The following is a 138,388-nucleotide window of genomic DNA, read 5'->3' on the forward strand; positions in this document are numbered from 1 at the left end:
TATTTCCAATTTATTCACATTCTGAGGTACTAGGAGTTGGGACTTCAACATAGGAATTTTAGGAGGGCATACTTCAGCCCATAGCACCTCCCCACCTCCCTGAGATAGGGGGTAATCAAGTAGTTGGGTATAATCACATTTAACAGAGTTAATTAGCACATATATGAAGAATGGAAGTGTGTGTGGACAGAAGGAGGTAACCAGGTGGCAGACAATGCAGAACTCAGACTGCTGACAGAGGGAGAGGATGGCATGAGATGTGGATAAGCATGAGATGTGGATAAGCTCCTGGGTGTTGGGATGAATGACTAAGTGATTCCTGAATGTCCCCAGCATCAGCAGAGGGCCAAGCACAAAGTTGGCACAAACTTGTTGCTGAAAGAATATGAATCTCACATTGGTCTCTTCCACTTGTATTGGAACTCTACTGTGAGCATACAGGAAAATAACTGATCATCTAATCTAATTAACTTTGCCTATTCAGGAAATGTCACCTACCGGTCCCAGAAATACTGCATTTAATACTCACTTGAACCATATTAAATGGCTAATAGTCATTTTGACCTGTAGAAATGGCCATTCCACATGAGTCAACCTAATTCAATGTTTGAGTTGTTTGTTTACATTTTTTATTTTTAAGAGGAAAAAGAAAATGACAAAGCAATCCACTAAATAAAAATCAAGTAGTATCTGCAGACTGTGATCAAATAAATGGTCATGTGAGTATGAACCTATTACAAAAACATAACTTCTCCAAATACTCAATCTTAAAACATCTTTGCCCTGGTTGGTTGGTTCAGTGGTAGAGCGTCAGCCCAGCGTATGGAAGTCCGGGGTTTGATTCTACGTCGGCACACAGGAGAAGCACCCATCTGCTTCTCTACCCTTCCCCCTCTCCTTCTCCTCTCTCTCTTCCCCTCCTGCAGCCAAGGCTCCATTGGAGCAAAGCTGGCCCAGGTGCTGAGGATGGCTCCATGGTCTCCACCTCAGGCGCTAGAATGGCTCTGGCTACAACAGAGCAACACTGCAGTTGGGCAGAGCATCACCCCCCTGGTGGGCGTGCCGGGTGAATCCCAGTCAGGCGCATGCGGCAGTCTGTCTGACTGCCTCCCTGCTTCTAACTTCGGAAAAATACCCCCCAAAAAAACTAAATTAAAAATAAAAATATAAAGTAAAACATCTTTTTGTTATGATCAAGAAAGCTAGGTAGCAAGGGCATAACCTTTTGTTGTGATATAAGGCAGTGGATATAGGAAACTTATTTCCTTTTTTTTCTTTTTCTGAAGTTGGAAACGGGGAGGCAGTCAGACAGACTCCTGCATGCGTCCGACTGGAATCCACCCGGCATGCCCACCAGGGGGCGATGCTCTGCCCATCTTGGGGCGTCACTCTGCCGCAATCAGAGCCATTCTAGCACCTGAGGCAGAGGCCATGGAGCCATCCTCAGCACCCGGGCAAACTTTGCTCCAATGGAGCCTTGGCTGTGGGAGGGGAAGAGAGAGACAGAGAGGAAGGAGAGGGGGAGGGGTGAAGCAGATGGGCGCTTCTCCTGTGTGCCCTGGCCGGGAATCAAACCCGGGACTCCTGCACGCCAGGCCGACACTCTACCACTGAGCCAACCAGCCAGGGCAGGAAACTTATTTTCAGTGCAAAAGGGCTTATGATATTAAAGTCATTGCAACATTATTTTCAGTGACTGAGTGTTATTGGCTGGCTTGGAATAAAGGTTCACCACAGCTCCCCTAATGAATGGTCTCATTGTGATTATTTATAAATCAGTTGTATTGTCAGTGTCAGACTAATCAGAGATCAACTCATGTCTGAACACATGACTAAAAAACAATGCACCACTGCATAACAGGATTTGTGGAACTTTTCTCCTGCCATTTTATCTGTTCAACACTGTTCAACTCCCACCTAGCATCAAGAACTCCTTGAACTAAGGTGCTAGTCCTGGGCCACATGTACAAAAATAAAAAGCACCAAAGGGAATGTTGTTCTTGATTTACTTGCACTAAAAATATATCAGTCCTTGTTAATTTGGAACAATAATAATGCTATGAGTAAACTGTCACTTTTAATCAAGCTCCAAAATTATTTGGGTGCCTTCACATGTCAAGAACGTGAGGCACACACTTTGCCAGTAATACATTGTTCCTAGAAATTCTTTCAGACAACTAAAGAAAAGCATGAAACAGCATCCAAGCATACAAGTAAGCATGTTCCATTTAAAAGAAAATAGAAAACTTTATCTCTGTTGAAGTATGACATATGGCTGTTTTCAGGGAATCCAGGGAATGGAAACCCATACTTTCTCAGATAATACTGGGAAGCTGGTTGAAGATGGGACTAAGTCGATGAGCACAGTACTTTTCTGAGTTATGCCAACACGTGAAGCAATCTCTGAACCAGCAGTACTTTATCTCAAGGGGCATCAGAAAATGTTATGAAATAGAAAAAAACAAAAGCGGCAGACACCACACATTTCCTAAGTGTGAGATGCTAGAGAGCCTGCAAGAGTGACAGCCAGGTCAGCCTTTTCCAGAGGACCACAAACACTGGGTGTTTGTACTGCACTGTGGACAAGATGAGGCTCTGGAGTGCCATCATGGTGTTCAGTGCTGAGACGGCCTCAAGGTCCCTGATGGGGCGCTCTGTGCTGGTCAGCTCTGCCTAGTTAGGAGATCCACAGGCGGGTGGCTTCAGGAGGGAAGAGAGCATGGTTAAATCAGACTGGGAGTCCTTCCTCAGGCAAGCAGGAACAGTACTCTGCTCTTGCTCTGTAAGAGAGATAAGCAGCACATGCATGTGCTCCAGGGTAGTAACTTGTGATTGTGTGTGCTCCTGGCCCTTCCCACTGTGTTAAACCCAATGTGGCAACCCTGTAACTTCTTTCTACAGGCAGATTTCTATTGTCTGGGAAGCAAAGAACCCCTCATCCATTCAAATATAGAAAGTCGGGAATCTTGTCAGCCTAGAGATTTTCCTTACTCATTCCTCTTAGAACTTTCCAACCCTAGTTCCCCCAGACCAGGGGTCCCCAAACTACGGCCCGCGGGCCGCATGTGGCCCCCTGAGGCCATTTATCCGGCCCCTGCTGCACTTCCGGAAGGGGCACCTCTTTCATTGGTGGTCAGTGAGAGGAGCATAGTCCCCATTGAAATACTGGTCAGTTTGTTGATTTAAATTTACTTGTTCTTTATTTTAAATATTGTATTTGTTCCCGTTTTGTTTTTTTACTTTAAAATAAGATATGTGCAGTGTGCATAGGGATTTGTTCATAGTTTTTTTTATAGTCCGGCCCTCCAACGGTCTGAGGGACAGTGAACTGGCCCCCTGTGTAAAAAGTTTGGGGACCCCTGCCCCAGACCCTTGGTCATTTGGAACCAAAAGAGTGGGTTCTGACTAAGCTTGGCTAGCTGACTATTCAGTTCTGCCCACCAGGGTAATCTAACCACGAACTCTCAAGCTAAAGAGGTACAAGATGAGGTTTGGGTTCTTCTTTTCACTTTTATTCAACAAGTACCACAATGGTACACAGCCTGATCTACGACTTCCCCCCCAGCTGTCCTTTTCAGGTTGGTGCATGGAGATTTTGGATTTGCACTGCTGTGCTGACAGCATGGCCGTGCGGGATCTATCCTATAATTTGAAACCATTATTTCAGGTTCACAGGCTGATAGCTCTCATCAGATGAGCTGTGATGTCACATGCCCACCTGAGACAGGATGAGAAAAGAACAGACATCTTTTTGGATAAAAAACATTTTTATAACATAATTTTGAATAAAATGTAACTGCTTTCTCCCCTACTTTCCCAGATCAGGCACTTAAAAATAAGAAATATCAGAAATAGGCAACCCAGTCCATTAAAATTCACTGGTTTTTATTTCCTATGAAAAGTCACACAGTGTGGTAGAAAGTGGCATTTAGTGTTTGCCACCAGAGTTAGTAAGATTGATAATTAAAATATTTTTAATATGCTAAAGCTTGATTCACAAATGCAGAAGTTGGAGAAATTCTACTTGTTGTCAAATTAGCATTCCCTGATATTCTGTCTTTATGATTAAGCAGTAACTTCTTTAGTTTGAAATTGGTTTGATTAGTATCACCTTTGTTGGGACAAACTTCGATCATCTCCGGCTTGGCCTATATAGTACCACACCTGATCATTTGAATAATAGTTATGGCTTTAATAGCTGATTGATAGTTTGGCTCTACAAGGAACTAGTTTAACTGGTTACTTATTTAAAGCCAGTTGGGTGAATGCAACTAAGTGGGTCAAATTCAATTTAAAAATTTTACTTGTCCTACTCAAAAGCAGTCAAAGGCAACTGGGTGTAGAGAAAGGCAGACTGGGAGGTGCGGGCCAGGTCTCACACTGTCACACCATCCGCATGAGCCGACGTGGCTCTGGGGGCAGCCATATGCCTGGAGAGAGCCCGGCTTCTCCCCGGAGTCCTACTTCAGAGCAGCTGCCACAGCACCACCACCGGTCCCAGCTGCTCTGTAAAGATGCTATTAGCTCAGCAGCAGCCCAGGGGAGTGGGAATATGGCTTCATGTGTGAGAACCCTCCTGCCTCCTGCGATGGCAATGCCGTCTAGGAACCTGAGCAAGTCTACTCTCTACAAGTAAAAAAATCCCAATCATAGTCATCCCTTTACCATAAAACTAAACCACTCTGAAAAATAAAATACTTTGAAACCCTTTGCCGCATTTATAAAAACAAAATATTTCAAACTATTTAAAAAAATCCTTTTAAAATGCTGTATTGACAGCCTTAAGAAATATAGACCACTTGGTTTAAGACACGTGGTGACTTCCTTAGGCCATGCATCAGGGGACGGATACACAGTGAGGTATTACTGCCGACACCTATTTAGTGAAAACTCTAGAAAGAGTTCCGTCAACAAGATAATTTGGAAAGAAGAGTTACAACTTTTTCCAGAATGTCAAAAAGAATAAGGATGTAAACACTACATACTAAAAATATTAATACAATAATATTAATTCCATTAAATAAATAGAAGAAAGTGGCACCAACTTTACGGCAATTTTTCAACACAAAACTGTAGCTCAACAATATTTTAAAATAAATAATTGCTTCAAACAGAAATGGTCCTTCTTAGCACAATCCAAGAGCGTCTGAGAAAAGTGCTCGGAGACGAGGCAGCTCCACACTTGAACTCATTCGCCTGTGAACAGAGACGCCGCCTGGATTTTCAGGTCTGAAATATTCACCATGAAGGGCAAGCCGGCTTCACTAAACACTAGGCTTAGGGCTGTCTTTTGTCATTTTTCTTTTTTCTTCTAGTGTATGCTTAAATATTTTCTTTAGCGTATTGTAAACTATTGGTCCATTTTCAGAATCAAAATTAACCTGGTGACAAAAAAAATTATTTTCAGAACACTGTGAACAAGAATTTTAACCAGTTTATTTTGGGAGAAAAGAAATGGGGTAAAAAAAACACAACTAACACATAAAATTATAAATTTAAAAGTACACACAATACATTCCACACATTAATTTTCATTGAGACTATATTAGAACTGCCAATTCCATCAATGCCAAGCTTATCAATGAAATCCAAAGAATTAAATCTAGTGCCTGGATACGTAGTACACTCCTACACCATCAGGAAGCCAGTAAATAGTGAGTGTGAAGTGAGTTTTGAGCCCAGAGATTGATCACTGATGATATAAGAAAAAAGGTCTCCTCATGAGAACAATGTGCACCAGTTGTCAGCGCTGCACCTGGGTGACCTGAACAGCAGTCTGGCTCTCTATCTGCCAGCCACGCAGCCTCGGGTCACACCTGACCTCTCTGTATAAGGGAGATCACAGTGCCATCTCCTTATGGTTTCACTGAGTACTAAATATAAGAGCTGGCATGTGTGTGCCACACATAAAACCCTACGTAGCAGTTTTCTTTCCTCTTGGTGGGAAGGCACCATGCACACATGTGAACTGTTTGCTCACCTTCACCCTACAGCTGGGGTAGGAGTATTGCAGGGCAGAGAACCAGAGCAATTGCCACGCCTCCACCCTGCCCCCAAAGAAAGGTGGGACTCTACAGGATCATCACTTGGCCAGTGAGCCTCTCCACAATGCAGTGGAGAGAGGGAGGGCTATCCCCTTGTGAAGGCCTGGGAAAGGCCCAGATTTCACTCTGCTCACACGCTAACAAGTTCACCGGCCAGCTTGGGGATGCTGGCAGGAGACTCTAGACTGCTGGGTCAGAGACAAACCACCTTATAACTTGAACAACAGTCATATGCGGTCCCCTTTCCCCCCAAGTCACAGGGGGGGTGATGTGGAGGGAAAGGTGGAGGCTGCACAAGCAGGGCGTGAGCAGTCAGCCAAGGACCCCAACGTGGGGCTGCAGCCAGCCTGCTGAGCTCTGGCCCAAAGCAGGGCACGATCCTTTCTACACGGGAGGCAGACGCCACACAGACTACTTTAAAGAACCCGGAGCGCGAGCTGTCACAGACTCCGCTCATATGACTGTGCACAAGGGGAGAGACCCAAGATCTCACTCATAACATTTTTATAGATAGATTTGGAACAACTGGTATATTCCACTCTTCATCAGTATCCCAAAAGGCCAAAAGAAGTTGTAAAGAATTCCTACCACTTTTGGAGAGACCAATATTAACCTTTTTTTTTAGTTAAGTCAGACATTTATTTTTACCTTAACCATTATGTTGTCTGTCCTATTTGCAGAAACCTCTTACTAACATTAATAAGTTTCAACTGTTTATTTTGTTAAACACCAAACCACAACCCTCCCCACACAGCAAGTAGCCTCTCAGTCTGTGAAGGTTTAGGTAGGAAAATGTAATAAAATATAGACGTAAAGGATCACATGACTGGGGTCTGCGCGGCTGACTGTGGGAACTTAGTCCCGTGAAGCTCCAGGTGACGGACAAGAAAGCCTGCCAGAATAGCACTGCTTTGGGAAGAGGAGGTGGGGCAGAGATGGGCAAGAGACTGGTGAATGTGGACAGCTAGTAACTTCTATCATAAATGGTTACCACAGACACCTTCCTCAACAGCTGGATACCTTGTTTCCTGGTATTTTCATATCAAAAGTGAAAAGTACCAACAAATTAGCTGAATTGGGGAAGGAAAACCTTTTCACTTGGTAGGAACCTAGCTCTCTTCTTCAGACAGGAAAGATCACTGTAAGCCAGAAGGGTGTGTCAAGAAAGGAAAGGTTTTTTTTACTCTTTGCTTAGCTTTTGCCAACCAGGCCATACCCCTGAATCATCAGCGCTGGATGCTGAGCTCTTGCTGGACGATTTCTTGCTTAGACACCAGGTAGAACTGGCTCAACAACAAGCTGCCCCGACTTCTGCTAGCACATCATTCAAAGATACCTTCTCAATGTCCCATTGTTTCTCTTTATGAAAGCTCTTTGTTCCAATGTTCTCCTTCAAAAAAACCCCACAGGTCAGCTTTTTCTAATGTCACTGTTAGGAAACTGGTATTTTCTGGCCAAAAGTCTGTAACTACTTTCAAGAAATGTCAAACACATTTCCATAAAGAAGAAACATAGCTAGAAGTTTTATTTTGGAGGAGGCTGGTGGCCTGTGGATTCTACTTTGCAAATGCTGCTGGGGGGGGGGGGAAGGCCACCCACCTTAGTGAAAGCTTTTACAGCCTGGGTGATGACGGCATCCTCCACATCCACGGGGATCGCCCGCAGGCTCACTACGCAGTGCAACACGCAAAGGACAGTCTGGTGCTGGCCCTGGTTTTGCAGAAATCAGAATCAAACAATTAAAAAAAAAACCTCAAGAAATAAGTTCAAAGCAAACGTAGAGCCAGGAACTGGTTTGTGACCAAGTACTCATAACTTCCAATACTACATTACCAAGGGCACTGCCAATGTTTACTGCTAGGTGTTTGAAAAGCATTCAGGAGATAAAATCAAAGCTGGTTAGTTACTACATGAAGCACAATTTCAAATGAAATGTCTTCCCTAAGTGAAGTGAAGGGATGATCTATGCTTATTTCTGGACACAACTGTTTCATCTGGGCTGGTGCACGCTGGCACATCATGGCAACCCACGGCCCTGTGTGCCCTGCCCACTGCAGGCGCTATGGGCAGAGGTGGCAGGAGAAGAGACAGTGCAGCCCTCCGGGGAGCATGCCAGAGCTCAGGGGAGAAGGTCTCTGACAAACAGTCACGACTTGATTTCTGGGGCTGTTCACATGAGAGAAACAAGGGAGAAACCCCACCACCAACACACATCGCCCCATAGATTCCCTGACTTCACCCTGGACATCTACTCAAAAGGCATCATCTGGAATACAGAACCATCTGCAAATACCCATGATTATTACAGTGACGTTTACAAAAGCAAAAACCCTGAAATAATGCCACACCCTACATGTGGGGTTAGAGCAAGTGACGATGGAACTACATGATGTGACAAGAGCTGCACACTGGAGTTCGAGTCCTGCTCTGACATGGGCTGTGCACCTTGGGCAAATGACTGCACCTTCCCTTTCAGTCCAACAGGTCCGCTGCCTTTCCCGGCTGTGGGGATGTACAAAGGTGAAAACGGAAATTATATCCCAGCAAGGGCCAGGCTCACTGTCACCCAATGGCAGCTGCCTCCCTTATCTCCTTTCCAGATTCCTCTATGAGATTTAACTGCTGCGAAAGCGGCCTAAGGGAAGACGCCTGACCCAGGAGGAATCTTCTCTTTAAAGTGTGCACTGCACACTGTCTGTGTGTCTGTCCGTGCACTGGCAGAGCAGGTGTGGAAAAGAGGAGACCCTGCAGCACAGCAGGTTGTGCAAGGCTGAATGTAAGACAACACTGTTTCCTAAAATAGAAACAAAGCCTATTTTTAAATAAACATTTAATATTTTTATATGGTTAAAATATTAAATTGGATAAAAGGACATACAAGGACAAGTAAGTTTCCCTCCCTCCCTCCCTCCCTAGATCCACTGCCTCCTAGTACGTTCCCTAAGTCTACTGCCATGGCCAGTTTCTCATTCCTCCTTCTACGGGCAAAATATTTTATACATGTGCTGCCATAAATATATGTGACACACTCTGCTTTCAAAGAAAATACAAATGAGTGCATAAGACAACCTAACACAGCTAATCACATTATATACTCATGGTAAATAAGCAGAAACAAATACTTGAAAGTGACAGTGGTGAATTGTGACATATCCTCCTATTACATAATTACCTATTTATCAAGTTAATATTTATGAAAACTAACACTAAACATGGACTATATCTTCATTATAATTTTGAGCAAAAATGAAGCATAAAGTGGTATGTGAAATAATTTTTACCAAGTTAATATACGCATGGATAGAACTGAAAGATTTGAAAAGGTTTAAAGCGGCTCTTCTGGAATCATGGGTATTTCCCTTGTGTGTGTGTGTGTGTGTCTTCTTAATGTTTATACTGGGAATTCTTCCTTTACCTTGGAAAAACTTAAATTATACCCAGGTATAGGATTCCATATGAATTCCATTTTTATAATGATTTTTGTTTTAGTGTGCGAATGAAACTTAGACATTTACCTTCATCGGCTGGTCCAATAGCTACCTTACCTTCTCTAATAAAAACAGGGCCTCTGCCGTGTCCGCGCCTCGGTCACCCAACATGTTCACGTCCTCACGGGTTATCACGGGCTCCTTCAGCTGCTCCACCCAGGACCACATCAAACTGCACAGGATGAAAGGATCCCTTTCACCACATAGTCTTTCCCAAGCTCCATCTCGGGAATTTAGTTCCTTCTAAAAGGAAGAAAAAGAGGGAGGACAGAGGAGGAAGAAAGAAGGGAGAGAGGGAAAGGAGAAGGGGTATCATTTGACATCTGATGACCCCGTATCCAGGAGAAAGTCTCAGGCTCTGGATATGGACTGGGACCCCTTCAAGTACCCCCACTTCCAGGAGGCACACTGTGCTGCGACAGTGAGCTTCTCTAAGCCTCAGTTTCCCTCTGCAAAGTGCACTCCTGTCCCACAGGTGTTACGCTGACTGACTGAGGTCTGTTAAAACTCCTAGTGCAGAGAACGGCTTAGTTAATATAAGTTCTCCACTCAGAAACCACAGAAGCAGTTTAGGAAGGCAGCCAGCCTTTTCAGGGTTTTGCTAAACGAAACAGAAATATTTGCTGCAATGAAGCAGAATGGTATATTAAATATTGTAAACAAGAGAACATTTACAAATAACCCTGAATAAGGAAAAGCTTCAGACTGAAACCTCAAAGTGCCTAAAAGTTGGTAAATGTGGCATATGTACTTCTTTAAAATTCCGTTTTAGAATCCCATGTAGACTTTAACAAATTAAAAGCCCTAACCCTGAAATGTGATTGGGTGAAAACAACTAGGAGCATTTTGTCACTGATCCATATGCCTGGAGATAATTTAGGCAGGTGATTTTAAAACTACTTCACAGAGCAGGGAAAAAGTAGATAAGGATATTAATTTCTGATAGGACATTTAACTTCAGATTTATGTTTCAGTAAATAAAATATATGTTTGCAATAGTACTAAGCATAGGATTTGCTACCATTCTTTCCTTCACCCATTCCATATTTGTAGAACACTTAGCCATGACAGGAACTGACAGGTGACTTACCTCTGATTCTATAGCAACCCACCAGAGGCCCCTCTACACATGAATGTACAGGGCTCAGCAAAGATGAAATAACTTGCCCTGGAGCCCAAACTGATAAATTGGCAAAACAGGTATTGCCACCAGGTCTGCTCCACCCCAGTCTGTGATGTTTCCGCCATGCCACCAGGGTCCTCTGGCACTGGCTTTCCCCTTTATTATCTCATAAAAAACCCAATTCTTTGAGAAAACAAACTAGGCAGAAATGACAAAACTCAAAGACCCTCTTAATGTTACATCATTACATTTTCTGAAGTCTTCAGTGGGGTTAGGAAAGACATAAGAATGAGGAAAAGTATTAAACAAATGAGCTGTATCCTGGCTCTGCTATATTCAAACCGTGACCACCAGCATGTCACATGACCCTTGTGACCTTTAGTTTTCCCATCTATAAGGACTGTACAGATTAACAAAGAACTTATAAATAATATATATATTACCTGCCTCAAAGGATTACTGTGAAAATAGTGAGATAAAAGACATGAAAGGGCCTAGTATAGGCACAGGTGGCATTATGCTATTTAAATCATGTTCACTTTACCTTTTTTTAAAATAATTTTTTATTTTTCAATTACAGTTAATGTACAATATTATATCAGTTTTAGGTATACAACCCAGTGATTTGGCATGTAAACAATTTATGATCACCCTGATAAATCTAGTACCCATCTGACACCATATAGTTATTATAATATTAACTATAATCTCTATACTTTATATCCCCATGACTATTCTATTAACTACCAATTTTTACTTCTTAATCCCTTCACCTTTTTAACCCAGTCCCTCAATTCCCCTCTCCTCTGGCAACCATAAAAATCTTCCCTTTATCTATGAGTCTGTCTTGTTTGCTTGTTTATTTTGTTCTTTGGATTACACAGATAAGTGAAATCATATGGCACTGGTCTTTCTCTGACTTACTTCACTCAGAACAATGCCCTCTAGGTCCATCCAGGTTGTTGCAGATGGCAAAATTTCATTCTTTTGTTTAGGGCTGAGTCATATTCCATTGTGTATGTGCACCACATCTTTATCCATTCATCTATCAATGAACACTGAAGTTGCTTCCATATCTTGGCTTTGTAAATAATGCTGCAGTGAACATACAGATGCATATGTCTCTTATAATTACAATATATTTTGGGTTTCTTCAGATACATATCCAGAAGTAGAATTGTTGAGTCCTTCTTTGTCACTTGTTAAAGCTTTTGTTTTAAAGTCTGTTTTGTCTGGTATAAGTATTGCTACCCCAGCTCTTTGTTTTTTTTTTAAATTTCCATTTTCATGAACTATAGTGTGTGTGTATCTTTTAATCTGAAGTGGGTTTCTTGTGGGCAGCATATGTAAGGGTCTTGTTTTGTTATCCAGCCAATGTCTTTTGATTGAGCATTTAATCCATTTACATTTAGTATAATTATTGATAGAGGTTATTGTTATTATTCATAGTTTTAATCTTTTTTTCTCTACTTTTTAAAGAAGCCCCTTTAACATTTCTTATAATACTGGTTTGGTGGCAATGAACTCCTTTAGCTTTTTCTTGTCTGGGAAGCTCTTTATATGTCCCTCAATTCTAAATAATAGTTTTGTTTGGTAGTATAATTCTTGCTTTTCATCACATTGAATATTTCATGCCAATCCCTTCTGGCCTCCAAAGTTTCTGTTGAGAAATCAGCTGACAGTCTTATAGCAGCTCCCTTGTAGGTAACTTTTTCTTTTGCTTTTAAGATTCTCTTTTTGTCTTTTAACCCTTAGCATTTTTTTTGACAGAATCTTTTTATTTTATTTATTCATTTTTAGAGAGGAGAGAGAGAGAGACAGAGAGGAGAGAGAGACAGAGAGAGAGGGAAGGGGGGAGGAGCTGGAAGCATCAACTCTCATATGTGCCTTGACCAGGCAAGCCCAGGGTTTTGAACCGGCGACCTCAGCATTTCCAGGTCGACGTTTTATCCACTGTGCCACCATAGGTCAGGCAGCATTTTTAAAATTTATTTTTATTTTATAGTAGCTTTATTCATAATTGCAAAAACTTGGAAGCAACCAAGATGTCTTGCAGTATATGAATGGATAAATAAACTGTGGTACTGGTATAGCCAGACGTGTCTGAATGGAATAGTATTTAGCACTTACAAACTCAAGAAAAGACATGGAGGATCCTTAAATGCATACTGCTAAGTGAAAGAAGCCAATCTAAAATGCCAACATGGTATATAATACCAATTATATGACATTCTGGAAAGGGCAAAACTATGGAGATAGTAAAAAGATCAATGGTTGCCAGGATTTGGCGGGGGGAGGAATATGCAATGATATGTGGAGCATGAAAGATGTTTAGGGCAGTGAAAATATTCTATATAATATATAATGATGAATACATATCATTATGCATCTGCCCAATGTACAATAAACACCGAGTGAATCATGAACTATGAACGTTGGGTGACCATAACATACCAATGTACCATCATAATCACCCCAAAGTTTACAGCTTACACCATGATTCATCAATTGTAACAAATGTACCACTCTGGTGGAGAATAATGACTATAGGGAAACTATGTTTGGATGGGGATAAGGGGTATATAGAAACTCTGTATGTTCTGCTCAATTCTGCTGTGAACCTAAAATTGCTCTGAAAAATAAAGTCTATTTTTAAGAAAGCTTGTTTGAAGTCAGCAAAATATTGAAAAATTGCTTTAAAAAAAAAACAGCTATAGCCTGACCTGTGGTGGCACAGTGGATAAAGCATCAACCTGGAACACTGAGGTCGCTGGTTAGAAACCCTGGGTTTGCCTGGTCAAAGCACATATGGGAATTGATGCTTCCTGCTCCTTTCCCCCCTTCTCTCTCTCTTTCTCTCTCCTCTCTAAAATGAATAAAATCTAAAAAAAAAAACACCCCAAAAAACCCAGCTATAAAATAACCAGTAAGTTAATGATAGTCTTTCAGATTGTCCAATTATGTTGAAACAATGAATGTAGTGAAAACAAAAATGACATGGCACTTTGGTGACAACTAATAGAATAACCTTAACTGGCTAAATAAAGTTATCATTTTTGATCCTCATTTTCAAATGCCTCTGTACTGTGATATTATTGGCAGAAATGAGAGCCGGAAAAAAATCAAAGTGGTTAAAGAAATGTCACAGAAGTTAAGGGTGTATACGAAGCAAAAGTTAAAAATAAATAAATAAATAAATAAAAGGGCACATATCACATAAGAGAACATGAATAGGATGTGTTAAGAAAAGTCAGAGTGAATCCCAAGTAACTTGACAACAAGGCATTTCCCCAATTAATAAATGGTCCTATTAACTTTTTCTGACATACATATATATATATGTGTGTGTGTGTGTGTGTGTCTGTATTTTTTTTTGACAGAGACAGAGAGGCAGAGAGAGGAACAGATAGGGACAGACAAGAAGGGAGATGAGAAGCATCAATTCTTCGTTGCAGCATCTTAGTTGTTTGTTGATTGCTTTGTCTTGTGTGCCTTGACAGGGTGTGGGGGAGGGCTACAGCAGAGCAAGTGACTGCTTGCTCAAGCCAAGTGACCCTGGGCTTCAAGCCAGCGACTATGGGGTCATGTCTATGATCCCACGCTCAAGCCAGCAACCCTGCACTCAAGCCAGGTGATCCCACGCTCAAGCCAGCGACCTCAGGGTTTTGAACCTGGGTCTTCCATGTCCCAGTCCAATGCTCTATCCACTGTGCCACTGCTTGGTCAGACTCTGATATATATTTTTAATTTTATAAATATTTTAATTTAATGAGAAAAAGCTGAACATAATTGAGAAAATGCTATGTATTTATTTTTCATATAAAAATAACAGCTTAATAAACAATGTTCAACAATGATTTTTTTAATCAATGTATTTTATTATTTATTTATTTAAGATTTTATTTATTCATTTTAGAAGAGGAGACAGAGAGAGAGAGAGAGAGAGAGAGAGAGAAAGAGACAGAGAGAGAAGGGAGGGAGGAGCAGAAAGCATCAACTCCTATATATATGTGCCTTGACCAGGGAAGCCCGGGGTTTCGAACTGGCGACCTCAGTGTTCCAGGTTGATGCTTTTACCCCCTGCGCCACTGCATGTCAGGCTGTTCAACAATGATTTTAAGAGCTATATCTATAGCCCTGGCTGGGTAGCTCGGCTTGTTAGGGCGTCATCCCAATGCACCAAGGTTGCAGGTTCGATCTCCAGTCAGGACAAATACAAGAATCAACCAAGGAATGCATAAATATGCAGAACAACAAACCAATCTCCTTCTCTCTCTCTCTCTCAAAAAAAAAAAAAAGAATAAAATTTAAAAATATTATATATATTATATAATTAAATGTTTTATAGTTGTCAGGCACTGGGGACGGACACCCTGTCCTCCAAGTGCAATTCTATAAGCCACAAGTATAAATTCATCAGCTGAATGTATGACTCCTTTTGATGAACTACAATTATATTCTTAAACAGAGGGCAATCCAAAGTGAACATTTCATACCTTCCACCTTCTCCACAAACATGAACTCTATTTCTTAGAAAGTTCTAAGAGATAAGACTCCATTTGATCCAGGGTTTTTCTAACATGCTTATCTGGATCTAAACCCAAAGCTGCTACTTTGATGATGACTGCCTGAATGTTAGATCATATTGTCTCTTGGAGCAAGTCTTCTTGGTTTCTCGGGCAAAGATAAGCTAAAGGCTAAAGAGTAAGCCTTTTACAAACATTTTCTACTAAAACATGCTGATAATCAGAAAGTATAGAATTGATGTCTCTTCTACTTCTTTTTCCTTAACAAGTTTCAAAAGCTCATGGATATCTTTAACCCTATTATCACCCCCACATTTGGTGTACACTTGTCCTGTTTCCATATTCCTTTCTCATGGAAGAGCCTTTGCTTCTGCATACAAATCAATGGCATGACAACCAACTGTCTAATACATGTAGCTATCCAGTTCACCTGACTCCACTTGGTTTTCAGCTAGTCTTAGATTTGCTAAAGCAATGAAAAATCTGATGCCCAGCAGCAATGCACACTGCATTTTATTTTAACAGCTGTTCTTTCTACTGCTGAACAGGGCTACAACCCCCATGTTGGACACAGTGTACATGTGTGCTGGGCCTAACCTTTAGCATTTTACCTATAATGTGTCTTGGTGTGGGCCTCTTTAGTTTCATCTTAGATGGGACTCTGCGCTTCCTGGACGTGTGTGTCTATTTCTTCGACCAGGTTAGGGAAGTTTTCCATCATTATTTTTTCAAAGTTCTTGATCCTTTTCTCTTCTGCCCCCCTCTCCAGAGGCAAATGTTGGTATGCTTAAGGTGTCCCAGGGATTCCTTATACTATCCTCATTTCTTGGATTCTTTTTTCTTTTTTGCTGTTCTGATTGTGTGTTTCCTGCTTATCTTCCAAACTGCTTTGATCCTCTGTTTCATGTACTCTATTGTTGATTCCATCTATAATGTACCTTTTCTTAATGTCTATTTTATTGATTTTACAGAGAGAAAGAGAGTGAAAGACAGACAGGAACAACGATCTGTCCTTGTATGTGCCCTGACCAGGGATTAAACTTGCAACCTCTGTGCTTTAGGACAATGCTCTAACCAACTGAAATATCCGGCCAGGACTGTGTACTGTAGTCTTCATTTGAGTTATTGTCACCTTCATTTCTGACTAGTTCTTTTATATGTTTTCTGTCTCCACTTTATGCTTATCTCTTTGTTGAAGTTCTTACTGAGATCATCCTTAAAAAGTGTTTTGAATTTTGCATCTGGTAGATGGCTTGTCTCCATTTTGTTGAGTTCTTTTTCTGAAATTTTACTGTTCTTTCATTTGGGACATGTTTCTTAGCTTCCTCATTTTGGCTGCCTCCCTGTGTTTGTTTCTATGTATTAGGTAGAGCACCTACGTCTATGTAGTAGATGTCCTAAAGTGTCTAGTGGCACAGCCTCCCCAGTCACCTTATCTGGACATTCCAGGTACACCCCTCTGTGTAGACTGTGTGCACTGTCCTGCTGTCGTTGAGCCTTAATTGTACACCAGTGAGAAGGATTTACCCCCAGGTCATTCGGCCACAACCACTGTAGAGGATCTGCTGTGCAGGTGCTGACCCCATGAAGCAGGACTCACTTCAATGGGGTTCTGGTGTCCACTGAGTCTGCCTCTTGAGTGTGTTGCTTGTGGAGGTAACTGGGTGGTGCTATGGCGTGGTATGAAGCTATTCACCAGGTGTTCTGGCTCCGGGGCCTTCCAGGAGATGCAGGCCAAGGCCAGCTGCTGCCTATGCCCTGCCTGGAGCCACCAGGCATGAGCTACAAAGCAAACGGCAGAACGGTGCTACTTATGCTAGGCTTGGAGGTGCTCAAAAAAGCCCAAGGTTCCTCCCGAGGCTGGCTGCCAATACTGCTCAGGCCGGGGCCACTTAGCAAGAGATATGGACATGCTAAAGCCAGGTGCTTCTTTTTTGAGATTTTAGGAAAGTCTGCAGCATGAGCCAAGACAGGCCCTTAGTATGGAAAAGCTGCTGGAAATGGCTTAAGTGGGCCTTAAAGTTGGGTGGAACAGGATCTCAGGGAATTACCAGGGAGGGGTAAACAGTGTTAGCCAAGCTCATGCAGACTCAGCTATGGTGCTCACCTGCCAGCCTGTGAGGGCAAGCTCAGCAAAGGAAATATGGCTTCTGCCAGCACTTCTGTCTGGCAGAAAGCTGCTCCTTCAGCCCTCACTGGACAATTTAGTTCTTCCCTGTATGTCCCTGGAGCATTTCAAACTGCAGTGAGAGTCTGAATAAGTCTGTGCATAGACCCTTTAAAAGAAACACCTGAAACTCCAGATCCTCCGTCTCACTCAGCCACAGTCCCTGCTGGTTTTCACAGTGAGAAATTATGCAGACTTCTCCTGGACTGGAACCCTGAGCTGGGGGAACCTGGTGTGGGGCTAGAACCCCTCGTTCCATAGGGTGGATCTCCACAGGGGAGATATCCTGTTATATTATTTTAAATTGCCATACGTGGGTATGGGATCAACCTGATCCGAGTCCCACCCCTCCTACCAGTCTTGACATGGCTGCTTCTTTTTATATCCTAGTTCTAGGACTTCTGTTCAGCTAGGTTCCAGGCAGTTTGGAATGATGCTTGTTCTGTGGTTTAGTTGTAATTTTGATGTGGTTGTGGGAGAAAGCCTTTGGACAAGTTAACTGAAAGCCCCCTCGTTTTACTCTTTCCAGAATTCAACTAATTTGTTTTTATTACTGAAAGGCTTATAATAAAATCTAGAAAAGAAAGAAAAAGGTGAACCTATCCAAACAAAATGGCTGTGTTCACCTCTAGAGAATGCTTTCACATATATTATTACACGTTGAAACAGTCTGGCCCATGTACCACACTGAGCAGTGCAGGTACAAGGGGGGCTGCCCCAAGAGGGGGCGCGAGCTGTTGCACCCAAGGCCAAAGGGCTGCAGCCAGCTACCATGAACACAGCAATGCAGCAGAAAGGCCTGCTGACTTAGTGCAAAGCTCGTTCAGTTTCTGCAGGAAATAAGGAGCACACTTCATGTTGAAAAAACAATACATTTAACCATTTGTTATACAAAACACAATTCTGACAGAAAGAACATAAAGTGCCCTCCTCCCTTTACAGGTATAAGAGGGGAGAAGCTCCATGCCCATTCCCACCTCTGCCTCTGGAAGGTTCTGGCCCTCCTGGAAAGGGTACATACCTTGTTAATCAATGGCAGAAGAACAGCTATGCAAATAACTAGTGGTAGATTACAGGCTAAAAAGTCAAAATTTCTTTTTTCTTTTTACTTTTTTAAGATGAGAGGAGAGTAGATAGTGAGACACACTCCTGCATGCACCCCAACCAGGATCCACCTGGCAGCCCTGTCTGGGGCCAATGAGTATCAAGCTATTTTTAGCACCTGAGGCCATCACTTGGCCAAAGTATATATGTTAATCTCAGTGCCTGGGGCCACACTTGAACCAACTGAGCCACTGTCTGCAGGAAGGGAAGAGGGAGAGAAGGGGGAGAGGGGAGGAGAAGCAGATGGTTGCTTTTCCAGTGTGCCCTGACCGGGAATCAAACCCAGGACATCCATATGCTGGGTCGACATTCTATCCACTGAGCCACTGGCTAGGACCAAGATTTCAGTTAGCCAGGACTCAATGGGTACGCCCACATTTGGGCAGCTTACCTGTTTCTAGTAACTAAATCTGTAAGACCTGCCTTTCTCTAGATCAGCCTCTCATGTAGGGTAGAGTGTGGCTGATTTAAGATGGTTGTTCTAGTGAAAGTACAACATAAAACCGGGTTAAAATGTTAAATTTCACATTCTAATTTCAGTAAAAGCAAGGTAATGGACCCCAAAGACCTAATTTCAGAAACCAGCAGCACCCAGGTACTCTGTAGCCCATCCCATTTGCTTTCCAGATCTGAGTGGCCTCACGGGGGCAGGACTGGGATTCTGCAAGCGGGAATGCTAGCAGACAGCATCTATCACACATCCCCCCAACCTCATTCAACACTAGTGGGGATGAGTTTTGGAAAAGAGTTTGCTCTGATTGCATCTACATGTTAGTGGTTCTCAAAACGTGGCTCCCTGCTAGGCCTTGGGCTGGCCTAGAGATCCCTCAGGTCAGTTCACAGCCATCTGCTATGGCCTGTCCATCTGTCCTTCAGTCTGTCCTGAAAAGCCAGCAAGAAGGAAGGAAGTTACCAATATAATCATATCCATGCCTTGCTTCCTCAGGCACCTCTTTCACAGGAGACTGAAGCAAGCCTGCACGGCAGCTGATGCCTGTCATTTCTAAGACATCAGTCTCTTGTTACAGCTAAGAAATCTGAAGTTCAAACTATTACACCAACATGTCTTCAAATTCCTACAACAAATAAATCTAGGAAATGTATGGCGTTTTTGCTCTGACGTTAAGTATTTCCCAAGCATGTATAATTAAATGGAATGTAAATACCTGCCACATTTCTACCTTCCTTTTCACTTCCTCCTTTTCTGCAAACTCATTTAAGTTTGCCAGCGCTCTGGCCACCAGCATTCTCCTTTCTTCAACTCTCAGTTCAGATGGTAGAGCAGTGTGTGGAGTGCATTCGGCCACATCTTTGCTGTTCTGGGTGTTAGGTCCAACAGAGGACTGTGCTTTGGGGCTGGAGCCACAGTCCACAGGGCCACCACAGCCACCATGCACTACACACCGACACGGGGTCCCTTGTTGGGGAGAACAGAGTCGTTCCCTGGGAATATCTGCAGCGCTGGGTGGAAGTGGTTCCCCAGGGGTGTATAAAACTGAAACACCTGAAGAGAAGGTTCTACTCCGCTGTACTTCGGTTGAAATGTTCTTCCTTAGGGAGATGGGCGACCTACCATCTTTGAGTCCTTCTAAGTCTCTCAATTTAGCCTGATTCCAGAAAGAAAATGCATTGTGGACCATCATTTCCTTGTTGGAATCTAGCTGTGGAGTCCGTGGGGCATCGTAATGGCTTACGGGCATCTGCTGCCCAGAGCTGTGGTGAAACGAGGCCTGAGCAGGCGTTGTCCATGGAGTCCCCGTCTGCCCCAGGAGCGACTCGGCCCTCTGCAAATCCGAGTCGCTGTAGCTGAGCTGCCTCTTCAGGCCAGTCAGGGGCTGAAGGCATGCTATATTCCGCCTCTTCCAAAGAGGGTCAAACTCTTGCTCACTGGAAAGAACTACATCCTGATTGTCAAAATCTGCCCTGACTGCAGTGGGGGTGAGAGAGTCTGATGCGTCACTGTCGTGCCTCAGTAACTCCCTGTCCAGCTGCATTGTGACCACCTCAGAAACGGTCTTTTCAATTTCGGCAGAGAGGCCAGGCACTTCCACTGCTTCCGTCACCACGGGCCTGTTCTCAGCTAAGTCCAGCAGCAATTTGCACACAAGGTGGATAATTTTTGGCACGTATTTCAGAAGTCGTGCCTCATAACCATGAAGCAGATGCTGCTGGCGAATCAAAAACTGTGTTAAGGTGACAGCATGTGCTTTGGGGTCAGAGCAAGAGAAAATGTTGCGAAGAGGAATCAGGAACTGAGTAAATTCCCTCACACACAGTAGCTGTCCTCGGGTTTGAATGGAATTGGGTCGCTTTGCCCGAACAAATATAATGGCTTGGTCAGCAGTCATTCTTGTCGCAAAAACTAAGTAACAGGCTATTAAAACACCTAAGTAATGAAGAAGAAAAGACTGGATGAGAAAATCTTATATATATATTTTAAATTAATCACTTTGATGATTGAAATTTTGTAAGTGTTAGGAAACCATCTAAATACAGAAACATTTTAAGAATACTATAACTTTGCAACTTTTTGAAAAGATGTTAACATATTTACTAATCTATATGGTACCCCTCACTTTGAGAAAACTCAGTGCCCCCTATACCCAGGGGCAAACACAGAAACTGACACAGTGAAGCTAAGTGTGGACGAAGGGGAGATGACTGAGCAACCCCGTACTTCACACTTGGTGATCCCCCCTTACTCCATTCTTCCTCAGTGACCCCCCCTTATTCCACACTCGGTGACCCCCCTTACTCCACCCTTCCTCAATGATTCCCCCTTACTCCACCCTTACTTGGTGATCCCCCCTTACTCCACCCTTCCTCTGTGACCCCCCTTACTCCACCCTTCCTTGAACTCCAGATGACTGAGTTCAAGTCAGGGGGAATAACTGAGTAATTGTGGAGTGAGGGATAAAACTAAGAGTGGAGCAATGGTGGAATGGTGGAGTAGGTGTGGGCTGAGGGGGGGATGACTGACCACATGTGGAGTGAGAGGGGATGACTGAGTGAGTATGAAGTGAGGGAGAATGACCAAGAGTGGAGAGTGAGGAATGACTGAGTACATGTACAGTAAGTGAGAAATGACTGAGGAAGTATGGAGTTAGGGGGAATCACTGAGTAAGTCAAAGTAAGTGAGGAATGACAGAATAAGGGTGGAATAAGGAGTGATGACTAAGTGTGAAGTGAGGCGGTGACTCAGGAACTGCAGAGTGATGGGGGATGGCTGGGTAAGTGTGCAGTAAGAGGAAATGACAAACTGTGGAGTGAGGGGGTTGATGAAGGAATTGTGGAATAAGGGAAGATGCTTAAGTATGGAGTAAGGGGGGATCATAGAGGAAGGGTGGAGTAAGGGGGGTCACAGAGGAAGGGTGGAGTAAGGGGGGATCACCAAGTAAGGGTGGAGTAAGGGGGAATCATTGAGGAAGGGTGGAGTAAGGGGGGTCACCGAGTGTGGAATAAGGGAGGGTCACTGAGGAAGAATGGAGTAAGGGGGGTCACCGAGTGTGAAGTACGGGGTGGGCAAATGATCTGGATATTTATCCTCCTTGATCCCAACTCCAACATGGGAGAAATAAAATCCTGTTTCTATTTCCTATGTAACAGTATTTGAAAATTTCCATTCAATGGATCCACACCCTGTACTTGGAACTGCCCACGGCTGCCTTTGCCATTAATAGTTAGTTGCCACACCCCTGCCTGTCATTTTACCAACTTGAATATTTTTTAATTTGGGAATTATTCATATTCACAATCTATTTCTTTTCTGACAATTCTTGGGAACTTGTCTCTACACTAATAAGTGTTTTTCTCCATACCATCATATAATTCTATATTGCTATAAGCACTTAATAGTAAGGAAAACAGCCTTAACAGTACAAACATTATGCATTCTTATTAATTTCAAATTTAAATGAATGATGAAAAGGTAAAAATTAATCCATTAGTTTAAATATAATAATTATATCAAAGATAAAGGAAATCAAAAGATATCTGTGTGATTTACCAAATCTGTGAGTATCATTCCATATATTAGAACCTCTGAAAACTGCATGTTCTCCCAGGGTGTGGTAGGTAGGGTCATATCTTTCTCACTAGGACAGGGAAGGGCTTAGTGTAAGTATGAAACATCTGCAGACCTATTCATGGAATCCCTCAGAAGAGCAAAATTCCGGCTCTACCCTAAGAGCTGATGGTACTGAGTAGAACTGAGTCCTCACCCTAACGAAGCTCCCGGGCAGGGGGCAACTCCATGGCTGCTGCACAGGTAACCTGTGGACACAGTCAGGCTCAGGTGTCTGGGTGAAGCAAATGGCAGTGAAGATTCAAACCCAATGGTCTTTATTTCTACCTCAGGATCAGCATGACACTAAGATTCTGCTGTCCTTTTAAGTAAAATCATTGAATTTTGATACAGAATTCTAAGCATGGGTACTCTCCTTAACAACAAAATTCTGACAGCCATGAATTGAAATATCAGCCCTTCTACTTATTGGATGTAGTAAATTACTAACCCTTCTTCAAAACTGACATTGTTGATAAAGACTTAATAAGACAGCAAGTGTAAAATGCTTAGAACAATAAAACAATGCTTGCTATTTTCACTGTTACTTTGGCTAAGAAAAACAACATTTTAAAAGACATTGGGTACTAAGAAATATTACTCCTTTTATGTTTAAATATGCCACAAGACAATACAACCACCTTCTAGAATTTACCTGTTCGACCAAGCCCTGCATGACAATGGATAGCTACTTTTCCTTCTTGTAAGGCAAATGTCATCACCTTCACCATATCTAAGATGGTGGTAAGTGACGCAACACCATAATCCTTCCATCCAAAATTGTAGAAATAAACTGGGCAATGAAAAGAGAACAGAAAAAACAATCAACACACAGGAAAAACACTTGCAGGGATATCCGAAGTGAGTGAGTGAATTCATGAAAGGCAGAAGCTGCAGGGCACGCAGATCTCCGGAGGAGGCGGCCTAGGATGACAGGCTTTTCCCATTGCCAGTGAGTTTACTGTTAGCTTTTCTTACTGAGCCCATTCTGTATTGCTTAGGGCATCTTCTGCTGAAACTCAGTCAGAAAGAATTATGGAAAAGCAGGACTGAAAATTACTAAAGTCAATAACTACACCAAAATGCCTCAGCTCTGGAGAAAAAGCACACAATACTGGTTCAAGCACAGGAATGCATCTAAATGACTGATAAATGGCAAAAGATGATGCATACAAATTTTCTACCCACTGGGAAAAAAAGGCCAGATACAAGCTTCTTAAAAAAAAGTTCTAAAATTGCACAGGTTGATTCTTTCCTTGGTGTGATGCCACCCAAATGCTCCTGTGATAAAGGAGCTTCTGGAGTTGTCACATAAGGAACCCACATCTACCCAGGGGCAGAACTGCTGTGCAGCACCAAAGCACCAGCAAGTCCTGGGTTCCAATCCTGCTCACATGGGTAAGCTGTGTGACCATGGGCAAACTACAACTTGCTTAGCCTGTGTGGCCTTGTGTGTGAAGCAGAAACAGCTGCGTTACTGGGCTGCTTCAAGGATAACGTGAGATGGCAGGTCTGACACACTGTTAATGTTGACTAATGCATGCACTAACCTAATGTTGCCATCGTTCCCACAGGGTCTCCTCCCAGGTCCCTCTCACAGAGAAAGAAAGCCTGCACTCTCCACAGCAATAGCACAGAAAAATGGTCACATTCTTTAAAGTCAAAGTTAGCTCATCTTCATGTTTAGGAGCCCTACTATATGCAGTAAGCATTTATTTCCATCACCTTTAAACCTAAGAGCCGAGCACACAAAAGTCTCTGAGTGCTGTCCGTGGTAACCCATGAAGAGGAGGGTGGAAGGACTTACTGCCAGCCTCCATGAAAGCTTCAGGAAGGTACGTGAATCCACTTTCTTGTTCCAGAGGGTTCCCACAGCTGGCATGCTCACCGGGCCGCTGCAGGTTAATGACTGTTGTTAAGCCATGGCTTAAAGGAAAAAAAAATCAGCCATATTAGGAGTTAGCTAGCATTTCTTTAAAGAAAGTAACCACTTTTGGCATTAAGAAACATTATTAATTATTCTCAAATATCTTATTTGAAATAAGTTCCTTATGGGTATTGTTAGAATAAAAACACTGAAGTCAAAAGCAATGGAAGAAAAAACACGAGTGGGCTTATTAAAGTGTGCGAGCAATGTTGCATTTACCTCTGAAACTGCTCGATGATTCGGTACTTCTCAAGGAGCTCCGTGGACGGGCGAGCCATTGCCAGAATGTTATCAGTGACCCTACAGATGGAAGGAGGGGCTGGTGAGATGCACAAAGCCTAGAATGTTACAGCTCCAAGGACTGAGAGAGTAGGTATTAAGCCACTATTTTTTCTATGATTTCAGTAACTTTGTAAGATAAAAATCTCTTTATACAAATCTGGCTTCAATTTTGCATTATGATTAGGGCTCTAAGAAATGTTAGCAGCTTACATCTCTGGAAAAAATTCCAGGATATAAGTATTTTGAACTACAACAAAGCATTTTCAAGAACTCTTATGATAGAGAAACCTCAACTGGCAGCAAAGGTGACAATCTAGGTCAGTTGTCCAAAGGTTATTAACCAAATGAGGACTGACTAGAAGGCATTTCTAGCTCTTAAACTATCTGCAGTTTACCTACCTATGTGTCAAATGGGAAGGAAGACACCTCCTCGGTAGGGCTGGTCTGAGAATTCAACATGGTGCAGATGCAAAGTCTTTAGCAAAAATTCCCACGTGCAGTTATTAATAAATGCTAAGTTATTGCAATTTAGCAAAATATAAAAGCTTTGGAATCAGTTGGGCCTGGTTTCAAATGCTGGTCTTTCTACTTTCTAGCTGTGTGGTATATTAGTTTCTCTGGACCTCAATTTTCTTCATCAATAAAATGACATTACCAATGCCTACTTCACAAAGAGTTTTATGGAGATAATAATTTAAAAGTGGCTTACACAGTGCTTGCCTGCAGCCAAATGCATGTTCACCGAGTGTGTGAATGGATAGGGACCCAACAAAAGGCTGTCCTCCATCGGGGCTCTGGCTTCACTGCATTCTGATTGAATTTCTCATTAGTATTCTGGTAATAAAGTACATCAGGCAGTCCATTGAAAGTTGTGGCTCAGATGAGCCTGAGAGGGGTAACATTTAACGTCCAGGGCAGAATCCAAAAAGACACCAACTCCCCCCCTCTGGTAGTGTCTGAAATTCAACAGGAACACCCAAAGCTTTGGAACCCCCAAATTTAATAGTACTTAGTATGAGGTAAGGAGAGCTGCAACAAGAAATCAGCAGAGGTGAAAAACACATGGTTTGGGTGGAGGGACTGAGCAAAAAAGGACAAAAAGAAAGGAGGGGTAGAGAGAAAAAACTCATGAACATGAACAGTAGTGATTCCCGGGGTGGGGGAGGTGGAGGAGGTAAAGGGGGATAAATGATGACGGTCAAAGACCTGACTTGGGGGGGTGAACACACAGTACAGTGTCAGAGATGTGTCACAGAACTGGGCACCTAAAATGGGTATAATTATGTTAACAGTGTCACCCCAATAAATTCAATTAAAAAAAGAGATGATTTAGTCAACAATAAATCAAAAATATTAATGTGTGGCACAGTGGATAAAGTGTTAACCTGGAACACTGAGGCTGCCAGTTCAAAAACCTGGGCTTGCCTGGCCAAGGCAACATATGAAAATTGATGCTTCCTGCTCCTTGCCTCCTTCTCTCTCTCTCTCTCTCTCTCTCTCTCTCTCTCTCTCTCTTCCCTTTCTAAAATGAATAAAAATAAAATCTTATTAAAATAAAATAAAGGTGATTACTAAAATTAAAGTCATCTTCCTTTCTTTTTTTAAAAAAAATTAATGTAGCCTTAAGCTTCATTATTAGAAATTTACTTGTCAGACCACACCTCAGGAATAGTGTTTGTATTTTCACAACATTCTTTATGAAAGCAAGTGACAGCCTAAAATATCATCTATGGAAAACAGAGGACCCCCAACTATATCACTATCTAAGTACTCAGCACATCCAATGTGAAAAAGTAGAGGTGCTAAGAGAAGCTGGTTGACAAATATCTAATCTGTAAACAGATTCTTGCTATATAAAATGATGCACCACTAGAACTTTTATTTTTTATTTTATTTTATTTTGTGTGTGTGTGTGTGTGTGTGTGTGTGTGTGTGTGTGTGTGTGACAGAGATAGAGAGGGACAATAGACAGGAAGGGAGAGAGATGAGAAGCATCAATTCTTTGTTCCGGCACCTTAGTTGTTCATTGATTGCTTTCTCATATGTGCCTTGACCAGGGGATTACAGCAGGGTGAGAGACCCCTTGCTCAAGCCAGTGACCTTGGGCTTAACCTGGTGAGCCTTGATCAAACTAGATGAGGCCATGCTCAAGCTGGTGACCTCAGGGTTTCAAACCTGGGTCCTCCAGGTCCCAGTCTGATGCTCTATCCACTGCGCCACTGCTTGGTCAGGCACTGCTAAAATTCTTGAAACAGTAATTTGCTCTAAGTGCGTTCAAATGGTATTTGGTTTATCACAACTTTTTAGACATCATTACATTGAAAAGATATACTTGACAGTTTACTATACTTATATACCATAACAATGCCAGCATCTTCTATTGTCCACTGAACCAACAGCTTGTACCGAGGCAGACTGAAAGTATATTGTGTCAAAATGGGTCCTTCCAATATAGGACCAAAATTAAGACAAGGTTAAAGCTTACCTGTGTGAAACTAAAAACTACATAGTACGTACCTCATAATTTTTGAAATTTATAGCTCGTTTTTATTACTTCTAGTAATTTCTGAAATTCAATAGCAATGTAGTTATCTTTTCTTTAAAGATATTTACATGTATTAGTTCACTTAGTTAAAAAAGAAGACCCCGTGGAGTTGGTTTTATTCTTTCCATTTCACAGATAAGAAAACTGAGCTTCGGAGTGCCTGTAGTATGAACAGGCCACAGCTCATCAGGCAGCAGAGCTGGGGGAGGAGGCAATGTTCTGACGTCAGAACCCCATACTCCTCTTCCACAGCCTCTTGCCAGCTGGCACTGCATACATCCTCATTCCCTTCTCCTACTGAGCGGCAGGTGAGAGCCCCCACAGAATGAAGGCTCACTCACCAGGACGAGTAGACGCCTTTAATGGCCTGCTCCTGTTCACTCCAGCGGGATGGATTCTCGTACTTGCACGCTCTGCCCCCGCACGCCATGGAGCAGGCCATGTGTCCAGGGATGACATGCCGTAAACGCTCTCCGACTTTTGTATACTTTGGTGTTGGACGACCTGAATTGCCTGGAACATGCAAGGAAGGGACTCAAAATTCCACTCTCCAAAGTGAAGGACCTGGGAACAGCTTCCATTTCATCTCAGGACTGCAGACGAGGAGCTGGTGCTAACTACCCTTCATTCTGTCAAGATTAAAGCCATATCCACCGCATCTAAGTGCACTATCGCTTTATACAGGGGATGTTTTCATATACAATCTCCATATGTCATACTGGCGCGAAGAGGAAGACACTGTAAAAGTAGACCTTTTATAAGGGAGTGAGGTTTATTCAAAAACTACATTTTTAATGAAAAAACACAAAATATTCAATTATTTTATCTCCTATTACCTATCCACTGAAACTTCTAGCATAACAGAATGTAGAGTATAACGCAGAATTGCCAAATTTAAAAAGCTATAAACATAGCACAGCCTCTTCACATTCCTTAAATTTAAACTCAAAGGTGTGGCAATCGTTAAGAAGAAAAGAACTTTTACTTTTTCTCCTGGGGCAAGCTGGGTTTCTCTTGACACAGCTGACAGAGGACGCAGCTACCATCACCTGGAGAGAGGATGAGGAGAGCATCTCGGTGGCGGAGCGGTGCTGCCCCTGCCCCTGCCCCTGCCCCTGCGGCGGCAGTGGTGTGGTGTCTGCGGAGTGCCTGCGCCCCTGTAAGAAGGAGCTGAGGAAGGGCATGGCCCAGAGCCACCGGGGCGGTTCCTGCATGGTGCTGGCCCCCAAGGGGAGAGCTGGAAGCTAGGAGATGTCAGCACCAACTTGCTCCAAGATGAAGTTACTGAGATATGAGCATCATTCTACATGATCTAACAGCCATTCAGGATAGGCTGACTTGTTTCCATAGTGACAAACAAAGAAACTACTGATTCCCACTCAGAGTTGCAAAGGCAAAGTCCCACATGAATGAAATGTTTAGGACAGATTGTTCAAAAATGTAGAGAAATAACATGTATTTTAAATAAATTATTTCTAAATTGCGATTATTCTATTTGCTTTTCAAATACATTTAAAAGATCTAACCACTTAAAAAGTAACATCTAAAATACTGTAATAGATTTAGAAAAATGTCTTTATGATGCAAACACTGCCTTGTACGCACATACTAAAGGGTTTAAATTCTTTTATATCTTTCATATCTATTCTCTGAACATGTTGAAAAAATTCTCTTATTACTCCTCTCTGGAACAGGGCAGAGAGAAAATTAATTGTAATGAAGTGGGACATGCTGGATAGCTTGTAACATTATTAAAACACTATTTCATTTTTCAAAACCAAAAAAAAAATCTGTTTCCTTGATAGAACTATTAAAGAAATACTTGAATAGAACAAATGGAGACATCTGCAGGGCTGATATATTTATCAGAAAGCATTTACTTGTATATTTTTATTTTTAGAATGTAAAAACCCTTTTCTTGGTGATGCCTTTGTTGGACAGTTACAGGAGTCAAGCTTCTCAAGAATTTAAAACACAATTTTGTGTCTTTTTGACTAGGGACAAAAAAGCGTGGATAATGTCTTAGCAGAGGCAGACAAAAAGAAAACTTCACCAAGTACCACATTCTTTAAGGGAAAGGGCTGAGGGGGAGGCTGTAACTGGGGGATGAAGAATAGAAAGAGAACAGAAACTTGAACAACCACCAACTGTCCGCCTCCTCCCCGGGGAATGTCAGGCTGCACTCCTTTCCCACACCCCACCCCACCCTCTCTCTGTCTCTGTCTCCAAAATAGTATTTTAGCCATATGTAGACTAAAACAATCTACTGCCACAGATAGGACTCTTTTTTCCCCCGTTTTATTTTAACAGTTAATAATGCTTAAAGCAAGCACTTTTAAACATGCCCACCATCTCCCAACATGATGCACCCTGTCAAGACAATTTGGTGTTCTAGTTCCTACTCACGGGGCAGCATCCCCCTCCCCCCTGTCCTTGTTATTTTGTATACAGTAACAGAGAATAATTTTTTAAATGCAACCAATCCAGGAAGCACAGCTCCCAAAGCTTTATAGGAGAGAAAAGAACAGGTGCAGCGTGGAAGGTAACCTGGAACCTTGTTGCAGTCCAGCCACAACAAGTCTATTACGGGGTCTTCGAACGGGAAAAGGTACGGAATTCAAATAAATGATAGACAGGGACTTAAAGATACATATATACAGATAGGTTCAGGAGGACGCCACGGCAAACAGTCTCTACTGTTCCTTAGCCATAACGTGCCTGCGTCCCGAAACACGTCCACTTTTATTCATAGAAAAAATGGAGTCCATCAGCAGTGCAATTAAGTTTCCAAGGCAACTCAAAGACAACCCCCACCATACCATCCAAATCTACTTTACACCAATAAGAAACTAGCTTCCAGCCTCCTCCGGAGAACATGGGTGAGATAAATGAGAATCAGGTGTAGCTCTTTGTTAACTAAGCAGGTGAGGTGGGATTTGGGCCCAGTACTTCTGTCCAGATTGTAAAAATACCATGTTTATTTATTTGGTCTCCAACAGAACCTGATGGCAGAGGTCCCAAATGCTCAAACTACGGGGTCTGCATCTGCTACTGGCACGGGACTCAGACTCATTTCTGAACAAGTCTCCGTGAGCAGGTTAATGATGCCTTGTAGACAGGGCCAGGAGCCCAAGACTAGGGACCTACTGGGGCAATGACTGCAGAAATGGAGCAAAGGCTGGTGTGAAACAGTGCAGGGGCAGACAGATGACAGTGGACGTCAGGAGCTGGAGACAGTGCCGGGACTTCCTGCCTCAGTGAGTGGCAGAGAGACACTGAAGCTGGGTAACACAAGCAACAGTGAGGAGACAGTCAGTGTCTAATAGCCTGGCTGGCAAGCTCCACTTGAGAGATACAAGGCCAGAGAGAGAGTCAGAGAGAGGGACAGATAGGAACAGACAGGCAGGAAGGAAGAGAGACGAGAAGCATCAATTCTTCGTTGCGGCACCTTAATTGTTCATTGATTGCTTCCTCACATGTGCCTTGACCGGGGAGCTACAGCAGAGTGAGTGACCCCTTGCTCAAGACAGTGACCTTTGGGTCCCTGCCTCATTACTGCTCCTACTCTTCTCACTTCCAAATATGCTGTCTCTAAAAAAAAAAAAAAGTCAGGCTCCCAGAAAAAAAGGAGAAAACAATATAAAAGAGAATCCCCATAAGCAACCCTCACTCCCTTAAGCCGCTATAGTCATCAGTGCACAAAGGGCCCCTCCCAGAATAACAATGATGGGCACGGCCCTCCAGCCTCCACACCACCACACTTTTGTGACCACGGGTCTGTTTGTAGGTGGCCAATCAGACCCACCCACATTTTTACTCACACCCATCCAGAGTAATATTTAAGGAACCACATGAGACACTGGTCACTGCAAATGTGAAATTATCTACATTTGTGATAAGCGCAATAAACAACAAAATTCAAAAGGAACCCTAAGAACTGGTCATTTCCTGTTAAACTCAAGATTTCAGAAAGGGCTAAGAGTTCCTACTTAAAACTTGGGCCCGAGAATGCGGTGGGAGCAGGAACTCCATCTGGTCTCAGTCCTCAATCAATACAGGAGTCAGGTCCAGGAACTAGGCTAGAACTTCCTTTCCAGCCTCTCTTTTTGCACTTTTTGGGACAGGAGCTCACTTCTCACACAGCAACTAACTATTTAACTGCTGGGCAGCTCAACAAGTTTTCTAACGCTAAGTAAAAATCCATTTCTCTGTAAACACTGGTTCTAACCTGTCCCTCTAAAAATAAAGAAAGCATCTCTTTGACTTGCAAGGTTTTTTTTTTTTAATTTTTAAATTGTATTTAGAAAATTAACTTTAACAGGGTGACATTGATCAATAAGAGTACATAGGTTTCAGGTAAACATCTCTATAGCATTTGAACTGTTGATTCTGTTGTGTACCCATCACCCAAAGTCAAATAATTTTCCATCACATTATATTTGTCTTAGGTTTTCAAATATATGAAGACAGAACTTCTCTAAGACCTCCCCTATTTAGGATATTCATTGCTCAAACATCCCTAGTATACATTATTGTTTCCAGATCCTTCACTATGATTCCCCTTCTTCTGAGGGACCCTCCTTCTCCTCCACAGCTAAACTCCTAAAAAAGCTGACCACATCTCCCATTTCCATTTGTCACTGGTCTCATTCTCAAACTCTATTTAGCTCTGGTCTCTGCCTCCACCATCCACTGGAAACTGCTCTTGTTAAAGTCTCCGATGGCCTCTGCTTCAAGGTGGACTGTCTTCTCTGACTGCTCAGCTGCATGCAACACAGTTGAACCACTTAGTTGTAATTTAAAAAACTTTTTGGAGAAGATTTGTTTTTTATTTTTAATCAGCCTCAAACTTACAGAAAAGTTACAACACAAAAAAATATTTTCTCTTGAACCATTTGAGAATAAACTGCAGACAGGCTGCCCCATTACTCCAAACAACAGCATTCATTCCCATAAACAAAGATGTTCTCTACAATTCCCCCAAATCAGAAAAATTACAATTGATATGTTACTAGTTGCCCTTTATTCCACAGACCTCATTCCAGCTTCCTGATGACCTCCATAGTCCTTACAGTAAAGTAGTACCATACAATATTCATACAATGCTGTGTTTAGTCATCCTGTTTCTTTCACTTATTTCACTCTAGAGCAAGCTCCTCAGTCTTTCCTTGACTTTGATGCCCTTGACTTCAAAAAGTACAGGCCAGTAATTTTGTAGAATGCCTCTCAATTTGTCTCTTTCTTCATGATTAGATCCAAGAAGCCCGCATGTTCACTGGTAAAGAGCAGTAGAACATTTAGAAACCAAGTCTGGCGCTAGGTGTGCTCAGTGCTGTTAGAGTAATGTTACCAGCAGGCCCTCTCAGTGAACAGAGCTAAGGAATATGCGCACTATATACACGCAAATAGACATATCACACATTTACATTGTACTTGTTTCTATATGTATGCAGGTATATTGAAAGCACAGAGTTCACCCTGATATTACCAGTTCCAATCCAAAAACATAGACTTCCTCCTAATCTCCTCCCTTTCCATAACAATAACTCCCTTCTCTGACTGTGAGAATCCTACTACCATTATCCTTACCATATTTACTTATCTGACCAGGCTCCCTTATCACTACTGCCCCCTCCTCTATGTGCACCCTCTCTCCCCGTTTGGACTGTAAAACCCCCAAGCCAGGGTGCTGCTGCCACCCTCCAGTGCAAATGCCTCTTTACCCTGCCCATGTTTTGATACTCCATGAACGGCCACTCTGTCATGTATGAGACCTCCCAACCCTACCTGAGCTCAGACACCTGGAGTATTCTAACACACAAGTCAGGTCAGCCCCTCGTGCAGACATCATCCCGCCCAGGTATCAGGACTGCTGGGCTGCTCCAGATGGAGTCGCCCCACCCTCCAGCACTGCAGCTTGACTACCCTCATTGTAGGTGCCTACTTTTCACTGCCTTGCCCAGTGGCTTTTGAACTGAATTGTTCAGGAAGAGGAGGAAAAAGAAGAGGAAGAGAAAGTCCCTTACTTTTTCCTTTGTTAATTGTGGTGAAATATACATAACATAAAATTTACTATTTTAACCATTTTTAAGTGTACAGCTCCATGCATGTAGTACATGCACACTGTTGTGCAACTATTACCACCACCCATCTCCAGAATATCACCCCAGACTGAACGGGAAACTCTGTATCCGTTAAACACTAACTCCCCACTTCTCCCTTGCCCAGCCCCCTGGCAACCACCACTCTACTTTCTGTCTATTAATGTGACTATTCTAGGTAACTTGTGAAAGTGGAATCATAATTATTTTTATCTTTTTGAGATAGGCTTATTTCACTTGGCATAATATCTTCAAGGTTCATCAAGGTTCATCTAGCATGTGTCAGAATTTCTTTCCTTTTTTTTCTAGGCTGAATAATATCCCATTTTATATTTTGTTCATTCATTCATCTATTGATAAACATTCAGCTGTTTCTAACTTTTGGTGCTGCGAATGCTGCTATGATAATGTGTGTACAAATATCTGCTCAAATCAGTTTTCAGTTCTTTTGGTATATATCCAGAAGTGGAAGTGCTGGATCCTATGGTCATTTTAATTGTTTGAGAAACTGCCATAATGTTTTCCCCAGTAGCTGTACCATTTGTATACCAGCAATGTATTAGGGTTGCAATTTCACTACATTGTCACCAATACTTGTTATTTCTGTGTTGTTGTTTTTTAAATAATAGCCATCCTAATGGATATACAGTGGTATTTCATTGTGGTTTCGATATACATTTCCATAGTGGTTGATAATGCTAAGCATCTTTTCATATACTTATAAACATCTGTGTATCTTGTCTATAGAAATGTCTATTCAAATTTTGAACTGGGCTGTTTGATTTTGGTTGAGTGTCAGTAATTTTATATATATTCTGGATATTAGTCCCTTATTAGATATAAGACTTGCAAATAGTTTCTCCCATTCTGTAGGTTGACTTTTAATTCTTTAGATATTGTCTTTTTATTTTATTATTATTTATTAAGTGAGAGGCGGGGAGGCAGAGAGACAGATTCTGCATGCACCTGGACCAGGATCCACCCAGCAAGCACCTTACTGCAGTGGTCCCCAACCTTTTTTGGGCCACGGACCAGTTTAATGTCAGAAAATATTTTCACGGACCAGCCTTTAGGGTGGGACGGATAAATGCACAAAATAAAATTAAGCAACCAGCGTACAAACTGTGGTATTTTTAAATATAATTGTTGAATTTACGAGACAAGCATCAAGAGTGAGTCTTAGACGGATGTAACAGAGGGAATCTGGTCATTTTTTAAAGATAAAACATTGTTCAGACTTAAATATAAATAAAACGGAAATAATATAAGTTATTTATTCTTTCTCTGTGGACCGGTACCAAATGGCCCACGGACAGGTACTGGTCCGCGGCCCGGGGGTTGGGGACCACAGCCCTACTGGGCGATGTTCTGCCCATCTGGGGCCATTGCTCGGTTGCTGCCCGGGCCAACTTGCTCCAACTAAGCCATGGCTGCAAGAAGAAAAAGGGGTGGGGGGACGGGAGGGAAGAGAGAAAGAGAGAGGGGGGCGGAGAGAGAGATAGAGAGAGATAGAAGAGGAAAGGGAGGGGTAGAGAAGCAGATGGTCGCTTTTCCTGTGTGCCCTGATTGGGAATTGAACCTGGGACTTCCATATGCCAGGCTAACACTCTACCACTGAGCTAAACAGCAGGGCTTAGATAGTGTCTTTTGATATATAAAATGTTCCAATTTTGATGAATTTCAATTTCTTTTTGTTGTTGTTGCCCATACTTTTGGTATCATATCCAAGAAATCATTGCCAAGACCAATGTCATGAAGCTTTGCCCATACGCTTTCTTCTAAGAGTTTTATGCTTTAAGCTCCTATGTTTAGGTTTTTGATCCATTTTGAGTTAACTCTGTATATGGAATAAGGTAAGGGTCTGACATCACTCTTTTGCATTTGTGTACAGGGTTGTCACCCCACCAATTGAGGAAGACTATCTTCTCCCCTTGTTGAAAAGCATTTGGCCACATATGTAAGGGTTTTCTCTGGGATCTCTATTTTATTCCTTTGGCTTATACATCTGTCTATATGCTAGAAACATACTGTTTTGATTACTGCAGCTTTGTATTAAGTTTTGAAATCAGGGAGCAGGTCCTCTAACTTTGTTCTTTTTCAAGATTATTTTGGTTATTTGGGGGTCTTTTAAGATTCCACATGAATTCTGGGGTGGATTTCTCTACTTCTGCAAAATCTGTTATCAGGATTCTGATAGGAATTGTACTGAATCTATAGATCCTATTGGGTTATACTGATATCTTAACAATGTTAAGTCCTCCAATCCATGAACAGAGGATGTCTTCCCAATTATTCAGAAATACTTTAATTTCTTTTAGCAATGTTTTGCCGTTTTCAAAAAGGCAAGCTGAGAATACCGGGGCCCCAAATGCCCTCACCCCAACTTGCTTTTTGGTCAGGGATTCCATGCTGAGAAAAGCAAGCCCAAAAGGCCAGAAGCTACTGCCCCACTCAGATTACAAAGCAGGGGTATCACTTAAGAGAAGGAGCCACTGTTCTTTCCACAAGCTCCAGAGCCAAGCCTAGGAGATTGTTCCCAGAGGGAAAGGCAGACCTTAAAAACAGAGGACTCTGAAGCTCTTTCCAAACAAACTGTCTTTATTTGAAACATAGTTCAAGCCTAACAGTGTTCACAAAAACAATGGAGCCTCTGGTCTTAAGCAATTAAGAAGAGGCTGCTAGATTCATGAAAGCAACAATCTAAACTGGACATCAGCTAGCTTACTAGAAAAACCAGAGAAGAGCCCTTATAGGGTAAGAACAAACCTCAAAGACTGGCCTCAAAAATCAACACTGCCAGAACTTAACTGGATCAAGCTGTGAAGCCATATACTTTGTCAAAAATAATAACAATGACCAGCAGGCAATTAGTGAAACCTAATAACTGGGTGTGACAACAACTGAGGGAGACAGCTTAAAAGAAGGATTAGTGAAGGAGAGAGAAAGAGAGCCCTGCTATAACAGTCATACCAGGGTGACTGTGTTTGCATGCCTAAGGCTGTGCCCTTCCTCAAAGGAATCATACCAGGCTTTGGAATATAGAGAAAACAGATCTCACTAAAATGGTCTAGTCAAATCTCTACAGAAATAGACGAGAAAAACAAAACAAAACACTCATATACGCACATACAAACAAGCCTGGGAAGAGGGGATCTATCATTAGAAACTATCTGTGAGAGGACCCAGACAACAGTTACAAGTACTTTAAAGTGACCATTATAAATATGTTAAAAAAAAAAAAGAAAACCATACTTAAAAAAGTAGAGGAAGCTATGATGACCAAAAAAAAAAAAAAAAAAAAAAAAAAAAAAAGCCAGAAATAAAAAAACAAGAAACAAAAAACAAATGGAAATTCATAAGTTGAAAAGTACAATAATGAAAAAAAATCACTAGAGGGTCTCACTAGCAGATCTGATGCAGCAATAGGAAGAATTAGAGAACTAGAAGATAGACTAATAGGGATTATGCACTCTGAAGAACAAAGAGAACAAATAATAAAAAATGGACTGAGATTCAAAGAAATGTTTGACACCCCTAAGTGTACCAACATTTACATAGCAGATGTACCAGAAGGAGAGGTGCAAAAAAAAAAAAAAAAAAAAAAAAAAGTAGAAAAAATACTAGAAGAAATAATGGCTCAAAAACTTCCCATATTGATGAAAAACATTAATCTACACATCCAAGAAATTCAACGAAGTCCAAGTAGGATAAACATAAAGAGATCCACACCAAGACAGGTCAGGTCACAGGAACAATGCTGAAAGGCACACACAAAGAGAAAAATAATTCCCCATGTATAAGGAATTCTCAATAAGATTTAAGCTCATTTTTCAATGGAGACCAAAAAGCAAAGGGATAATATGTTAAAAGTACCTGAAAAATTAAACACTGTTAACCAAAAATCTTATATCTAACAATATTATCTTTCAAAACTGAAGGGGAAATAAAGGCATTTCCAGATAAGCATAAAACAGGGACTTTCTTGCTAGCAGACCCAACTTGCAATAAATGTTAATGGAAGTTCTTCAGATTGAAAGCAAGTGACCTAAGATATTTAAGTTGAATCCAAACAAAAAGAGAAAGGATACTGGTAAATTATAAGACGGTATAACATAAAAGATTATAATTATATCAGACTACAAAGACAATAAAATTGTGTTTTTTTTCTCCTTTCTTTTATTTTTAAAATTTTTTATTGATTTTAGAGAGACACAAGGAGGGAGGAAGAGTGTGGGGGGAGAGAGAAAGAGAGAGAGAGAAGCATTCATTTATCATTCCACTTAGTTGTACATTCATTGGTTGCTTCTCATATGTGCCCTAACCAGGGATTGAACCCACAACCTTGTCGTTTCAGGATGATGCTCTGACAAACAGAGCTAACTGGCCAGAGCCTCTCCTTTCTTATACTAAGTGATTTGAAAAGGACCTTACAAAACAATATGTATATGTTATATTATTGGGCGTACACATTTAGAAATGTAATATATATGGTAGTAACAGCACAAAAGAGTAGGTGGGAATAGAATTGTATTAAAGTAAGGATGTGACAGAGATGATAATTCAATCCACAAGAACAAATGAAGAAAACCATAGAGGGCAAACACAAGGTTAATGCACCAAACTAATATGCACAGTATATAAAGAACTCTTACAACTCAACAATAAAAAGATAAACAAACAACCCAATTAAAAAATGGGCAAAGACTTGAAATAGACATTTCTCCCAAGAAGATATACAAATGGCCAACAAGCGAAAAGATTTTTCAATATCACTAGTCAGTAGGGAAATGCAAATAAAATCACAGTTGAGTAGTTCCTCAAAATGTTAAACATGGAGTCACTATGCAACTCAGCAAGTCTACTCCTGGGTATATTCTAAAGAGAAATTAAAAATATATCCACATGCCTGATCAAGCGATGGCACAGTAGATAGAACATCGGCCTTGGACGCTGAGGACCCAGGTTCAAAACATTGAGGTCGCTGGCTTGAGCACAGGCTCACCAGCTTGAGTGCAGGGTCACTGGCTTGAGCGTGGGATCATAGACATGACCCCATGGTTGCTTGAGCCCAAAGGTCGCTGGCTTGGAGCCCAAGGTCACTGGCTTGAGTAAGGGGTCACTGGCTCGACTAAAGCCCCCCGGTCAAGGCACATATGAGAAAGCAATCAATGAATCACTAAGGTGCCACAAATATGAGTTGATACTTCTCATCTTCCATCTGTCTGTCCCTCCCTCTCTCTCTCTCTCTTGCTAAAAAAAAACAAACAAAAAAAACCATCCACATAAAAATATGTACACAATAATTCATAAGAGCATTATTTATAGCAGCCAAAAGCAGAAACAACCCAACTGTCCATCAATCCAAATGAATAAACAAAATGTGGTATATCCATACAATGCGATATTGATATTATTCAGCAATACAAAGAATAAAGCACTGTATTTATACATACCAGAACATACATGAACCTTGAAAATATAACATGCTAAATGAAAGAAGGCAGTCATAAAACATCACATGTATTATATTATTTATGTATATGAAATGTCATGAACAGGCAAATCTATACAGACGAAAGTAGATTAGTGGTTTCCTGGGACTAGGGAGAAGGGAGAACAAGGTTAGTTGCTAATTGTTACAAAATTTCTTTATGATCTGATGACAATGCTCTGGTGATAATTTCACAACTTTGAACACATACTAAAAACCACTGGATATTTTAATAAGGTGAGTTTTATGGTTAGTGAATTTTATCTCAATAAAAAACATAGGCAAGAGATTTGAATGGATATTTTTCCAAAAAAGATATAAATATAACCAATAAGCACATGAAAAGATGTTCAACATCACTAGTCACTGTAGTTTCAGTCTGCATTTCTCTAATGAGATACCACTTCATATCCACTCAGGGGACTATGATCAAAAAGTTAGATGTAAATGTCAGTGAGGACATGAAAACGTGAGAGCCCCCACAAGCTGCTGGTGGGAGTATAAAATGGTAAACTACTTAGGAAAACAAGCTGAAAGTTCATCAAATGAATAAACAAAGTTATCATACAACCCAAAAGTTCTACTCTTAAGTATACACCCCCAAAATTAAAACATATACCCACACAAAAATGTGTACACAAATGTTCAAAGCAGCATTATTCACAATAGCCAAAAAGTGGAAACACCAAAAATGTCCATCAACTGATAAATGCATTTAAAAATATGTATGTGAAGCATGCTAGTTGGCAGTCTTGTCTTCCCCCACACTGATCCCAGTGTCAGTGGGGCCCAGAGGGGAGCTGAGCCTCCACCTCCACCTGGTAAACACGAGGAGACAAGAGCCCAACCCCATGTCCACAGAGCACAAGAAAATGAGCTTCAGCCACATCCTGCAGCAACAATGTGGGGTGATTCATACTTTCATTTCCCCTTTCCCAGATGGCAGTGGGACTCAGTGGGGAGCTGATCATCATTTTTTTTATACTCAGGAAGCTGGTCTTATACCCCAACTCAAAAATAACATGAAAATGCAAGGCAGGCCCTGGCCGGTTGGCTCAGCGGTAGAGCATCGGCCTGGCGTGCGGGGGACCCGGGTTCAATTCCCGGCCAGGGCACATAGGAGAAGCGCCCATTTGCTTCTCCACCCCCCTCCCCTCCTTCCTCTCTGTCTCTCTCTTCCCCTCCTGCAGCCAAGGCTCCATTGGAGCAAAGATGGCCCGGGCGCTGGGGATGGCTCCTTGGCCTCTGCCCCAGGCGCTAGAGTGGCTCTGGTCGCGGCAGAGCATCGCCCCCTGGTGGGCAGAGTGTCGCCCCTGGTGAGTGTGCCGGGTGGATCCCGGTCAGGCGCTTGCGGGAGTCTGTCTGACTGTCTCTCCCCATTTCCAGCTTCAGAAAGAAAAAAAGAAAAAAAAAGAAAAAAGAAAAAAAGAAAATGCAAGACAATACCCCACCTTCTCCACAAAGGTGTCAGGGAGCTGATCGGGCAGCTGAAGTTCTACCTCATTCATGCGCAAGGAAGCAGTGTAAATAAGTGCTCCACTTTTGTTGGTGTGTGTCAACAAGGATGAACAGGAAGCTGAGCATGCACACTCACATGGTTCTCAAGCTATACTTCAACAGGGAGAATACTAACTGAAATAAAAAGAATAGAATCTAAAATAGCTACAATGCAATCATAGATTGCTTGTCACACCAAGAACCAAGAAAATCACAATGAAGATGAGAAAAGACCATCAACAGACATCAAAACGGAGATAAATGATAAGTTAAAGGTAAACTGATAAAGATAAAATGATAAGTTAAATGATGAATTAAAAATAATTCAACAAGTAATTAACCAATTCTCTTAAAACAAATGAACAGAAATGCTCAGCAAAAGTAGGGCTTATAAAATAAAAAGAACCAAACAGTAATAACAGAACTATCAATAAAAGATACATAACCAAAATTTTAAAACTCTCTGGATGGGCTCAATTGTATGTACAATGAAGATGACAGGGAATATAAGTAGTGCATATGAGGACAGATTCACAGAGATTATACACTATGAACAACAGAGAGAAAAGCAGACTAATAAAAATGAACAGGACTCTAAGTAAAGACCTGACAACATTCATATCGTTGAGTCCCAGAAGGAAAGGAGGAGAGAGCGGGACTGAAAATGTATTCAAAGAAATAATGGCTAAAATCTCCCAAATTTAGGGAAGACTTAAACCTACTTTCTCAGGAAGCTAAATGAACCTTAAATAGAACACAACCTCAAAAATCCATGCCAACATGCATTATAATAAAACTTGTTAAAACTGAAGACAAAAAATCTTGAAAGCAACCAAAGAGAAATGAAAACAGTTAAAGGAAAAGCCCGATCTCAAGGACAGCCAGTTCTCACCTAAAAGAATGAAGGTTAGATAGAAGTGGCATAATATTTTTCAAACTTTTTGAGAGAAAAGAACTGTCATATGTAAATTTTACCTGGCAAAAATATTCTTCAATAATAAAAGGAATGAAGTCAGTAGGGCAGAGGAGTAGACAGCTTCAAAGGCTCATCCTACCAACAGTAACATCAAAAACAATCAAAAGCTATCAGAATCAACTTTGTCAGAACTCTGGGGGGGGGAACAAAGTACAACAACTAAGCAAATACTGAATCAAGAAAAAGGCAACACTTTCACTTGTCCTTGCCCCACCCCCTCCCCAGCTTGGAAGCACTCTTGACAATGGCAGCCCGAATTTCCAGTGTGGGAACTTCCAGAGGGAACAAATAATTTTGTTTGTTCTAACCTGACAGATTGATACAAGGTACTCACTCAGGGCAGGAAAGTAATGGACATTACTTGAAAATACTGTGCGGCCCTGGCCGGTTGGCTCAGTGGTAGAGCATCGGCCTGGCGTGCAAGGGGGCCCGGGTTTGATTCAAGCGCCCATCTGCTTCTCCACCCCTCCCCCTCTCCTTCCTCTCTTCCCCTCCCGCAGCCAAGGCTCCATTGGAGCAAGGGATGGCCCGGGCAAGGGATGGCCCAGGCGCTGGGGATGGCTCCTTGGCCTCTGCCCCAGGCGCTAGAGTGGCTCTGGTCGCAACAGAGCGACGCCCCGGAGGGGCAGAGCATCGCCCCCTGGTGGGCGTGCCGGGTGGATCCCGGTTGGCGCATGCAGGAGTCTGTCTGACTGTCTCTCCCCATTTCCAGCTTCGGAAAAATAAAAAAAAAAAAAAAAAAAAAAAAAAAAAGAAAATACTGTGCGACTAAACAAAAAATCTGCAGCCTCCTTGGGCAAAAGACTACTGCTGAGATCCTGGAAAACGGTACCCGACATTTAAAGAATAAACACCAATTTCACACAATCTCTTCCAGAAAATAGAAGAGGATGGAACATTTCCAACCCCTACTTTGAGGCTAGGATCACTCCTTCACCAAAAGCAGACAAAAACAGCACACACACACAAAAAAAACTGTAATCCAATGTCTTTTTAGAACTAAGCACAAAATTCTCAACAAAATATTAGCAAACCAAAATCTGGCAATGTATAAAAAGAATCATATTCCATTAGCAGATGTGATTTACTGCAGGCATATAAGAATGTAGGAACATTAAAAAAAATCATGATATATCCACCATATCAACAAGGCTAAAAAAAAAAAAATCATATGATTATATCAATTGACATAGAAAAAGCACCTGAAAAATTCCAACACATACTCATGATTAAAAAAACTTCAGCAAGTTAACAAGAAAGGGCAATTAATTCAACTCATTCTAGAGCAGGGGTCTCAAACTCGCGGCCCGCCCACCAATTTTGTGCGGCCGCAGACTGGCCGGCAGACTAATCCACGAAGTTTGATTAGTCTGCGGGCGGAACAAAATTGGTGGGCGGGCCGCGAGTTTGAGACCCCTGTCTAGAGCATCTATGGAAAACTTAACATCATATTAAAAGGTGAAGAACTGCATGCTTTCTCCCTCAGATCAGGTTGTAGGCAAGGGTGTCTGCTCTCATGACTTTTATTCTCTCAGTACAAGTTCTGGGCCACTACAATAAGATAAGAAAAAGAAATAATAGCATACATATTGCAAAGGAAAGAAACAAAAGCATTCTTATTTGCAGATGTGATTATTTACATAGGAAATCCCAAGGACTCTCCCCAAACCTCTTAGATCTAAATGAGTTTAGCAAACCACAATCAAATAACACAAGACACCTACTAGAATGCCTAAAATAAATAGTGGCAACATCTAACACTGGTGAGGATGCAGAGAAATTTGACTACTCATACATTGCTGGTGGGGATGGTACAGCCATTCTGGAAGATAGCTTGGCAGTTTCATATAAAACTAAACATGCAACAACCCTATGACCTAAGACAGTGGTCAGCAAACTCATTAGTCAACAGAGCCAAATATCAACAGTACAACGATTGAAATTTCTTTTGAGAGCCAAACTTTTTAAACTTAAACTACATAGGTAGGTACATTCCTTATCGAGATAGCACCTGCATGTGGTATTTTGTGGAAGAGCCACACTCAAGGGGCCAAAGAGCCACATGTGGCTCGTGAGCCGTGGTTTGCCGACCACTGACCTAGGAGGTACACACTGGGCCATTTATCTCAGTCATGATACCACTCATGCTCACATAAAAACCTATACTTGCATGTTCAGAACAGCTTTATTCATAATAACATACCAAAATGGAAACAACCCAGATGTTCAATGAGTGAATGGATGAACCCCTATGGTATATCGATACTTGGGAATGCTACTCAGCAATAAAAAGAAATACACTGCAGGCCCTGGTCGGTGGCTCAGTGGATAGAGCATAGGCCTGGCATCTGGATGTCCCAGGTTCGACTCCCAGTTAAGGCACACAGGAGAAGTGACCATCTATTTCTCTTTCCCTCCTTCTTCTCCTTCTTTCTCTCTTCCCCTCCCACAGCCAGTAGCTCAATTGATTCACATGTGGCCCCAGGCACTCAGGATACCTCAACTGGTCTGAGCACATCAGCCTCAGGTGCTAAAAATAGCTCAGTATTTGAGCATTGGCCCTAGACAGGTTGCTTGGTGGATCTCAGTCAGGGCACTTGTGGAAGTCTAACTCCCCTCTTCTCATGGAAAAAAAACCAAAACACAGTAGATATACACAACAACCTGAATAAAATTCAAGGGAACTAGGCTAAGTTAAAAAGGCCAAACTTAAAAAATTGTATGTTGAATCATTTCATTTACATAATATTCTTGGAATAATAATATTACAGAAATGGGGAACAAATTAATGGTTGTCAGGGGCCAGAATCATGGGTATAAGTAAGTTTGGCTATACAAGGGCAACAGGAATGATCCTTGTAGTGATGGAACTGAACTACATCTAGACTGTAACAATGTCAATATCCTAGCTATGATATTATATGTAGTTTTAGTATAGTGTAAGATGTTAGTACTCGTGGAAACTGAGTAAAGGATAAATGGGATTTTTCTATATTATTGCTTACAATTGCATGTGAGTGTACTATTATTTTGGTATTTTTAGTAAATGTATATATAATACAATCCAGGAGGTAGGTCTAAGTGTAGGCCATTTAGCAGAGGTCAGGGCCAAGGCAGGGAAGGCAACTAGTACAGTATATAGCATATGACCTGGCAGGGTGGAGCCTTGAGTGAAAAAAAGACCTGAATTGGGTGATGGCTAGGCAGGGCTGGAAGACTGGTTGTGAAAAGGATGGCGTAAATAAGTAAACATATTGGGGATGATTAAGAGCCAGTTTCTCACTCTTGGAGAAGAGAATTATAAACATAAAAATGAAGAAAGCTAAAGTGATGGTACAGTATTTGATTAGGATGGGAAATACTCAAATTTGTGATTTTCAATATATAAATCTAAAAGCAGAGTGACGTCAGAGAAATGGCGCTGTGAGGAGTGCGACTGACGAACCTCCCCAAAATTTCAACAAGTTCATCAACCAGAGACAGAAAAATCTATCCTTGGAGTGTCCAGAAGTTCCACACACTGAAGGCGAAGGCAGGGTCGAGCAAAAAATTGACTAAATATATAATCAACCCTGAAGGAATTAAGTCGGACAAAAAACACTCTGCCTTCCTCACTAACCTGAGCAAAGGCTGCTTTCACTTGGAACTGAGAGTTGGGGGTGGCTAAGGGTGTGGAGGAGGCTAGGCTGCGGCACGGACATTCGTTCAAGCTGAGGAAAAAGTGTGCCTGTAGTGAGTCAGCCCATGCAAGCAAATGCACGCGCCGTGAGCAACTGCCGCGCACTGAGAGAATCCCAACCGCCCGCGCCTCGGGCAGCAGCTGCCAGTGGCGGCGGGGAGTGCACGAAAGTGAACTTCCCTACGCCCGAGCTTCTCTAGGCGGGTGGGGCGCCTCCCCCAGCCACTCAAGCTAACAATCAAGCATCGGGGGAGGGGCATGCGGGCAGCTTGCAGTCCTTTCTGTAGCAGATGGGCGGATCCAATCGATGAAATTAGCTTAACCCACAGTCTGCTCACCTCCCAACTGACCTATGCGGCTCTAGTTGACAAGATCTCTCTCATTTCAGCGATCTAAGACAAGAGACGTGATATTTTTTAGTGCCTCTTGCTAAAGGGGTGGGGGAAATTTCTGATTGGCAGAGCTTTCATACTCAGGGATATACATTAAAAAGAGGGCCTTGGCAGATGTTGGGACCTCCTGTAGTGCAGTCAGCGACTAGGGCATCTTCTTCCCAGCCAAAACAGGTTACAAAGTACAAAAAGCCTGGGGAGAGTGGTCCCACAGAGTGCTAGGCGTGCTGAACAGGCCTGGAGGCTCATAGAAAGTCACCTTGAGAGCAACTGGCTCCCAGCCCCGCCTGATTACGCTGGCAGCTCTGACTGCCAGAGCCTTACCCAGAGCCCTGCGTTGAGTGGGGATAGAGTGGGGATTTGCCAGCTCTTTGAGCCTCTTACTCCCCAGGCAGAGGCAGCGGCAGCCTCATAGCTGGATCATCAGGCTGATAATTCAGGAAGGAGAAACTAGGAGAGAGGTTCCAGGAAAACGGACTCTCTCATTGTCGGAGCCTGCAAATGCTAACAAGCCTTGACTACCAACGAGACTGAAGCCAAATATATGACATTGCCATAGAGTCTCATCAACTGCAAATCTCTACCTAAGCCTGCCACAGGGGCAGAGCCTGGGGTACAGAGTCACCGACCAGGAAGAGGGAGAGGAAAGAAAAAGGAAGAAGTTAACCTCTCAAAATCAAGAAAAATCCACAGACTTTATAACTTGCTCCACTATTTTTTTGTTTCTTTCATCTTCTTGCCTTTATTATTATTATTTCTATTTCCTCCACCTTGGTCCTTTTATTCTCTGCCCATCTTATTCTGTCCTCTTCTTGAACTACACTACCCATAAGTGTTACATTTTATTTCTTTTCTTCTTCTTTACTCTCCATGAAGGTTACACTCCAAAACCCTTAACTCTCTCTCTCTCCCTCTTTTTGTTTTTTTCTTCTTCTTTTCCTTTTCCCCTTTTTCTTATTTCTCCCTCTCTATTAGTTTCTTCTTTTCTCCTTTTACTTTTTCTCTCATTCAATCCTCAATCACAAACAAATTATTTAATTTGGGACTCAAGTTTTGTTTTTTTTGTGGCATTTTGGGTGCTTTTTATTTTGCTTTTTAACTCATTAGCATTCCTCCCAACCCAGGATCTCCATTCTATTTAGTTTTTGCTCCACTTAATACAATAGTTATTTTTTTCCATTTTCCTGTTTCCCTCTTATCCCTCTCATTATATCTCTTAGTCAACCATCACTTACAAGCAAATCATTTTATATTTGACCCAAATTTTTTCCTTTTTTACATTTTGTGGGTCCCTACTTCCTTTTTAGTCCCTTGAACACTTCCCCCCAACTCAGGCCCTCCATTATAGGCAGTTTTTTTGTTCCATTTAGCATAATATAATTCACAGTTCATCACGATATTTTCCTAAGGAGGAGGGGAGAGGAGGGGAAGAGAAGAAAAAAAAAGGGGGAGAAAAATAATAAGTTATTATTGGGGTTTTTTTGTGTGTTTTTTTCCTCCAAATTTTTTTCTTTACTTTTTTTTTAATTTTTTTATTTAATTAATTTATTTATTTTTTAAATTTATTCATTTTTAGAGAGGAGAGAGAGAGGGAGAGAGAGAGACAGAGAGGGAGAGAGAGGAGAGAAAGACAGAGAGAAGGGGGAGGAGCTTGAAGCATCAACTCCCATATGTGCCTTGACCGGGCAAGCCCAGGGTTTCGAACCAGTGACCTCAGCATTTCCAGGTCGACGCTTTATCCACTGCACCACCACAGGTCAGGCCTTCTTTACTTTTTATTCTTTTTTTTTTTTTGTATTTTTCTGAAGCTGGAAACAGGGAGAGACAGTCAGACAGACTCCCGCATGCGCCCGACCGGGATCCACCCGGCACGCACACCAGGGGCGATGCTCTGCCCACCAGGGGGCAATGCTCTGCCCCTCCGGGGCATCGCTCTGCCGCGACCACAGCCACTCTAGCGCCTGGGGCAGCAGCCAAGGAGCCATCCCCAGCACCTGGGCCACCCCTGCTCCAATGGAGCCTTGGCTGCGGGAGGGGAAGAGAGAGACAGAGAGGAAGGAGGGGGTGGGGTGGAGAAGCAAATGGGTGCTTCTCCTATGTGCCCTGGCCGGAAATCGAACCCGGGTCCCCCGCACGCCAGGCCGACGCTCTACCGCTGAGCCAACCAGCCAGGGCCTATTTTTTATTCTTTATTAATTGTCATTAGTGCTATTAACAAGACCACCCTCAGATGCCATTAAGAAAAAGGAAATTGAATATCATGGATACAAAAGATAGAGAAGTAGCACAGATAGATGTGGAAAAATCTATGGAGAAAAAATTTAATATATTGGAAACCTTAGAGCTAAATGACAATTTAAAATAGAAATCCTAAAAATACTCAGAGATATACAAGAAAACACAGAAAGGCAATTTAGAGAGCTCAGAAAACAACTCAACGAACACGAAGAATATATTACCAAGGAAATTGGAACTATAAAAACAAATCAAACAGAGATGAAAAACTCAATTGATGAACTGAAAAACGAGGTAACAAGCTTAGCTAATAGAACAGGCCAGATAGAAGGTAGAATTAGTGACATAGAAGACAAGCAACTTCAGGCACAACAGAGAGAAGAAGAAGAGAGAGACTCAAAAATTAAAAAAAATGAGAAAGCCCTACAGGAATTGTCTTGACTCCATCAAAAAAGAATAACATAAGAATAATAGGTATATCAGAGGGAGAAGAGAGAAAATAGAATGGAGAATATATTCAAACAAATAATAGACGAGAACTTCCCAAGCCTGTGGAAAGAACTAAAGCCTCAAATTCAAGAAGCAAACAGAATACCGAGTTTTCTTAACCACAACAAAACTACTCCAAGGCATAGCATAATGAAAATGGCACAAACCAACGACAAAGAAAAAATTCTCAAGGCAGCCAGGGAAAAGAAGAATACAACATATAAAGGAAAGCCTATTAGATTATCATCAGATTTCTCAGCAGAAACTCTACAATCTAGAAGAGAGTAGACCCCAATATTTAAAGCCCTGAAAGAGAGAAACTTTCAGCCACGAATACTATACCCATCAAAGTTATCCTTCAAATACGAAGGAGAAATAAAAACATTCACAAATACAGAAAAGATGAGGGAATTTATCATCAGAAAACCCCCACTCCAGGAAATACTAAAGGGGGTTTTCCAACCAGATTCAAAGAACAAAACAAAACAAAACCACAAGTAAAAGCTCTACCAAGAACACAATAAAACCAAACTTAAACTGTGACAACAAAAGCAAAAAAAGGGGAGAGGATGGAGATTAACAGAGGCAAAGAACGATGAAGTGCAGAAACACTCATAAGATAGGGTACTACAATGAATATGGTAGGTACCCTTTTCATTACTTAATGGTAACCACCCTTGAAAAAACCACCACAGAAGCACATGACTTAAAAAAGGTAGCAACAGAGGAAAGAAGTATGGAATACAAACAAACAAAAACAAATGATAGAAAAACAAAAGAGAAGAATCAAACAAGATATAAAACTAACAGAAAGCAATTTATAAAATGGCAATATTGACCCACAAGTGTCAATAACTACACTAAATGTAAATGGATTAAACTCATCAATAAAAAGACACAGAGTAGCAGAATGGATTAAAAAAGAAAATCCACCTGTATGCTGCCTACAAGAAACACATCTAAGCAACAAGGATAAAAACAAATTCAAAGTGAAAGGCTGGAAAACAATACTCCAAGCAAATAACATCTAAAAAAAAGCAGGTGTAGCATTACTCATATCTAATAATGCTGACTACAAGACAGAAAAAGTACTCAGAGACAAAAATGGTCATTTTATAATGATTAAGGGGATACTGAATCAAGAAGACACAACAATCCTTAATATATATGCACCAAACCAAGGAGCACCAAAATATATAAGACAGCTACTTATTGACCTATAAACAAAAACTGACAAAAATACAATCATACTTGGAGATCTCAATACACTGCTGATGGCTCTAGATCGTTCATCCAAACAGAAAATCAATAAAGATATATTGGCCTTAAATGAAACATTAGAGCACCTGGATATGATAGACATCTACAGGACACTTCATCCCAAAGCGACAGAGTATACATTTTTCTCTAGTGTACATGGAACATTCTCAAGAATTGACCATATGTTGGGCCACAAAAATAACATCAGCAAAATCAGAAAAATTGAAATTGTACCAAGCATATTTTCTAATCATACAGCCTTGAAACTAGAATTCAACTGCAAAAAATAGAGAAGAAAACCCATAAAAATGTGGAAACTAAACAACATACTTTTAAGAAATGAACGGGTCAAAGAAGAAATAAGCGCAGAGATCAAAAGATATATACAAATGAAAATGACAATAGGACATATCAGAATCTCTGGGATGCAGCAAAAGCAGTAATAAGAGGGAAGTTCATATCACTTCAGGCCTATATGAACAAACAAGAGAGAGCCCAAGTGAATCACTTAACTTCACACATTAAGGAACTAGAAAAAGAATAACAAAGACAATCCTAAACCAACTGAAGAAAGAAAATAATAAAAATCAGAGCAGAAATAAATGAAATAGAGAACTGAAAAATTATAGAAAAAAATTAACAAAACAAGGAGCTGTGTCTTTGAAAAGATCAACAAAATTGACAAACCCTTGGCAAGACTCACCAAGGAAAAAAGAGAAAGAACTCATATAAACAAAATCCAAAATGAAAGAGGAGAAATCATCACAGATATCATAGATATACAAAGAATTATTGTAGAATACTACAAAAAAACTATATGTCACCAAATTCAACAATCTAGAAGAAATGGATAAATTCCTAGAACAATACAACCTTCCTAGACTGAGTCATGAAGAAGCAGAAAGCCTAAACAGACCAATTAGCAGGGAGGAAATAAAAAAACCCATTAAAAACCTCCCCAAAAATAAAAGTCCAGGCCCAGACGGTTATACTAGCGAATTCTATCAAACATTCAAAGAAGACTTGGTTCCTATTCTACTCAAAGTCTTCCAAAAAATTGAAGAAGAAGCAATACTTCCAAACACACTTTATGAGGCCAACATAACCCTCATACCGAAACCTGGCAAGGATGGCACAAAAAAAGAAAATTACAGACCAATATCTCTAATGAATACAGATGCTAAAATACTAAATACTGGTAAATCGAATACAACAACATATTAAAAAAATAATACATCATAATCAAGTGGGATTCATCCCAGAATCTCAATACATAAAATGGTTAATGTAATACACCATATCAACAAAACAAAGAACAAAAACCACAGGATCTTATCAATAGATGCAGAAAAGGCATTTGATAAAATTCAACACAACTTTATGTTTAAGACACTCAACAAAATGGGTATAGAAGGAAAATATCTCAACATGATAAAGGCCATATATGATAAACCATTAGCAAACATCATATTAAATGGCATAAAACTGAGGACTTTCCATCTTAAATCAGGAACAAGACAGGGTTGTCCTCTCTCTCCACTCTTATTTAACGTGCAGCTAGAAGTTCTGGCCAGAGCAATCAGACAAAAGAAAGAAATAAAAGGCATCCATATCGGAAAAGAAGAAGTAAAGGTATCACTTTTTGCAGACGATATGATCCTATATATCGAAAACCCCAAACACTCCACAAAAAGATTACTAGAAACAATAACCCAATACAGTAAGGTCGCAGGATACAAAATTAACATAAAAAAGTCCATAGCCTTTCTATATGCCAACAATGAAATAGTAGAAAATGAACTCAAAAAAATAATCCCCTTCACAATTGCAACAAAAAAATAAAGTATCTAGGAATAAACATAACAAAGAATGTAAAGGACCGCCCAGGCCGGTTGGCTCAGTGGTAGAGTGTCGGCCTGGTGGGCGGAGGTCCCGCATTCGATTCCCAGCCAGAGCACACAGGAGAAGCACCCATCTGCTTCTCCACCCCTCCCCCTCTCCTTCCTCTCTGTCTCTCTCTTCCCCTCCCGCAGCCGAGGCTCCATTGGAGCAAAGATGGCCCGAGCGCTGGGGATGGCTTTGTGGCCTCTGCCTCAGGCGCTAGACTGGCTCTGGCCGCAACAGAGCGACGCCCCGGATGGGCAGAGCATCGCCCCCTGGTGGGCGTGCCGGGTGGATCCCGGTCGGGCACATGTGGGAGTCTGTCTGACTGCCTCCCCGTTTCCAGCTTCAGAAAAATGCAAAAAATTAAAAAAAAAAAAAAAGAATGTAAAGGACCTATATAACGAAAACTACAAAGCATTGTTAAAGGAAATTGAAAAAGATACAATCAGATGGAAAAATATTCCATGTTCTTGGATAGGAAGAATAAATATAATCAAAATGGCCATATTACCCAAAGCAATTTATAAATTTAATGCAATTCCCTTCAAAATTCCTATGACATTTTTTAAAGAAATGGAACAAAAAATCATCAGATTTATATGGAACTCTAAAAAACCCCGATTAGCCAAAGCAATCCTAAGGAAAAAGAATGAAGCTGGGGGCATTACAATACCTGACTTCAAACTATATTATAGGGCCACGACAATCAAAACAGCATGGTATTGGCAGAAAAATAGACACTCAGACCAATGGAACAGAATAGAAAGTCCAGAAATAAAACCACATATATATGGTCAAATAATTTTTGATAAAGGGACCAACAACACACAATGGAGAAAAACAAATGGTGCTGGGAAAACTGGAAAGCCACATGCAAAAGAATGAGACTCGACTACAGCTTGTCCCCTTGTACGAAAATTAATTCAAAATGGATCAAAGACCTAAATATAAGACCTGAAACAATAAAGTACATAGAAGAAGACATAGGTACTAAACTCATGGACCTGGGTTTTAAAGAGCATTTTATGAATCTGACTCCAAAGGCAAGAGAAGTGAAGGCAAAGATAAATGAATGGGATTACATCAGACTAAAAAGTTTTTGCTCAGCAAGAGAAACTGACAACAAAATAAACAGACAGCCAACTAAATGGGAAATGATATTTTCAAACAACAGCTCAGATAAGGGCCTAATATCCAAAATATACAAAGAACTCATAAAACTCAGCAACAAACAAACAATCCAATAAAAAAGTGGGAAGAGGACATGAACTGACACTTCTCCCAGGAAGAAATACAGATGGCCAACAGATATATGAAAAGATGCTCAGCTTCATTAGTTATTAGAGAAATGTAAATCAAAACTACAATGAGATACCACCTCACACCTGTTAGATTAGCTATTATCAACAAGACAGGTAATAGCAAATGTTGGAGAGGCTGTGGAGAAAAAGGAACCCTCATTCACTGTTGGTGGGAATGTAAAGTAGTTCAACCATTATGGAAGAAAGTATGGTGGTTCTTCAAAAAACTGAAAATAGAACTACATTATGACCCAGCAATCCCTCTACTGGGTATATCAAAACAGTATGGTATTGGCAGAAACATATCCCCAAAACTCAGAAACATTGATACATAAAGACACATGTATCCCCATGTTCATTGCAGCATTGTTCACAGTGGCCAAGAAAGACATGGAAACAACCAAAAAGCCCTTCAATAGAAGACTGGATAAAGAAGATGTGGCACATATACACTATGGAATACTACTCAGCCATAAGAAATGATGACATCGGATCATTTACAACAAAATGGTGGGTTACTGATAACATTATACGGAGTGAAATAAGTAAATCAGAAAAAACCAAGAACTATATGATTCTATACATTGGTGGGACATAAAAACGAGACTAAGAGACATGAACAAGAGTGTGGTGGTTACGTGGGGGGGGGGGGCGCGGGAGGGGAGGAAGGGGAGCAGAAGGGGGAGGGGCACAAAGAAAACTAGATAGAGGGTGACGGAGGACAATCTGACTTTGGGTGATGGGTATGCAACATAATTGAATGACAAGATAACCTGGACATGTTTTCTTTGAATATATGTACCCTGATTTATTGATGTCACCCCATTAACATTAATAAAAATTTATTTATAAAAAAAAAATCTGGCCCTGGCCGGTTGGCTCAGTGGTAGAGCGTCGGCCTGGCGTGCAGGAGTCTCGGGTTCGATTCCCGGCTGGGGCACACGGGAGAGGCGTCCATCTGCTTCTACACCCCTCCCCCTCTCCTTCCTCTCTATCTCTCTCTTCCCCTCCCTCAGCCGAGGCTCCATTGGAGCAAAGATGGCCTGGGCGCTGGGGATGGCTCTGTGGCCTCTGCCTCAGGCGCCAGAATGGCTCTGGATGCAACAGAGCGACGCCCCAGAGGGGCAGAGCATCGCCCCCTGGTGGGCATGCCGGGTGGATCCCAGTGGGCGCATGCAGGAGTCTGTCTGACTGCCTCCCCTTTTCCAGCTTCGGAAAAATGAAAAAAAAAAAAAAAAAAATCTAAAAGCAGAAATAAACGTACATGTAAAAGTGAGTAATATACATGTATATATACTAACGTGTATTTCCTAGCTTTGCCTCTGAGGGAGCTTGGGAATGATGACATTCCAGTAGTACTGAGCACAACCAGTAGTGAGCCCATCTTGGTTTCTAAATACCGTTCCCCACTCAAAGGCCCTATGGAGAAATGGCTGATTTCAGAGTTGGGAGAGGGAAAGTTCAAGATGACAATAAAAGGTCTTGCTGCATCAGGAAGCAAGGAATGCAGGAATGGTGGGGTTATGTCAAAAAGTTACTGCTAGCAGCCTGAGGGGGTCTCTTACTGGCCAAACATGGAAAAATTTGAGTATCAAAACAAACTATAGTAAAGAGTTATATTAAAAAAAATTATATTCCACTGAACAAAACAGGAAGAGAGGAAGAGAGAGAGAGAGAGAGAGAGAGAGATGAGAAGGGGAAGGGTGGAGAAGCATATGGTCACTTCTGTATGCCTGACTGAGAATCAAACCTGGGACCTCCACACACAGGCGATGCTCTACCACTGAGCCAACCAGCCAGGGCCTCAAAGCTAGTTCTTGATAAATTTTCTATTTCCCTTTAAAAATAATTTAAATACTTTACTTACATATCCCTAATTAATTTTTCCCATGATTCATTAGTAAACATTTAAGCTTTCTATTTACTGATTTTAGAGAGAGAGGAAGGGAGGGGGAGAGAGAGAAAGAGAGAAAGAGAGAGACATTGACTTGTTCCATTGGTTGATTCCCTGTGTGTACTCTGAGTTGGGGTTGAGCCTGCAACCTTGGCATATTGGGATGGTGCGCTTACCAACTGAGCTATCTGTCCAGGGCCTTGTTAGTGAACATTTAAAAAAGTATTTCCCATCCCAGTGGGAATGTTACCCCAATAAAGAATAACTGACTACCTTTATACATGAGATGCACTTTGAAAAAGTTAGCTATAAATTCATTTTTTTATTTTTCAGATTTTTTTTTCAAGATTAAAAATGAGCTACATATATAGGATGAGGACAATGTTAATTAAAAAGATGGTTTCGGGAAAGGCAAAAATCAGCTTACCTAGTGGATCACAATAGAGGTGTTACAACCTTCCTGGAGGTGTCTGGAAATGTGTAGGACTTTTGATTCTCACTGTAATTTGGAGACATTACTGGATTCAGTTATGGCGAGGCAGGGATACTAAATGTCTTCAGTGCTGGGGCTCTCCCACACAATGAAGAGATGCCCCACCTCTAAAGCCAACAGAATCTCCGGTGAGAAACACTAAGAGGAAACATTCCTACATAAGAAAAGGTCTATCTGACTTTTCCACTTGTTAGCTAGAGAGTTACTTAGGGAAAACACATCATTCTATAATGGAAGCAGCAAGAAGACACCATTATTGCATTTGTTTTAGATAGCACTTCTTTCTAAACCAGGGAAACTATCATACAGTAAGTCTGGTACATATTGATAAAAGCTATCCATAAATGGTAGTGACCAGCAGTATTGGTCGTCAGACACAGCACAGACAGAACAAGGAAGACCTAAGAAGGTCACTATGGAAAGCACAGGTTTTCCTGGTGAAAGAGAGCGCCCTCTGGTGGAGTGGTTATATCCCAACAAGTGCACAATCAACTCAGAACCAATTACTCTCAGCATTGAACTTCAATCCCTTTAGATCTGTACTCCTTTACCTTTCCTTATTTATCTAATCCATACTTAGGGGAGAAATCCTGCAAAATTTCCTATATTGTAGAACTAAAGTGCACTTGGGCAAAATCCAGAGTGGGCAGTAAGAAAATCATGCAAGGGGTATTGTAAAAAAAAAAAAAAAATTACTCAGCATCTCTTGGCTGACTGCAGTGCCAAAGAGGTGCAAAATCAAGGCGTGCTTCCAGCTTAGAACTTATAACTGTAAGAAAGAGTGAGGGGCAAGAGGCAGTGAAAGTCCAAGTCAGAGAGCCCTTCCTTTGGGGGTACCACGTGAAAAATCAGAACTGTGGGACGGTAACTGAGGGAGACCAAAAACCGGGAGAAGCCGGGATAGTGTGCTTCTGAGTGTGGTTTACAAGTGACACTGCAAGTAACCAAAGAAAGATATGACAGTTTGGTTCACAAGTAGGTATTTGATGAGATGAACAAATGGATAACTTCAGTCTAAGAATAATGCAGAAGACATTGTTTTTAACATTATTCTTAACAGGTCAAGATTAATATTCAGGATTCTGAGAAGGAATTTCAACATGTATAAAATGGTCAGGCAGAAATAAACAAAAGGCCACAAGTAGTTCTGGCAAGTTGGGATTCCAATATGAAGAATCACGTCTTTTCTCTAATGTCCATTCGCACAGTTTTATTAAACTCTAGTTTGCACAAAGAGACAAAAAAAGTATATTAAAGAATGATTACCTTTCACATTGGCAGGATGCCCACTGTAATTCACCAAAGTGGAATATGGTTGTTCATCCTGAGGCAAGACTCCAGCAGCCATGGTTGTCTGCTGGGATAAAAAAAAAAAGTATTTTTTGAAAGTTTGCCTATGGGATGCGCATTTCCCCCCACACACACTGATTTGAGAGAGAGATAGGAAGACAGACTGAGAAACTGTGAGAGAGACACATAGAAAAAGAGAGGGGGGAAAGGGGGGGGGCATCAATTCACTGTTCCATTTAGTTGTGCACTCACTGATTGCTTTCATATATCCCTGACCATGGATTAAACCTACAACCTTGGTGCACCGGGACGATGAGCCAGGGCCATATGAGATACTATTTACTAAATCATCTACAATGTGTTAGACTTTTGCTGTCTAACACAGTAGTCATTAGTGGCTACTGAGTACGTCAAATGTGGCTAGTACTGATTTGAGATGTGCTGTAGGTGTAAAGTACAAGATTTTGAAGACTTACAAAAACAAAGAATGCATAGTGTCTCACAAATACTGTAATTTTTTTCATTCATCTTACATTGAAATATTGATATATTGAGTTAAATAAAATACATTAAAATAAATTTTCTCTGATCTTTTAAAATATATATTTTTATTCTTAGTGAGAGAGACAGAGAGAGGAACAGCTAGAAGACAGACAGGCAAGAAGGGAGAGAGATGAGAAGCATCAATTCTTCGTTGCGGCACCTTGGTTGTTCATTGATTGATTGCTCATATGTGCCTTAACCAGGGGGCTACAGCAGAGCGAGTGACCCCTGGCCCAAGCCAGCAACCTTGGGCTCAAGCCAGTGACCTTGGGCTTCAAGCCAGCAACCTCATGCTCAAGTCGGTGAGCCTGTGCTCTAGCCTGATGAGCCCTTGTTTGAGCTGGCGACCTTGGGGTTTTAAACTAAATCCTCTGTGTCTCAGGCATACTATCCACTGCGTCACCGCCTGGTCAGGCTGATCCTTTATTTTATTTATTTATTTAATTTTTTTTTACAGAGACAGAGAGAGAGTCAGAGAGAGGGATAGATAGGAACAGACAGACAGGAACAAAGAGAGATGAGAAGCATCAATCATCAGTTTTTTGTTGTGACACCTTAGTTGTTCATTGATTGCTTTCTCATATGTGCCTTGACCATGGGCCTTCAGCAGACTGAGTAACCCCTTGCTCAAGCCAGCAACCTTGGGTCCAAGCTGGTGAGCTTTGCTCAAACCAGATGAGCCCGCGCTCAAGCTGGCGATCTCAGGGTCTCGAACCTGGGTCCTCCGCATCCCAGTCCGACGCTCTATCCACTGCGCCACTGCCTGGGCAGGCATCAGGCTGATCCTTTTAATTTTTAATCCTGCTAGTAGAAAATCTAAAATTGAATATGTGGGTCACATGAGAGTTGACAGCAGACACTGGGCAGTGCTGTGCCAAATAGTAAAGACATTTTAGAGGAAAATAAGACCTACTTTCCCTTATACATTCATAGTCTGTCAGGAAGATAAAAAGTAGACACAAATAATGTTAGTATATTCTTTTTTTTTTTTTTTTTTTTTAATTTTTTTTTAATTTATTTATTTATTTTAGAAAGGAGAGAGTGGGGGGGAGAGACAGAGAGGAGAGAGAGAAGGGGGGTAGGAGCAGGAAGCATCAACTCCCATATGTGCCTTGACCAGGCAAGCCCAGGGTTTCGAACTAGCGACCTCAGCATTTCCAGGTCGATGCTTTATCCACTGCGCCACCACAGGTCAGGCATGTTAGTATATTCTTAGTGCCACAAAACAGGCATAGACAAACAAGTGGGCTGTCCAACTTTAGGGTGGCTGCAACATATCAAGGAAAATTTGGAATTTGAACTGGGCTCAAGGAGTAACATTTATTGTGGACTTGGTAGCATTCTGGGCAACTAAACGGAACCCTTCATTTTGTGTGTGTGTGACAGAGAGAGGGACAGATAGGGACAGACAGACAGGAAGGAGAGAGATAAGAAGCATCAACTTTTTGTTGCAACACCTTAGTTGTTCATTGATTGCTTTCTCATATGTGCCTTCACTGGGGGGCCACAGAAGAGTGAGTAACCCCTTGCTCAAACCAGTGACCTTTGGGCTCAATCTAGAGACCACGGAGTAATGTCTATGATCCCATGCTCAAGCCAGAGACCCCCAAGCTGGTGAGCATGTGCTCAAGCCAGTGACCTCGGGGTTTTGAACCTGGGTCCTCTGCGTCCCAGTTCAATGCTCATCCACTGCGCCACTGCCTGGTCAGGCAGAACTCTTCATTCTTTACTAATTCAGTTAAGTAGGGTTTACAAAATTTATATGACTTTCATCTAGTTAAATTATATGACTAAGTGATTGTAGTGTCACTATGGTTTCCATTGAGGAAAATTAAGTAAATCATTTTATATGTCAAAAAAGCAAAAATCATCACTGTAAGGTGGTCAGCAATGGAGGAAGGTCACATGAGGAACCCAGACCCGGGAACTTTAGCTGGAGCTGCCCACACTCATGCACACCAAAAGAAACTTCCCAGGAGTCCCTTGGAAAAGAGCGACTGTTCATCAGCCAGTGAGATTTCACCACGTCATATTAGCTCGACCACCCTAAAGACCCTTTAAATATTCCCCACGCAAGTCACCCCATGCGACTTCCCTGGCCTCTGTCCCTGGGACCAGGGAACATCATCGGGCGGGATGTGCTCTGTATTCAATAAAGCTTTTGCTTATCCACACTTCGTGGCTTCACCCCTTCTTTCTTCCCTGGTGGGGAAAAATACCTTACATTTGGTGCCGAAACCCGGGAGGAGTCAGAAGTCCGCAAGGACCGCTCCTCTCCCCTTCCACTCCGAGAAGAACCAGGACCTCCGACCTTCCACCCACTTTGGCACACAGTGCAGTAAGTCCCCTGCCTCCAGCTTCCCCTAAGTTCTTTCCACCAAGACTCCCTGTCCGAAACCGCAGCTGCGTCAGGGACCTCTTTTCCGTTCCGTTCCGAGTGCGTGTGTGCCCGTGGAGACGTCCCGAGCACATCCACTTTACTTATCCGTCCAGTGGCAGAGCTTGGGGGGATACCAATTCTCAACTCTGACCACTCTGAGGACTGAGGGTGGCCGTGGGGCACAGGAATCTAAACCTAATCCAAAAACACTCCTGAAGTTGCCTTATCCGGAATCTCCCCCTCCCTAAAGAAGAAGAAACTGTTCTTCTTCTCTGCTGTGGCCAGGCCACAGAACCCACTGGATAATCGAACCAGGTAGCCTCCTGAAGGGACTTTCGGTTTTAACACCCTCACCATTTTAACTATCGCCAAAAGAGCTGGGAACTGGTTGAGATCCCTTACATTCAGGGCTTCTAGTTATTTGCGCTCCTGTCCTAATCTCTGTGCTGCCTATTCTATGTGCAGACCCTTTCTAGCCAGAGAAACCTCACCTAAACCCTCTGCTCCAAATCTTTCCTCCTTCACCCGACTCCCAACTCTCTCCCACTCCTGCTTGACCCCCAGGGGTGCCACTCTCTTGGGACCCCTCTCTGGTCCCTCTGCAGACCTCTTTCACTCGGATCTCTTCCCTCCAGAAAGCCCCCCCATCCTTCGCAGGATCCTGTTACTTAATCACTGCAAATACCAGTCTCTCTTTCTCCTCCCCTGCTGGCCAAGGGCCCCTCTCTTCTCCACTGTGTTCTTAAGCCCCTCCTCTGTCAGGCCATTCTCAGCCAGCCATTGGCCCTTATACCGGTTTGCAGGATGCCCAACCCTAATTTTCTTACAGGAAGGCCTGGCCCTGTCCTACCTCTGGCTCCAGCGTTTCTGGCTGGATCTGGGTGCTGGGCTCCCCAAGAGCCCCCCTCCTTTTATTCTAACCCCCAAACCCCTATCTGGGACCTGTTAACATGGCATTTAAAGTTTTTAATGGTCCCAACTAGTAAAAATAGGCCAAGGCTACTTGCCAGGCTCGCATGCAGCGAAGGTAACGATCCAAACCCAGACTCTTGTGGCAGCCCTGAGGTTGGCAGAGCAACAGGGGCAAGGCACAGGAAGTGCCCAACCCAAGTCCAAGCCACAAAGAGGAATCCCACCAGCAGCTTGCTTTAAGTGTGGCAAGCAGGGTCACTGGTCCCGGCAGTGCCCCTGCTCATGGCTGCCCACTGAGCCCTGCCCTAATCATAAATAGCCCGGTCACTGGCAGAGTGGTTGCCCCCTTTGGGCAGCAGGCTCATCCTCAGCGCCTCTATGTGGAGGACAAGCCACTCAGATGGGAGGCCAAGCTAGCCAGATGGGCCCACTGCTCGAACTCCTAGACCTCATGGACAGCTGACACAGCCTGAACTCAGAGACCCCCATCATCCTCACCAAACCCCAGGGCAATGCTGCAGGAATGGGTATTTCTTGTGGACATGGGAGTTGCCTTCTCTGTTTGCCATCACACTCTGGACCTCTAGTTCCCTCACAGGTCACAATTATGAGAGTGCATGGGGCCCCTTCCTTTCCCCTTCTAACGCCACTCCTGACATGCAGTTTTTCCCCTTCATATGCCACTCCTGGCATACAGTTTTGCCTCAAGTTTGCTGGCTCATTTGCTGGCCCCTACCCATCTCCAGCTCACCAAAAGGCTGGACCCTGCAGATCTCTCCCTATTACTCCTCTTTTTTAAAAAAATTCTTACAGGACTACACCCGTGAAGTTTCTCCAGTCACAGCCTAACAGATGTTCCTCCCAACTCCCCTCAAAGTCACCACCTGCCGATCTCCCCCTCCCCAGGATGCCCCTAATCAGCAGGAAGTAGCCAGACGAATACGCGGCGCCCCTAATTAACACAAAAGATCGGAATGTAAGGTGGTCAGCAATGGGGGAAGGTCACGTGAGGAACCCAGACTCGGGAACTTTGGCTGGGGCCGCCCACACTCATGAGTGCCAAAAGAAACTTCCCAAGAGTCCCTTGGAAAAGAGTGACCATCTGCCAGCCAGTGAGATTTCACCACGTCACATTAGCGCGACCACCCTAGAAACCCTTTAAATATTCCTCACGTGAGTCACCCCATGCGACTTCCCTGGCCTCTGTCCCTGGAACCAGGGAATATCGTCAGGCGGGATGTGCTCTGTACTCAATAAAGCTTTTGCTTATCCACACTTCATGGCTACGCCCCCTCCTTCTTCCTCAGCGGGGAAAAATACCTTACAACCACCCTTCTTAAGCTCTTACTAAGTGTCAGACTGTGAAATGAGAAACATGTATTGGTCTCTGCCTGATTCCTGACACAGAGCAACTAAACCTTTATAAATCCCTATGTGATAAGAGCACTGATGTAGGAGACCCTCTGTCCATACTTAAAGAAATGCTGTCAAAATCATTAGATTCTATACAGCAATCATGGTAGCAAAATCTGAGGAGGGAAATCTAAGTATATGAGTTAACCTACGTAAGCTATATAAATACTTTTACATTCACGAATAATACTGATCACAAAAATTAGGGGTATTTTATCGCTTCATATTCGTTTTGAAGTATCCCCTAATTTTTGTGAGCAGTGTATGTTTATTCCATGCCAAGCACTGTTCCAGATACTTTATATATCCTAACTCATATAATCTATATATCATAACTCATACAATCCTCATCACAGTGCTATTAAATGAGTACTACTACTATTCTCATTTTAAAAAATAGAGTTTATTTTTTTAGAGCAGTTTTAAGTTCTTAGCAAAACTGAGTGGAAGGCACCGAGATTGCCCTATATCCCTCCTGCCCCACCCCCACATGCTCAGCTGCCTCTGCTATCGACTGGCCTGGACTCAGAGACATGCCCTGCTAGATGGTACATTTATTACAATCAATGAAACTGCACTGACACATCATCTGTACCCAAACTCCACAGTTTAGATTAGGGTTCACTCTTGGTGCTGGACATTCTACGGATTTCAGCAATTGTACAATGACTTGTATCCACCATTACAGTACTGCAGAGTAGTTTCACTGCCCTAAACCTCCACTGTGCTCAACTTTGTCATCCCTCTCCTTCCACTGTTCTCCTCAGCAACCACTGATCTTTCTAGTGTTTCCATAGTTCTGCCTTTTCCAGAACGTCATAAAGATGGGATCACACAGTATTTAGCCTTTTCAGATTGGCTTCTGTTGGGCAGATAAAATATATTATGTTCACTTTGTTAAAGATGGCGCTGCCCACGTGGAAGCCCCTCTCCCAGGTGATGATATTAGTTGCCCTTATGCTTGGAATGGGCGTAATTATATTAATGTGTGTTGGGGGCAGGCTGTGGGCAGGCAGGATCCTTGTAGCCTGGGGCTTGGTTTTAGGACTAAGCCTTTCCCACGCTTTTTGATGTGGGGTGGTGCACTCTCATGAGGAATCCCATCATGCCTCAGAGAAGTGACTTTGTATTAGAGACTTCCCTATTTGAATATTGGATTAAAGGTTTGGATTTCTACACTATAAAGTGGGGCAGACCGAGAGCTTGCTCTCTCTTGGTTCCTGAGATTGGCATTAGAGGAGAAGGCAGAGAGGAGAGCAGAAAAGGCCACGTGGAGGAGGCCAGAAGAAGCAGCCAAGATGGTGGAGTGCTGAGTGAGAAGTCAGTTTGTGCAGGGAGAAGGAAGGAAATGAGGAACAGAGGTGAATAAGTCTGGTGAGCTAGGAATCTTTGATTCTAGGAAACTCGGATAAGTCAGTGGCTTTGTGAGCACTGAATGAGTTGGTTTTGGAGCCCAGTGTGTGTTTTTACTTGCCCACTGGGTGCAAGCTAGGATTAAAGATGATGGTCCAACAGTTCTTGGCTCCATTGTTTCATTACAGTCTGTCCAAATCTAATGCGAACCTGCATGGGCCAGGCAGCTGTGATGGTGGCCGTGGCTACTGGCTTCACAGCTTCTATCACTTAAATGTTAATACATATTTAAGATTCCTCCATGTCTTTTCATGGCTTGATAGCTTTTTTTTTTTTTTTTTAGTTTGGAATACTATCCCACTGTCTGAATATGTCACAATTTATTAATTTACCTACCGAAAAATATTTGTTGCTCCCTAGTTTTGGCAATTATGAATAAAACTGCTATAAACATCTGTATACAGGTTTTTGTGTAAACATACATTTTTCAGCTCCTTTGGGTATTCACCAGGGAGCATGAATGCTGGGTTGGGTCATATGGTATGGACTTGTTTAGTTTTACACATTATTCCTATTTCACAGATTAGGAAACTGAGGCAAAGAGAAGTCAAATAATTTGCCTGAAGTCACATAGCTGTGAAGCAGTAGAGATGGGATTTGAAACCCCACATAATTCAGCTCCAGAGTTTGTACTCTTGACCCAGGGGTCTCCAAACTATGGCCTGCAGGCCGAATGCGGCCCTGAGGCCATTTATCCGGCCCCCGCTGCACTTCTGGAAGGGGCACCTCTTTCATTGGTGGTCAGTGAGAGAAGCACAGGAGCACAGGAGTACTGTATGTGGCAGCGCCGCAAAACGCGGCATTGCTCACGTACAGTACTATTTCCGGTGACATGGGATGCACGCGTCAGGGCTCCAGAAGCACGTCACATGACACACATACTGTCTGCGGCTGCGGCGCCCCACATCACCGGAAGCAGTGTGAAATAACAGCAGAAGTAGGAAGAAAGGCAAAGCACTATAACCATTAATACACAGTACAATAGCCCCCATACTCCCCCAAATGTACAACAACATAATGGCCCCTATAACCTCCCTTTGCCCAAAAGTCTCCCCCCACATTACTACACACCATGTTTCCCCTATTATAAGACCTTGTCTTATATTAATTTTACCCCCAAAAGACGGGGGCTGTCTTATGTTTAGGAGGTATCTTATAATAGGGGAAACATGCAGCAGTAGGCTTCCCACAGAAGAGGCACACCGCTGCTGCTACAGATGTCCAGGACACTGTATGCACAGTGTCACAGGCTGATCACCGCCATCCCTGATTGCAGCACTGGAGGTGGTGCTGGGCCTGTGACACTGTATACCGCGGTCTGGGATAGCGGAGGCTGCAGCGCTGGCTGTGATGGGCCTGTCACACCTTGCACAGGCCCATCACCGCCACCACTATACCGGGCAGCAGTATACACAGTGCGGAACCCCCTCCCCCAGATCGCCGCTCACCATGCTGACGTCTTCCATTGTGCAACCACATAATCTTTTGTGCGGCGCCTCGTTCTCATTCAGTTACTCTCAGAACAAGGGGCCACACAAAGGATTATGTGGCTGCACAATGGAAGATGTCAGCATGGTGAGCGGCAATCTGGGAAGTGGAGGGAAGAGGTTCTGTACTGTATATACTGCTGCCTGTATAGCGGTGGTGGTGATGGGCCTGTGCAAGGTATGATACCCTTCACAGCCAGCGCTGTTGCCTCCACTATCCCAGACAGCTGTATACACTGTATATGTGCAGTGTGCATAGGGATTTGTTCATAGTTTTTTTATAGTCCGGCCCTCCAACGGTCTGAGGGACAGTGAACTGGCCCCCTGTATAAAAAGTTCGGGGACCCCTGTCTTAACCACTACACATACAGCTTCTCAACAATAAAGGCCTCATGCTAAACAAAAGAAACTTGTTATTTTATGCATTTTAACTCAGCTACATTGGATTCTGCACCATTTATAATTCCCTCACTTGCAAGAAACTTTTCACATCTTCCTATTCACAGTAAGATTTTCAAATTTGTTCTGCTTTGTACAAAGAATTTGCTAATCCTCAATCCAAATCTTCATTCACTGGTATCCAAAAGACATATATTGAGAACAGAGGCCCTTATATACAAAATTTTAGCCTCCTCCCTCCTAACATAAACACAAATGCAGCCAGTCTGAACATAAGGTTATAAATCCCAAACAAATTTTCAACAGAGTTGTTAGCACTTACTAGGCACATTTATTAACATCTCTGAGACTATCTGCCCGGTGGTTGTTGAAAGATTACCTGAGAACCTGTATACAGACCTAAATTGAGCCTGACTCATAATTCAGTTTGTTCTCACTATAGCAGTCAGATCTTGTTAACTTCAGTGGGTCCTATCATCCCTCTCTTCAGAACCCCTCCAGTTTCCCTACTGACCATTGAAATCAACTCCCCTTCCGTTTCACTTTTCTTCTCAGGACTTACGAAAAAAAAACCAAAACACATCTAACACGTTATATAATTTACTTACTTATACCAATGTATTGTCTGCCTTCCCTTATGTTGGGCAAATAAGTTTGTGGAATTTGTGTTGTTCGGTTTTGCCCACTTTTATTAGAAATGGTGCTGCCCACATGGAGTGGCTGATTGCCTTCATGCTTGGGAAGGGACTTGGTTATACTAATGTGTGCTGGGGGAGGGCTTTCACACCGAAAAGTTTTAAAAGAAGGAGCTAGGAGGCTATTTTGGGGGAGAGAGGCCATGTGGTTGCAGAGGAGGCAGGGAGCAAGATGGAGGCGTGCAGAGGGGACTGAGTGAGGCCTTTGATTCTAGGAAAAAACTGGAGAAAGTCAGTGGCTTTGGGAGCCCTGAATGGTGGAAAGGGAAGTGTTTTCCTGCTGTATTTTCTTGCCCGCTGGTTGTGAGCAGGAATCAAGGATGGTGCACCAGTTCTTGGCTCCGTTGATTCATTACGATCTGTCCAAATTAAATGGGAACCTGCACAGGCCAGGCAGCTGTGATGGTGGTCGTGGCTACTGGCCCTACATCCTCCTAGAATGTAAGCTCCACAAAGGCACCATTTTCTGTCTGCCTTGTCAACTGTTTATTAACTGTTTATTATCTATCTCCAAAGACTTAACAGGGCCTGACACATAGTAGGTGCTCAATAAAGACCTGATGGATGACTACAAAAAAAAATTAATGTTCAATAAAAGGTAGCTGCCACCACCACCATTATCATTTAATATCTTTGAACCTCACTTTTTCATCTGCAGGGGAGGAGTAATAATCATGCCTTACCTCAGTGGTTTCCAACCCTTATGCTCTTGGGAACTGGTGAAAATAGGAGACTTATTTCAGAGACCGCTAAAGTATAAGTGAATTCGACTATGGTCATTATCGGGTCTACAATCTTCATACAACATCAGGTTGACTAACTCTTTCGCAGACTGGCACAGAATTTTCTGGCAGACGTAGAGGGGAGGGGGGACCTGCAGTTGAAAAACACTGCCTTACCTAATCGATGACATGACAGCACTACTATGCAAATACAAAACAGTCTTTTCCTTAATGTTGGAGGCTGTAGCTGACAGGGTCCTTGCAGTTTATATTTTGAGGTGTGGGGGACTGGCAGTAAGCTGACAGGCTGCCTAACTCCCAATCTTGCTTGATTAAGTTGCAAGTGATTAAGTTACTAAGGGCTAAGCTCTTTCCCCACACCTCCATGTTACCTGTGATGCCCGATTGTTTCTACTCATCCCATGTCCCTTGGAGAGACTGAAGGCAGTTTTCTTTTTATCCTTTGTTTTGTGAAGTTAAGATGTTATGGAGGGTGGAGAGTTTTCTGCACTTGGGAAAATTCTTGGGTTGCCTTGGAAATGTGACTTTGTATCAGAGATCTTGTTGATTTGCTAATGACTTTACCCTATAAATAAAGCGGTTTGGGGGTGGAGACTCGCTTTTGCAAGCTCTGCATTGCAAAGAGACCTCCTGATCCCACCCTTTTTCTCTGAGTTTATTTCTTCATTCCACACCATTCTCTCTCACAACCTGGACAATTACTAGCCAGCTGGTCCACGGCACCTTAACTTAGTTTTACTTATCATGTTCAACTTGTTGCTGATCTTCAACCTGACAAATCTGTGTTCCTTCTAATTCCCTAAAGGGTTAATTTGTGTTCTTTTCTGACAGACATATATTGTGACAATAGCTGCAAACAGCCCCAATTCTCTCTCCTTTAGAATGCCTTCCTTGATGTCAATCACACATTTATTCATCTCGCCTCCAGGAAGGGCTGACTGAAAATTTATTCAGTGGCTCGGTGCTGTAAAACATAGTTTCCTACTACTACAGTAGAATTTGTCCTTAAAGAATTAAAGCACTCCTATGATTCTTTATGTAGTAAAACAGAATTCTTTTAAACTGAAATGTCCTCACCTCTGAATCTGTAATCTGAAATAAATTACAGAACTATATAAAATCCCTTTTCTCCTCATATCACCCCCAAGGCAGTCAGGCAACATTTAAAAAACACCTTTCCTTTTTTTCAGTTCCCTCCCATACTCAGTTCCTACCAGGTAAGTCCTCAGGGAAAGCACCGAGGGAGGGATGCCCTGAAGATGCATGTCTGGCAGCCCACTACTGACTTCACAAGCTTCTGTAATCTCACACCTTAAATACACCTTAGGGAGGGCCCCACTCTCAGGAGACTTGTCACACCACAGGGAAAAACAATGCCAGGGCAAGATCCTTGGGATTTCATCATTTAAAGAAATATGCTCTTGGCTTATATTCTTTAGGAAACACATTATGACAAAACAGATGGGAAAAATGTTAACAGACAAAGCTGGTTTTCACAAGCAAGATTTCCACACTTTCTTGCTGTATGGCCAGTAGTTGCGAACATCGTCATTGCGGCCATGCACATGCAGGTTCTCACTGAATTCAGACAGACGGTAAAGAAACAGTGGAGACAAAAATTGGTGGGCCTTTCCTTTATTAAAGTCTCGCACCAGCTGACGAGCACCACATAGGGAAAACACTTCCCTTTCACTCACTCAGAGCTCCCAAAGCTCTGATACATTCTCCGGTTCCACAACCAGGAGAATCTTCTCCAGTTTCTCCTAGAATCAAAGGCCCCCACAAGCCTCAGTAGGGCTCCCAAAGCCCCTCAGCTCTGGTTCCCCATCTGCACACCTTCTCTCTCTCTGCCAACATGGCTTCTTTCTCTGTAAAACTGGCTTCTTCTTCAGCACTCTGTATTCTCTCCTCTCTCACTCTGCAAACATGGCTTCTCTCTGCCTCTTCTCAAAACTTTCTGGCTCAAAAACCTCCTCCAACAAACATTAGCAAAACAATGGCCCTTCCCAAGCAGGAAGGTAATCTGCAATTTCACAGACATGTAACCAGCAGTGCCCAGTCCCCAATGCAAACTATAAGCGAGCAAACATAAAAATAGTATTTTACAAACTTATTTGACCAACACTTGCCTTTTCCCACGAACAGCCAGACCTGGCTAGTTCTTCTTACAGGTTTAAATCAAGCTCATGTCAGTGTCGCCACCAGATACTTACTTCTAAACTCATCAAGAGGTCAAAAATTCCTAACTCAACAGAACCACTGGAAGGGCTTTCTTAAAACCCAGACTACTGGGCCCTGCTCCAGAATTTCCACTCAGTCAGTCGTGGGGCTGAGAATTTGCATTTCTAGTTGGTTTCTAGTGATGCCCATGTTCTGAGAACCACCACATTAGGTAAGCAGTATGCATTTGTATAACAGTGGGTATTCATACAGGTTAGAGTGAGGATGTGGCTCCTTGATTCTGCTTAGCTTTCAAATTACAAAGCCTTTTTATAGTTCCTGAGCCAGTCTTCACAAAGTCTTCAAATACAGTGATACCTTGAGATACAAGCAGACCAACTTACAATTTTTTTTAAGATACAAGCTGTGACTTGGTCTGTATTTTTGTTTCAGATCTGAGCGAAATTCCGAGATACAAGTCGTGATTCGGGAAGCTGCTGCTAGTTGGTGTGTTGGTGCACAGGTCCAGTATCAGCAGCAAAACACCAGCATCTCGTTCTTTCTCACGTTACCCGCAGAATCAAGTTGAATCTCATGCGCTGTGTAAGGTCAGTGGATAATGGAGGAAGGTCACGTGGGTAAGTCAGGCCCAAGAAGTTTGGCTAGGACCACCCACAACCAAGTGCGCCAAAAGAAACTTCCCAGAAACCCTTTGGAAAAGAGCGACACCTCCATCAGCCAGTGAGATTTCACCACATCATATTAGCTCGACCACCCGAGGGACCCTTTAAATATCTCACACGGGTCACGCCTTGCGACTTCTCTGGCCTCCATCTTTTCTTGGGGCCAGGGAACCTCATTGGGTGGGAAGCGCTCTGTACTCAATAAAGCCTTTTATTATTCCACACTTCGTTGCTCCGGCCCCTTCTTTCTTTCTCAGTGGGGAAAAATACCTTACATGTTGTACTTGTTCTTGCATCATTTTTGCAATTTTTAATAACTTCTTTTGTGTGCTATCATGTGGCCGAAGAAAGTGAGTGTAAAGGACAGTGGTGAGAAGAAGAAGAGAATGATGTCAATAGAAGTAAAGCAAGAAATAATAGAAAAACATGAGCGTGGTGTACGAGTGATTAAACTGGCAAGGCTGTACGACCGCAATACATCTACAATTTGTACCATCCTTAAACAAAAGGATGCCATCAAAAGCACAAATCCAGTGAAAGGAACTACAATTCTGTCCCAATTAAGGACAAATATACATGAAGAAATGGAGAAGCTTTTGCTGGTGTGGGTGAAAGAGCTGGTAGGAGATACAGTGACAGAGACTGTAATATGCGAAAAGGCATGTATTATCTACGGCGACTTGAAGAAGAAAGAACCATCAACCTCAAAAGAGGCAGAAGATACATTTAAGGCAAGTCATGGCTGGTTTGAAATTTTCAAGAAGACATCTGGTATCCATTTGGTGGTGAGGCATGGTGAAGCTGTGAGTGCTGATATTAAGGCAGCTGAGGAGTAGACGCACATTTTGCTGTGATTATCGCAAAGGAAGGCTACATCCCCCAACAAGTGTTCAACTGTGATGAAACATGATTGTTTTGGAAAAAATGCCCCGGAGGACTTTCATCATTGCAGAGGAGAAGAAGCTGCCCGGCCATAAACCCAAGAGGGACCGTCAGACCCTTGCATTGTGTGCAAATGCTAGCGGTGACTATAAAGTAAAGTCACTGCTAGTGTATCATTCTGAAAATCCTCGAGCCTTTAAGACTCACAAGATTCTTAAAGAAAAACTGCAGGTTATGTGGTGTGCCAATGCTAGGGCATGGGTTATGTGGCAGTTTTTTATTGAATGGGTAAATCTTGTCTTTGGCCCTGCAGTGAAGACATATCTTCAAGAAAATAAACTCCCGATGAAAGCATTACTAATCCTTGATAATGCTCCAGCCCACCCACCTGGTCTTGAACATGACATTCTCAATGAGTTCAAATTCGTGAAAGTCCTCTACCTCCCACCCAACACAACTTCAATCTTGCAACCTATGGATCAGCAGGTCATTTCCAACTTTAAAAAGCTTTACACAATGCATTTGTTCTGCCGTGGCTTTGAGGTGACTGAGAATACAATTCTAACCCTTCGAGAGTTTTGGAAAGATCACTACAACATCGTGATATGTTTATGCATTATTGACTTGGCATGGCAAGAGGTTACAAGAAGAACCTTGAGCTTGGCATGGAAAAAGTTATGGCCCGATGTTGTTGCAGACAGGGACTTCGAAGGATTTGAACCAGAGACCAAGACTGAGGTAAAAGTGTTAGAGGAGACTGTGTCCCTTGAAAAGTCGATGGGTCTGGAGGTAGATGAGGGTGACCTAACCGAGCTCGTTGAGGAACATGAGGAGGAACTCTCAACCAAGGAGTTGAAGGAGTTACAGATGATGCAACATACAGAGCTTCTGCAAGAGATTAGTAGTGAGGAGGAGGTAGAGTAGGAGGAAGTGATTTCTACAAGTGAAATTAAAGACATACTGGCAATGTGGGAGAAGCTTTCAAGTTTCATTGAAAAGAAACACCCAGAAAAAGTTTCAACTGGTTGTGCTTCAGCACTTTTTTTTTTTTTTCTCTTTTTCTGAAGCTGGAAACGGGGAGAGGCAGTCAGACAGACTCCTGCATGCGCCCCACCGGGATCCACCCGGCACGCCCACCAGGGGCGATGCTCTGCCCACCAGGGGGCGTTGCTCTGCCGTGACCAGAGCCACTCTAGCGCCTGGGGCAGAGGCCAAGGAGCCATCCCAGCGCCCGGGCCATCTTTGCTCCAATGGAGCCTTGGCTGCGGGAGGGGAAGAGAGAGACAGAGAGGAAGGAGGGGGTGGGGGGTGGAGAAGCAAATGGGTGCTTCTCCTATGTGCCCTGCCGGGAATCGAATCTGGGTCCCCAACACGCCAGGCCGACGCTCTACCGCTGAGCCAACCGGCCAGGGCTACTTCAGCACTTTTTAATGACACTTATCACATTTCCGTAACATTTTAAAAGGCAGGCAAAAGCAAACCTTTTGGATAGATTTTTATTCAAAAGTCCTGCAAGTGAAAGTGCCAAAAGTGTAGCCAAAAAGGCAAAAACAGGTGATGAGTAAATGAAAAATATGTAATGTTAAGCTTAGGTTAAGTTTAAAGTTAAGAAATGCATTTTTTTTACAATTAAGTTTTTGTAGTTTCATTTTAAGTAAAGAAAGTGCAGTTTTAGTTTACATGTCTACAGTGCCTGCATCCCTTCCTCACTCCCTCCTCCTCCGCCATTCACTTCCGTTAGCCACACTCGCTGTCTTCAAGGTAAGAATACAGTACTAAATAACACTTTTTTCTTTTATTTCATATATTGGTAAAGTATACATGTGTGTTTCTTAATTAAAAACATGTCTTTTTTCATAATTTAGGGTGGTTTGGGATGTTTCTCAGGGCTGGAATGGATTAAATCTATTTCAGTTATTTTAAATGGGAAAAATTTGTTTGATATACAAGTTGACTGATTTACAAGTTCGGTTACAGAACGAATTAAACTCATATCTCAAGGTACCACTGTACATTAAGAAGCTCCACTTCACATCATCAACCAGATCTAGAAAGGGCCTCACATTCCTGGGTGAGGCCCGGGTAACTAATGTTCCTACTAAAATTCTATTTTAAAGTAAACACATCACCTAGAGTCAAGTCATTGCTATGCAGGGGATATCAGCAAGAAGGAAGACTCCCACACTAGCCACATTCTGGTCATAACATAACATATCATACTATTCTGAACACCATAACTTGTATTCATAACCAATAAATGTTTATTATCTAAATATTCCGTTACAAAAATGTATAAATACAGTGGTACCTTGACACATGAGTTTAATTCGCTTCATGGCTGAGCTCATGACTCAATTTGCTTGTGTGTCAAATTGAATTTCCTCATTTAAAATAACGGGAATGCAATTAATCCGTTCTAGCCCCCCAAAACCACACAATTTTTTTTTTGTTTTATATGCTTTTAAATAAGAAAATGTACGTTATAAATAAGAAATATACACACACCTATATACATAATGAGAGAATGTAAAGAAATAAACTGGTTTATGAAGTATATTTACCTTCAAGGTCAGGCAAAGATGCTGGTGGAGAGGGAGGATACATTAGCATAACAATGGCCCTTCTCAAACAGAAAGGTAATTAGCAACTTCACAGACACCTGACCCGCACCATTTTTAACAATAAAAGTGAAAAAACTCAGAAAATACTAATTTTACAAACTCATTTGCCCAACAATCATCATTTTCTTCACTGACTTTTGGCTTTTCCGCCACACTTTCCTCACTTTCACTTAGAGGCCATTTCAACAAAAACCTTTCCATGGAAGTTTGTTTCTTCCTCCCTTTCAGAAGAAACAGGCTATATCTAGTGGAGGGTGGCAGGAGCTCGTGATTCAAATATCCGCTTGTGACTTAAAGCAAAAAATCCCACGACTGACTGCTCATCTCTCAAATTGCTCATGATTTAAAATGCTCGTGTGTCAAAGTACCATTGTATTGTGGAAATACAACTATGTTCACCTTTTAATACATATTTTGTGACATACTGTTTAGAATTAGCTCAACATGAAAAGATTAAAATACTGGGTAGAGCAGGGTTAGTTATTCACTCTATCATTCCCATTTATTTATAGACTAGGAAGTATAAATAAGTAGATTTTCTACTTCTTTAATTCCTGAACTATTCCTCTAAGAGAAACTATTCCGTGAAATATATTTCAAGTGCTAGGGTTGTTAGGGGTTAAGATACTGTAGATAGCTAGAAGCTTAGTGTAAGGCCAGGGGTCACTGCTGTGGCCATGCAGATGTAGGTTCACAATGGATTCGGGCAGACTGTAAAGAGACTATGGAGCCAGAAAATGGTGGGCTATTTCATTTATTCTAGTCTCGTAACAGTGGACAAGCAAACAGGCAGGGAAGACTGCTCCCCTTTCTCCCACCTCAGGACCTTACCAGTCTCAGTATTCCCCACCCAAACAGGTCGGGCAGAAATCTCAGGGCCCCCAAGCCCCTCAGCTCTCTCTCTGAACTCTCCAGCTAAAACAGGCTGGGGGTGAAAAACCCCTTCTCCAACAAATAGCAAACAAGACCTTCCATAAAAGATACATAGAATGGTTGGTTTTAAGTAGTGGATTGAGTTCATGCATTAGCTTCCCCTTCCTCCTAATACCCTTATGAGAAGAAATTTGAAAAAGAGTAAGCCCACAGAGCAAGTAGTGTTGGCAAACAAGTTTGTAAAAGTGTTCTTTAGGTTTGCTCGCTTGTACTGGGGCAGCACCACGTGTGTATAGTCTGTGGAAGGCTGTGGGTGCTTGCCCTCAGGGTAGCAGATTGCAAATTGTGGATTGCCTACCTGCTTGGAGGGGCCACTGTTTGTTGGAGAAGGTTTTTCCCCCCCAGCCTGTTTTGCTGGAGAATCCAGAGGGAGAGAAAGAGTGCCGAGGGGCTTGGGAGCCCTGCTGAAGCTGGTGGGAGCCTGTTTGCTCTGTGAGTCTGGAAAATGAGTCCAGGTTGTAGAATCAGAGACCAAGCCGGGCTTGGGAGCCCTGAGGAAAGAGAAGCAGTTTTCCCTGCTTGTTTGCCCGTCCGCCTTTACGAAACTTTAATAAATGGAATGGCCCACCATTTTCTGGCTCCACAGTTCTTTTACTGTCTGCCTGAATCCAATGGGAACCTGCATGACAATAGCCACGGCCACTGGCCTCAAAAGTAGGGAGAGGTTATCAATGGACTAATTATCTCAGTAAACTTTTGGAAGAAAGCAGTAAGTAAAGAAAAAAATAAAGAGGCAACTAAACTGAACTGAGGAAGTTGTAACCCAGAATACAACTGTAAACATACTGCAGGGAGGCACCTCATCAGAAAAGGTGAGAGACAGTGAGATGACTACTAAGTGTTGAAAGAAACAGATGTTCAACCAAGAATTGTATATCCAGCTACACTCTTCTTGCAAAATAAGAAGAATTTAAGACGTTTCCAAATTTAAAAACAAATAATAAAGAAAAACCTGAGAGTATTTGTTGCTAACATAAACTGCCCTATAAGATACATGAAAGGGTTTCCTTCAGCTGAAATAAAAAACACTAAAAAGGGTAACTCAAATCCACACAAAGAAGACCAAAAACCTAACTAAGAAAGTATTATAAAAATACATTTAAATATAACTCTTTTCTTGACCTGTTTTAAGAGACAACTGCAGAAGGATTCTAAGATGGTGATGGTATAGGTGGACCAGTGGGGGTTCCAATGCCACCCCCTAGGACCAAACTGGAGCTACAACTAAATTTAAGAACAATCATCCTGAAATGAAGAGGAGTCTATAACCAAGGAGTCACAGAAGCAGCACATGGAGACTGGTATAAAGGACAGAGATGAGAAAAGGGTTGTTCCTGCTCCCAGGAGCAAGTGGGGACTGAGGGTCCAAAGGGGCATATTAGCTGTGGGGGAGGTTTGCCCTGAGAGCTGCGGGTCCTAATCCCCAAGCTGGACACCACAGCCTAGAGCACCAGAGACTAGAAGAGGGGTGCTGTGGGGCAGCTGTGATAGGCTTGCTCGCAGGTTTACCAGCTGCAAGCGCTTTGCTTGATTAGTGCGTGAGCACGTGGCAGACGCCCATGTACATGGCCTATATAAGGCTATGAGTGCTTCCCCTGGGCAGCGATTCTCCCAGATCGCTCTCCTGCCACCGTGCGGTGTGGTTTTCCTTGCTCCCTTGCCCTTACTGTGAATAGCAGATTTTCCTTTATTAGCTCTTTTCCTTTTATTGTTTATTTGCTCACCTGTCTTTGCTCGTCTCCAATAAACGGGTATGGCCTGACACTTTCTGGCTCTGCAGTTTCTCTACCGTCTGCCCGAATCCGATGCGAATCTGCCTGGCCTCAGCCACCAGCATTACAAGTGCACACAGCATTTGACTGTGAAAAGAGGTGATGTTTCCGTCTTCAAGAAAGACATGGGAGATCTCAGAGATGCAGGCACTCTCTTAAAGTGTCAACGCAGAAACTCTCATTCACAGCCACTTACCCTGGGCTCCAGTAGAGGGAGGGCTGAGAGAACTAGAATTGCCTCAGAAGAATGTGAAATTGGTGGCCTTCGGAAGAGACACCAGAATCCCTCTGCTGAGTCATTCTCCAATACCACAGTTCCCAATTTCCTTGGGCAAAGCAGTCGCCCCTCTGTGCAGCAATAGCTTGGGGGAAAGCAACTGCCCCACTGTAACGCCGGAGGCCGCGGCCAGGCAGGTTAACATTGGATTCGGGCAGAAGGTAGAGGAAGTGCGGAGTTGGAGAGGGTCAGGCCATACCCGTTTATTAGAGGCTCTCAAAGACAGGCAAGCAAATAAACAACAAAAGGGAAAGAGCGAATAAACAAAGGGAAATCTGCTATTCACAGTAAGGGCAAGGGAGCAAGGAAAACCGCACCTCACAGTGGTGGGAGAGCGACCTGGGAGAATCGCTGCCCAGGGGCAGCACCCGTAGCCTTATATATAGGCCATGCACACGTGCCTCTGCCAGTGCTCACACACTAATCAAGCAAAGTGCTTGCAGCTGGTAAACCTGCGAGCAAGCCTAACACAGCTGCCCCACATTCTATCCCTTTAGGACTGCTCACCTCACAATCTACGTGACAGGTTTCTTCCATGGTGGTCCCTGTATGAGGAGTGAGGTACATTACAAAAACCAAAACAGTATAGTCTACAGCAACAGAATTACAAAACACAGCTTTAGGCAAAATGATAGAGTGGTCAGTGGTACCAAGATAGGCAACTCTCTCCCTTCTGGCAGAATATAGGCCAGAGTTCTGTCTGCAGACAGCACAATAGCAGGTAACAGAGGCTGCTCCAGGCGGGCATACCAAACCTTATTGGCCAATACTCCAGGATCTGCTGGTTCAATGTGCAGCAAAATGGAAGAATTCATTATGGGCCATAAAGAAATTATAAAAGTGCCCTTCATAACTGTGAGGTCAGTTGGCAATGGGGGAAGGTCACGTGAGGAACCAGGCCCAGGAACTGGCTAGAACCTCCTACACCCATGCGTGCCAAAAGGAACTTCCCAGGAGCCCTTTAAAAAAGAACGCCAATGAAATTTTGCCACCTCATATCAACCCACCCACCCTACCGATGCTATAAATTATCCCCAAATAGGGGAGGCAGCGCAACTTCTCTGGCCCATTTTGCGGACCAGAGAACCTCGTCTGGGATGCGTTCTATATATAAAGCTTTTGCTATTCCACATTTGGTGGCTACGTCCTTTTCTTCCTTGGCGGGGAAATACCTTATATTTGGTGCAGAAACCCGGGAGAAGCTTGAAGCCTGCTGGGACAGCTCCTCTCCCCTTCCCTTCCGAGGAAGACCAGGACCTCCGATCTCCCACACACTTTGGCACATGGTGCGGTAAGTCCCCTGCCTCCCCTCAGTTCTTCCCACCGAGACTCCCTGTTCGTAATCGCAGCTGCATCAGGGGCCTCTTATCCTTTCTGAGTGCATGTGTGCCTGTGGAGGCGTTCCGGACACACCCACTCTACCTATCTGGTGACCAGAGCTTGAGTTGCGGGATGCCAATTCTCATCTCTGATCACCCCAAGGCCGAGGGTGGCCATAGAGGCACAGGAATCTAAACCTGACTCAAAAACATTCCTGGAGTGCCTTATCCGGAATCTCTCCCTCCCTAAAGAAGAAAAAACTGATCTTCTCTGATGTGGCCGGGCCACAGAACCCACTGGATAATAGAACCAGGTGGCCTCCTGAAGGGACTTTCGATTTTAACACCCTCACGAATTGATTGCCAAAGAACTGGGAAATGGTTGGAGATCCCTTACATTCAGGGCTTCTATTGGGTTGGGGAATAAGTTCGTAGCGTTTTTACTGAAGACTTTTATTTAAACAAAAAACAATAATTATATCAATAAGTTAATTATATATTCGCCATTGCTGTTTACAATCTCTTCCCACCTCTCGACCAATTTGTTGATGCCGTTCCACCAGACATCGCCTGGTCTGGTGTCAAAGAAGTTGTTGAGCCAGTTTTTAAGGACCTCTTTGTTATCGAAGGTAACACCCTCCATATGGTTTGACAGGGAGCTGAAAAGATGGTAATCCATCGGTGCAAGGTCGGGAGAATACGGCGGATGCTGAAGGACCTCCCATTTGAGCTCTTGAAGTGCGGCTTTGACGACTTGTGCAACATGGGGCCTGGCGTTGTCGTGAAGGAGTATGGTTTGACCATGTCGATCAGGTCTTTTCAGTCGAATAGCCTCATTCACGCGGTGTAGCTGGGCAATGTAGAGCTCCTTGTTGACCGTGGCATTCTTTTCAAGCATTTCCCAGTTCTTCATCAAATTCAGAAGGCCTTCCACTGCGGCACGTGTCATCAACGTCAAAGTCGCCATTTTTGAACTTTGCAAACCATTTCCGTGCTGTAGACTCGCCTATGACACCTTCTCCATACACGTCGCAAATGTCCCAGGCTGCTTCGGCAGCTTTTTGACCTCGATGAAAAGCAAAGAAGAACAGGTGTCGAAAATGTTGATTTTTGCCTCCTGGGTATTCCATTTCTAAGCCTCAAAACTAATAAAAAATTAAATAACTAAAAAATACAATTAACATAGTTTTGTAGAGCAGAAAGAGTTTTATCGAATGAATACTTACCCTTTGCCAAACAGCAAACAAATCGTTGTAAAAGAAAATATAAAAACGCTACGAACTTATTCCCCAACCCAATAGTATTTGTGTTCCTGTCCTAATCTCTGTGCCGCCTGCTACATGGCACAGGCCCTTTTTGGCCAGAGAAACCTCCACTCCTGATCTTTCCTCCTTCACCGACTCCCTTGAGGAACTCTCTTCCCCTCCTGCCCAACCCCCAGGGGCGCCCCTCTCTTGGGACCCCTCTCTGGTCCCTCTGCAGACCTATTCCGCTTGGGTCTCTTCCCTCCAGGAAGCCCCCCTTCTTTGTTGGCCAGGAGCCCCTCCCTTCTCCTCTGTGTTCTTAAGCCCCTCCCCTGTCAGGCCCTCCTCCACCGGCCATTGGCCCTCACCCGGGTTTGCAGGACTCCTGACCCCACAGCCCAGCCTCGGTCTTCTTGTAGGAAGGCCTGGTGCTGTCCTGCCTCTGGCTCCGGCATTTCCAGCTGGATCTGGGTGCCAGGCTCCCTAGGAGCCCCCCTCCTCTTATTCTCAGGCCCCAAACCTCTATCTGAGACCTGATGAACATGGCATTTAAAGTCGGGAGGAAAAGGCCGAGGCTGCTCGCCAGACCCGCATGCAGCAGAAGGTAACACTCCAAACCCAGACTCTTGAGGCAGCCCTGAGGCCGGCAGAGCAACAGGGGCAAGGCATAGGAGGTGCCTGACCAAGTCCGGACTGCAAAGAGGAACCCCACCAGAAGCTTGCTTTAAATGTGGCAAAGAGGGTCACTGGTCCCGGCAGTGCTCCTGCCCGAGGCCACCCACTATGCCCTGCCTTAACTGCAAACAGCCTGGTCACTGGCAGAGCGATTGCCCCCTTTGGGCAACAGGCGCTTCCTCAGTGCCTCTACATGGAGGATAAGCCACCCAGATGGGAGGCCAAGCCAGCCAGGCGGGCCCATTGCTCAAACTCCTAGGCCTCACAGACGACTGACATGACCTGGACTCAACCCCCATCACCCTCGTCGACCCCAGGGTAATGCTACAAAAGCGGACAAGTCAATCTTATTTCTTGTGTACATGGGGGCTACCTTCTCTGTTTTGCCATCACACTCTGGACCTCTAGTTCCCTCACAGGTCTGTTATGGGAGTGGATGGGACCCCTTCTTTTCTCCTTCGCACACCACTCCTGACTTGCAGTTTGGACAGAATCCCCTTTTTGCACTCCTTCAGATTCTTTCTTTCCTCGATCTAATAGGCTTCTTTCAACACTGAATTCCCAACTTTGCTCTCTTAGCTAAACGCCCCTCCTCTTGCCACCTACTTCCCCTTTCTCTCTTTACTCCGCCATCTTCTCAGGGAACACGTGGACTGGACCCTTCCTCCCATAGGGGGTCCAGATGAAGCACACCCAACGGCCCCCCTCCAGCCAGGAGACAGGGTTCTTCTGAGGGAACTCCAGCCTGGCTCCCTTCAGCACAGGTGAACGGGACCCCATACGGTAATATTGACTACTCCTACTGCAGCCGAGCTCCTAGGGCAAACGCCTCAAGCTTGGCCCCATGCAGGACTGCTGGCAGTTGGAACCACTGGGCCCTACCCATTTCCGACTCACTAAAAGGTTGGGCCCTGCAGATCCCTTTATTGCTCCTGTCCCTCTACCAGGAACCTGCACCCAGAGTGAGTTAAAGCAGGAAGCAATGCTGTTCAATGCTGGCCATCTACAAGAGAAGCTGCACAAGGACCTCTCCTCCTACAACCCGCTTAACTCCTGGTGGCAGTCACCCATCCTCACCTGGATTGCCTCTATCCTAGGTCCTCTTCTAATTATCAGCATATTACTCCTATTTACTCCTCTTTTTAAAATTCTTACAAGACCACATCCGCGAGGTTTCTTGAGTTACGTTCAACCACATGTTCCTACACCCATATAGGCGACTCCCCTCAGAGCCAGCACCTTCCAACCTCCCTTCCTCATGATGCCCCTAAACAGTAGAAAGTAGCCAAATAGCGGTGCCCCTATCTAACAAAAAAGGTCGGAATGTGAGATTGGTTGGCAAGGTCACGTGAGGAACCAGGCCCGGGAACTTTGGCTGGAACCGCCCACATCCATGCACGCCAAAAGAAACTTCCCAGGAGCCCTTTGAAAAAGAACGACTGTCAGCCAATGAAATTTTGCCACCTCATCTCAACCCGCCCACCCTACTGATGCTATAAGTCAGGGGTCCCCAAACTATGGCCGCGGGCCGCATGCGGCCCCCTGAGGCCATTTATTCAGCCCCTGCTGCATTTCCGGAAGGGGTACCTCTTTCATTGGTGGTCAGTGAGAGGAGCACATTGACCATCTCATCAGCCAAAAGCAGGCCCATAGTTCCCATTGAAATACTGGTTAGTTTGTTGATTTAAATTTACTTGTTCTTTATTTTAAATATTGTATTTGTTCCTGTTTTGTTTTTTTACTTTAAAATAAGATATGTGCAGTGTGCATAAGGATTTGTTCATAGTTTTTTTTTATAGTCCGGCCCTCCAACGGTCTGAGGGACGGTAACTGACCCCGTGTGTAAAAACTTTGGGGACCCCTGCTATAAATTATCCCCAAATAGGGGAGGCAGCGCGACTTCTCTGGCCCGTTTTGTGAACCAGAGAACCTCGTCTGAGATGCGTTCTGAATAAAGTTTTTGCTATTCCACATTTGGTAGCTACGCTCTTCTTTCTTCCTCAGCGGGAAAATACCTTACAATAATGCTGTCTCCCTGAGCACTCCGGATTACACACTTCTACCTTAGGCAGCCAGGAGCTGGTTGCCCAAGGAGTTAACTAGAGGTCCACCTCTAGCCCCTTACCCCATGGTTCCAACAAGGCCACCCATCATAAGTGGGAGACCTGTACAGTGCAGGGCCATGTTTGTTGAAGCCATTGGCCTTTAAGGAGGGCTGTTGGGGCAGACAAAAGCACGTTGCCCTGCTGTCCAAAGCCTGGCTTGAGCAAAGCCTTGGAGTGTATATGCAACCGGATGGGAGCAGCTGTCCAGTGCCGGAGGACCTCTACTGGAGCTGCCCCCATCCATCCCGGTCGAGGTCTCTCTTTCAATATTTGGAGTACCGAGTACTGGCCACAACCGGCATATCCATTCAGTAAGGGAGCTAGTGCCCCCCTCCTGTCGCAGTCCCTACTTTAAGAGTCCATTATACCACTCAGTGATACCAGCAGTCTGTGCGTGGTAGGGGACATGGTACTTCCAGTACACCTATAGGTCTTGAGCCCATTCCCTCACAATAGAACCCATGAAATGGGTACCATTGTCACTTTCAAGGACCAGCGACCACCTGTACGCAGCACTCAGGCAGTCCAGAGCCTATATGACTGCTCTTTGGTCTGGGTTATGGGCAGGGTAGGCAGCAAGCAGACCAGTGGCAGTATCTACACATGTGACTGCATACTGGTACCCATCCGACTTTGGTAAAGGTCTAATGGTGTCTGTCTGCCACCGTGTCAGTGGAACACGACCTCTCTGGATCTGGCTAGCTAATGTCAGCTGTCTCTGTGGGTGCTCCTCAGAACACACTGCACATTGCTCACAGGCTGCAAGTACCTCTGCATAGGACACAGGCAAGTTCCATGCCTTAACAGTAGCCCACATAGTTTTTTGTCCCATATGGAGCAGATGCTGGTGGAGCCACTACACCATGTCACCTGCAGATGCAGTATCCAACCATCACACCCTTGCTAAAGTGTCTGCCTAATCATTCCCTGGATGGGCTAGAGGGGCAATACCTGTGACATGGTATACTGACACCTGTTTCTGGTATCCTGTTTCCCATAAGTCCTGCCACATGGCCTGATCCCATAGCAGATGGTGCATTACCAGCCACTGGTTAATGTGCCAAGTAGCAATCCAAAGGGTCAATCCATGATATAGCCCAGCTGTCGGTGCAAATCATTAGTGAAGGTTCATTACGGGAAACTAGCCATACGGCTCTTAATTCTACTTCACTGGCTGCTTTGGCCAGTACCTGTGTCCATCCAAATAGTCTCAGTGGCCAGATGGAAGGCTGTGGGCATCCACTCGGCCAGCTGGTCCCTGCTGGAAGGATCAGTATATCAGGCATCCTCAGGGACGAGCACTTGCCCCTCCTGGTAGGGACTGACTTCAGGTTCTGCCTCCTTAGCCCCAGTTGCACCTGACTCTAAGGTCGCATAGGTGACTGGACCCCAAGACTTCCTGCAGTTCTGCTCTCAACAGGTTCCATGGGTTTCTGCCTGAATTGCGTCCCCTACTCCATCAGCTCTGCCTGGGTGTAGGGTTGGACCACAGAGTGCTCCAGTATCTGTGGAGGAGGCTGTGGTTGTCCCTAAGGGTCTCTTTGCTGCTGGGATTTTACCTTCTCGGTGACCACCAGCCAAGCTCTGATTCTCCAGACGGTAGCTGCAACCCAAGCCTCCCCCTCAGAAAAGGAAAAGTCGGAAACGCCTGCTCCCGCTGACTCAGAGCCACTCTGTCAGCAGAAATGCAGCTTTGTCTTCCACACCTGCTTAGGCTCCTGCAGTTGCTGGCTCTCAGCCTGTAGCTGACTCTTGAGCTCCTGAACTTGACTCTCGAGCTCCTGACCCCACAGTTGTTTCTCCAACAGCTGTCGCTGCCAGTGTTCAGCTTCCAGGGCAAACTGCAACTTGCAAACCCTCACAATTCCTTCTCCAGAGACCACTCCAGTTCTAGATGCTGTTGGTGTTCAGCCTGCACCTCACAATGCAACTCTCGGATCCAGTTGACCTCCCTCTCCAGTGCTGCACCCAGTTCACACCGTCGCTGGTTCTCAGCCTCCAGTCTGACTTGCAATTCTCGGATCCACAGCTCTTTCTCCAGTGACTGTTCCAGCTCGTGCCGTTATTGCCACTCAGTCCGCAGCTCTCCCTGGAGCTTTTGACCTTGGGCCGCCTCTCAGATAAAGCTCTCGGTTTCTTCTTGCAGGGCTGTAAAAAACACCCAGCCTACAGCACCCAAAAGGACAGCGACAGAGAACCATATGCTGGAGAACAGTGACCACTCCTCCACCCCACCCTTCAAGGGTGTCAGCAGCTCCATACTGATCTGCTCTGAATCCTGCCAACTATACCAGATGTAATGCTGGTGGTGGCTGAGGCCAGGCAAGTTCACATTGGATTCGGGTAGACGGAAGAGAAACTGCGGAAATGGAAAGTGTTGAGCCATACCTGTTTATTGGAGACTTGCAAAGACAGGTGAGAAAATAAACAATAAAAGGGAAAGAGTGAATAAACAAAGGAAAATCTGCTGTTTGCAGTAAGGGCAAGCGAGCAAGGAAAACCACACCTTACAGTGGCAGAAGAGTGATCTGAGAGAATCCCTGCACAGGGGAAGCACCCGTAGCCTTATATAGGCCATGCACACGTGCCTCCTCCATGTGCTTACACACTAATCAAGCAAAGTGCTTGCAGCTGGTAAACAAGCTGTGTTAGGCTTGCAGCAAGCCTAACACAGCTGCCCCACACCCACCCTCAGGAATCTCTTGCTCCACAGTATGGAAATTGGACCCTGCTGAGAACTAAGCAGCCTTGGTGAGAAGCAGGGAGGTAACAGTGACTCAGCCGTCTAACGTTGAAATTGGAGCTTTTCTCTCCACTTTCCCAAGAATAGAACTGGTGTTTTCACCTCACAGAAGATTAAGTAGAAACTGTCCAGACTGTGGGCAAACCAAATCTCTGGGTTTCAGAGGCTATACATCCAGCAGTCTTCAGTGGCTATACCCTACAGAGGTCTGAAAAAAGTCAGAATAGACTGACACCTGGGGTCCTGGTGCACCCACCACCTTTACTAATCCCTATATTGCCCCAGTCTCTAGGCCAGGGGTTAGGAACCTATGGCTTGCGAGCCAGATGTGGCTCTTTTGATGGCTGCATCTAGCTCACAGACAAATCTTTAATAAAAATATAATAACATTAAAAATATAAAATAGCCTGACCTGTGGTGGTGCAGTGGATAAAGCGTCGACCTGGAAATGCTGAGGTTGCCAGTTCAAAACCCTGGGCTTGCCTGGTCAAGGCACATATGGGAGTTGATGCTTCCAGCTCCTCCCCCCTTCTTTCTCTCTGTCTCTCTCTCCTCTCTAAAATAAATAAATAAATAAATAAATGTAAAGAAAGATATAAAACATTCTCATGTATTATAATCCATTCATTTCTTTCTTTCTTTTTTTTTTTTTTTCATTTTTCTTAAGCTGGAAACAGGGAGAGACAGTCAGACAGACTCCCGCATGCGCCCGACCAGGATCCACCCGGCACGCCCACCATGGGGCAACGCTCTGCCCACCAGGGGGCGATGCTCTGCCCATCCTGGGCGTCGCCATGTTGTGACCAGAGCCACTCTAGTGCCTGAGGCAGAGGCCACAGAGCCATCCCCAGCGCCCGGGCCATCTTTGCTCCAATGGAGCCTTGGCTGCGGGAGGGGAAGAGAGAGACAGAGAGGAAAGCGCGGCAGAGGGGTGGAGAAGCAAATGGGCGCTTCTCCTGTGTGCCCTGGCCGGAAATCGAACCCGGGTCCTCCGCACGCTAGGCCGACGCTCTACTGCTGAGCCAACCGGCCAGGGCCAATCCATTCATTTCTTACCACTCATGTTCATGGTTGCAGGTGGCTAGAGCCAATCACAGCTGTCCTCCAGGACAACACCAAATTTTTATTGGATAATGTATAAGGTACATGGGTCATTGTGAGGTCAGGAAGTAAACTTCCCTCCTTTTAATCAAGTAGTCAGCTAGCTAACTGCAGAAACTCTTTTGATGAAGAAGATGGCTAAAAGAAAAAAAGATGAAGAGTATTGTACTTTTCGGCAGGAATGGACAGAGGAATTGGCCTTTGTGGAGAGAGCAGGTTCTGCAGTGTGTCTATTATGCAATAATAAGATTGCATCGATGAAACGGTCAAATATAAAGCGGCACTTCGACACACACCATACTACATTTACATCAAAATATCCAGCGGGGGACAGCAGGAAGAAAGCATGTTAAGAGCTACTGTACAGAGTGCAAGCTAGTCAGCAGCAACTCCATGTTTGGACCCAACAAGGTGACTGGAATTCGGCTAGCTTTGTTGGTACTTTAGCAATTGTGAGAAACGGAAAGCCACTCAAATATGGGGAGTATGCCAAAACATTCATGCTTGATGTTGCCAATGAAGTTTTTGACGACTTTTCAAATAAAGACAAGATTATCAAACGAATAAAAGACATGCCTCTGTCGGCAAGAACTGTTCACGATCGTACTATCACGATGGCAAATCAAACTGAGGCAACACAAGTGAAGAACGTAAATGCAGCACCATTCTTTTCTCTCGCTTTGGATGAGTCAACAGACGTAAGCCATTTAACCCAGGACAGCTTGATTGCAAGGTATGCTGTTGGTGACACACTACGTGAGGAAAGTCTTGCTGTTTTGCCTATGAAGGAGACAACAAGAGGGGAGGATTTATTCAAGTATTTCACTGAGTTCGCTAAAAACAAAAATCTACCAATGGGTAAACTTATTTCGGTGTATACTGATGGTGGTCTGTGCATGGTGGGGAAAAACAGAGGATTCGTAGCGCTTCTTCGTGAACATGAAGAGACCCATCCTAAATTTTCATTGCATCCTACATCAGAAGGTGCTTTGTGCTTAGATGTGTGGCGAGCAGCGTGGTGAGATTATGTCGCTGGTCATTTGGGTGTTCAACTTTATTGTTGCCCAAGCTTTAAATGATCAACAGTTTAAAACACTGCTGGATGAAGTTGGGAATAATTATCCTGGTCTGCTTCTGCACAGTATTGTGCGTTGGTTGTCAAGAGGGAAGGGGCTCAGCTGTTTCGTGGCTTGTCTGAGCGAAATTCCAACTTTTCTTGAAATGAAAAACATCGAGCATCCTGAGTTAGCTAACACTGAGTGGCTCCTGAAGTTCTACTATCTCGTGGCCATGACTGAACATCTGAACTAGCTCAATGTGAAAATGTAAGGCGTTGGAAATACAGTCTTATCCCTTCAACAAGCAGTGTTTGCATTTGAAAACAAGCTGGAACTCTTCATCACTGACATTGAAACAGGTAGTTTACTACATTCTGAAAAACTGGGAGAGTTTAAAGATGCATGCACAGCAAGTGACCCTGCTCAACATCTTGATCTCCAGCAGCTAGCGGGCTTCACATCTAATCTGCAGTCATTCAAAGCACGCTTTGGAGAATTTCGTGAGCGCACTAGTCTTTTTAAGTTCATCACCCATCTACATGAGTGTGCAGTGGACAGCGCCGACCTGAGTTACATCCCCGGTGTCTCTGTCAGAGATTTTAAGCTACAAGCAGCTAACCTGAAGGCTTCAGACATGTGAGTGAATAAGTTCAAGTCACTGAATGAAGATTTGAAAAGACTTGCACGACAGCAAGCAGAGTTGGCGAGCAAACACAAGTGGGGAGAAATGAAAAAACTTTAACCCGTGGACCAGCTGATTGTCAAAACTTGGAACGAGCTTCCTGTCACATACCACACACTGCAGCGTGAGTATTGCTGTACTGACAATGTTTGGCTCTACGTATGCATGTGAGCAGTCTTTCTCCACATCTAAAGAACGTTAAGACCGACCTACGATCACGTTTAATGGATGGAATTCTCATTGCCTGCATGAAGCTTAACCTCACCACTTATCAACCAGACTACAAAGCCATCAGCAAAACCATGCAGCACCAGAAGTCACATTAATGGTAAGAAATACTTTATTCATCATTGGTTAGCAACAGCATAACAATGTTATGAAAAAGAATTCAGAGATTTATTGTACTTTAAAAGTGTTGGTCTTACAAAAAATGCACACATTTACTTGTATTTATGGCTCTAAATGACATATTGTATGGCTCTCATGGAATTATATTTTAAAATATGAGGTGTTCATGGCTCTTTCAGCCAAAAAGGTTCCAAACCCCTGCTCTAGGCTCTATAAGAGGTTTTTTTCAGGGGCCTAGCCCAACAAGCAGCCAGCAGACAGAGGCAACAGGAGGCAGACATGTCCAACCTATAATGCCTCCTAGAAAATACCTCCTAGAAAGTAAGGAGGTGCTCAAAACACATACTGCTGGGAATATGTCAAAGGGATACATACAGAAGCCAAATGAAAGAGCTTCCAATGGCAAAAGATGGAACAATTTGAGCAACAAGTTGTAATGGTCTGGTAACAGAAAACTTTGACATGTTCAATGATAATAAAATTAGGTAACCTTTGATATTTTCCAGCTTTAAATTACATAAAATTGTGTTCTTGTGCAGCTATATTTTTTCAAAGGAGGAAGACAGAATATACCAGGAACATAGTAGCTTCAAAGGGACAGACATACTGGAATATGTTTGCAGGGAAAGAGGCCAGGAGAGTTAAGGACTATATACTTTTACAGTCCAATTCGATATAATAAATACCTGAGCCCCTACTAGGTGCCAAGAACTATGAGAGGTATGAGGGAATACAAGGACAAATACAGTGTGTCCGTAAAGTCATGGTGCACTTTTGACCGGTCACAGGAAAGCAACAAAGACAATAGAAATGTGAAATCTGCACCAAATAAAAGGAAAACCCTCCCAGTTTCTGTAGGATGATGTGGCAGCATGTGCGCATGTGCAGATGATGACGTTAACACCGTGTATACAGCGGTGCAGCCCACGGCCACGCCAGTCGAGATGTGGACGGTACAGAGGAAAGTTCAGTGTGTTCTGTGGCTCGCTAAATTCGAATCCGTGACCAAACTGCAACGTGAATATCGGAGTGTTTGTAACGAAGTGTCACCACATGAAAAACATTACTTGGTGGGATAAGCAGTTGAAGGAAACCGGCAGTTTGGTGGAGAAACCCCGTTCTGGTAGGCTCAGTCAGTGACGAGTCTGTAGAGGCTATACGGGATAGCTACCTAAGGAGCCCTAAAAAATCTGTGCATGAGCCCACATGGAACTGCACTGAATAGGTATGAAACTGGGAGAGTTTTCTTTTTATTTGGTGCAGATTTCACATTTCTATCGTCTTTTGCTGCTTTCCTGTGACCAGTCAAAAGTGCACCATGACTTTACGGACATACTGTATAATAATAGTATCTGACCTTCAAAAGGGTATCTGGCCTGACCAGGCGGTGGCGCAGTGGATAGAGCATCAGACTGGGATGCGGAAGACCCAGGTTCGAGACCCCAAGGTCGCCAGCTTGAGCATGGGCTCATCTGGTTTGAGCAAAAATTCACCAGCTTGGACCCAAGGTCGCTGGCTCCAGCAAGGGGTTACTCAGTCTGCTGAAGGCCTGAGGGTCAAGGCACGTATGAGAAAGCAATCAATGAACAACTAAGGTGTCACAATGCGCAACGAAAAACTAATGATTGATGCTTCTCATCTCTACGTTCCTGTCTGTCTGTCCCTGTCTATCCCTCACTCTGACTCTCTCTCTGTCTCTGTAAAAATAAATAAATAAATAAATAAAAATGAAAAAAAAGGGGTATCTGTCTGGTAGAAAGAATGAAAGCATATACTCAAGAAATAATGAATTCAAATATTTAAAGGATTGTGTGAAAAAGAGTTAGAGGTGTTCGTATGACCTGAAGGACAAGCTTGGGAATGAAGAAGTAGATACAGTAACAGGCTGACTTGAGTTCAATGTCTGGCACATAGTTAATGATTAATATACATTAAGAGCTCTTCCCCAAATGCCCAATACAACAGGATTCTCTGTGCTGAAACCAATAAACTTCACCATTTACATGGCAAATGTGATATTACCTCCATTCCATGCTGTTATAATCACCACCTAAAAAAGTTAGTATTTTTTAAAAAAAGATAAAATTTAAAAGTCTGAAATTTAATATAAAGAAAAATATTTCAATTTTATTTCCATCTTCACAAATGTGAAGAAATTTAAAGTTTTACTTGTCACCGACCATGTAATAATCAATTATAAAACAAGACTCTGGAACGTACAAGCTAAAAATATAATTATTCTATGATCTCTTTATAGGAATTTAGACCATTAAGGGTATTAACACTTTAAAAATCCACAATTCTTTGTTTGAAATATCTAATCATTTGCATCAGATGGAAGAGAAGAAAATAATCTAAACAAGAATATTTTTCCCATGTGTATCAGGAAACACAGAACCAATCAGAGAGAAGAAAACCTCCCCTGTGGTCCTGCTTATCTCTGTTTTCAATGAGCTTTTGTTCAAAAAAAAAGAATGAACTAGAGTCAACTAATTTTGTAAAGCCTTTTATGACAAAATTAGGCAAGCTAAGTTAGATGCACGCTAGGACTTTTGCAAACAGACTTACAGAATGGAGGAAATGTATTTGTCAGCACTGGGGCTGAGAAATGAACTCAGCTATGAGGAAGAAAGGGAAAGCAGTCCAGTAATAGTGCTCACCAGGACTTGGTAAAGGTAAGCTTGTTTGGGTAAACTGCCAATATAAAGTACAGAAATATAAGACTAGTTGGAGAAATCAGAGCAATGATGACAGGGAATATTCTAAAGTACCCAGATCAGGATGGTCAGCACCTAGGAAGAACATAGCCTGCGGGAGACCTCAGGTGGAGGAGCAGGGAAAAATGGACACTGGCATTAGCTGCAGAACAGTTTTTCAGCAACACATTCAATTATTAAAAGTTGACTTAAAATGGTAAAACATGTCTATTAAAGAAAATCAAATACAAAAATTGTATACAGAGTATGTATAAATAAATAGGCAGAGAAAAATCTCTTTCATAGGCTTAAAAGAGATTGACCAAAATGCTGATAATGCAAGTATGGCTGACTTTTATTCCTTTATAACGTTTCTGTATTTTCCATACTTATTTATATTATTTCTTATTTTGTTATTACTCAGATGACTAAAACAAACTGAAAGAGCTACTCATACCATTCCTTAAATACACATGACAGGCCAGATGTCTGTAGAGATCCAAGGAAAGTAAAAATCTGCTATGGTTTATAAACCGGATGGATAAAAGAATTTGACCTTAAAGCAGGAATAAGCTCATCCATTCATGAAATAGCTTCAAAATTTCAATTCAAATGACCAATAGTTAAAACTCTCATAGGAGAGCTGCCATTTTATATGACCACTATAAATAGACTCCACGATAGCTTAAGAGAAAAGCAAATTAGATTAGTAAACTAATATAATATTAACAGTAGTGGGATTGTGTTTTCAGGTTTTGATATATATTTCTCTATATATCTATATATATATATTTTGCTTATTGTATTTTCTAAATGTCTATACTCAGTATTTTCTTTTTGTAGGAACAATACTGCTATTTTCAAAAAATTTTGTAGCTGCACTGGTTACTACTACATAGATTTTTAGGTATCCAATGCTACATTTAAAAACCTATTCCAAACATTGTTTTAAAAATCTAATATAATTTAATCTGTGGCCTAAGTCATTCATATATAATTTCTCATAGACTATCAGACCTTAAGAATAAAGGTAAAAAATATTGTGTATTTCAAAACAGGAATAATTTAATAGTCAAATATATTTGTATATTAGCAGTAGAGATAATGAAACTGCTAGAAAGTTTGAGATAGTATATAAAAGGCAAAATGGAGTTTAAAAATTGGGTCATTTTCTTTGGAGCACAAACATTTTAAACTTGAATGTATATTACTCAAGTCTAAACACATTTTTATTTGGGTATCTCCACCTGAGAAAGAATTCCAGTATAAGATTTTCTTTTCCTATGTTACTCCAAAACCTCCCAATTCTACTCTCGATGCTTTGCCTTGAGTCAATGAAGTAAAAAATAAAAATTCTGAAGGAATGACTGAAAAGGTGTGAAAAGACAGCTTAAAATGTTAACTATGTGTAACTGACTATAGACTCCCCCAAGGGAATCCTTCTCTAGGTGGGGCTGGGAGGGTGGCTATTGGGGGACAAAGGGGATCAGAATTAAGAAAGGAAAGGAGCAGAGGAGTGAATTTTCCTCCAGGGTGGAGTCCAGAATAGGGACCAAAGAATCCTTATAAAGATAAGCTATAAAAGTAACTTATCAAAGGTGACTTTGTAAAGACATGATTCTAAATGAAAAAATGTTTCCATGAGTAACTAAGATCACATGTCTCTTCTAAACCATAAGAATTTGCCACTGAATCTACTGTAATAGATCCATTTAATCCATTACAATGCCTGGCACACAGCAAGTGCTCAAAACATTTTAAGGAAATAAAGTCCCAAGTCATATATATAAGGCCAGACAACTTCCCTTTTAAAGGATAGGATGCCACTTGAACTGTGTTGTGAACAGAAATGACTCAAAGACCAAAACGGCATGCTTTTGTTTCCCTCAAGTAAATGATTTGTGGACCTTCTCCTAACTATCCTCCACCTGCAATAGCCAACTCCTTGTGCTACAAACACTGCAGCATCCAGACGAAAAGTCTAACCCAGAGATTGATACTTATTCATGCCCACACAGAAAGCACAAAGAGAGAAAATGTTCTTTCATAGAAGCGAGAATGAGGTTAGTTGATCACCTTGTGGTAGAAACTGCCACTCAAAAGGTTATGAATTAAAATCATATGGTTTACCACCAGATAAGAACAAATGTTAGACTTTAAACCATGACAAAAAAGTATTGTCCAAATATTTAATTAGATAGCCAAAACATGATTAATAACTAAGAAAATGCTAGGCCCTGGCCAGTTGGCTCAGTGGTAGAGGGTTGGCTCCGCAAGTGGATGTCTCAGGTTCAATGCCTGGTCAGAACACACAGGAGAAGCGGAGAAGCGTTCATCTGCTTCTCCACCCTTCCCTCTGAGAAGCATTTATCTGCTTCTCCACCCCTCCCCCTCTCATCCTCACCCCCCCTCCCTTCTTTTCCTGTAGCCATGGCTCAATTGGACAAGTTGGCTCCAGATGCTGAGGATGGCTCTATGGCCTCAGATTCTGAACTAAGAAGAGCTCAGTTGCTGAGCAACAGAGCAACACCCCAGTGGAGAGAGCATCATCCCCTGTGGGCTTGCCGGGTGGATCCCAGTTGGGGTGCATGTAGGAGTCTGTCTCTCTGCCTCCCCTCCTCTCACTGAATTAAAAAAACAAAAAGGCAAAGCAGAATCCTATTTAATATTTTTAAGTTATTGTTTTTCATGCAAGTTTAAGTAGTTAGGGAGTTTTGAGTCTTCATCATTACAACTAGTCACTTGCCAAATTCAGTTTCTTTCTTTCTTTTTTTAGCAGGGGGAGGACAGCAGACAGGGACAGACAGACAGGAAGGAAGAGAGATGAGAAGCATCAATTCTTCATGTGGCACCTTAGTTGTTCACTGATTGCTTTCTCATATGTGCCTTGACCAGGGGGTGGGTTGGGGAGGGCTACAGCAGAGCGGGTGACACCTTGCTCAAGCCAGTGACCTTGGGCTCAAGCCAGTAACCATGGGGTCACGTCGATGATCCCACACTCAAGCCGGGGACCCTATGCTCAAGCTGGTGAACTCACGCTCAAGCCAGATGAGCCCATGTTCAAGCTGGCAACCTCAGGGTTTCCGACGAGGGTCCTCTGTGTCCCAGGCTGATGCTCTATCCACTGCACCACCGCCTGGTCAAGCCAAAATTCAGTTTCCTTAAAAACCCAATCTGTTCCCCTGGCTAGATAGCTCTGTTGGTTGGAGCATCGTCCTAATATACAAAGGTTGTGGGTTCAATCCCTGGTCAGGGCACATATTGGAACAGATCAATGTTTCTGTCTCTGTCTCTCTCCCTTCCCCTATCTCTCTAAAATTAATTTTAAAATAAAAATTTATCTGTTCAATTGGCTGTGATTTGACTGATCACTGTTTGATCAATGAGAAAAATTAAGAGATGGACATAAATTACTATGTCTAAGGTTACTGGGCTAGTTGTCTCACATAGACCTGTTTTAATGGTCAGTCCATACTCATTGTTTGTGTTAAAATTCCCCAAGGCTTAAGAATCAATAAATTTTACAGAAATCAATGAGGGATTTTTTTTTTTTACATAATTTACTACCAAACTAGGTGCCTATCCTAACTGTTATTAAAGGAAATGATTTCCAAGAAAAATAAGATTATAACTTCCTAGAAATTAAGCCAAAGGACTATGAAAGCATTGATATTTTTATGGAAACTGTATCTCTTGTATCAATTGTAGACAGTATTTCAGACCTAGCAAAACTTGAACTGTGACTATTTTCCTTAAGTTTCCTATCTTCTGATACAGAACCTACTTACACAATCTTAACTGAGACTTGAATTAAAGAGAATTTTCAAACCAATATTTTGTTGCAAGTCACACTCAGTGAGGAACACATTTCCTTGCCATGTTAACATTCACTTTATATTTTTATTGTTCAAACATTTATCACAACCAGTAATTATCTTGTTTTACTGTTTATCTTTTTCCTACATAATTTCTGTAAGATCAGGGACCTATCCTCTACATCTAACATAGTACCTGGCATTAACAAGTGTTCATAAGTAATTACTGAATTAACAAATGGATAATTTTGGTCATAGAGAGCAAAATATGATAAAGAGGTAGATAGTCCATGTCCTTAGATTTCTCAAAAATATTTTTAAAAGCTGTATCTTCATTTTTATGAATTTTAAAAACTGCTTTCGTATATAGTAGATCCTCAAAAAAGTTGCCTCTTTTTGGAAGTGAAAATGACCTTAAATATTACACCAGGGTTGGAACACACAAATTTGCTCTAAAGAGTGAAGGAGAAGAACTAATGCTAGAAAAATAGTTGTACTTACTCTACCAGGGTTTCAGACATGTTATCTTAAATAAAACCCTGGAGGCACTGTCCCCATCTTAAATTTGAGCAAAGTGAAAATCAGAGAGGAAGTCATTGGCTCCAGGTCAAAAAAGTGTTGTAATTGAGATTAGAACAGCAGTTCTTTCTTAAACCAAAGCCCACTTTATTTCTTCTATTTCATGTTCTCTCTACAGGAACTAGAAAAATATATACATAACTTTTTCCAGTAATACACACTAAGTGCATTAAATGACACAGTTATTATTTGCAAAGAAATGTTTAGATTACTCAATTTATATAGTTTTTAAAACAGAAAATATGTAAGTAAATCAAATAATTTAAAAATGTATTTTTTGGTGAGGTTGAAGTGATATGAGAAACAGATGAAGTCACTAGAAAAGAAACCTTTTAATGTATATATTTTCAAACACACTATACCACTTACTTTAGAACTAAACATCTTCAGCCTTTGAGGCATTTTTAGTTTGGAAAAAGGAAGACATATGCTTTAACAGAACTGTGATTGAAGATTTATCTTCACAGGACAGTTTTCAGATTTCCAATTGGAATTTAAAGTTCAAGACCATCTCTCAGAAGAATTTTCTAAATTTTGTGAACCTGAACAATCTATGTGATTAACAATAGGGAGATTGTTAATTAATAAAACAGTACAACAGAACATAAAAATAATTCTGTTAGACTGGTGGCATTTATGGATGAACTGTGGTTTTTAAACTTTTTCATGGTATTTCCAGCAGTGGGAGGTGCTTATCTCATCAGCCTTGGCTTCTCCCAACAAAGGATTTCCTCTCAAGCTTGGTCACTCATTCATCTGGAGGAGGAGATGGAATCTCTGCTCAGGAAGGGAAATTTTGAGTCCCCTGGGTAAAACTCCACAAGGACCGGGTAGTAAATTAGACTACAGTAGTTGTTCTCAAAATGCTCCCTAGATCACCAAAATGGAATCACTTAGGAATATAGTTAAAATGCAGATTCTCAGGCCTGGTCCCAGATCCTAAATCCACATTTCTCAAGGGGGGAGCAGGGGCTGGAAACCTGCATCTCTTCAAAGTCACAAGGTTTTATTCTTGTGCACAAATAGGTTTCAACACAACAGGGCTGGAGGCTGAGACAACATGCTAAGCGGGTGGGCTTGGAGCCATGCAGACTTGGGTGTCCGTCTCAGTGCTTTCTTGTAATAGCGCTGACTGCAGCAAGACACCCAAACCCTGTTTTTTTCATGCTTACCTTGTTGTGAAGATGAAGTAAAGTTGTGTGTATTTACGTGTGTGAGTGCTACTTTCCTTTAATGCCTTACTGTACAGATAACTAGGCAGGAATCTCTGTTTCTCTGCTCCTAAAGCAGTTTTCGCACCTTTTTCTCATCATCCCCCTCCCCCAGAAGCCTTTCTACACATTTCTCTCCTAATCTACCAGCTCCCGGGACATTAAAAAGTCACTGAAAGACTACACATCTGCTATGTCCTGCAGCCTTCAGGACACGGGCCACTGTATTGTCTAAGCCCTTTGTGTCCCCAAGAATGTGAGCACTGAACAAAGTCCTAGAGAGGTGACCTGGTCAGGTTACACCTAAGCGAGGGCAGCACTGGGTCTACATCAGTCACAAACGTCTCCTCTGGCTCCGTAGCCTCACCTGGAAGCTCCTGGTTTTCTAATGTTGGTACCCCCCTTCTGTCAGCGAAGGGACCCCAGCGCTCACCGCGTAGAAGCCGGACATCTGGAAGACCGGGAACCCTGGGGCCGCTGCCTCTGCCGCAGTCGGCGCCTCCGTCTCGGCTTCTCAGTCCCAGCACCGCCCGACGGGGCTCCCACAGGCCGCGCTGTGAACTCAGGCCAGCGCGGTCCGGGCCCGCCCTCCGCGGAACGGGCAGCACCGCCGCCCCTCGGGGCCTCACCCAGCCACAGACGAACGCCCAGCGCGCGGACGACTCACCGCGGCCCGCGGCTCCCGGCAGAGCAGCCGCTCCTCCGACGTCCCCGCCCACCCCAATCGCCGCCGCGCCCGCGCTGCCGCACGTGATGCGCACCGGCCAATGGCAACCCGTGGCGATCGTGATGCAACCAGGGGTTCTGGGTGCTTTCAGAGTGGGAGGCTGGCGCGGTCTGAGGGCGTGGGGAGCCTGAGGGTCTGGGCTCCGAGGGTGGCCTGCAGTGAGGGGGCGCGAGCAGACCAGGGCGTGAGGGAGTAGTGGGCTGCGCAAGGGCGGCACGGGGTGACGGGGCGCGGGCCGGTTCTGCCCCGCTGCGGGGAGCGCGGATCCGGCTCTGACTCCCGCTGCGCTCCGACACCAGGCTCGGGGGTCGGTGGAAGAAGAAGAGTCCATGGTTTGGCCCGCCTTTCCCACCGGAGGGGAAGTTAGTGCCAGTCTCCTGCCTTTGTACTGCTCATGCTATCCTGAACTGACGCTTTCTGTCCACCTCAATTTCAGCTGGTCCTGGCATGTCCCCAAGGACCAGTCCCGGAGCGCCTAGGGATGGCCCCGCAGGCACTCGGTACCTGCCGGACATGTAGGAGAAACCCCAAAATGTTTATATTCTAAACCCATAAGGCTTTTCAGAACTCTTTATCATTAAAGAAAGTGTTAAGTAGGTATCCCAGGGATCCAAACTCTTTCTGCCTTATCATCTTCACAGCTTGGCTTCCACCCACAAATTACCTCGTGAGCCAAAATGGTTGTTGGAACTACAGCCCTCACATCCTTATTTTCCAAAAAAGCCCTACCCAATAACTTCTACCCACATCTTATGGACGTAAACTTAACTATATGGCCTCACCTAGCTGGAGATGTAGTCTAAGTACTTTTCATTCTTTATTTTTTGTTCTTTTCCAAATGAGAGGAGGGGTGATAGAGAGACAGACTGCCACATGCACCCCCTACCAGGGATCTACCTGGCCCATATGGGGCCATGCTTGCAACCCAGCTATTTTTTTTTTAATTTAGTGAGAGAGGGGAAGCGGAGACAGACATCCCCATAGGCCCAATCAGGATCCACCTGGCAGGCCCACTACAGCTATTTTTAGTGCCTGAGGCAAGGCTCTCTTCATGGCACTGGAACCAGTCAGCTATGGCCTCAGGTGGGTGGGGAGGCGATGGAGAAGCAGATGGTCACCTCTCCTGTGTACCCTGATGGAAATCAAAGCTGGGACATTCCATAGGCTGCCTGGCTGAGGCTCTAACACTGAGCCAGCCGACCAGGGCCTAAGCACTTTTCTGCCCTCAATAAAATCTCCTTCCCAAAAGGGAGGCATGCATTTGGACTGATGACTAGCAATCCCTACTACATCCTGTTGTTTTTTTTAAACTTTGCAAGGGGTCCTGTATCACACAGCACAGTAGGAACAAGTCCTTCTCCCTTGTCACGCTCAAGTCATCAGGGAGAACATACTGTGATTAACGCTGTGCTAGATTCTTTATATATAATGTTCTTGTTTAACTCAACAAGGCAGGCATTGCTAACCCTGATGCCAGTGTACACTGGAAGGTAAAATGGTGACAAACTAGAATGCAGAAAAGCTTTTAGATAGACCAAATAGTCTGATATGAGTTGTTGGACAGTGTTGCAAGCACATAGGCCTACAGAATATAATTTTATGTGCTATCTTGACAAAGGCCGTTCTACTCTGTCTAAGGCTGACAAGCATCAACAAGATGAGGTTAAGGTTACCCAGTTGTAGCTCAGGAGCAGGCCTCATGTACTACATGAATGGAAAAATGTTGTCATGTCAGAATACCAATATGGTAATGTAAATAGCCTAAAATAATTGAAAAGTTTGAACTTGCTATTTTCCAGCATGGACTAGGGGTTATCAATAAGTAATAGATCTCATTTTATGCATTCACTAAGCTTTAGTGCCTTTTGTAATTTTGCTGCTCTATTAAGCATCAAGGATTAATGAGGCAATTTAGACATTGCCCTGCCTTTAGGGAGCCTACAATCTTTGGGGTGAAAGAAAGTACACAGACAATTTGACGTATCATAACTATGGGTGGTATGGGAACATGTAAGAAGGGTGTCCAACCCGGGGGGGGGGGTAGCAAGGGAGAAAGAGTTGTCAGGGAAGACTTTCTTTAAAAACAACAACAACAAAAAAAAAAACTATTGGGATGACATTGGTTAATAAAATTATATAGGTTTCAGGTGTACAATTCTCTTTTTTAAATTTTTTTAAAAATTTAATTTTAGAGAGAGGGATGGGGGAGAGGCAGGAAGAATCAACTCCCATGTGTGCCTTGACCAGGCAAGCCCAGGGTATCGAATTGGTGACCTCTGTGTTCCAGGTCACTGCTTTATCCACTGCACCATCAGGTGTACAATTCTATAATTCACCATCTGTATATTGTAGTGTGTGTTCTCACTACCCCATGTCAAGTCTCCTTTTATCACCATTTAACCCCTCTTTACCCTCTTTTATCTCCCCCACCACCCTTTCTTTCTTGTAATCACCACACTGTTGTCTGTGTCTGTGTGGTTTTTTTCTTTGCTTAATCTCTTTATCCTTTTTTACCCATTCCCCCAAACACCATCCCCTCCAACAGCTGTCAGTCTGTTCTCCCTATCTATGAATCTGTTTTGTTTGTAAGTCTATTTTGTTTATTAGATTTCACATATAAGTGAAATCATATGACACTTGTCTTTCTCTGACTGGCTTATTTCATTTAGCATAATACTCTCCATGTCATCCATGCTGTTGCAAAAGGTGAGATTTCCTTCTTTTTTTATGGCCAAGTAGTATTCCATTGTATAAATGTATCATAGATTTTTTATCCATTCATCTACTGGTGGGCACTTGGGCTGTTTCCAGATCTTGGCTATTACAAATAATGCTTCATTGAACATAAGGGTGCATGTATTTTTTCAAATTTGTGTTTCAGGTTTCTTCAGATATATTCCCAGAAGTGGAATTACTGGGCCATAAGGCAGTTCCATTTTTATATTCTGAGGTAAATCCATACTGCTTTCCACAGTAGCTGCACCAGTCTGCATTCCACCGACAGTTCATGAGAGTTCCCTTTTCTCTACATTCTCACCAATACTTGTTTATTGATTTATTGATGATAGCCATTCTGACAGATGTGAGGGTCTTGTGGTTAATTTGCATTAGAGAAGACTTTCTAAAGAGATAGTAATTGAACAGGGTCCTGAAAATTGAACAGGAGAGGACCAAGCTAAGTGTAGGCAATGATAGTAAAAAAATAAATAGATGGCAAAGTGGGTGGCACATGTGACTGCTGGGGGTGTGTAAAGCGAGTGGAGGTAAAAGAGCATACTGAAGAGTATGCAGTGCCTTGTTATGATGGGTCAAATATCCATGACAAGGAGTTTGCATTATTTGGCCATGAACATCCATTCCCTCCTTACTTTGGGAGGAGTAACTTTACCTATGTGCAGTCTTGGCGTCATTCATAATTTAGACATCCTTTGCTTCCCCAGCTGATGAATGGGTAATTCTCTCAAGCTAAGCTAATCAGAACTTCACCAAGTGTGAGAGGGAAAGTAGTTGGATAGGGAGTTAAGGCGAATGTTGAAACATCTCCATTAGAGAGGAAGTATTGGGGGTTTCTTTGGATCATGAAAAGATTATGAGATTGAATGGAGAGTTGAACTGAGGGTAGAGGTTATGTGTGCTTTTTTTCCCCTTAAGTGAGAAGCAGGGAGGCAGGGAGACAGACTCCTGCATGCATCTTGACCTGGATCCACTCAGCAAGCTCCCTATGAGGTAATTCTCTGCCCATCTGGGGCCATTGCTCCATTGTTCAGCAACTGAGCTATAGCACCTGAGATGAGAGCTTGTAGCCATCCTTAGTGCCTGAGCCATGGCTGTGGGAGGGGAAGAGAGATAGAGGGAGAGGGTGAGGGATGGAGAAGCAGATGGTTGCTTCTCCTGTGTGCCCTGATTGGGAATCGAACGAACCTGGGACATCCACATGCCAAGCCGATGCTCTACCACTGAGCCAATCGGTCAGGGCCAATGTTTTCTTATAGTCTGAATCCTTGCTACTTCATTTTTATGTCTCATAACTGGATATAAATACTGTATTTTATTCACTGGAAATATGCACTCTGTAGTTATAGTCATCATATTTTCTAACCAAAAATTAAACACTTGGAATCAGCATTGTTATGGAAAATTCAGACTATGTAGACATAATTTCTCTATGATTGATTGGATGGGATATTCTATTTAAAAACATTTTTGAATAATATGTGCAAAAATTCTATTCAATTTTTATTCTTATCCTATGTTAAACTAACAACTTCTTTAAAGTCTCAACCCAGGAACAACAAGGTTTCCAGTGGAAAAATGATTACTGTGTTATGTTACATTCATCCCCCACCATATCGCGGTCCACTTTTCATAGTCTCACTGTATCGCAGATTTTTTAATTGTATATATCTAATTTTGTATCATTGATTTTTTGCTATATTGCAGTACATAGGTATTTTTATATATTATTTTAATTATTTTTGTGATAAAATAAGCATTTCCTAGCCTAAAACATAGAAAACAATGTAAAAAATAGAAAAAATATTAAAATATATTAAAATAATATTAAATAAAAATAAAATACGTGGTGAAGACATCAAAGCAGCTCTACTAGGTAAGGAGACCACAATGGGAATAAGCCTACAAACCATACACAGAACAATGGGAAGGCAAAGAAACAAAAGTCATATACTTCAACAAGACAAATCCTCAGAAAAAGCCCTGGATGAAATGGAAGTAATCAAATTACTGGATGCAGAGGATAAAATAATGATTGTTAGAATGCTTAAGGATCTCAAAACTACAATGGATGAACTTAATGAACACCTCAATAAAAAACTGTAAGCATCAAAAAGGACACAGAAATCATAAAGAAGAACCAGATAGAAATGACAAACATAATATCAGATATGAAGACTACACTAGAAGGGATTAAAAGCAGGCTGAATGAAGCAGAGGATAAAATCAGCAACTTAAGAGGACAAGATAAGCGAAAGCACTGAAGCAAAACAGCAAAACAACAACAACAACAAAAAAAAGAGGATCAAAAAGTCTGAGGAAACTCTAAGAGAGCTCTGTGACAACATGAAGAGAAACAATATCTGCATAATAGGGGTTCCTGAAGGAGAAGAGAAAGACAAGGAATAGAGAAACTGTTTGAAGAAATCATAGATGAAAATTTCCCAAAATTTATGCAGGAAAGAGTCACACAGGTTCAAGATGCAGAGAGAACTCCATTAAAAAAGAACTGAGAGAGACCCACACCAAGACACATCATAATCAAAATACCAAAGCTAAGAGATAAAGAAAGAATACTAAAAGCTGAAGGAGGAAAACAGTCACCTACAAAGGAACCCCCATAAGGATGACATTAGACTTTTCAACAGAAACACTTGAGGCTAGAAGGGAATGGCAAGAAATATTCAAAGTAATGCAGAACAGGAACCTACAACCAAGACTTCTTTATCCAGCAAGGCTATTGTTTAAAATTGAAGGAGAAACAAAAAGCTTCCTAGACAAAAAAAACCCTCAAGGAATTTATCACAACCAAACCAATGCTTCAAGAAATGTTAAGGGGCCAGCTGTAGACGGAACAAAGTGGGGGGAAATGTATATATATATACACTAAAGTAGATTTTTTTAAAAATGGCAATAAACAACTATATATCAATAATATTAAATGTAAATGGGTTAAATGCTCCAATCAAAAGACATAGGGTAGCTGAATGGATAAGAAAATGGGACCTGTACATATGCTGTCTACAGGAGACCCACCTCAAAACAAAAGATACACATAGACTGAAAGTAAAAGGTTGGAAAAATATTTCATGCAAATGGAAATGAAAAAAAAAAGCTGGTGTAGCAATACTTATATCTGACAAAATAGACTTTAAAACAAAGACTGTAGTAAGGGATAAAGAAGGTCACTTTATAATGATAAAGGGAACAATCCAATAGGAAGATATAACCACTATAAATGTGTATCTATGCACCTAACATAGGAGCACCTAAATATATAAAGCAGATTTTGATGGACATAAAGGGAGAGATCAACAGCAATACTATAATAGTAGGGGATTTCAATACCCCACTAACATCACTGGATAGATCCTCAAGAGAGAAAATTAACAAAGAAATAGCAGAATTAAGGGACACACTAGATCAGGGGTCTCAAACTCAACTCAGCATGTGGGCCGCAGAGCAAGATCACAGCCGTTCGGCGGGCCGCACTAGGTCTACAAAAGGCAACTGTTATGCAACACTTGAACTTCGTGGATTAGTCTGTGGGCTGCACAAAATTGTTCAGTGGGCTGCATTAGGCCCGCAGGCCATGAGTTTGAGACCCTTGCACTAGATCAACTGGATTTAATAGATATCTTCAGAACCTTTCACCCTAAAGCAGCAGAATATACATTCTTTTCAAGTGTGCATGGTACATTCTCTAGGATAGACCACATATTAGGGCATAAAATGAGTCTCAACAAATTTAAGAAGATTGAAACCATATCAAGCATCTTCTCTGACCACAATGGCATGAAACTAGAAATCAACTATAATAGAAAAACTGAGTGGTAGAGCGTCGGCCTGGCGTGTAGAGGTCCCGGGTTCGATTCCTGGCCAGGGCACACAGGAGAAGTGCCCATCTGCTTCTCCACCCCTCCCCCTCTTCTTCCTCTCTGTCTCTCTCTCTCCCCCCCCCCCCACAGCCGAGGCTCCATTGGAGCAAAGATGGCCCGGGCGCTGGGGATGGCTCCTTGGCCTCTGCCCCAGGCGCTAGAGTGGCTCTGGTCGCAAAGCAACGCCCCAGAGGGGCAGAGCATTGCCCCCTGGTGGGCAGAGTGTCGCCCCCTGGTGGGCGTGCCGGGTGGATCCCGGTCGGGCACATGCGGGAGTCTGTCTGACTATCTCTCCCCGTTTCTAGCTTCAGAAAAATACAAAAAAAAAGAAAGAAAAAAAGAAAAACAAAAAATACTCAAACATTTGGAAACTAAACAGCATGTTATTAAATAACAAATGGGTCAACAATGAGATCAAGGAAGAAATAAAAAATTTCCTTGAAACAAATGAAAATGAGCATACAACAACTTAAAATCTGTGGGACACAGCAAAAGCAGCCCTGAGAAGGAAGTTCATAGCATTACAGGCATCCCTAAGAAGCTAGAAAAAACTCAAATAAACAACTTAATCCTGCAACTAAACTAGAAAAAGAACAGCAAGTAAAGCTTAGAGGAAGTAGAAGGAAGGAAATAAAGATTAGAGCAGAAATAAATGATATAGAGACTAAAAAAAAATACAGAGGATCCATGAAACCAAGAGCTGGTTCTTTGAAAAGGTAAACAAGATCCATGAACCCTTAGCCAGGCTCAACAAGAAAAAAAAGGGACTCAAATAAATAAAATTAGAAATGAGAGTGGAGAAGTAACAACAGACACAGCAGAAATACAAAGGATTGTAAGAAAATACTATGAAGAACTGTATGCCAAAAAATTAGACAACCTAGGTGAAATGGATAAATTCCTTGAAAAATATAATCTTTCAAAAATCAATATGGAAGAATCAGAAAACCTAAATAGACCAATTACAAAAAATCAGATAAAAACAGTTATCAAAAAACTCCCAGCCCTGGCCGGTTGGCTCAGTGGTGGAGCGTCGGCCTGGCATGCAGGAGTCCCGGGTTCGATTCCCGGCTGGGGCACACAGGAGAAGCACCCATCTGCTTCTCCACCCCTCCCCCTCTCCTTCCTCTCTGTCTCTCTCTTCCCCTCCTGTGGCCGAGGCTCCATTGGAGCAAAGATGGCCCAGGCACTGGGGATGGCTCTGTGGCCTCTGCCTCAGGCACTGGGGTGGCTCTGGATGCAGAGGAGTGATGCCCCAGAGGGGCGGAGCATCGCCCCCTGGTGGGCATGCCGGGTGGATCCCGGTCGGGCGCATGCGGGGGTCTGTCTGGCTGCCTCCCCGTTTCCAGCTTCAGAAAAATGAAAAAAAAGAAAAAAAACCCAAAAAACTCCCAACAAAAAAAGTCCTGAGCCAGATGGCTTCACAGGCAAATTCTACCAAACATTTAAAGAAGAACTAACTCCTGTCCTTCTCAAGCTATTTCAAAAAATTCAAGAGGAGGGAAAACTTCCAGGCTCCTTTTATGAGGCAAGTGTAATTCTGATTCCAAAATCAGACAAAGACAACACAAAGAAAGAAAACTATAGGCCAATATCCTTGATGAATCTAGATGCTAAAATTCTCAACAAAATATTAGCAAACTGGTTCCAGCACTACATGAAAAAAATCATACATCATGATCAAGTGGGGTCTATTTTGGAGAGGCAAGACTGGTACAACATTTGCAAATCAATCAATGTGATTCATTACATAAACAAGAGGAAGGACAAAAAACACATGATAATATCAATAGATACAGAAGAAGCATTCAATAAAATCCAGCACCCATTTATGATCAAAACTCTTAGCAAAGTGGGAATACAAGGGACAAACCTCAACATGATAAAGGCCATCTACGACAGCCCCACAGCCAACCTCATACTCAATGGGCAAAAGTTAAAAGCAATCCCCTTAAGATCAGGAACATGGCAGGGGTGCCTCCTTTCACCACTCTTATTCAACATAGTTCTGGAAGTCCTAGCCACAGCAATCAGGCAGGAAGAAGAAATAAAAGGCATCAAAATTAGAAAAGAAGAAGTAAAACTATCATTATTTGCTGATGATATGATACTGTACATAGAAAACCCTAAAGTCTCAGTCAAAAAACTACTGGACCTGATAAATGAATTCAGCAAGGTGGCAGGATATAAAATTAATACTCAGAAATCAGAGGCATTTTTATATGCCAGCAATGATCTGGCTGAAAGAGAAATTAAGAAAACAATCCCGCCCTGGCTGGTTGGCTCAGCGGTAGAGCGTCGGCCTAGCGTGCGGAGGACCCGGGTTCGATTCCCGGCCAGGGCACACAGGAGAAGCGCCCATTTGCTTCTCCACCCCTCCGCCGCGCTTTCCTCTCTGTCTCTCTCTTCCCCTCCCGCAGCCAAGGCTCCATTGGAGCAAAGGGAGCAAAGATGGCCCGGGCGCTGGGGATGGCTCTGTGGCCTCTGCCTCAGGCGCTAGAGTGGCTCTGGTCGCAACATGGCGACGCCCAGGATGGGCAGATTATCGCCCCCTGGTGGGCAGAGCGTAGCCCCTCGTGGGCGTGCCGGGTGGATCCCGGTCGGGCGCATGCGGGAGTCTGTCTGACTGTCTCTCCCCGTTTCCAGCTTCAGAAAAATGAAAAAAAAAAAAAAAAAAAAAAAGAAAACAATCCCCTTCACTATTGCAACAACAACAAAAAATAAAGTACCTAGGAGTAAATTTAACCAAGGAGGTTAAAGACTTGTACTCAGAAAATTATAAAACATTGATAAAAGAAATCAAGGAAGATACAAACAAGTGGAAGCATATACCGTGTTCATGGTTAGGAAGAATAAACATCATTAAAATGTCCATTTTACCCAAAGCAAAGTATAAATTCAATGCAATTCCTATTAAATACCAGTGACATTCTTCAAAGATATTGAACAAATATTCCAAAAATTTATATGGAACCAAAAGAGGACACGAATAGCCTCAGCAATCTTGAAAAAGAAGAATAAAGTGGGTGGTATCACACTTCCGGATGTCAAGTTATATTACAAGGTCATTGTACTCAAAACAGCTTGGTACTGGCATAAGAACAGGCATATGGATCACTGGAACTGAACAGAGAACCCAGAAAGAAACCTGCACCTTTATGGACAATTGATATTTGAGAAGGGCAGTAATACCATACAATGGAGTAAAGACAGTCTTTTTAACAAATAGTGTTTGGAAAATTGGATGGCTACCTGCAAAATAACAAACCTAGACCACCAACTTACACCATTTACAAAAATAAACTCAAAATGGATAAAAGACATATATGTAAGTCATGAAACCATAAGCATCCTAGAAGAAAACATAGGCAATAAGCTCTTCAACATCACTCATAGTAATATATTTGCTGATTTATCTCCACGTGCAAGGGAAATAAAGGACGGGATGAACAAATGGGACTATATCAAACTAAACAGCTTTTGCACAGCTGAAGACAATATGAACAAAATAAAAAGGCAAGCCACACAATGGGAGAACACTTGACAATACGTCTGATAAGGGGTTAATAACCAAAATTTATAAAGAACTTGTAAAACTCAACACCAAGAAGACAAACAATCCAATCAAAAAATGGGCAAAAGAGGCCCTGGCTGGTTGGCTCAGTGGTAGAGCGTCGGCCTGGCGTGCAGAAGTCCCGGGTTCGATTCCCGGCCAGGGCACACAGAAGAAGCGCCCATCTGCTTCTCCACCCCTCCCCCTCTCCTTCCTCTCTGTCTCTCTCTTCCCCTCCCGCAGCGAGGCTCCATTGGAGCAAAGATGGCCTGGGTGCTGGGGATGGCTCCTTGGCCTCTGCCCCAGGCGCTAGAGTGGCTCTCGTTGCAAAAGAGCAACGCCCTGGAGGGGCAGAGCATCGCCCCCTGGTGGGCAGAGCGTCGCCCCCTGGTGGGCGTGCCAGGTGGATCCCAGTCGGGCACATGCGGGAGTCTGTCTGACTATCTCCCCCCGTTTCCAGCTTCAGAAAAATACAAAAAAAAAAATGGGCAAAAGAAATGAATAGACACTTCTCCAAAGAGGACATACAGATGGCCAATAGACATATGAAAAAATGCTCAACATCACTAATCATTAGAGAAATGCAAATTAAAACCACAATGAGATATCACCTCACGCCAGTCAGAATGGCGCTTATCAACAAAACAACACAGAATAAGTGCTGGCAAGGATGTGGAGAAAAGGGAACCCTCCTGCACTGCTGGTGGGGATGCAGACTGGTGCAGCCTCTGTGGAAAACAGTATGGAGACTCCTCAAAAAATTATCAATTGAATTGCCTTTTGACTCAGCCATCCCACTTTTAGGAATATATCCCAAGAATGGGATCAATGATTCAAGAGGAGACATGCATCTTCATGTTTATGGCAGCATTGTTTACAATAGCCAAGATCTGGAAACAGCCCAAGTGTCTGACAGTTGACGAATGAATTAAAAAGCAATGGTACATATACACAATGGAATACTATTGGGCCATGAAAAAGAAGGAAATCTTACCTTTTGTGACAACATGGATGGACCTGGAAACTATTATATTAAGTGAGATAAGCTAGGCAGAGAAAGAAAAATATCATATGACCTCACTCATTTGAGGAATCCAACGAACAATATGAACTGAGAAGTGTAATTGAGACAGAGGAGGGATCAAAGGGTCCAGAGAGAAAGTGGACAGAGGGAAAGGGGATGATAGGATGGGATGAGAGCAGAAAAGCAAATCCTGGAGGGAAGAGGGAAGGGCGTTGGGGAAGGGGACAGAGGGGATGTACTCGGGAACACGCGGGAGGGGAGGATGTATTTAGGGGTTCACTAGAATCTATGTAAACACAAAATAAATTTCATGTTAAAAAAGAAAAAGGGCAAGCTACTTGCCCAGGGCCACACCTTCTGATATGATCCAGCAATTCTACTTCTAGGTATATACCCAAAAGAATTGAAGACAGGTATTCAGACAAATTCTTGGACAGAAATGTTTATAGACACACTACTGATAAGTGCCAAAGGGTAGAAAACAACACAAACGCCCAATGATGGAAGAGAGAATAAACCACACATGGTGTATCAGTCAATGGAATTTTATTTGCTATAAGGAGTGAAGCACTGACATTCATTACAATGTGAATGAATCTTGAAAACATGATGCTTGGTAAGAGAAGCCAGACACAAAAGGTCCTATGGTATGATTCCATTCATATGTCCAGAAATAGACAAATTCATAGAGACAGAAAGCAGATTAGTGGTAGTCAGGGGCTGAGAAGAGGAAATGGGGAGTGACTGCTAAACAGTACAAGAGTTTATTTGGGGGTGAAGAATATGTTTTGGAGTTAGATACAGGTAGAAGCTGCACAACATTGTGAACATTCTAAATGCCACTGAATTGTACACTTTGATATGGTTAATGGTTAGTTTTATGTTATGCGATTTTTACCTCAATTAAGATTTAATAAAACTCTCACAGTCACTCTCAACAACAACAAAAAAATGTAGCTTACAGCAGATGAGTAGACAAAGACTTGTATGTATGGAAAATGTAGCTATGCCATTTCCACTTGAACTAGTTTGCCCACGTGAGATCATACACAGCACACTATTGGCTGATGAATGGGAGGCAACCAATCAGAGCACTGTGTTCTGTATATATAAATAATAAAATATAAGGCCGCTGCTTTGCAGATTTTCACCTATTGCGGGGAGGGGGTTCTGAAACCTAACCCCCACAATGGACAAGGGACACAGTAGTATATGTAAATTTTTTAGTTTTCTATATTTCTAAGGGCTTAAAACTCCTACCCGGAATGAAACAGAACTGGCTGCCTAGGAGAGCTTCAATATCTCCAGTAGTATAGTTTGAAGACACATGTGGTAGCCATGATCTAGAGATAGGCAAGAATTGATAGTAGGTGCTGCTGCAGCTGCTCTAGTAACCTCCAGTCCCCCAGGATGGAGAGGGGACATTTGAGAACTGGAAAGAATAAAACCTAACATTTCTAAGATTTTGCTTCTTGGTAGAAAGAGCTGAATGAGGAAGACAGAGGTCCTTCTCTTACTCTCACCTTCCAAATCTCATCTTAATTACACTAACAACATAGCTTCAACTATAGCTTCCACAACTCCGGCCAGATGGAGAATGGAATGGAAATGCTGAATACCAATTTGCATCGTTCACCTCACATATGTCATTAAATGACCTGGTGAAAGAGGGATGAGTAGATCTCATTCTTATCCTCTGTCCGCCCCAAAGGATACTGTGATGTGTGTGTAGAACAGTGGTTCTCAACCTGTGGGTCGCGACCCCGGCGGAGGTCGAACGACCAAAACACGAGGGTCGCCTAAAGCCATCAGAAATACATATTTTATTTAAAAATGTATTGTATAGTAAATATGTATTTTCCAATGGCTTTAGGTGACCCCCGTGTTTTGGTCGTTCGACCCCCGCCGGGGTCGCGACCCACAGGTTGAGAATCGCTGGTGTAGAAGCTAAGCTGGAGTTGGTGCAGTCCTTATTTGATTTCTTTAAATCAAAGGTGTATAATTTTTTTAAATGAAAGTATCGATTATTGCTTGACCAGGAGGTGGCACAGTGGATACAGTGTCAGACTGGGATGCAGAGGACCCAGGTTTGAAACCCTGAGGTCACTGGCTTGAGTATGGGCTCATTGGACTTGAGTCTGGGCTCACCAGCTTGAGGATAGAGTCGCCAGCTTGAACATGGGATCTTAGACATGACCCATGGTCACTGGCTTGAGCTCAAGGTCACTGGCTTGAGCAAGGGGTCACTTGCTCTACTGTAGCTCCCCGATCAAGGTACATATGAGAAAGCAATCAATGGACAACTAAAGTGCCGCAACAAAGAGTTGATACTTCTCATCTCTCTCCCTTCCTGTTTGTCTCTATCTGTCCCTCTCTCTGTCTCTCTCACACACAAAAAAGGATTAGTTATTCCATATAAATTCTGATTTTAAGCACTTTACCATTTCTTATCAAGTAATACACACACATCACAGTATCCTTTGGGGCGGACAGAGGATAAGAATGAGATCTACCCATCCCTCTTTCACCAGGTCATTTAATGACATATGTGAGGTGAACGATGCAAATTGGTATCCAGCATTTCCATTCCATTCTCCATCTGGCTGATAAAAAAAATGCTGATAAAGGGAAAAAAATGATTGGAGAATTAGATATCAATTATATTCATTCCTGTGAGTCTGAGTCATTTCTTCTTAATAAAGTTGTGAATTTTAGAGTAGACAATTTTTCTCATGGTGAAAGTTGAATAGAACTTAAATGCTTATATATAATTTCCCTCTCTGCCACCTTAGAGTAAAAGTATCATTGCGGGAAAATGATCACATATGGAATACTGTTCAATCTAATGCAGATGATATGTAGTTTTCCATTTCTTTAACAGTTTCATAGTTTATCTGAAAATGACTTCTTTGATTGAACTGTAAAGTTATTTAATTATTTCTGCTATATAGGAAACCCTGTCTAGAGGAATTGTTATTTAATTTGGAACAGAGGAGGCTTAATGTGCTTGCAATAAAGAACAGAAATGTTGACAGAAGACAAGATTGTAGGTGATATGAAATAAAAATCAAGCTGTGTTCTTAACACATTGTGGATAGATCATGAGAATTCTTATGTTTTCTATTCTAAATCTTGTGGCCAATCATGAGAATTCTCAGCTTTTCATTGTTGTCATTTAGAGAGAAACTGTAATGGAAAACGCATTGGCTGAAGTTAAAAATTACAAAAGGAATTAAAAGTGATTAGTCGTTGTTAGTAATAAAAATAACTTTTATATCAATTTGATATTTTTAAAGTGCTCAGTAACTATGGATAGTGATGAAGAACATGATACATTTCTGGATATATTTGCTGACAATTTATCAGACATTCCAAGTGAAACTGATGAAAGCTTTGAAAATGGCAATGATATAGTTATTTCTTCAAAAAGGTGGAAAATAGAAATTTCAAGTGATTACAAACCTGAAAAATTGAACACTTCCACAAGATTTTGAGGGTGATTTGTATCTTGGTTGCTGAGATAATTACACTGGGGAAAAAATTTTTGTTGCATCCACAAAAACACTTGTTCTTACCTAATTCGAGTGTGCTGATCTCAAATCTGACAGTTTTCCTCTGTAAGCTACAATGTTTTTGCAATTCAAGACTTTAGGTTTTCATCTTATTGTAAAATTTTCAACATTTAGTTTAACATAATGAAGTAGAATGTGTTCTTGGGCATCATCTTTGTGAAAATATAATAATTTATATAATGTAGTAAATACACTAAAAGATATCAGAATTTGTCTACAATTTTGAAATAGAACATATTAAAACACATTTTAATCATAAAATTTGCGCAAAACTTATTTAAATTCTAGTCAGGAAGAAATTTGCATTTGTAGCTCTTGTGTTTGTGTACTTGTTGAGGACAATTTCATTTGATGATCCAGCAGTAGTCTGCTCATCACTAACAGCTCCAAGATTTTCAGGAAACTTATCAAGGTGACTGTTCAGGAAGTGAATCTTAATGCTCATGTTACATCCAATGTCGCAGAAAGCCAACAGCATCCTTTGAACCAGAAGTTTATAGTTTTCTGCTTTTCTGTTGCCAAGGAAGTTCTTTGTAACTGTCACAAAAGACTGCCATGCTGCTTTCTCCTCCTTATTCATCTTCTTGGCAAATTCTTCATCACGTATGAGGGTTCGAATTTGAGGTCCATCGAATATACCTGCTTTTATCTTCTCAAAAGACAAGGCAGGAAAAGCAGAAATAATATGTTGAAAGCATTTACTTTCTCTGTTCAAAGCATGAACAAACTGCTTCATTAAGCCAAATTTGATGTGAGGTGGGGGAAAAATGATCCTGTCTCAATTAACTACAGGTTTATTCACAATATTTTGCATCCCTACTTCCAGAGCTTCACGTTTTGGCCACTCCTTTTGTGTCCAGTGTATCTCCCAAGCTCGACTGTCCCACAAACACAGAAAGCAAGGATACTTTGTGAAACCTCTCTGTTGTCCTAGCAGGAAATTTACCATTTTAAGATCCACATAATAAATGATCCAGTTATGCTCCTCATACTTCAGAAAGTTGAGGACAATTTTTATGTCATTCTTACTAAGTCATTCAATTTGGGTTGGCTAAACTGCTGAGGGGTATTCCTTTTTATTTTCCTTTTGTCCAGGCACAAAGCATTTCCTCACAATTATGACACACAATATGAGGAGCCCAATTCTTGTCTTGATCACCAAGGGGAACTTGAAAATAGACAATATATGCACGTGTACAAATGATGAAATATTGCACCTTTGACATTGAAGTGTGTAACAGACATATATATAACAGAAGATGTCAGGAGTATTCTTACATTTACACCTACTTGAAGAAGCCATGATTCAATCTTAAAACAAAATAAGAGGGTGTTTTTTATCAGATAACAATTTTTTTACATTTAAAAACAACTATAATTATGTAAAAGTGATATTTGTAAAACATTAATTGCCTTGTGGTTATGTTCAATCCAGGAGTCGTTGCCCTTTAACTCCAATTTAAAAACCAATGCATGCCATTAACTGTAACAAAAAGAAATTAAAATTGCATAAAAACTAGAGCATTCACCAAAAAACGGATTTTAGATTTGGAATCAGTGATGCAGAAATAGAAAGAGTTCTAAAACCTCATGCAACAGAAAATAATTGTTTCCCAGTGTTATTGGTCAAATGAGGACTTTCAACCTAATTTGGAAAAATTTGAAGGTAATTCCAGAGTTACATCGTCTGATTCTAAGAACATCATTGAAGTCACCAACTTGATTTTTGACGACAATCTGTTTGAACTATTTTGTCATTAAATGTTAGAAGTACAGGAGCTCCTCAGAAGGATCATCCACAAAAGTTATCAGGCAACATGAAGCAGCACATCCCTGTGCAAATGTGGTCTTCAGATAAAAAGAAATATTCTACTAAAGTTTGCAAAGTCAGCAAAAGTAACAGTAAGAGAAGAAAAAGGGTTACATTTGCCAGCTTTGTTTAGTTCTACTTCATATTACACAGTGTTTTACAAAGAATCATACTTTAAAAAGACATTAGCTTGTAAGAACATGTAATAAATAACTTCAAAATGCAATGGGTATTTAATTTTAAAGCATGCCTTTATCATTTATATAAAAGGTTTCTTGTACTCATTCAATAGAAACTTATCTGGCCACTGGGTAAAGCTAGCAATAAAACTAATGGTCCACAATATGTTAATTCCATGAGGGCCACTAATTAGAGTCACTAGCAAGAAAACTTTTAAACTTATTTTTAATGAGTTATACTGTATTTTTGGTGATGCTTTCAAAAGAATTTTTCTTAAGGCATAAAAAGATTGAAAGTTAGGTTATATGAAAATGCTGGGGTCTTTTTTTAAAATAGCATTTCTGTGTATTTTAATTCTCACTCTTAATTTTTTTTTGCAACCAGATTTGAGTACTGAAAAATTAATGACTGATTAGACATAACTCAGAAGACTGTTCTATGAATTAGAGCATTAAAAATAAAATCCTGGTATAAATATAGATCTTTAAGCCATATTTCCAAACTTCCACCAAATGCACTTTTTTAATTTATTGAGTGTACATAGATTTTAGTGTTCCCATGAATACTCCCCCCCCCATGTTCCCCACCACATTCCCCTTGCCCTCCTCCCTGCAACGCCCTCCCCCCTGGTTTTGCTTTTCTGCTTTCATCCCAACCTATCATCCCCTTTCCCTCTGTCGCTTTCTCTCTGGATCCTTTAATTCCGCCTTGGTTTCTATTCTGTTCCTCAGTTCATATTGTTCATTGGATTCCTCAAATGAGTAAAGTCATATGATATTTCTCTTTCTCTGCCTGGCTTATTTCACTTAACATAATAGTTTCCAGGTCCATCCATGTTGTCACAGAAGGTAAGATTTCTTTCTTTTTCATGGCCCAATAGTATTCCATTGTGTATATGTACCATTGCTTTTTAATCCATTTGTCAACTGTCAAGACACTTGGGCTGTTTCCAGATCTTGGCTATTGTAAACAATGCTGCCATAAACATGAAGATGCATTTCTCCTCTTGAATCATTGATCTCATTCTTGGGATATATTCCTAAAAGTGGGATGGCTCAGTCAAAAGGCAGTTCAATTTATAATTTTTTTTTATTATTATTCATTTTTTTTAGAGAGGAGAGGGAGAGACAGAGAGAGAGGAGAGACAGAGAGAGAAGGGGGAAGGAGCTGGAAGCATCAACTCCCATATGTGCCTTGACCAGGCAAGCCCAGGGTTTCGAACCAGCGACCTCAGCATTTCCAGGTCGACGCTTTATCCACTGCGCCACCACAGGTCAGGCCAATTTATAATTTTTTGAGGAGTCTCCATACTGTTTTCCACATAGGCTGCACCAGTCTGCATCCCACCAGCAGTGCAGGAGGGTTCCCTTTTCTCCACATCCTTGCCAGCACTTATTCTGTGTTGTTTTGTTGATGAGTGCCATTCTGACTGGCGTGAGGTGATATCTCATTGTGGTTTTAATTTGCATTTCTCTAATGATTAGTGATGTTGAGCATTTTTTCATATGTCTATTGGCCATCTGTATGTCCTCTTTGGAGAGTGTCTATTCATTTCTTTTGCCCATTTTTTGATTGGATTGTTTGTCTTCTTGGTGTTGAGTTTTTCAAGTTCTTTATAAATTTTGGTTATTAACCCCTTATCAGATGTATTGTCGAATATGTTCTCCCATTGTGTGGCTTGCCTTTTTATTTTGTTCATATTGTATTTAGCTGTGCAAAAGCTGTTTAGTTTGATATGGTCCCATTTGTTTATCCTGTCCTTTATTTCCCTTGTGCGTGTAGATAAATCAGCAAATATATTGCTGCGAGTGATGTCGAAGAGCTTATTGCCTATGTTTTTCTTTAGAATACTTATGGTTTCATGACTTACATTTTAGTGATTTATCCATTTTGAGTTTATTTTTGTGAATGGTTTAAGTTGGTGGTCTAGTTGTTTTTTTTTCCCTCCCCGGTAGCTGTCCAGTTTTCCCAACACCATTTGTTTGTCTTTACTCCATTGTATGGTATTACCACCCTTGTCAAATATCAATTGTCCATAAAGGTGCGGGTTTCTTTCTGGGTTCTCTGTTTAGTTCTATTGATCTATATGCCTGTTCTTATGCCAGTACCAAGCTGTTTTGAATACAATGGCCTTGTAGTATAACTTGACATCTGGAAGTGTGATACCACCCACTTTATTTTTCTTTTTCAAAATTGCTGAGGCTATTTGTGTTCTTTTTTGGTTCCATATAAACTTTTGGAATATTTATTCTATGTCTTTGAAGTATGTCATTGGTATTGTAATAGAAAATGAGTTGGATTTATAATTTGCTTTGGGTAATATAGACATTTTAATGATGTTTACTCTTCCTAACCATGAACACGGTATATGCTTCCACTTGTTTGTATCTTCCTTGATTTCTTTTATCAATGTTTTATAATTTTCTGAGTACAAGTCTTTAACCTCCTTGGTTAAATTTACTCCTAGGTACTTTATTTTTTGTTGTTGTTGCAATAGTGAAAGGAATTTTTTCTTAATTTCTCTTTCAGTCAGATCATTGTTGGAGTATAAAAATGCCTCTGATTTCTGAGTATTAATTTTATATCCTGCCACCTTGCTGAATTCATTTATCAGGTCCAGTAGTTTTTTGACTGAGACTTTAGGGTTTTCTATATACAATATCATATCATCTGCAAATAATGATAGTTTTACTTCTTCTTTTCCAATTTTGATGCCTTTTATTTCTTCTTCTTGTCTGATTGCTGTGGCTAGGACTTACAGGACTATGTTGAATAAGAGTGTTGAAAGGAAGCACCCCTGACTTGTTCCTGATCTTAAGGGGATTGCTTTCGATTTTTGCCCATTGAGTATGATGTTTGTCATAGATGGCTTTTATCATGTTGAGGTATGTTCCCTGTATTCCCACTTTGCTAAGAGTTTTGATCACGAATGGGTGCTGGATTTAATCGAATGCTTTTTCTGCATCTATTGAAATTATCATGTGGTTTTTGTCCTTCCTTTTGTTTATGTGATGAGTCACATTGATTGATTTGTGAATATTGTACCAGCCTTGCCTTCCCAGAATAAATCCCACTTGATCAAGCTGTATGATTTTTTTTCATATATTGCTGGATCCTGTTGGCTAATATTTTGTTGAGGATTTTAGCATCTATATTCATCAGAGATATTGGCCTATAATTATTTTTCTTTGTGTTGTCTTTGCCTGGTTTTGGAATTAGAATTATGCTTGCCTCATTAAAGGAGCTTGGAAGTCTTTCTTCCTCTTGAATTTTTTGAAATAGTTTGAGAGGGATAGGAGTTAGTTCTTCCTTGAATATTTGGTAGAATTCACTTGTGAAGCCATCAGGCCCAGGACTGGGTTTTTTTTTGAGTTTTTTGATAACTGTTTCTATCACATTTGTTGTTATCAGTCTGTTTAGGTTTTCTGATTCTTCCAGATTCATTTTGGGAAGATTGTATGTTTCAAGGAATTTGTCCATTTCACCGAGGTTGTCTAGTTTTTTGGCATACAGTTCATAATATTTTCTTACAATATTTAGTATTTCTGTTGAGTCAGTTGTTATTTCTCCACTCTCATTTCTAATTTTATTTATTTGAGTCCTCTCTTTTTTTCTTGGTGAGTCTAGTTAAAGGTTCATCAATCTTGTGTACCTTTTCAAATAACCAGCTCCTGGTTTCATTGATCCTCTGTATTGTTTCTTTAGTCTCTATGTCATTTATTTCCACTCTGATTTTTATTATTTTCTTCCTTCTACTACCTCTGGGCTGTACTTGCTGTTCTTTTCTAGTTCCTTTAGATGCAGGGTTAAGTTGTTTACTTGAGCTTTTTCTAGCTTCTTAAGGCATGCGTGTAATGTTATGAACTTCCCTGTCAGGACTGCTTTTGCTGTGTCCCATAAATTTTGAGTTGTTGTATGCACATTATCATTCATTTCTAGAAATTTTTTTATTTCTTCTTTGCTTTCATTGTTAACCCATTTATTATTTAATAACTGCTATTTAGTTTCCAAGTGTTTGAGTATTATTCAGTTTTTCTGTTGTGGTTGATTTCTATTGTCATTCCATTGTGATCAGAGAAAATGCTTGATATGATTTCAATCTTCTTAAATTTGTTGAGACCACCTTTGTGCCCTAACATGTGGTCTATCCTAGAAAATGTACCACGAGCACTTGAAAAGAATGCATATTCTGCTGCTTTAGGGTGAAAGGTTCTGAAGATATCTATTAAATTGAGTTGATCTACTGTGTCCTTTAAGTCTGCTGTTTCTTTGCTAATTTTCTTTCTTGAGGATCTATCTAGCAATGTTAATGGAGTATTAAAATCTCCTACTGTTATAGTATTTATGTTGATCTTGTCCATTATATCCATCATAGTCTGCTTTATATATTTAGGTGCTCCTATGTTAGGTGCGTAGATATTTATAATGGTTATATCTTCCTGTTGGATTGCTTTCTTTATCATTATATAGAGACCTTCTTTATTATAGCCTTTGTTTTAAAGTGCATTTTATCTGATATAAGTATTGCTACCCCAGTTTTTTTTCATTTCCATTTGCATGAAATATTTTTTCTATCCTTTTACCTTCAGATTATGTCCACCTTTTTTTTTAAGGTGTGTCTCTTGTAGACAGCATATGTATTAGTCCTTATTTTTTATCCATATAGCCACTCTATTTCTTTTGATTGGATCATTTAATCCATTTACATTTAAGGTTATTATTGATATGTAGTTGTTTTTGACATTTTATTTTTTAAAGCTGTATTCCTCTTTTGCTATATTTCTTTTCCCACTTTGATCTGTTTACAACAGGCTCCTTAACATTTCTTGTAGCATTGGTTTGGTTGTAATAAATTCCTTGAGTTTTTTTTTTTTTTTGTCTGGGAAGCTTTTTATTTCTCCTTCAATTTTAAATGATAGCCTTGCTAGATAAAGTAGTCTTGGTTGTAGGCTCTTGTTCTGCATTACTTTTAATATTTCTTGCCATTCCCTTCTGGCCTCAAATGTTTCTTTTGAGAAGTCGGATGTCATTGTTATGGGGGCTCCTTTGTAAGTGATAGCCTTTTTTTCTCTAGCAGCTTTTAATATTTTCTCTTTAACACTTAGCTTTGGTATTTTAATTATGATGTGCCTTGGTGTAGATTTCTTTGGGTTTTTCTTTAATGGAATTCTCTGTGCTTCTTGAACTTGTGTGACTTTTTCCTGCATCAATTTAGGGAAGTTTTCAGCTATGATTTGATTGAACAAAGTCTCTATCCCTTGTTCTTTCTCTTCTTTTTCAGGAACTCCTATGATGTGGATGTTATTTCTCTTCATGTTTTCACAGAGCTCTCTTAGAGTTTCCTCAGACTTTTTGAGTCTCTTTTCTTTTTGCTGCTCTGCTTCCATGCCTTCATTTATCTTGTTCTCTAACTCACTGATTCGATCCTCAGCTTCATCCATCCTGCTTTTAATTCCTTCCATTGTGGTCTTCATTTCTGATATTATATTTGTCATTTCTGACTGATTCTTTTTTTTTTTTTTAATTTCAATGTCCTTTTTTATACTTGCTATCTCTTTATTTAGTTGTTCATTATGATCATCTATTGTTGTTCTAAGATCTTTGAGCATCCTAACAATCATTATTTTAAACTCTGCATCTGGAAGTTTGGTTATTTTCATATCACTCAGTTCATTTCCTGGAATTTTCTCTTGTGGTTTCATTTGGATTGCACTTCTCTGTCTTCTCATTATGTCTGTGTTTGGGTGTATTGTTTGTAGAGCTGGTTGAGTCTAGACTTGGTGTTGTCTGCCTCCAATTTTCAGTTGTGTTATTTATAGGTCTTCTTGGGTTGGCATCAGCTGTTATTTGTAATTCACTGTCGGATTTGGCTTTTCTAGTAGAGCTGCTTTGAAGTCTTTATTTGTTTGTTTTCTTCTCAGTTTTCTTAACACCTGGTAGTCTTGTTTGCTGATCTCAGCAGAGGGCTTATTTGAAACTGTATCCAGGATTGCAGTGGGTGTAACCTGAGACTCTGAAGGCCTGATCTGACAGTCACTCTCTCCGGGGGTGGGGTGTTTTCTCAGCTTCAGTAGGGGGAGGTGTATCTCAGATCTCCATGGATATCTGAGTTACTGTCCCTCCTCCCCACTTCTTGTTTTCAGCTGTGTTTTGTTGCACTGATTGGAGCTGGAAAGATATCTGGAGATGGGTGACCCAGAACTACTTTATTCTTGTATTGTGTGGAAGGATCAACCCCTTCCCCAGTTATGGCTGCCTCCAGCACTGGATGAATCAGCTTATCAGGTCATCCCAAGCATTCCTCTGCCCCTCACCGTCTGTCTGTCTCTCTCTCTCCCCTTTCTTTTTGGAAGACTAGCCAGCCCTTTCAACACACCTCATTCCCAGATCCCCAGGCAAGTGGCTGTGAGCGATATTTTTTGCTCTTTTTCTTGGAGTGAGAGCCCAGAAGCTTCACCTTCCTCTGTTCCTGTAAGCAGGGGAGACCCACCGCTCCTTGGCACTCCCAAGGAGTTCCTAAATTAATTTGTAATCCAGTTTGGTGGTGTGAGCGGGGAATCTGTGCATCTTCCTCTGGCGCTAGCTTTTAAAGGGAAAATTATATACTGACTGAGGAATGGGGAGGAGAGGAAGCATAGCAGTAAAACAAAGCAGTGAAACAAGCCTTCTTACAATGTTTATCTATAGGGTTAATTCAGGAAGAAACATTCTAAGAACACTGGCAACTTTGCAAAGCTAGCCCAAGGCCACAGTCTGGAAAATCAGCTTCATGGCCAGGAGTAAGGAGTCTTTTAAGAAAAAATAAGTTTTGCTAAAAGTATCTTTGTTTTAGAGAAAGTAAGTTTTGTCAAAAATTATTCATGTTAAGAGTCTTTTTTTCCCTACACTTTACTATAAGACAGGGATAAATTCCTAGAAACACCATCATTTAAGACTGAATTAGGAAGAAACAAAATCTGGTAACACCACTTTATAATAATGAAATTGAATCGGTAATCAAAAACTCCCAAGAAATAAATTTCCATAACCAGATGACATTACAAGTGAATTTGACCAAATATTTAAAAAAGAATTAAGACTTATTCTCTCGAAACTATTCAAAAAAAAATTGAAGAGGAAGGAAGGCTTCCAAATTCATTCTATGAAGGCTATCCTTACATTGATGTGAAAACCAGACAAAAACACCACCAAAATGGAAAGTACAAACCAATATCTCTGATAAACATAGATGCAAAATTTCTCAACAAAATATTAGCAAACCAAAGTCAATAGACTAAAATAATCATACACTGAGAATGACATCAGAGTAATGTCAGCATGAGAGATGTGCTTGATCTCTCTCCTTGAAATTTCAACAAATTGAATAGCTGTAATGCAGCTAAAGAATTCCAACTGGGCTTGCAGGCTTGCCTGAGAGGGTTCATATATGGAATCGACTAAAGTTTTTTTTTCTGTTAGATTTCTTAACAATACTACTCTCAAGTGCCATCAAGGGAGAAGAAAATGAATACCATGGCTACTCATGAAAAAGATGAAGTTCAGAAAGAAAATAAAAAATCTTCAGAAAGCAATCTGAGTTAAATGATAGAGAATTCAAAATTAAAGTTCTGAAAATACCCAACAAGATGTCAGAAAACACTAATAGGCAATTTAATGAGCTCAAAAAACAAATTAATGAACAAAATGAGTATTTCACCAAAGAGATTGAAACATTAAAAATAGAGATGAAGGGGCCCTGGCCGGTTGGCTCAGTGGTAGAGCATCAGCCTGGCATGCAGGAGTCCTGGGTTCGATTCCCGGCCAGGGCACATAGGAGAAGCGCCCATCTGCTTCTCCACTCCTCCCCTTCTCCTTCCTCTCTGTCTCTCTCTTCCCCTCCCACAGCCGAGGCTCCATTGGAGCAAAAGATGGCTCGGGCGCTGGGGATGGCTCCTTGGCCTCTGCCCCAGGCGCTAGAGTGGCTCTGGTCGCGACAGAGCAACGCCCCGGATGGGCAGAGCATCGCCCCCTGGTGGGCGTGCTGGGTGGATCCCGGTCGGGTGCATGTGGGAATCTGTCTGACTGCCTCCTCGTTTCCAGCTTCAGAAAAATACAAAAAAAAAAAAAAATAGAGATGAAGAACTCAGACCTTAATTGGAAAAAAAATGAGGTAAAAGGTTTAGCTAATAGAACAGGCCAGATAGAAGTGAGAATCAGTGATATCAAAGACATGCAACTAGAAATGCTACAGAGAGGAGAAGAGAGAGACTCACTAATTTAAAAAAAAATGGTAGCACCCTACAAGAATTGTCTGACTCTATCAGAAAGAGCAATATAAGAATAATGGGTATATCAGGAGGAGATGAAGAGAGGGAGAATAGAATGGAGAGTCCATTCAAACAAATAATTGATGAGAACTTCCCAAGGCTATGGAACAGAGTGAGATCCTCAAATCCAAGAAGCAAAAAGAACACTGAGTTACCTCGACCCAAACAGACCTCCTCTAAGGTACAGCATAATAAATTGTCAAAATCAATGACAAAGAATCCTCAAGGCAGCTAGGGAAAAAAAGACCATAACATATACAGGAAGGCCCATAGGGTACCATCAGACTTCTCAGCAGAAACTCTACAAGCTAGAAGAGAGTGAATCGAAACATTTAAAGTACTGAAAGAGAGGAATTACCAGTCAAGAATTCTATTACCATCAAAGTTATCCTTCAAATATGAAGGAGAAATAAAAACTTTTCCAGATACAGCAGCTGAGTGAATTTATCACCAGAAAACCCCCACTGCAGGAAATACTCAAGGAGGTTATTCTACTGGATGCAAAAAAACAAAACAAAACTACAAGTAAAAGCTCCAAAAAGGTTAGACAAGGATAATCTGTGAAGGTAATAACATAAAATGGGACAGGATAAAGATCTGCAGTAGCAAAGAAGGATGGAATGCAGAAGCACCCATAAGACAAAGGACTCTTGTATATATGAAAAATTTTCTCTTAATAAACCAATGGTAACCACCCACAAAAAAACAATACTGAAATACATGGCTTAAGAAATGGGAAAAAGTACGGGATACCATCAAACAGAAACAACTGACAGAAATATAAGAGAAGAATCAAAGGAGACACAGAGCTACCAGAAAAAAACCATAGAATGGCAATCCTTAGGCATCAATAATTGCCCTAAATATAAACGGACTGAACTTACCAATAAAGAGGCACAGAGTAGCAGTTGGATCAAAAAGCAAAACCCAACTGTATGCTGGCTTCAAAAGACATATCTAAGCTGCAAGGACAAAAGTAGACTCAAAGTGAAAGATTGGAAAATAATTCTCTAAGCAAATAATACCCAAAGAAAAGCAGGTGTAGCTATATTAATATATGACAATGTTGACTTCAAGAGAACAAAGGTAAGAAGAGAGAAAGACAGACATTTCATAATGATAAAGGGGACACTATATCAAAAGGATATAACACTTCATAAAATATATGCACTGAATCAGCACCAAAATATATAACATTTACTAACTGATCTAAAAATAGAAACAGACAAGAATGATTATAGTTGGAAATCTCAACAAACATTGACAGCTTTACATAGATCATCCAAATAGAAAATCAATAAAGAAATATTAGCCTTGACACACTAGACCACATGGACATAATAGACATTTACAGAACATTTCAACCCAGAACAGCAGATTACACATTTTTTCCAGTGTGCCTGGAACATTTTCCAGGATAGATCATATGTTGGGCCACAAAACTAACCTCAACAAATTCAAGAAGATTGAAATAATATCAAGCATATTCTCTGACCATAAGGCTTTGAAATTAGAATTCAACTGTGAAAAGGAAGTAAAGAAACTCACAAAAATGTAGAAATTAAACAATATATGCTGCTTACAATAATTAGAGGATTGAAGAACATGCAGATACTATAGTATTTTCAGCCTTTTGTATAGTGCATTTTCACCAATGAAATAAAAGTTGGTTTTGCATCTCATTTGCATAATTGAACAAATTTCTTTGACTGTTGTTTGCTTTTCTGGTGTTCTTGTTTAATAAAAAAATCAAATGCTTTTTTTTATCACTTCATATTCATTTTGAAATATCTTTAATTTTTGTGAGCAGTGTACTTCTAAAAAAAAATGACTATGCCAAAGAAGAAATAAAAGCAGAGATCAAATGATATATACAGACAAATGAGAATGACAACATGACATATTGAAACTTCTAGGATGCAGCAAAAGCAGTAATAAGGGAAGTTTATATCACTGCATGCTTAAATCAAGGAAAAAGAGAGATTCTAAGTAAACAACCTAACATCACATCTTAAAGATCTAGAAGAGGAACAAAGGCAACCCAAAGTCAGTAGAAGAAAGAAAATAGGAAAAATTAGAGCAGAACTAAATGAAGTAGAGAACAAAACAAAACAAAACAAAAACAAAACTATAGAAACATGTAATACAACAAAGAGCTGGTTCTTTAAAAAGGTCAATAAAGTTGACAAACCTATGGCTAGACTCTCTAAGGAAAAGAGAGAAATTACTCATATAACAAAATTTGAACTGAAAGGAGAAATTACCACAGTCATGATAGATATACAAAGGATCATATTGGAATACTATGAAAGATTATATGCCACCAAATTTAACAAGATACATTCCTAGAACTATACAGTCTTCCTAGACTGAGTCATGAAGAACAAAAAACATAAACCCATAAGCAGGGAAGAAACAGAAACAACTATCAAAATCCTGCCCCCAAATAAAAGTTCAGGACCAGCTGGCTACCATAGTGAATTCTACTGAACATTCAAAGATGATTTGGTACGTATCCTTCTCAAAGTCTTCCAAAAAATAGAAGAAGCAATTTGGAGGCCAACATAACTTTGATACCAAAACCTGGCAAGAACAACACAAAAAAAGAAAACCACAGCCCAACATCTCTAACAAATAGAGATGCAAAAATCCTAAACAAAATACTAGCAAATTGAAAATAAATTATATTTAAAAAAATACATTATGATCAAGTGGGATTTATTCAGGAGAACAAGGATGGTTCAACAAACATAAATTGATTAACATAATACACCCCATCAACAAAACAAAGGACACAAATCATATGATCCTATTGATAGCTGCAGAAAAGGCATTTGATAAGATACGGCATCCACTTATGTTTGTATAACACTCAATATAATGGGTATAGAAGGAATGTACCTCAACATAATCAAGGCCATATATGACAAATCATCAATATTATACTAAATGGTAAAGGAAAAGCTGAAGACTTTTTTACTAAAATCAGGAATAAGACAAGGCTGACCACTCTCTCCACTCTTATTTAACATGGTTCTGGAAGTCTTAGCCAGAGCAATCAGGCAAGAGAAAGAAATAAAAGGCACCTATATTGGGAAAGAAGAAGGAAAAGTATCACTTTTTTTGCAGATGACATGATCCTATATAAAGAAAACACCAAAGACTCCACCAAAAAGCTGTTAGAAACAATAAACCAATATAGTGAAGTGGCAGAATACAAAATCAATATACAAAAGTCTATAGCTTTCCTATATGCCAACCATGAAACTTCAAAAATTGACTAAAAAACTCTTTCATAGTTGCAACAACAACAAAATACCTAGATGTAAACATAACAAAGGATGCAAAGGACCTATATACTGAAAACTACAAAGCATTGTGGAAAGAAATTGAAAAAGATACAATAAAATGAAAAAATATTCCATGTTCATGGGTCAGATGCATCAACATGGTTAAAATGGCCATATTACCCAGAGTAATATACAAATTTAATGCAATCCCCACTAAAATCCCAATGTCATTATTTAAAGAAATGGAACAAAAGTCACCAGGTTTGTATGGAAGAATAAAAAAAACCTGAACAGCCAAAGAAATCCTGAGAAAAAGGAATGAAGCTGGAGGTATAACACTACTTGACTTCAAATTATACTACAGAGTCACAATAATCAAAACAGCGTGGTATTGGTAGAAAGACAGACCTACAGACCAATGGAACAGAATCGAGAGCCCAGAAATAATCTTCTACAATGGAACCAAAATCACATAATGGAGAAAAGAAATCCTCTCCAATAAATGGTGCTGGGAAAGTTGAAAGCCACATACAAAAGAATGAAACTTGACTACCATTTGTCCCCATGCACAAAAATTAATTCAAAATGGATCAAAGACCTAAATATAAGATCTGAAACAATAAAGTATATGGAAGAAAACATAGGTACTAAACTTATGGACCTTGGCCATGGAGAACATTTTATGAATTTGACCCCAAAGGCAAGGGAAGTAAAAGTAACAATAAATGAATGGCACTATAGCAAACTAAAAAGCTTCCACACAGCAAAAGGAACTGACAACAAAGCAAAAAGGCAGCCAACCAAATGGGAGATGATATTCACAAACAACAGGTCTGATAAGGGGTTAATATCCAAAATATATAAGAATTCACAAAGCTCAACACATAGTAGTTTATATTGTCCAAGACATTTCCCTATGAATATTTATTTAAATATAAGTATTTTTAAACAAAATCATATCACAATCCTTTTCATAAACTATTTTTTACTTAACATAAATGGCTTTGCATAAAAATCACCACAAATTTAGCAGCTCAAAACACAGCTTTTATCACAACTTTTGTTGCCAGACTGTATTCCAGGTGTTGGCCAGGCTGCAGTCTCATCAGTAGCTTGACTGGGGAAAGGTCTGGTTACAAACTCCCTCAGGTTATTGGCAGGGTTCTTCTCTTTGCAGTTACAGACTGAAGTGTCTGCTTTCTTGCTGTCAGCAGTGGGCTGCTCTTAGCTGTCTAGACCCCCTCAGTTCTTTGCCACATGGTCCTCTCCATAGATTCTGTCACACCATGGCAGCTCCTTCAAAGCCAGCAAAGGACAGAGAATCATTACCATGTGTAATGATAGGATAATATTACACTGTGTGGGTGTAATATAATTTAACTATCCTCTGTAGCTATTGGGTTTTCTTTATTATAAACAATTTTACAGTACACCCTTGCAACTTCTCCAATTATTTCCTTAGGAAAAGGCCCAGAAGTAGAATTGCTGAGTCAAATGGTATACACTTTTAAAAGATTTTTATGTATTGCAAAATTGCCAGAAAACCAATCCCATGATACTTTAAGAAAAAATGTATGACAATACCGGTTTGTTTACATACTTTCAAACACTGATATTATCTATAAATTTAAGCTTTGCCAGTCTAATAATGGTGAAAAATTATATCTCATTGTTTTAATTTGTGTATTTTTGATTGGCGAGATTAAACATTTTTTAAATGGTTACTGAACATTGTGTTGTGTGAATTGTCTTTTCATGACTTTCATTTTGCAATTGTGAAAGCCTCTTCATATACTAAATGCTCTTTGTGTATTGCAAATACTTTTCCTAATTTGTTTGTTAATATTTAGGGGAATTGTTGGTCATATAAAGGTTTGAATTTTTTTCAGAAGTCAATTTTATTGGTCTTTTTCTTAATGCTTTTGCCTTTGATGTCATGCTTACAAATACCTTTCCCACCTCAGAAATATAAAAATGTTCATGCTTTTATGCTTCTAAAATTCTTATAGTTTTATTTTGCATTTAAGTTTCAATTGTTCAGGAATTACTATGCTATATAGGATTCATTGATTGGTTTAGTGAAGCCATGACAAGTGTTTTGTGGTTCTCTGGGTACTTTATGGTCAGTAATACCCACTTTTTCCTGAAACTTTATAGAGGCGTGTCACTTATAAGGTGACTTAGTGATGAAATTGACAACATGGATAAATAAACATGATTGACCAGGAGGACCTGGGAAAGGACCACAAAAGCCCTTAGGAGGGCAGGATGACCTTGTTACAACATAATTACTTTCAAAAGCAATCATGTTGAGGCCTAGGGCCCCATGGCTTCTGTTGAGAAAGCAGACCTATTTGTGGCTCTAAGTGGGAATACAAAGCCATTCAGGGAGCAGTGGAGGCCAAGACCAAGCTCGGGCCTGGGTGGAATGTAAGGCAAGCCTCACAGATACACTCTTCTGCTTCTGAGATTCAGAGAAGACGGATTCAAAAAGAAATTCTGGTCACCAGACAGCCAAAGGAACTTTCATGAGCTTTGATGTCTCTTCAAGTTAAATGAAGAAGCAAAAGCAGGTATTAAATGCAAATGTGACTTGTCTTCCTGAGATTCCGAGCACTTAGCTTGCTCAATGTGGGCTCTCAGTAAATGTGAATTTCCTTCCCCTTCCCCTGGCCCATTCTTTTATTTGTGTCATACCCATCACTTAGCACAATGACTGGCAATTTGGGCACTTAGTGAATGTTATAGAATAAATGATTGGATGGTTTGAAGAAATAAATGTATGGGCATTCAAGAGGAAGGTTTGTTACATGCCAACAATCATGGTAGCCCCTTTGTGGGATGCCCATTTCTACACTAAGTGCTGTGCACACTTAGTTCATTTAATCTTTATGATACCCCCTCAAGATATAAATATACTGATATTACTATTCCCATCTTACACATGAAGGAACAGAAGCTCAGAGAGGGACCCAAGTTATTCAATTAAGGGGAGGAATCAAGGTTTCAAACCCCGAGGTCTGATTAGAAAGCCCAAGTAGTGTTCTATTATCTCTTCATTGCCTCTAAAATGTTCACAGATCACTATGCCAAGAAAACTTTAATCATTGTATAGGCATGTGTACATCAAGGGCATTTCATGTGCATGTTTATCTTCCCAAATGGACAAGACCCACACCCACAGACTGTGCAAGACCATTGAGCCAGTGAGAACTCATTAACCTTCCGAATTCCTCCAAATCAGCTCCCTTGAGAAGACAGACAACAGATGGTCAAGGTGCTGCTCACTTCCTGAGCTGCACAGCTATTTCTAGACACTTCAACTTGACAGACTGGCTTGGAATTTGCTAGTGGCTGTGGGAGCTAGCATGTTCAAGTTCAGCTAGAGCTGAACTTTAATAACTCCTTATTAAATCTATTTGAAAGGCAGCCACCAGGCCAATATAGTGGGAAACAGAGTGTACTAACAAGACTGGTGGATGAGGAACAGGAGAACTGGGTTCCAGCTTGCTGTTTTATTATTTGTTCACAGCAGCTGCTTTTAGACAGCTGTTATGTGTCAGATATTGTGCTCTATTTTATGTGTTTAGCAAAAAAGGATTGAGGAGGCCCTGGCTGGTGGCTCAGTGGATAGAGCATCAGCCTGGTATATAGATGTCCCTGGTTTGATTCCTGATCAGGGCACACAGGAGAACTGACCATCTGCTTCTCTCTCCCTCCCTCTCCTCCTTCTCTCCCTCTTCTCCTCCCATAGCCAGTGGCTTGATTGGTTTGAGCATTGGCCCCAGGTGCTGAATAGCTCATTATTCAAGTGTTTCAGCCTCAGGTGCTAAAAATAGCTTGGAATTGAGCATCAGTCCCAGATGGGGTTGCCGGATGGATGCCAGTCAGGGTGCATACAGGCGTCTGCCGCACTATTTCCCCTCCTCTCACCTAAAAACAAACAAACAAATAAACAATCATGGTTGAGGAGACCATCACATAATAATTTCTCCTGCTGATGAGGAAAGCAAATATATGTAACTATCATTCTTAAGCAAGTTACATTAATGTCCATGTGTTCCTGTCTCAGAAAATAAACCACACTGAAGGAAGAGAGAATGGGGCTCCTACAGATATGTGCACTGGCTTGCTTTCAGTGTTTCTTTCAGACAATAGAGAATGTGCTCTTTGGTATTATTAAGAGACTTATGGTTATATATTATCCTAACTCACAGTTTCTGCCTTAAAGAATATTCAAGAGCAGGGCAAGATAGCCATGCTGCCTGGTAATCTCCACTGTGCCTTATTCCAGTTGGTATACAATGCTCTGAGTTAAGCCCTGACTCTACTTGTGTGGGGGTCGAGGGCTGTCTTCTCACTTGAAGAAATCCCAGCTTCAGCTAAGGGCTGGAGCAGTCCAGATACATTCAAGTGCAGCTGAGCATTCTTCTGGGTAGGAGGAAAGAACTGTCTGAAACCCTGTGGCTGCTTGTCATTTCTTGGTTCTTAAATTCCGTCTCATTGTGACTAAAACTAAGGCACACACTGCAGGGATGGAAGCCCCTAGTTTGGCAGGTCAAAAGAGACAAACTTTGCTCTAACTTTAAGGAACTCTGAGGCTAGTGGTGCCATACACTTGTATATACTCTTTCAATTGGACCCTTAAAACTACTTATGTTCATCTTTCCATTACCCCTTATAAAATCTCTGTGGGGCGTCTGATGTTCTCATCCTACAGATAAAGAAACAGGGGCTTAAATCTAATAGTCATGTGCAGTTGCAGAGATGGTGTGGGGTGAAGCTGGCATCCCATGTCTGTGTGATCCCCAGGCCTTTGTGTGTAGGCAGGATTCTAAATCGTCTTCTAAGAACCCCCCTTCCACTCCACCTCCATGCACACACCTGTATAATCCTTGGGACCAAATCTGATGCATTTTACTGTCATAATTGGGTTATGGTACCTGGTACAGTTGATGTGAAGAAAAAGAATCCCGCTGTGCCTAACCTAATTACGCCAAACCTTTAAAAGCCAATAATTTCCTCTAACTGGAAGCAGCGGCAGAAGTCAGAGATTTGAGATATGAGAAGAAACTGATGCACTGTGTTTTAGCTAGAAGATGGAGGCAACCATGTAGAAAAGACAGGTGGCTTCCAGGAGCCAAGAGCCAGCAGCCAGCTAGGAAAGAGGCCTTCAGTCCAGCAAGTGAGAGAAACTGAACTCCACCAACAAGGATGAGCTTGGGAGTGGGCCTTCCTCAGTGCCTCTAGGTGGGAATGCAGCCTAGCGGATGCCTGAATTTCAGCCTTGTGAGACTCTGGGCCAGGAGCCAGGCATGCAGGGCCTGCCTTCTGACCCACAGAACTGTGAGCTAATAAATGAATGTTGTCTTAAGTGACAAAGTTGGTGGTAATTAGCTTTGCAGCAGTAGGAAACTAATATACCTTGTTTTTCTTGCTCAATCTTAGGACTTGGAATAAATATATATATATTTTTAAGTGAGAGTAGGGGAGATATAGAGATGGACTCCCTCATGCTCCTTGACTGAGATCCAGCCAGCAACCCCTGTCTGAGGCTGATGCTCTGCCCATTGGGGGCTGCTCACAACCTAGCTATTTTTAGCACCTGAGGTGGAGGCTCAAGAGAGCCATCCTCACCGCCTGGGTCCAACATACTGAAACCAATTGAGCCATGCTGCGGGAGGGAAAGAGAGAGAGAGAGAGAGAGAGAGAGAGAGAGAGAAGGGAAAGGAGGAGAAAAGCAGATGGTTGCCTCCTGTGTACCCTGACTGAGAATCGAGCTCCTTACGTCAGGTTGACTGGAGCAAATATTTTATCTTTATTCTTCATTTTATTTTTGTCCGAGGTACATATGATCTTTAAGGTTTCTTCTAGCTCAGATGAGTCTAAGATTCTTAAAACAGTGTTTTTGTAAGGATTGAAAGAAAATAATGCATGTGAAAGCACTTTAATCTTGAGAAAATGTACCGATTGAGGAGAATAGTCTCAATCTAATAATGCTTTTAGTCATCTGATGACGTCTTGGGATCTTCTACATTTGTTTCCCATGAAAGTAATCTGAGTTTTAGAGCCACATCAGTGGACATAGAGTGAAGAAAAAGAACTTCTGGTTGCTGAGGGGCCACTTCTTCTCTGTGGCAGCCGTCAGGGAGCACATGGAGGCAGGATGGCAGGATGCCCTCCGGTGTCCTGAAGCACCTGGAGGTGCTGCAGGAAAGAGGCGAGTGAGATAGAGTGCTCTGGAGCTCCCGAGGGGGAGGGAGGCAGCATCAGGGGCAGCTATGAGCCTGGGCTGGGCTTTGAAGGTTTCCCAGCTGGGTAGGGCTGGAGCAGCCCAAACAGAGTCCACAGCACCTGCAGGAGGTAGATCACACTTGTGAAACTAAAGCCCAGGTGGGTATTCAGTCAGAAGGAACTGCTGGTTGGTCTATTGCTGGCGCACTGGTGCGGAGAAGCAGGAGGGGGATTAGCCTACCTTTATACTCTCAGTCCGATGTCACTTCTCTAACTTTCAGTCCACATAACCAATACAACATTCATCCTTGATCATGTACCCATGCCTTCTGGAGGATAGTTTTATTGAACTTTATTTTCTCTGCTTAGAATTATTTGTTGTTTTTTTTTAAAAAAAAACACAACTTTTTTCTATTTTTTATTTTTTTAACTTTTTATTCTTTATTAAATCTCATTAGCCCTGGCCGGTTGGCTCAGCGGTAGAGCGTCGGCCTAGCGTGCGGAGGACCCGGGTTCGATTCCCGGCCAGGGCACACAGGAGAAGCGCCCATTTGCTTCTCCACCCCTCCGCCGCGCTTTCCTCTCTGTCTCTCTCTTCCCCTCCCGCAGCCGAGGCTCCATTGGAGCAAAAGATGGCCCGGGCGCTGGGGATGGCTCTGTGGCCTCTGCCCCAGGCGCTAGAGTGGCTCTGGTCGCAATATGGCGAAGCCCAGGATGGGCAGAGCATCGCCCCCTGGTGGGCAGAGCGTCGCCCCCTGGTGGGCGTGCCGGGTGGATCCCGGTCGGGCTCATGCGGGAGTCTGTCTGACTGTCTCTCCCTGTTTCCAGCTTCAGATAAAAATGAAAAAAAAAAAAAAAATCTCATTAATACTATCAACAAAACCACCCTCAGATGCCATTAAGGAAGAGAAAATCGAACATCATGGATACAAAAGAAAGAGAGGTAACACAGATAGATGAGGAAAAATCTATGGAGAAAAAATTTAATATATTGGAAACCTTGGAGCTAAATGACAGAGAATTCAAGATAGAAATCATAAAAATACCCAGAGATATACAAGAAAACACAAAAAGGCAATTTAGGGAGCTCAGAAAACAACTTAATGAACACAAAGAATATATGTCCAAGGAAATTGAAACTATAAAAACAAATCAAACAGAGATGAAAAACTCAATTCACGAGCTGAAAAACGAGGTAACAAGCTTAGCTAATAGAACAGGCCAGATAGAAGAGAGGATTAGTGAAATAGAAGACAAACAACTTGAGGCACAACAGAGAGAAGAAGAAGAGAGAGACTCAAATATTAAAAAAAAAATGAGATAGCCCTACAAGAATTATCTGACTCCATCAGAAAGAATAACATAAAAATAATAGGTATATCAGAGGGAGAAGAGAGAGAAAATGGAATGGAGAACATACTCAAACAAATAATAGATGAGAACTTCCCAAGCCTGTGGAAAGAACTAAAGCCTCAAATTCATGAAGCAAACAGAACTCCGAGTTTTCTTAACCCCAACAAACCTACTCCAAGGCACATCATAATGAAATTGGCACAAACCAATGGCAAAGAAAAAATTCTCAAGGCAGCCAGGGAAAAGAAGAATACAACATATAAAGGAAGGCCCATTAGATTATCATCAGATTTCTCAGCAGAAACTCTACAAGCTAGAAGAGAGTGGACCCCAATATTTAAAGTCCTGAAAGAGAGGAACTTTCAGCCATGAATACTATACCCATCAAAGCTATCCTTCAAATATGAAGGAGAAATAAAAACATTCACAGATACGGAAAAGATGAGGGAATTTATCATCAGAAAACCCCCACTCCAGGAATTACAAAAGGGGGTTCTCCAATCAGATACAAAGAACAAAAAAAAATAAAGCCACAAGTAAAAGCTCCAAGAAGAACACAATAAAACCAAATTTAAACTGTGACAACAACAAAAAGAAAGGGGGGAGAGGATGGAGATTAACAGTAGCAAAGGATGATGGAGTGCAAAAGTACTCACAAAATAGTGCGCTACAATGAACAGGGTAGGAACCCTTTTCATTACCTAAAGGTAACCACCATTGAAAAAACCACCACAGAAGCACATGAGATAAAAAAGATAGCAACAGTGGAAAGATGTATGGAATACAACCAAATAAAAACAAAAGATAGAAAAACGAAAGAGAAGGATCAAACAAGACACAAAACTAACAGAAAGCAATCTATAAAATGGCAATAGAGAACTCACAAGTGTCAATAATTACACTAAATGTAAATGGATTAAACTCACCAATAAAAAGACACAGAGTAGCAGAATGGATTAAAAAAGAAAATCCAACTGTATGCTGCCTACAGGAAACTCATCTAAGTAACAAGGATAAAAACAAATTCAAAGTGAAAGGCTGGAAAACAATACTCCAAGCAAATAACATCCAAAAAAAAGCAGGCGTAGCAATACTCATATCTGATAATGTTGACTACAAGACAACAAAAGTACTCAGAGACAAAAATGGCCATTTCATAATGGCTAAGGGGACACTGAATCAAGAAGACATAACAATTCTTAATATATATGCACCAAACCAAGGAGCACCAAAATATATAAGACAGCTACTTATTGACCTTAAAACAAAAACTGACAAAAATACAATCATACTTGGAGACCTCAATACACCGCTGATGGCTCTAGATCGGTCATCCAAACAGAGAATCAACAAAGATATAGTGGCCTTAAACAAAACACTAGAGCACCTGGATATGATAGACATCTACAGGACATTTCATCCCAAAGTGACTGAGTATACATTTTTCTCCAGTGTACATGGATCATTCTCAAGAATTGACCATATGTTGGGCCACAAAAACAACATCAGCAAATTCAGAAAAATCGAAGTTGTACCAAGCATATTTTCTGATCATAAAGCCTTGAAACTAGAATTCAACTGCAAAAAGGAGAAAAAAAATCCCACAAAAATGTGGAAACTAAACAACATACTTTTAAAAAATGAATGGGTCAAAGAAGAAATAAGTGCAGAGATCAAAAGATATATACAGACTAATTAAAATGACAATACGACATATCAGAATCTATGGGATGCAGCAAAAGCAGTGATAAGAGGGAAGTTTATATCACTTCAGACATATATGAACAAACAAGAGAGAGCCCAAGTGAACCACTTAACTTCACACCTTAAGGAACTAGAAAAAGAAGAACAAAGACAACCCAAAACCAGCCAAAGAAAGGAGATAATAAAAATCAGAGCAGAAATAAATGAAATAGAGAACAGTAAAACTATAGAAAAAATTAATAGAACAAAGAGCTGGTTCTTTGAAAAGATCAACAAAATTGACAAACCTTTGGCAAGACTTACCAAGGAAAAAAGAGAAAGAACTCATATAAACAAAATCCAAAATGAAAGAGGAGAAATCACCACGGACACCGTAGATATACAAAGAATTATTGTAGAATACTATGAAAAACTTTATGCCACTAAAGTCAACAATCTAGAAGAAATGGATAAATTCCTAGAACAATACAACCTTCCTAGACTGAGTCAAGAAGAAGCAGAAAGCCTAAGCAGACCTATTAGTAGAGAAGAAATAGAAAAAACCATTAAAAACCTCCCCAAAAATAAAAGTCCAGGCCCTGACGGCTATACCAGCGAATTTTATCAAACATTCAAAGAAGACTTGGTTCCTATTCTACTGAAAGTCTTCCAAAAAATTGAAGAAGAAGCAATACTTCCAAACACATTTTATGAGGCCAACATAACCCTCATACCAAAACCAGGCAAGGATGGCACAAAAAAAGAAAACTACAGACCAATATCTCTAATGAATACAGATGCTAAAATACTAAACAAAATACTAGCAAATCGAATACAACAACATATTAAAAAAATAATACATCATGATCAAGTGGGATTCATCCCAGAATCTCAAGGATGGTTCAACATACGTAAAACGGTTAACGTAATACACCATATCAACAAAACTAAGAACAAAAACCACATGATCTTATCAATAGACGCAGAAAAGGCTTTTGATAAAATACAACACAATTTTATGTTTAAGACTCTCAACAAAATGGGTATAGAAGGAAAATATCTCAACATGATAAAGGCCATATATGATAAACCATCAGCTAACATCATATTAAATGGCACTAAACTGAAGGCTTTCCCCCTTAAATCAGGAACAAGACAGGGTTGTCCACTCTCTCCACTCTTATTTAATGTGGTACTAGAGGTTCTAGCCAGAGCAATCAGACAAGAGAAAGAAATAAAAGGCATCCATATCGGAAAAGAAGAAGTAAAGGTATTGCTTTTTGCAGATGATATGATCCTATACATTGAAAACCCCAAAGAATCCACAAAAAGACTACTAGAAACAATAAGCCAATACAGTAAGGTCGCAGGATACAAAATTAACATACAGAAGTCAATAGCCTTTCTATATGCCAACAATGAAACAACTGAGAACGAACTCAAAAGAATAATCCCCTTCACAATTGCAACAAAAAAAATAAAATACTTAGGAATAAACATAACAAAGAATGTAAAGGACTTATATAATGAAAACTATAAACCATTGTTAAGAGAAATCAAGAAAGATATAATGAGATGGAAGAATATTCCTTGTTCTTGGTTAGGAAGAATAAATATAATCAAGATGGCTATATTACCCAAAGCAATATACAAATTTAATGCAATTCCCATCAAAATTCCAATGACATTTTTTAAAGAAATAGAGCAAAAAATCATCAGATTTATATGGAACTATAAAAAACCCTGAATAGCCAAAGCAATCCTAAAGAAAAAGAATGAAGCTGGGGGCATTACAATACCTGACTTCAAACTATATTATAGGGCCACGACAATCAAAACAGCATGGTATTGGCAGAAAAATAGACACTCAGATCAATGGAACAGAATAGAAAGTCCAGAAATAAAACCACATATATATAATCAAATAATTTTTGATAAAGGGGCCAAGAACACACAATGGAGAAAAGAAAGCCTCTTCAATAAATGGTGCTGGGAAAACTGGAAAGCCACATGCAAAAGAATGAGACTCGACTACAGCTTGTCCCCTTGTACGAAAATTAATTCAAAATGGATCAAAGACCTAAATATAAGACCTGAAACAATAAAGTACATAGAAGAAGACATAGGTACTAAACTCATGGACCTGGGTTTTAAAGAGCATTTTATGAATTTGACTCCACAGGCAAGATAAGTGAAGGCAAAAATTAATGAATGGGACTACATCAGACTAAGAAGTTTTTGCTCAACAAGAGAAACTGATAACAAAATAAACAGAAAGCCAACTAAGTGGGAAATGATATTTTCAAACAACAGCTCAGATAAGGGTCTAATATCCAAAATATACAAAGAACTCATAAAACTCAACAACAAACAAACAAACAATCCAATAAAAAAATGGGAAGAGGACATGAACAGACACTTCTCCCAGGAGGAAGTACAAATGGCCAACAGATATATGAAAAGATGCTCATCTTCTTTAGTTATTAGAGAAATGCAAATCAAAACTGCAATGAGATACCACTTCACACCTGTTCGATTAGCTATTATTAACAAGACAGGTAATAGCAAATGTTGGAGAGGCTGTGGAGAAAAAGGAACCCTCATCTACTGTTGGTGGGAATGTAAAGTAGTACAACCATTATGGAAGAAAGTATGGTGGTTCTTCAAAAAACTGAAAATAGAACTACCTTATGACCCAGCAATCCCTCTACTGGGTATATACCCCCAAAACTCAGAAACATTGATACGTAAAGACACATGCAGCCCCATGCTCATTGCAGCATTGTTCACAGTGGCCAGGACATGGAAACAACCAAAAAGCCCGTCAGTAGATGACTGGATAAAGAAGATGTGGCACATATACACTATGGAATACTACTCAGCCATAAGAAATGATTACATCGGCCTGACCTGTGGTGGCCCAGTGGATAAAGCGTCGACCTGGAAATGCTGAGGTTGCCGGTTTGAAACCCTGGGCTTGCCTGGTCAAGGCACATATGGGAGTTGATGCTTCCAGCTCCTCCCCCCCTTCTCTCTCTCTGTCTCTCCTCTCTCTCTCTCTCTCTCTCTCTCTCTCTCTCTCTCTCCCCCTCTCTAAAAAAATTGAATAAATAAAAAATAAATAAATTTTAGAAATGATTACATCGGATCATTTACAGCAAAATGGTGGGATCTTGATAACATTATATGAAGTGAAATAAGTAAATCAGAAAAAACCAGGAACTGCATTATTCCATACATAGGTGGGACATAATAGTGAAACTAAGAGACATTGATAAGAGTGTGGTGGTTACGGGGGGAGGGGGGAAAGGGAGAGGGGGAGGGGCACAAAGAAAACTAGATAGAAGGTGACAGAGGACAATCTGACTTTGGGTGATGGGTATGCAACATAATTGAAAGACAAGATAACCTGGACTTGTTGATCTTTGAATATATGTATCCTGATTTATTGATGTCGCCCCATTAAAAAAATAAAATGATAATAATAATAAAAAAAGAATTATTTGGTTGGTAATCACACACTGAATCTACTCTTATCTACAGTATTGAAATCAGAATTACTGGATTGCAAACTCCTCAAGGGCCAGGGTCCCATCTTTCACGTCCTGACATCACAAAACACTCAGCATAGTTTCTTGCACACAGCAGATGCTCAGTATTGGATTAAACTTAATTTGAGATAAAATGAATTAGCACACACATAAAAAATGAGCGGAGATTATATCAAAATTTTGCTGATGGATTGGGCTCAGGCTCTTTGCACACAACAAATCTGGCTTCCAAGCACAGAGCCTGTTGGTTTGAGTGATCTTTGCCAGATGGATCTGCATGGCAAGCTCTTGTTTCTGGGGAGAGTCCTTCATTTGCCAGAATGTGAACTTGGAGGAAGTGCCCTCTCCATACTAGATCCAAACTGTTCTTGCCAGCCACTAGAAGCTCGGTTATCATTACTCCAGATAGCTGCTCTGGGATTTCTTTTTTTCTTTTTATAACATTAAATTTTTAAAAAAATTCTATCTTTTTATTTATTCATTTTAGAGAGGGGGGAGAGAGAGAAAGAGAGAGAAGGGGGCAGAGCAGGTAGCATCAATTCCCACATATGCCTTTAACCCAGCAAGCCCAGGGTTTCAACTGGTGACCTCAGCATTCCAGGTCGACACTTTATCTGCTGCGCCACCATAGGTCAGGCTCCTCTGGGATTTGATAGTGAAATTGCACAACAATTAGGGATAATAGTGTAGCACTAATGGAAGAATTGTTAAGGTGTTCTCTAAGCATTGCTGATTTCCTCTTGCTATTATCCAAAGTAAATGACCAGAGAAGATAAAAACTTGGTTGGTCGATCTTTTGTTTCTTTCAGGGGGGGAGACCTTTTCCCCCTGAAATCTTTTAAGTTTCAGTCTGGGAGAAATCTTAGAGTTTATATATTTCTCTACTATTGAGTTTACCGGTAATTTATGTATTGAACAAATGTTCATTTTTGAGTGACTACTGTGACTCAGACACTGGGCTGGCCTGTGGGTTTTGAGGGGCAAATGGATCAAGGTGGTTCCTTGCCTTAGATCAGGGGTCTCAAACTCGCGGCCCGCGGGCCGCATGCGGCCCCCGAACAATTTTGTGAGGCCCGCAGACTAATTAGTCTGCCCGCGGGCCGCGAGTTTGAGACCCCTGCCTTAGATGAAGCTTAAATTTTAGAAGTTAGAAATTTCAAGAGTGTAAGGTATTCTGCTGGTCAAGAGCAAGATGCTCCAGGAGTGTCTCAGGGAACTGACCTGGTCCAGGGAGGTGAGGGGCTCTAAGGAAATATGATAATATTTAGGTGACAACTAAAGGTGAATGTGAGTTACCCAGGGGAAGGAGAGAGGGAGAGTGGGAGGGATATCAGGCCAAATAAATACCCACATT

The 138,388-nt window shown here is 41.7% G+C and overlaps 1 protein-coding gene and 1 pseudogene across 2 annotated transcripts; both read right to left on the bottom strand.

Annotated features, from left to right (window-relative positions):
- Window positions 1-3,868: 3,868 nt before the first annotated feature.
- PTPDC1 (protein tyrosine phosphatase domain containing 1) lies at window positions 3,869-95,810 on the bottom strand. Of its 2 annotated transcripts, none has more exons than XM_066368348.1 (10): window positions 95,574-95,810; window positions 56,228-56,315; window positions 27,611-27,782; window positions 24,662-24,742; window positions 24,323-24,441; window positions 23,171-23,308; window positions 19,619-20,838; window positions 9,590-9,775; window positions 7,644-7,754; window positions 3,869-5,381 (listed from the first exon to the last, which is right to left on the bottom strand). In XM_066368348.1, exons 1-10 carry the CDS (start codon window positions 95,589-95,591, stop codon window positions 5,265-5,267), a joined length of 2,250 nt encoding a protein of 749 aa, XP_066224445.1. In that variant the 5' UTR covers window positions 95,592-95,810; the 3' UTR covers window positions 3,869-5,264. The 2 variants fall into 2 exon arrangements, with proteins under 2 accessions (XP_066224445.1, XP_066224444.1); XM_066368347.1 differs by having other exon boundaries at window positions 56,228-56,318.
- Window positions 14,988-15,693, bottom strand: LOC136393868 (diphthine--ammonia ligase pseudogene; annotated as a pseudogene).
- Window positions 95,811-138,388: the final 42,578 nt, after the last annotated feature.

This window comes from Saccopteryx leptura, chromosome 2 (assembly GCF_036850995.1).
Source record: "Saccopteryx leptura isolate mSacLep1 chromosome 2, mSacLep1_pri_phased_curated, whole genome shotgun sequence".
NCBI classification, from domain to species: Eukaryota; Metazoa; Chordata; class Mammalia; order Chiroptera; family Emballonuridae; genus Saccopteryx; species Saccopteryx leptura.

Excerpts from the sequence above, each read along its gene's own strand:
- PTPDC1 (XM_066368347.1), bottom strand. Across the intron at positions 24,743-27,610 it reads AAAGGCGTCTACTCGTCCTG|GGTCACTGATAACATTCTGG; the intron begins GTGAGTGAGCCT and ends TTCCATCTGTAG. Across the intron at positions 5,382-7,643 it reads CTGTAAAAGCTTTCACTAAG|GTTAATTTTGATTCTGAAAA; the intron begins GTGGGTGGCCTT and ends TTTTGTCACCAG.